Source organism: Canis lupus, chromosome 35 (genome assembly GCF_048164855.1).
Source record: "Canis lupus baileyi chromosome 35, mCanLup2.hap1, whole genome shotgun sequence".
Classification (NCBI taxonomy): domain Eukaryota; kingdom Metazoa; phylum Chordata; class Mammalia; order Carnivora; family Canidae; genus Canis; species Canis lupus.
Window position 1 is genome coordinate 206,581 of NC_132872.1, and position 141,075 is coordinate 347,655.

At 51.5% G+C, this 141,075-nt stretch overlaps 3 protein-coding genes and 3 long non-coding RNA genes across 7 annotated transcripts; 3 read left to right on the plus strand and 3 right to left on the minus strand.

Annotated features, from left to right (window-relative positions):
• Positions 1-43,039: 43,039 nt before the first annotated feature.
• Positions 43,040-57,422, minus strand: LOC140625211 (uncharacterized). Its single transcript, XR_012024581.1, has 2 exons — positions 57,268-57,422; positions 43,040-46,557 (listed from the first exon to the last, which is right to left on the minus strand). It is a non-coding gene; the product is annotated as an uncharacterized lncRNA (long non-coding RNA).
• On the plus strand, positions 46,414-49,417 carry LOC140625212 (uncharacterized). The gene is made up of 2 exons (XR_012024582.1): positions 46,414-48,541; positions 49,150-49,417. It is a non-coding gene; the product is annotated as an uncharacterized lncRNA (long non-coding RNA).
• On the minus strand, positions 49,491-57,129 carry LOC140625101 (uncharacterized). Its single transcript, XM_072812361.1, has 4 exons — positions 57,043-57,129; positions 51,558-56,666; positions 49,869-51,128; positions 49,491-49,765 (listed from the first exon to the last, which is right to left on the minus strand). The coding sequence occupies exons 1-2, from the start codon at positions 57,127-57,129 to the stop codon at positions 53,193-53,195; spliced, it is 3,561 nt and encodes a 1,186-aa protein (XP_072668462.1). The 3' UTR covers positions 49,491-49,765; positions 49,869-51,128; positions 51,558-53,192.
• Positions 57,423-60,561: 3,139 nt separating the features above from the next.
• Positions 60,562-91,695, minus strand: LSG1 (large 60S subunit nuclear export GTPase 1). Its single transcript, XM_072812247.1, has 14 exons — positions 91,552-91,695; positions 90,171-90,297; positions 84,939-85,059; positions 84,677-84,763; positions 84,089-84,175; positions 79,984-80,044; positions 78,233-78,409; positions 72,687-73,097; positions 69,890-69,991; positions 69,619-69,764; positions 67,840-67,961; positions 64,817-64,896; positions 63,916-64,089; positions 60,562-61,059 (listed from the first exon to the last, which is right to left on the minus strand). Exons 1-14 carry the CDS (start codon positions 91,648-91,650, stop codon positions 60,880-60,882), a joined length of 1,974 nt encoding a protein of 657 aa, XP_072668348.1. The 5' UTR covers positions 91,651-91,695; the 3' UTR covers positions 60,562-60,879.
• On the plus strand, positions 74,736-81,698 carry LOC140625050 (uncharacterized). 2 transcript variants are annotated; one of them, XR_012024436.1, is made up of 3 exons: positions 74,736-74,914; positions 78,103-78,919; positions 79,567-81,698. It is a non-coding gene; the product is annotated as an uncharacterized lncRNA (long non-coding RNA). The 2 variants fall into 2 exon arrangements; XR_012024437.1 differs by having other exon boundaries at positions 79,793-81,698.
• Positions 91,696-104,209: 12,514 nt separating the features above from the next.
• FAM43A (family with sequence similarity 43 member A) lies at positions 104,210-106,759 on the plus strand. The gene has a single exon (XM_072811579.1). The coding sequence runs from the start codon at positions 104,259-104,261 to the stop codon at positions 105,573-105,575; it is 1,317 nt and encodes a 438-aa protein (XP_072667680.1). The 5' UTR covers positions 104,210-104,258; the 3' UTR covers positions 105,576-106,759.
• Positions 106,760-141,075: the final 34,316 nt, after the last annotated feature.

Consider the following 141,075-nt stretch of genomic DNA (forward strand, 5'->3'; position numbering starts at 1 on the left):
CGCAGCGGTTTGGCGCCTGCCTTTGGCCCAGGGCGCGATCCTGGAGACCCAGGATCGAATCCCACATCAGGCTCCCGGTGCATGGAGCCTGCTTCTCCCTCTGCCTGTGTCTCTGCCTCTCTCTCTCTCTCTGTGACTATCATAAATAAATAAAAATTAAAAAAAAAAAATAAAATAAAAAAAAAAACAACACACCTTTTTTTAATGGTTGATGTTGCCATGATTCATTGAGGAATTATTTCATGAATGACTACCATGTGTTTTAGAATGTGCCAAGCACTGGAGAGACGGTGGTACAGAACACTGCTCCCGTGCCTGGGGGTTAAGAGTCTAAGATAGTAAATCAGAGAAAGAAGGAACCAGAAGATTGAAACACAGAAAGAGAGATGCAGCAAAGGAGCTAAGTACAGATGGTTGTGGAAATTTCCTGGGTACGTAAGGAAGACTTTGAATAGGAAATGGCATGGTACAAATCTCTGCAATAGGAAGAGAGCATGAAAAAATTTTTTTTTTCAATTAAAAATAAAAAATAAATAAAAAGATAAAAAAAAAAAGGGAGCGAGCATGAAGACAAACACCCATGATGGCACAACCCAGGTGAGGCACTGTCCAGGTTGTGCACGTTCCCTTTCAGTCACATAGACTCATTTTCATGTGGTTGTGCTTCTCCCTCTGCCTGTGTCTCTGCCTCTCTTTGTGTGTCTCTCTGAAAAAATAATAAAATCTTTCTTAAAAATTAAATTAAAAATTAAAAAAAAAAACAAACCACAAGGCCTGATCTGCAAACACAGTGATATTCCGAGGGATTGGGGTCAGCGCCTTAACACATAATTCAATTCACATAAATTCTGTTCAGCCTCAAAACACTTAGTGACAGAAAATGCTTCTTGAAGGAGGTGACACTTAGCTGATTCTAGAAGGTTGATGAAGAATGGAAAATGAAAGGGACAGAAGGATGCAGCGTATGTATAAAGGCCTAGAGACGAGAGAGGGGATGCAGCACATTTTGGGGAACCACAAGGCAAGGGATAGAGATAGAAATGGGGAGAAAAGAGGTGGTTATAAATCATTCTGGAGAGTATAAACCTTTGTTCATACTTCTTTTTTAGAATTTATTTATTTATTTGAGAGAGAGAGAGAGAGAGAGCATGGCAGGGGAGGGATAGAGGGAAAGGGAGAGGGAGCGAGAGTCTCAAGCAGACTCCCCACTGAGTGCAGAGCCCATCTCACGACCCTGAGATCACCGCCTGAGCCAAGACCAAGAGTTCCTCGTCCCCCGCCCCACCCCGGCTGACTGATTGCCCCGGCGCCCCCTCTTTTGTCTCTACTTCTGGTTATTTCACCAAGATTGACCTCAATGGAACACCTTGGCCAAAGAAGAGGCTACCCACACCCCTTCACTCTTCCCCTGTGTTTTCCATGTTGACACTCAGCGGGCCTGGAAGTCCCTGCTGGTTAAAAACAGATTCCCCGGCGGGTGCCCTCGATCCACATGTGTGACAGGTCGCGTCACCGGTCGTCAGCAGCAGACCAGCGCCAGACGCAGTCACTTCTATGCCCGCTTCTCTTTTCAGTTTCTCTACTGTGTCTCTCACCTTACCTGGGAGACTCGGGCTCCAGTGCTCCTTTCAGCAGCACACATGCCAAAATTGGAAGACTTGGGCTCCCACTTGGCCCGTTCATCCTCCAAGGAACAAGAGCACACCTTTGAATTAAGTACAAATGAGGAATCAAAAGCTGTGGGTTGACTTTCTCAGCGTCCTGTCTCGAGCTAGATGATCAATTATTTCCATGTTTCATCTCCGGGACTCATGAGAGTCTGGTGCGATCAGTTAAAACAGAGAAAGGGGGCAGCCCGGGTGGCTCAGCGGTTAGCACCTGCCTTCAGCCCAGGGCCTGATCCTGGGGTCCCGGGATCGAGTCCCACGTCGGGCTCCCTGCATGGAGCCTGCTTCTCCCTCTGCCTGTGTCTCTGCCTCTCTCTCTCTCTCTCTCTCTGGGTGTCTCTCATGAATAAATAAATAAAATCTTAAAAGATAATAATAATAATAAATTAAATAGAGAAAGGTGTTAAGTCGTCCCTTTTGCTTCATAGGGCCTCCATTTCCCTTCCTGTAAGACACGGGGCACAGTATTTTTGAATCTGAATCCACCTAACTTGCTAACATCTTTGCACAGTATTTTAAAGTGTATAAAACGGTTCTGACTGACAAGATTTTTTTTTTTTTAACAAAAAATGCCCAGTAAATATTTGCCAACACAAATGACAGTGACGAAGGCGCCTGGGTGGCTCAGTCAGTGAAGCATCTGCCTTTGGCTCGTGTCATGATCTCAAGGTCCTGGGATGGAGTCCTGCTCCCTGCTCAGTGGGGAGCCTGCTTCTCCCTCTCCCTCTGCCTCTGTGCTCTCCCTCAGATAAATAAAGTCTTAAAAAAATAAAAAGACCGTGATGATTCTGGGTGACCCGAAGGAAGCCTCCTTAATGTCAAAGTTCCCTCTAGTTATTAAGTTTGAGAGCCAATTTAAGGTTTCTTAAGGGACTGTAATCACCAGACGTTAGAATTCATTTTCATTCCTAAGTTTAATTCCTAAATATTGTCACATTGAGGAAAAAGATCTAGGCACAGTTGCCACCTTTAAAAAAGAAAAGAAAAGAAAAGAAAAGAAAAGAAAAGAAAAGAAAAGAAAAGAAAAGAAAAGAAAAGAAAGAAGAAAAGAAAAGAAAAAAAAGAAAAGAAAAGAAAAGAAAAGAAAAGAAAAGAAAAGAAAAGAAAAGAAAAGAAAAGAAAAAGCGGGAAGGGGATAGATGGGGGAAAGGGGCACCTATGTTGGGTTAAATGGTACTTTACCAGAAGAAAAAACTCTCCCAGATGTTTGTTTCTATCTAAGTTGATTGACATGCATCCAACACTTTCATTATCCTGCTTCGGTTGGGTCATTCGATTTTATTTTATGTGAAACCCTCATTTCAAAATGCAGCTTCAGTCAGAAGAGAGCGGTGCATTCCTGATTGGGGGCCGCCTGGGGCTCCCTGGGGGGAGGTGGTGCTCCAGCCCGCAGGTGCAGCCTCCAGCCGGCAGGTGCAGCCACGAGCACCCCTGGGCTGTGCCGCCACCCGGGTTCAGTCTCACTGGGGCCCGGAGTGTGACACCAGTGCTGAACTTTTAAAAACTTTTAAAAACAACGTCCCCTTTCTTCTCTAATCTGGTAGAAAAACAAAGCCCAAGTCAGGAACCAATCAAGTGCAAGAGAGCATGGCTAAATCAAACCCTGAAGTTCACTTGCTCTGTCACCAGTTCTTGGATTCCCTTGAGGGCTGTGAGGGCCCAGGGGACAGGCCGTTCTGGGATAAGGACCAGGAGGACAGGCCCTTCCCCTCCTCCCTCTCTCCCTCCTCCCTTCCCCCTTCCTTTCCCCTCTGCCTTTTTTGGTACATTTCTTTTGGATGTTGGAAAATGTGTTAGAAAATCATAAAACAGGGCAGCCCGGGTGGCTCCGTGGCTTAGTGCCGCTTTCAGTCCAGGGCCTGATCCTGGAGACCCGGGATCGAGTCCCGCGTCGGGCTCCCTGCTTGGAGCCAGCTTCTCCCTCTGCCTGTGTCTCTGCCTCTCTCTCTCTCTCTCTCTCTCATGAATAAATAAATAAAATCTTAAAAAAAAAAAAAAAAAAAAAGAAGGACTCAGCTTCAGTCCCGGTTTAGCCCCTTTTCAGCTGTGCACTTAGGTTCCTCAGTAAAACGAAGGTAACGAAGATAAGCTCACCAGCATGTGGTTATCAGAATTAGAGACGACGGTTGGAAAACCTTTGCTACAGACTAGCCTCTCCTGTTATCACGGAAGAGAAGGCTGCACACGCTTCGACCCTCCGTCTTCTTGGAGTGGCTGGTATGGAGCCCGGGTAACAAGACTGGGGGAGGTGGGTGGAGGGACCCCGGGGTTCCCTGCCTGTGGCTAAAGGGGGAAAGGAAAGCTGCCTGCACCTCCCGCCAGTCTTCAGGGCTCCTTTCTGAGTTCTGCCTCCAGGCAAATTAGTACCCCTTCCTCCTCTACGGCTTTCCCACCTTCTGTTCTAACACAGTGTTGATGTTGTTTATGAGTGTGATTTTTTAAAAAAGAATCTAAATAAATAAATAAATAAAAATTAAAAAAATTAAAAAAAAATCTGTTCCTGGGGCGCCTGGGGGGCTCAGTGGTTTAGCGTCTGCCTTGGTCCCAGGGCGTGACCCCGGGGTCCCAGGATTGAGTCCTTGTCGGGCTCCCTGCGAGGAGCCTGCTTCTCCCTCTGCCTGTGTCTCTGCCTCTCTCTCTCTGAGTAAATAAATAAATTAATAAATTAATTAGTTAATTAAATTGTTAAAAAGAATATTTAAATATATATATATTTATACACCTGTTCCTCCTCCTCCTCTCTCTTAAGCTACAAATTTCCCACAAGGCACTCCTCATGATTTCTCTGTCTCCCAGTTGCCCAGCTCTGTGTCAGGCTTATCGTTGCCCTCAGAAAACGTTCTTTGCCTTGAAAACATGTCCAGCAAGAGCAGGTGGGGAGGACCAAAGTTTCTTGCAAAAAGGTGAAAATGGCTGGCCTGCCTCCTTCCCACAGGGTCCCCGTCTTTCAGGGCCTCATTCCCCACTCCGACTCTCCCAGCCGCCACAGCCCGTTGTCTTCCTCTTCTGGAAGCACTACGCATGCATTCCTTGTTACGTGTGGCCTTTTATCGTTGATGAGCCCCCTTTATTCGCTCAGGTTGTACTTGCTCCGCTACTCTGTGAGCTCCTTAGAGGCCGCGGACATCATTGTGTCTCCCCAGGCCCCTACCTATAGGAGTGGATACTTGATTATCTCTTTTCCATTGATTGATTTGGTAATGCCCCGAGGTCTGACCTCCTTAGCGTGGCCTACATACCCTGAGTTAACCTTTTTCGGCCTCATTCATGTCTCCTCTCCCTTCATACTCTCTAGCCAGCAACCCCCAGTACCAGTCAGTTCCTTAATACGCACACTCGCCAAGACATCTCATGCCACTTCCTCTGCCCAAATATTCAGTTCCTTCTTCATGTTTGGATGACTCTTGCCCAACCTTTGATTCTGTACCCCAGGCATTGCTTCCTGGACTCCATCAGAAACCACAGGTCAGTAAGGTGGGGACAGCCAAGTGCAGCTAGTGTGTGCATGTTTGGCAAGAGGAAATGACAAATATCCACATCCACCCATTCATGAGCTCTCTCTAGCTTCCTCTTTTCTCCTAGTTCCCTTTCGGTGGCAGCTATCTTAAATCACTCACAGGAGCCCTGAATAGATCTCACTTTCTTCTGCCTTAGTGCCTTTGTACGCACTTTTCATTCTGCCCGGATTCCGCTGAATGCACTACTGCCTGTCTTCATGTAGTTAACTCCCATTCATGCGTCAATGCCCAGCCTAGGAGTCTATGAAATGGGAATGGTGGTAATAGTTTCTACCTCAGAGGGTTGCTGTAGGAAGACTACTTCTTGGTATATAGTAAGTGCTTGATAGTTTCTAGCCATTATTATGATTATTACACTAACATCATCTTCTCTTTCATCATCATTATCAGCATATATGACACTTATATACAAGTAGCATGCCCGTTATCATGCCACACAGTATTGTTTTCCATGTGGCTCTCCCTACTATCATATGAGCTCCTCGGTGATTGAATGGTCATCAAGTAACTGGTCATTCTAACAGCCCCGGGGAAGCATCGACAATCAAAACTCAGAGCTACAGAAATCCCCTGGGAGTTGTGAAAAGGTAAACATCAATGGGATGAACAGGCTGTGGGAAAAGGAACAAATAAATAAGCTTAAAAAGGTCAGTCACAGGATGCTTATTCACCATTGGTGAGAGTAAACATTGGCACAATCTAATTTTGTAGAGTGATTTGATTCTTACGACTAAAATTTTAAGTGTATACACCCAAGCAGTATCCCTTTTGGAAATCCATTCAATAAGACACTTACTCAAGTCTACAGAGGTGTATGATGAGGTTGACCATTCCAATATTATTTGGAAAATAAAAAATTGGAAATTGCCCAAATGCTCATCAAAAGGTAACTAATTAAATTAATTGTGGGATTGTGGGCTTCCATACAATGAAATATTATGCAACTATTATGAAAAGAAGGTAGAGCTACATGCCCTGAGGCTAGAAGTCCATAATATGTAATTAGTGGTCAACTTTGTTGAGGTGCAACACAATAAAATTCACCAACATCAAGCAAGTGCACAATTAGATGACTTTTAACAAATGTACACTGTCATATAACCACCACCAGCGCCATAATGATGTTGATGAAAGACATCCATCGCCCTGGAAAGTTACTTTGAAACCTTTCACGGTCACTGTACACCTCATCCTCTGGTCCTTGGCAACCATTGATCTGGTTTTTACCACTATGGTTTTTTACCTTTCTAGAATTTCATGTGAATGGAATCATATAGCATATCATACTAAGTCTGGTTCCTTTCACTTAGCAGAATGTTTTTGAAATTCATTCATGGGCAGCCCAGGTGGCTCAGTGGTTTGTTGCCACCTTCAGCCCGGGGCGTGATCCTGGAGACCCAGGATCGAGTCCCACGTCGGGCTCCCGGTGCATGGAGCCTGCTTCTCCCTCTGCCTGTGTCTCTGCCTGTCTCTCTTTCTCTCTCTCTCTCTCTCTGTGACTATCATAAATAAATAAATATAAAAATAAAATTAAAAAAAAAAAAACAAACCTTGGAGTAAAATTGCTGCTGGGTCATATGGTAAATGTAAATTTAATGTATATCATTTTGTATACTATAAAAAATGTATATTATATAAAATGTATATTAAAATGTACAAAACAGGGATCCCTGGGTGGCGCAGCAGTTTGGCGCCTGCCTTTGGCCCAGGGCGCGATCCTAGAGACCCGGGATCGAATCCCATGTCGGGCTCCTGGTGCATGGAGCCTGCTTCTCCCTCTGCCTATGTCTCTGCCTCTCTCTCTCTCTGTGTGACTATCATAAATAAATAAAAATTTAAAAATAAAATAAAATGTACAAAACAGACATATAAAAATGTATAAAAATGATGTATGTTATTTTTTTTAACTCCTGAATTGCCTTCCAAAGTGGCTGTGCCATTTCACATGTCTACTAGCAAAGCACAAGAGTTCCAGTTGCTCTGCATCCTTGCCGACACTTGTCATGGCTAGTATTTTAAAACTCAGCTATTCTAAAACAAACAAACAAACAAACAAACAAAACTCAGCTATTCTAGTGTATGCATAGAGGTATCTCGGTGTGTTTTTAATTTATATTTCCCCAATGAACATCTCCTCATGTGCTTATTTGCCACCCATATGTTTTCTTTGGTGAATTGTTTGAATTTGGTGAAGTCAAATCTTTAGCCCACTTTTTAAACTGGTTGTATTGTAACTGGTTATTGTAAGAATCCTTTTAAAAAAAAAAAAAAAGATTTTATTTTTGTTTTCATGAGAGACACACAGAGAGAGGAAGAAACACAGGCAGAGGGAAAAGCAGGCTCCCTGCGGGGAACCCGATGCAGGACTCCATCCCAGGACCCCGGGACCACGACCCAAGCCAAAGGCAGATGCTCAACCAAAGTCCCAAACCTCTAATCACATAGTTGGCCTTACTTGCATGGCCAACCTTTACTCCAAGTCATCTTATTAGCATAAAATAGTAGGTGTAGTTCCAGGGGCCCACCATGAATAACAAAGACACCCAATTGCTCAAAAAATTCCAAGGGTTTATGGCTTGCTTCCCATAACTGGGACAATACCCAAACCTCTTTTGTGAAGCCACATTTCTTACTACACAGCATCTTTGTCAAAAATAGATATACAACATGGTTCATATACAAAGGCTTAGGCTCCATATGCATGGGTCTATTTCTGGACTCTAGGCTGTTCCATGATCTACTAGGTGGAACTATAGAAACCTTTTTTTTATGGTAGATATTTTTATAATAGTTAATTTTTAAATAACGCACACACAATACTTTTGTAGTCAGTAAAAAACTGTAAGGATTTTGAATGGAACATTATCTGCCTAGGTAGAAATAAGAAGCTTACATAAAAGTTGGAATATAATATTGGGGAAAATTTCCAGCAAATAGGACAAATAAACCAAAGAGGTAGAAAACAGGAGAGAAAAGTTAAGAAATTAGAGTACTAGTTTGGAAGGTCTTGCATCCAAATCGCAGTGTTTCCAGAAAGAGAGAAGAGAAAAAGGAGGTGGGGAAGGGATGATCAATGATATAATTAAAAAACAGAATGAAGCGCTGCCAGATTGAAGGATTCATAAGGGGCCAGTACCATTTTAGAGACCAAGAGATTTCACTGCTTCCAGAGAGGATAACAAAGTGGGTTGTATACAAAGTTTAGGAACCAGAATGGCTTCTGATTTCCCATCAGCAACTCTAGAAGCCAAAATACAATGAAGCCATTGAAAGTCTGAAGGATGTCATTTCTTTTTTTTTTTTTTTTTTAATTTTTATTTATTTATGATAGTCACACACACACACACACAGAGGCAGAGACATAGGCAGAGGGAGAAGCAGGCTCCATGCAGGGAGCCCGATGTGGAATTCGATCCTGGGTCTCCAGGATCGCGCCCTGGGCCAAAGGCAGGCACCAAACCGCTGCGCCACCCAGGGATCCCAAGGATGTCATTTCCAATCTAGGATTCTATACCTAGCCAAACTATCAGCCCAGTATGAGAGTGAAAACAGTATTTTCAAGTATGTAAAGTCCAAATTTTTTCTATTGTGCACCCTTTCTCAAAACACTACTGGACAATGTACCCTACTAAAAAACAAAGTAAATCAAGGAGAAAAATTGGGATGCCTGGGTGCCTCAGCAGTTGAGCGTCTGCCTTTGGATGAGTGAGTGATCCCAGGGTGCCAGGACCAAGTCCCCCATCAGACTCCCTGCATGGAGCCTGCTTCTCCCTCTGCCTGTGTCTCTGCCTCTCTCTCTGTGTCTCTCATGAATAAATAAATAAATAAAATCTTTGTTTTTAAGAGAAAGATCTAAAACAGAGAAGAGAAAAAGAGATTTCCCAGGAGGATCCCATGATAATAAGGGAAATCCCAAAATAATAGCTGTGAACCAGAAGTAGAGAGCAACCAGTTCCGTTTGGAGAAGCATGACTCAAGAAACCAGTATTATAGGAACTCTCACTACCCGAATCCCCACTAATATTATGCCCTCATTTAAACTTGAGGACAGGTTCATCTGTGTTTGTCATGCCTTCACCATATATTAAAGAAATTCCTGTTCCTCTCTCTGTGCCTTGCTGCTAGAATTAGCTGATAACATTAATTTCCAAAAAAAAAAAAGTACCATTTCTGAAGTGTCCTGCTTTGACCTACTCTTGAGAGCTGGACATAGGCTATGGTAAGCTTAGAAGCAGAAAATACAAAGCAATACTCTCCCTCTGCCTCTATTTCTACAGGGTGTTCAGCACGTGGCCCATACTGCAGATCTCCTAGATGCCCAGACACAGGTGAGCCCTCATTGCCAGAGACTTACTTACTTTTTTTTTTTTTTTATTTTTTTATTTATGATAGTCACAGAGAGAGAAAGAGAGGCAGAGACACAGGCAGAGGGAGAAGCAGGCTCCATGCACCGGGAGCCTGACGTGGGAATCGATCCTGGGTCTCCAGGATCGCGCCCTAGGCCAAAGGCAGGCGCCAAACCGCTGCGCCACCCAGGGATCCCGAGACTTACTTACCTTATAAACTTAAATTCCTTACTCATTATTGCCCCACCCAAGGCTCTGTACCCAATCCAGTACTTGTAATTTTGAACTTATAATTGTAATCTCTCTCTTTTTTTTTTTTCTTTCTTTTTTTAAGTGGGATCCACACCCATTGTGGGGCTTGAACTCACAACCCTGAGATCAAGAGTCACATGTTCTACCGACTGGGCCAGCCAGGTGCCCCTGAATTGATAATCTTCTTTTTCTTTTTTTTGAATTCATAATCTTCTTAAAGAATCTCCCAAATTACATAATCATTAGGGCCCACAAATGCTGGATCTGCCTATACTCAGAACTTTGCCTTTTGACCTCCCCAGAAGAGCCTTTTGAAAGCTCAGGAAACCTGAAACTTAACCCAGTGGCTCTATTCAGCTTGTTTTTTCTGGGAAATTTCATCTAATACTAGCAAGAGTGCTCATTCCTTACACAGCGGGCTTTGTGTTATGCAAATCCAAGTGATAAATTGTTCGGGGCTGTGTAACATGGGGAGCAGAACTGTAAAGAAGACTAGAATGGTGAACATAAACGCCAGTACAGTGCTTACCCAGGAGGTTGGGGTAGTCAAAAGAGGCAGAGATTGGAGGGAGGCACACATCTGGGCTTCAGACATTAGTGGGTAACAGGTGTTTGTTTTATTATTGATCTTTAAACTGTGCATATACTTTTCTCTAAATGTGATGCACTTTGGGATGCCTGGGTGGCTCAGTGGTTGAGCATCTGCCTTCAGCTCTGGACACGATCCCATTGTTCTGGGAGGAGTCTGGCATCGGCTACTGCATGCAGCCTGCTTCTCCTCCCTCGGCCTGTGTCTCTGCCTCTCTCTCTGTGTCTCTCATGAATAAATAAATAAAATCTTTAACAAATAAATAAATGTGATGCATTTCATAATTCAATATGGGACATTGTTTCCTTCCTCTAGGGTGGGAGCTGGAGGCAGCAAGGGAATATGCGCAAAGTCACTGTCAATAGCAAGGTTTTGTTTTTTTTTAAGATTTATTTATTTAGGGATCCCTGGATGGCGCAGCGGTTTGGCGCCTGCCTTTGGCCCAGGGCGCGATCCTGGAGACCCGGGATCGAATCCCACGTCAGGCTCCCTGCATGGAGCCTGCTTCTCCCTCTGCCTGTGTCTCTGCCTCTCTCTCTCTGTGACTATCATAAATAAATAAATAAATAAATACCTAAAAAAAAAATTAAAAAAAAAAAAAAAAAAAAAGATTTATTTATTTATTCATGAGAGACACAAAGAGAGGCAGAGACACAGACAAAGAGAAAAGAAGGCTCCCTGCGGGGAGCCCCACGTGGGACTCGGTCTGGGATCATGCCCAAGGCAGATGCTCAACCACAGAGCCTCCCAGGCGTCCCCCACCTTTTTTTTTTTTTTAAGGTTTATTAATTTATTTATTTATGAGAGACGAATAGCAAGTTAAGTACAAAGGGAAACAATTGTTTTCTAACATTCTAATAAATCTATGCCTGGTTAGAGGAAAGTGGTTATTGCAGTAAAGTCCACTGACTGAGCAGAGAAGGGACAAAATCCAACTGCCTTTCCGGGCCCTCCTGGCGGAACAACACCTTGCTGGGATCCAAGTGCGTTGAGGCTCTTGAGATAGGGAAACTGAAGGGGCCCCATGCAGGGCTGCTTTTTTTTGCCTGCCCTATCTTTGCTAGGACCTGCAGCCCCACCTTTCACATGCCTTAAAGAATGTCTTCCTCATAAAGGTGAATTAGTTAATGATTTCTCGGAGTCTTCCAGCACAATAGGTAGCATCTAAGCCAAGACCCCAAGCTCCAGGCCATAAGGGACTTGCAGAGGACACCTAAACCCTCACTTTTGTTTTAACTAGTTCCTGGATGCCTGAGAAGACTCGTACACCAGATCACAATCTTCAATAGAAACCCTGATACCAAGCAAAGATGAGACTCTCTCTCCTGTCCTCCCTCCCCAACCTGGTCTTCCAGATGCTCTCTCTGTACCTGCTCTCTCTCCAGGTTCAACCAACTATTCTTTTTTTTTTTTTTAACTTAATTTTATTTATTCATAGAGACACAGAGAGAGAGAGAGAAGTGGCAGAGACACAGGCAGAGGGAGAAGCAGGCTCCTCGCAGGGAGCCCGACATAGGACTCGATCCCAGGTCTCCAGGATCACGCCCTGGGCTGCAGGCAGTGTTAAACCTCTGCACCCTCGGGGCTGCTCTTCAACCAACTATTCTCACTTCCTCTCTGGCTGCTCCTACAGGATCCCCTCTGGGACCCCAGACCCAGCCAGTCTGCATCAGTCTGATCCTTAGAGCTGCCCGTCCCAGGACGGGATTTTGGGTGCCCCTGTGAGGCACGGAGGGAGCGCTTACTAATGACTGGTCATGCATGAACTCCGAGAAGAGGGACCATGATTTATCCATCTCTAAATCCTCAGTGCCTAGCAAAGTCCTACCTATAACGACAGTTAACAGACTTTTCTGGCAATGTGGATACTCATGCTTTCCAAATAGAATATCCATTCCTGCTCTAGACGAATGACTCCTTTCCCAGGGAGGAGGAGCGGAAGGCAAGCTGAGGACAAAGCAGGAGGTGACACCTACAGCCCCGCAGCCCCGCCCCACTGCGGGATCTGTGTGACAAATCCCACCATCTTAACTTCGCTAGAGGGAAAAACAACCTTCGGCTGCTAATAGCAAGGCCTCCAGTACCCTGAGGGTCTTCTTTTAGCATATGAAAGTCCTTCGGGACACCTCCCTTCTTCCTCACCTCCCCCAACCCCATAGTATTTAATCACTTCTCACAACCCCAGGGCAGATCTTTGCCCACCGTCCTGTCCCGGGCTTGAGTAAAGTCACCTTTTTGAAGTCTGATGGCTCCAGACTTCACCAACATTCAAGAACTCCATCACCAGTGCCTGGTGGCCACTCCCCTGCTGAGGACAGACCTCACCCACCGTACTGCAAGCTGCTCAGGCCTCGCTCACCTGTCTGGGCCTGAACACTCGGCCCTGGACAGGCTCGCTGTCTCATAGTAAAGGCCCAGGAGCTCCAGAAATAGATGCAGAAACAGAGCAGCTCAGGCCATAGGCACACTTTTTTCCCAGTTGAATCACATGGTCTTTGACTGCCTTATCTGCACATATACAATCTTTTAGTCAAACCTATAGATAAGCTCAAACCAGAAGTTTCTGGACTAGACTCAGCCCTTGCAAGTGTAGCACGAGTGATTAGACCAGTAGGACTGATGAAGTTTTGGAATATAGGTGAGGTCCAGAGCTGACGGCCAAGAAAGAATTCTTTAGACGTCTTTGGTGCAAAATGGTGGTTTTTTAAAGCCCGGGGACAGGGGATGCCTGGGTGGCTCAGCAGGTGAGTGTCTACCTTAGGCCCAGGGCATGACCCCGGGGTCCCAGGATTGAGTCCCACATCGGGCTCCCTGCATGGAGCCTGCTTCTCCCTCTGCCTAGGCCTCTGCCTCTCTCTCTCTCTCTCTCTCTGTGTCATGAATAAATAAATAAATAAAATCTTAAAAAATAAAAAAAGATTTTATTTATTTACTCATTGGTGACACTGAAAGAGAGGCAGAGACCCCAGCAATGGGAGAAGCAGGCTTCATGCAGGGAACCCAACATGGGACTCGATCCCGGGTCTCCAGGATCACACCCTGGAGCAAAGGCAGCACTAAACTGCTAGGCCACCAGGGCTGCCCATAAATAAAATCTTGAAAGAAAGAAAGAAAGAAAGAAAGAAAGAAAGAAAGAAAGAAAGAAAGAAAGAAAGAGAGAGAGAAAGAGAAGCCGGGGGACAGGACCCACGGGCAGGAAGGAGGAGTGGCTGCCCTGGGCCTGTGAGGGGTGGCTGATTATTTACCTGCAGAGTGGGGGGAGAGGTAAGGGAAAGGGAGATTTCAAAAGGTCCTTCATATGCTAAGGAGAACCGAGGAGATACTGGAGGCCTTGGGATGTCAAGTTAAAGATTGCTTTTCCCTCTGGCAAGGTATTAAAGACAATTGGAAACTTCCCGAAGAATGTCACACCTGCCCACCCAGAGGGTCGTTTGCGGGATGCCAGCCAGCTCGGTCCCTCATCAGGAGGCTCGGTCCCTCATCAGGACCGTGCTCCTCACACTACCCAGAAGTGCGGAGCGCCCTGGGCCCTCGCAGCCAGCTGCTGTGCCTCAGGAACAACCAGAGCTGTGCAAGGTGCGGCCCAGAGCCAGAAATAGTTGAGATTCCGAAAGTTCTTGCTGGGTCAGAGCAGCTGGACGCGGTCCCTTATCTAGTCCATCAAGAAGCCGACTCAGAACAGACGTGGCTAGAAACAGAGTAATAAGACCAAGCCTAGAACAGGTCTAGTAGCCGCGGGTTCACGGCTCTCGCCATCACACCGTGCGTCTTTGATCCCACAATCTGTCCCCAGCCAGGGCCTGCCATTCACCCTGACAGCGTGGCGTCGTCTCTTGGCATTCGGAGAGGGTCACAGCTTTGTAATCACAGAGATCATACTTGCTCAGCGAGCCTGGTGAGTGGACCATAGCGATCAAGCTTCCCGACTATCTTTATGATGCGGCAGGTTTCCGGGACGGATTCTAATTTGCCCTCTATTTTGCATTCTTTGCAGGACCGGGTTCCCAAGCCCCTGAGGAAACTCCGCGGATTCATTAGTGGGACCTGCAATAGCCACATCCAGGCCTGTGGTGCTGTAGGGCGCCTGCAGGCAGCAGGAGGACTCCGTGATGGGAGGGGACGGATCCCCCGAGGCATGGATGCCTTCCCGACAAGGGGGGTGTGACTGCATGTGTCAGCGCCTCCCACCTTAGGGACGGAGGTCCTGCAGGAATTGACTCCAAATGCCAAAGAGACTGGCACCCCTCCCTGCTCTGCCTCCGTCTTACTCCGGACTAGGGTGTCGGCTTGTGGGGGGAATGGCCCCAGAGGTAGACTTCCCCCCAAGGCGGAGTGGGACGCGGAAGGACGGTGTCCCATTATCCATCCTCAGGGGAGATGGGCGAGCGAGGGTGACAGCCTTGAATGCGCGGCGGGGAGGCCGCAGCCGGCAGGCCACTCTCTGCTCGGGGTGCAGGTCCCCCCCAGGCCCAGCCGTCTGACGCCAGCCTGAGCTGTGCCGTTCGTTCTGGACAATGACGTACCCCCTCTGGGTCTCTGTGTGCTTGGCTGTGGAAGTGGAGGTGGGGAAGGAGGGCCGCCTGGGTGAGGGGCTCGCGGGCCGGGCTGTCCTGCCCTCCACAGAGGCCGCCCCTAACCTCCACAGAGGCCGTCCCTAACCTGGCTGCTGTCCCTAACCTGGTCGCCATCCCTAACCTCCATAGAAGCTGTCCCTAACCTGGTCGCCGTCCCTAACCTCCATAGAGGTCGTCCCTAACCTCCATAGAGGCCGTCCCTAACCTGGCCGCTGTCCCTAACCTGGTCGCCATCCCTAACCTCCATAGAAGCTGTCCCTAACCTGGTCGCCGTCCCTAACCTCCATAGAGGCCGTCCCTAACCTCCACAGAGGCCGTCCCTAACCTGGCCACCGGGCTCAGACCCCCGAAAGCCTGATTCTCCCCAGCGTGAGCAGACCATCTGGCCCCGGGGAAACCGAGGCACGGGGAGCCTCACCCCGCAGAGCCCAGCTCCCACAGCCCCAGTGGCGCGAAGGAAGCTCCTTCCTCATCTGCTTCACGGAAATGTGTCCCCGTCACTCCCACCATGAAGCAAAACACCTCGACGTGGAATCGCCTCAGCCACTGTTGTTACACGCGTGTGCAGAAGAAAGAACCGGAGGGACTCTCTGTAGGGTTCACACTGCAGGTCATTGCTAGACGATCGGACTCATCACGCTCCCACCCAGGGCTCCTCGCGGCTCCTGCCTCAGGCCTGCGTACGGACCAGTGAACAAACACGTGCTCATCGCAGAAATAAATAGGCTAAAAGAGCAAGTGAACACTGGCCGTGACTGTGGCCCAGAGGTGACCACTGCCAACATTTCCACACATGCCCTCTAGCCTGGATCCTCTGCGTTCACCTATATGGTAGGTTTTTACTATAAAAATTGAATGATAACATATTCTGTTGTATAATGTGAATTTTTTTTTAAAGATTTTATTTATTCATGAGAGACGCAGAGAGAGAGAGACACACACACACAGGCAGAGGGAGAAGCAGGCTCCATGTGGGGAGCCCGACGCGGGACTCGATCCCGGGTCTCCAGGATCACGCCCTGGGCCAAAAGCAGAGCCACCCAGGGATCCCCGTGAATTTTTTTTTTTTTTTTACTAACAATAAGTCATGGACATTTTTCATGTCAGTCAACATAGCTCTAAAACATAATTTTTTTTTAAAACATAATTTTTATTAATGTGCAATATGCCCTCACGCAGATTGATCCCAATTTTTCAGCCTATCTGGTGGCTATGTAATTTGGTCTTATTTTCCCCTTGTGTCTAAATTTTATTTTTATTTTTAAAAATTTTTTATTTATTTATGATAGTCACACAGAGAGAGAGAGAGAGAGGGAGAGAGGCAGAGACACAGGCAGAGGGAGAAGCAGGCTCCATGCACCGGGAGCCCGACATGGGACTCGATCCCGGGTCTCCAGGATCGTGCCCTGGGCCAAAGGCAGGTGCTAAACCGCTGTGCCACCCAGGGATCCCAATTTTATTCCTCGGGATAAATTCCTAGCAAAATAATTGTTGGGTGAAGGAGGTGGGGGGAGGGTGCTCACCTTTCTAAGCCTGTGCTCACGTAGCTGCCTTGAGCAAGCATCAGGCCACAACGTTCTTGGAACCACAATTGGAAGGTATTGGATGTGCCCGAGTCCCACGCTATGTGCCCGGTGTTCTTTGTTTTTGAAGATGCCCAGTTTCATCTTTCTTTTGGAATCCTCACACGGGAAATTAGCAGAAAGTACAATGGGAGCTGCTTGCCTGGTACCATATTGAAATAGCAAAGCCTTCTTTATTTTGATTCTGTAAAAGTGCCCAGGCCCCATCGTGTGACTGTCACCAGTGTTAATTTGCCCTCAAAGAGCTCAACCTCAAAAAAAAAAAAAGAGCTCAAGCTCCAGTGTGCATGGGGGTGACGTTGGGGGGCGGGGGTGGAAGACATTGGGACAGAAACCCACATATCTAATGAGTGCCAAGCAGACTGTGGGAAGTCATATTATAAATTCCTCTGACAGCCCAGAGAGGAGAACGAGGTAATTTAGGGTTTAGGAAGGTGGATTTGAGAGCCAAGAGACAAGGGAAAGAAGACTTGGACAGAGGCCCAGAGATGTGGGAAGACTTGGGGGTAATGACCCTGTGGCCATAGTGGACAGACTGTGAGAGTGTGTGCGTGTGTCCTGTATAGGAAATGAGGAAAGGGGCAGGATTTGCTATTGTGAACGGTCTAAATGGTATGAGGCTTTGAATGAGAAGCCACAAGGTTAGTCCCCGTACTCAAGGCACAAGGAAGGACTTTCAGGGACCCCCGGGGGGGCTCAGCGGTTAGCGCCGCCTTTGGCCCAGGGCGTGACCCTGGGGTCCCGGGATCGAGTCCCGCGTCGGGCTCCCTGCGTGGAGCCTGCTTCTCCCTCTGCCTGGGTCTCTGCCTCTCTCTCTCTCTCTCTCTGTTCTCTCTCATGAATAAATAAATAAAATCTTTTAAAAAAATAAATACAAATAAACTTTTTAAAAAAGCCTGTGAGGCTCTACATTGGCCACAGGGTCATTCCCCCCGGGGGGCTGGGAGAGGACGGCCTGGCAGGTGGCTCCCAGAAGGCCGCAAAACGTCCAGCACGTCTTCCTTTCCGACTTAGAGAATCTTTTAGTCCACGGAGTCCCTCGGGCGGGGAGGCTCCCAGTCCAGCCTGTCTTGCAGGCCAGCGGGGAGCATGCCAGGGCTTTGGGCTCTAGGGCCAGGGGCTGCCGAGGAGGGGGGCGGCGTAGGCCATTTTCCTGGGGCGCAAACCTTGCTGGCTCCTTGCGGCCGCTCCCACTAGAGCACCTGCCCTCCAATCTCCGAGGGGCCGCCGCGGTCCCCCGCCGCTGTGTCCCGGTGGCCTGTGCCCCCCAAGCTGTGCTGTGCTCTGCGGCCTGGAACCCCCTCTTCACCGACGCGTCTCAATAAGCTGTGACTCGCGCTCAGTGCTCAGCCTGAGCCTCTTGCTTCGGGCCGGACAGCCAGTCCTGAAGCCTGAGAACCCGCGGGGAGCGAGCGCCCCGAAGCCCTGGACAGAGGGGCCCGGACACTGCCGTCACAGGAGAGCAGATGACCCGGGGTCTCCGCAGGCCCCGGGCCCAGCTGCTGGGCAGCCCCCGTCAGTATCCACCCATCCGAATGGGCCGCTGGAAGCAAACAAGCTCTCACCCACTTTTTTCACGACACCAAGAAGCTAGAAGAAACTCTGAGTCAATCCCTGTGCATTTCCACTTAAGCCACCGGAAATCTGCTGAGCTTTATGCAAGGAGCTATAGTCGTCGTCATAATCAGGAATGATAATTTTAGCAAGGATTGGTAGGAAAACCATGCTAATTATGTCAAAACAAAACCCACATTTCTCAGATTTTCCCCTCTCATTCAGCAGCCTCTCCTAAAAAGAAGCAGAGAGTCAAACAGCATTAGCTGGTTCGTTCTCATTTTCAGGGGCCCTCTAGGTTGCAGGGGCCTGGGATCAGCCCTGGGGCCCCTTCTAATCACAGAGTGGCCGTCCCTGGGCCAGCCGATCCAGCCTCCTGTCACCCTGAGCTGACGACGCCCAGGCGCCTCTCCCCAGATCCAGACTTCCAAGCACCACCACATCCGTCACCGCGCAGCAGATGGGCAGGTCCTCCCTCACGGTTCGCTCGGTTCGCTCGCCCTCCCTTCCTCAAACCCTTTCCTGTAGCCTCTTCATTACCGTAAATCAGAACTTTCTATATCCAGCTGCTCAGGCCTCGAACCCCGAAAGAGAAACCCTCTTTCTCCCTCACTTCATATCTACCATCGGCAAATCTCAACCTGCTCTGTTTCCAGAATATTTATTTATCCATCCCTCTCGCCTCCCCCCTCTACCCTCCTGGAGCAAGACCTCATTCTCCCGCTTCTGGAGGATCCCAGGAGCCTGTGAGCTCACTCCCAAAGTCTACAGGGATCGTTTTGCAATAGGAGACTGAGCAGCCGAGCGCGTCCCTGGCCTCCCTTCCTCTGGCCTGACCTGCTCCCCCTGCCCTACGCTGGCTGGCTCCAGCCTCTCACTGCAGCCTCTTCCAAGAACGAGGCAGACACTTTCCAGCCCCAGCAGGTGCCTGCTGGGCTCCATCCCTTCACTCACTTTCTTCAGGTCTCCCCTGAGTATCACCTTATCAGCGAGGGAGGCCTCCTTGTGAGACTTGGCTTCTGGCCCCTTATCCTGCTTAGTTATGCTGCATCAGGATTTTATCTATCCCTTTGTTGTTGGTTGGCCAACTGACTCCCATCCCCACCCCCACCCCCACCTGCAGGATATAAACTCAAATGAGAGCAAAAGGACTTGGTTTACTGTGAAATCCCCAGAGCTGGGCACCTAGTAGGTGTTCAATAAATGTATATTAAAGGGGGACTGGGGGATCCCTGGGTGGCACAGTGGTTTGGCGCCTGCCTTTGGCCCAGGGCGCGATCCTGGAGACCCGGGATCGAATCCCGCATCGGGCTCCCGGTGCATGGAGCCTGCTTCTCCCTCTGCCTGTGTCTCTGCCTCTCTCTCTCTCTCTGTGTGTGTGTGACTATCATAAATAAATAAAAATTAAAAAATAAAAATAAGGGATCCCTGGGTGGCGCAGCGGTTTGGCGCCTGCCTTTGGCCCAGGGCACGATCCTGGAGACCCGGGATCGAATCCCACATCAGGCTCCCAGTGCATGGAGCCTGCTTCTCCCTCTGCCTATGTCTCTGCTTCTCTCTCTCTCTCTCTCTCTGTGTGACTATCATAAATAAATAAATAATTAAAAAAAAATAAAAATAAAAATAAAAATAAAAATAAAGGGGGACTGGAAGGCTCTCAGGGATCATTCACTCCAAATGTATCACTTTACGCATAAAGACACCAAGGCCAGAGAGGACAACTGTCTAGAGGAGGCCACTCAGAAGATGAATAGCTCTGTTGGAACAGGGGCCTGAGTGCCGGGACACCCAGCCAACTCTAGTAAACCGAGGCCCGCAGCCAAGAGCTACAGCAAGAGCCAACGCACGCTCGTCTGTGTGCATCATCCAAGAGTTAACTTGACTGTATAATATACTCTGAGGCTCATCTCCTATTCTGACCCCATTTTGTGAAAGATGCTGACCATACGCCATTAAATTAACTCCATGAGCTATTTCTGGATTGTGACCCAGAGTTTGAAAATTGTACTCTAGGGGCACCCGGGTGGCTCAGTGGTTGAGCATCTGCTTGTGGTCCAGGGCGTGACCCTGGGGTCCCGGAATCGAGTCTCGCGTCGGGCTCCCTGCATGGAGCCTGCTTCTCCCTCTGCCTGTGTCTCTGTCTCTCTCTCTCTGTGTCTCTTATGAATAAATAAATTTAAACATCTTTAAAAAAATAAAGAAAATAGTACTCTCTACTACAGGGTAAAACAATAACAACAACAAACATCTGTCTATACTTTCCCTGTTTTCATGGTACTGAAAGACACAGCCAAGCACACACACATTTGTTTTCAGACTTTTAAAAGGAGAACAAAAAAAAAAAAAAAAAGGAGAACAATAAAATAAAATGAAAAATAAAAAATGAAAAATGGGGATCCCTGGGTGGCGCAGCGGTTTGGCGCCTGCCTTTGGCCCAGGGTGCGATCCTGGATACCCGGGATCGAATCCCATATCAGGCTCCCGATGCATGGAGCCTGCTTCTCCCTCTGCCTGTGTCTCTGCCTCTCTCTCTCTCTGTGACTATCATAAGTAAATAAATAAAAATTAAAAAAAAAAAATGAAAAATGAAAAATAAAAGGTGGAAAATGAAAATGAAAAATGAAAAATAAAAATGAAAATAAAAAATGAAAAATAAAAATGAAAATAAAAAATGAAAAATAAAAAATAAAAATGAAAATAAAAAATAAACAATAAAAAATGAAAATGAAAAATAAAAAATAAAAATGAAAATAAAAAATGAAAAAAATGAAAATGAAAAAAGAAAAAAACAATAAACAATAAAAATGAAAAATAAACAATAAGCAATAAAAATGAAAAATAAACAATAAGCAATAAAAATGAAAAATAAACAATAAGCAATAAAAATGAAAAATAAACAATAAACAATAAAAATAAAAATAAAAATAAAAAATGAAAAATGAAAAACAATAAAAAATGAAAAATAAAAATAAAAATAAAAAATAAAATAAAAAATAAAAGAAGAACAATCGACTGACAGTAATTCCAGGGCGAAGCTGTGCAAAGACTTAAAAGAGACACCTAAGGTCTGATTTCTTGGCTCTCCCGGCTCATGTATATTCATCTCAAAATGTCACCCGATTCCTGATTCTCTCCCGGTCTCCCAGTTTGCAGTCCTGCACGGCGTGCTATGCCGTGTCATATTCATTTTCTTGGTTTTGCGTCTCGCTCTCTGTACCAGCTCATGCTTATAAATCGCTGCTTTGTGCTTGCAGTCGAGCAGCGCATTCCACAAGGAGGCAGCGGTGGCGGCGAGGGCTCTCACACAGCGGACTTTGTTTTGACAGTGATGGTATCTGACAAGAGTGGGAACCGATTACAGCCGGTGCCCAGGCGCATTGTGCGCACCAACTCTTCATAGCTGCTGGGGGTGGGAGGCACACGGGGTGGGGGGCAAGACACTGAGAAGCTGGTCAAGCTGAGGACAGGGAACATGCAGTTATGCAAGGCGTAGAGGTCCAGGTCATGTTAAAAAACCAAGTACTTAAAATAATTGGCTCCGGCATAATAACCCTCTGGTCTAAATTTATCCCCCTCCTCCAGCTTCCCCAGGACTGACAGTGGCTAGTGTCACCACTCAGGAAAAAGGGAGAACAAGGTCCAGGGGCGCCCGGGTGGTTCAGGGGTTGAGCATCGGCCTCTGGCCCAGGGCGTGACCCCGGGGTCCCTGATCGAGTCCCACATCGGGCTCCCCGCAGGGAGCGTGCTTCTCCCTCTGCCTGGGTCTCTGCCTCCCTCTGGGTCTCTCATGAATAAATAAATTAAATTTCTTACGAAAAAAAGGCAGAACAAGGTCCAAACCTATGTGGAAGGAAATCTCAAATGGGAGATGGGGAAGATGGGACCTGGTTCCTTCCCGTGCTGTGCAGGATGCTCCCCGGCTCGGGACATTATCTCAGAAGAACGTGGTCGCGTCAACTTAAGATAAAGCCACCACCGTCATATTTGTGGCTGCTGTCACCCACCCCCGTTGGTGGGATTTCCTTGGGGCTGTGCCTCCCGGGCCAGGCCATCCAGACTCTTCCCTTGTGGGGGAGAGGGGCCGGGTGGGACGCAAGACGGCTGTTGGGTTATCCACGGGCCTCCCCATCCGTTTCCTGCCCCCAGGCCCTCTGTGTCCTCTAAGTGTCAGCACCAGGCTCTTGCTTCCTGCTGGGTCCCAGCGATGGGAGGACAAGCCATTGGGGCGAGACGCTGCTCCCGCGTCCCACCACATCCACACACCCCCTCTCTGCTCCCCTCCCATGCCCACCCTCCCGCCCGCGGCCTGTCCTCTGTGGGGAGGCCCGCGTCTCAGGGGCGAAGGCTGCAAGGCCTCCTGACACCCCACTTGCTTCCCAGGCCCTTGGGCCACGGCCCCACTGTCAGGCCCCCCAGGCTGCGCGGCTTCCTGGGCGGCCAGGCCTCTGCAGGCCGCGTCCTCAGGTGCATCCGCAGCCCGCACCTGCTGCCCACCGGGCCCTGGCTCAGCTCGGCCTCGGACCCCGGGGCTTGCAGGTCCGTGGGCAGCACACACTCCGCGGCGTGGACTCCCCCAGCCCCACAGGCCCAGGCTCCCGGCTCTGCTCGCTCCTCGGGGTTGGCGGCCCCGGACACCCGCAGGGATCTCCGAAGTCTATTACTAAAACTTGGGGCAGGACGAGCAAGGCCAAAGCTCCTGGGGGCAACTGCCCGCTCTGGAGGCCCCAGTCTTTCCCAGGGGCTCCAGAGAGCTGGGGAGGTGCTGGCTGGAGTCCCCAGGAGAAGTGAATCCGCGGGTCTGGAAAGAATATTCGAGGTCATCAAGGCCAATGCCCTCCCTTTGCAGCTGCGAAAGCAAGATCCAGGAAGAGGGGGACTCCCGGGGGGGGTGGGGGGGGCGGCCAGGACACTGGTGTCCCTGCATCCCACCGTCTGGGATGAGCAAACCTGGCTGCGCCGCCATTGGGGTGCAGGGTGCAGGGCTGTGCAGCAGGGCCGGGCGCTGCAGACGTTGAGGGACTTTCTGGGGAACCCACAAACCCGTCAAGCCCTCAGCCTTGATTTCTTTCTTTTAAAGATTTATTTATTTATTCCTGAGACAGAGAAAGAGGCAGAGACTCCGGTGGAGGGGGAGGGGGAGGGAGACGCCGGTCCCCGCAGGGAGCCCCATACAGGCCTCCATCCCGGGACCCGGGGTCACGCCCTGGGCCGAGGCAGGTGCTCAGCCACTGAGCCCCGGGGCCCAGAAGGATGATCCTGGAGAGCCGCCCTCAGGCCCTCTGCTGCCCTCAGCAAGTCTCCTTCCCCTCCCCTCCCTCCCCTCCGGGCTCTCCTCCCCCTTCCCTGCTGCTACCACTGGGTGCCTCGAACCACCTGGGGGGGGAGGGGGGCTCCCCTTAGAAGCCCACTGGGCCTCGGCCACAACCGCGTCTCTAGGAGGCCCCAGGTCCGTCCTGGGTCCTCCAACAACACCCCTAGCTTTGCTCGGGGAACGCCTGGATCCCCTTGGGCGGCCCGGTGCGGTTTCCCCCAAGCCAGCTGCTGGCGAACAGCAGCAGTCCCTCAGCAAAAGCACACAGCAGCCTCCGTTATCTCCTTTATTGTTTTGAGGGACAATCATTTAAGAGCACTATTTACAAGTTTTTGATAACAACAACAATAATAGCAGTGACAGAGATGATAACCCCGCCTTTTTTTTTTTTTTCCATTGTGGAAACTTCCAGTCATTCACCCTATCAATCCCTTAAAATAGTCCTTCCTATCTCCATTCTTCCCTTTGGGGACATGACCGGGGTTTCTAAGTCTAATCTCCTAGATCCTAGGGAGGTACCCACCCCCCCACACACACACAGAGGTTTTTGTAATTGCTTCAGGCCATAGGGGAATTTTCTGCTAGGAAGACAATGAAATGTGAGCTTTTTCCCACCCTTCTGGAGGAAGAAACATTTCAGGGGGCACCACACCTAAACGTCCTGGGCATTTCCAGCAAATCGCAGCGGAGGATGCGATGGGGTCCGAGAAACACGGCGGCCCACGCCGGTCATCGCGGGGCTGTATTTCACTGTGGGCTGCCGGTTGCATTAGGTTCTCCTAGTCTTTCATCACTTTCTCTCAACTCGCTCTTGAGCTTTTAAAAGGGTAAAGATCTTTAGGGAGGAGCACCTGGGGGCTCAGGGGTTGATCCTGGCTCATCCTGGGGTCCCGGGATGGAGTCCCGCGTCGGGCTCCCTGCGTGGAGCCTGCTCCTCCCTCTGCCTGGGTCTCGGCCATTCTCTCTGTGTCTCTCATGAATAAATAAATTTTATAATAAATAAATAAATAAATAAATAAATAAGTTTTTTTTTAGAGATTTATTGATTTATGAGACACAGAGAGAGGCAGACACTCAGGCAGAGGGAGGAGCAGGCTCCACGCAGGGAGCCCGACGCGGGACTCCATCCGGGGACCCCGGGGTCACACCCTGGGCCGAAGGCCGATGCCAAACCGCTGAGCCCCGGGCGTCCTGGAGAGACACCTGCAAGGAGAACCGCTTGGGGGTCTCAGCCGCAGAGCAGCTTCTGTGCTAATGACTCACCTGACTTCCCTTTGAACCACCGTCGCCTGAGAGGTGTCCATGCCTCGGTTGGGGTGACCACAGCGGGTCACCAGTCAGATCACCGACTTAACCCTCCTTACTCCATTCTAGGCCCGTCCGACCTCCCTCAGTGGGAAAGGGCGGGCGGGCCAGGCTGACCCAGGTGCCCGGCTCACCTGGCATTTCTACGGCTCGTCGGCAGGTAACGGCCGGCCACTGTGCTGGATTCCCTCCCGTGCCCTCAGTCAGCTTTCGGAGTCCCGTTACCCTTGGGACCTGATGACACGGAGTCTCTGGACCCTCCAGGCCAGACCCCAGACAGCGGCTGCCTGTGCCCCTGGCTTCTGCCCCCTGAGGGCTCCCAGGGCTCGGTCCTCCCCCGGTACCGGCTGCCAAGCCTGTGAGACGTGCTCAGCCTCCCCCGCAGGCCCGGCACCACCGCCCCCCCCAGGCCTTGGGGCCACGCAGGCTGGAGGGGTGCGTAGACAGGGGGAAGGGTGGCGGGCCTGTGCCCCGTCTGCAGCTATAGGGCTGCTGCTGCTCGGGCCTGGTGTCCCACGCTGTGCCCAGCGCGGGCAGGAGCTGGAGCCTGGGTGCCAGCCCCCCACGGCCCCCGTGGGGACTAGCTGATGGGCGTTGCTTTTACTGTGATGGTGACGGGATCGTTGGTGACGGAGGGGCGGTTGTGTGAGTCGCCTGCACCCAGCGCCCCAGTGAGCAACGCTTTGGCCTTGGCCGCACTCAGGGGGTTCAGGAATTAGGCGGCCCCTGTCCTGCGGGGCCTGGAGCAGCATCGGGGCCTGAGGCCTGGCCCTGGCCTGGGGATGGTGGGGGGCTGAGGCCTGGGCTAAGGTGGGGGTGCTGAGGGCTGGCCCTGGGCCAGTTCTGGTTGCTGCTCTGGGCGTGGCGGGCGCGTTTGCAAGGTCACCTGGAGGAGTCGGGGGCTCAGGGGGCTCCTGCCACAGCCCCCTTCCCGAGGCCTGCGTCTGCAGCTCGGCAGCTTCTCCAGGAGCCCAGAGGCCCCCGAGGGAGATAGGAGCGCCCGCGGCCCCTACTCCAGGGAGCCTCAGCCCCGCAATCACTCGCCTCGCCGCCGCTTGAGGGGAACCAAACTCCTTTTGGTTTCCAGAGATGATTCGCCCTCCCAAGGCTGACTGAGATGACCTCCCTCAGGCACTCCGGGGCTCAGCGGGGCTCAGCCTGGGGCTCAGGCCGTGACCCCGGGGTCCTGGGATGAGTCCCCCATCCAGCTCCCTGCGCCGGCATGGAGCCTGCTTCTCCCTCTGCCTGGGTCTCTGCCTCTCTCTCTCTCTCTCTGTGTGTCTCTCATGAACAAATAAATAAAATCTTAAAGAAAAAAAAAAAAAAAAAAGATGAGCTCCCTCCCTGAAGCAAGTCAGCAAACACCTGGGAATAACTAATCTGTCAGCCAGGGGCTGACTCACGATATTAAGGTTCATTCACACAGCATATTAAGGTCTATCCTGAAACCATTAAAGCGAAAATATAGATCTATACAAATCAAGAAAAAAGGAATGTGACAAAACTGCACATTCTTTTTTATTATTTTTTAAGATTTATTTTTTTTTTTTAAAGATTTTATTTATTCATGAGAGACACACAGAGAGAGGCAGAGACACAGGCAGAGGGAGAAGCAGGCTCCATGCAGGGAGCCCGATGTGGGACTCGATCCGGGGATGCTGGGGTCACACCCTGGGCCGAAGGCCGACACTCAATGGCTGAGCGCCCCCCACCCAGGCGCCCCTAAACTGCACATTCTCATACTCTGGTCCCAGTTCTGTAAAACCATGGATATGCAAGTGTAAACATGCATGCACGGAGACATAATTGAATGATGCTCCTCGAAATGCTGACAACGGTTATCTTGGGTGGTGAGATTTCTGGCAAGTCTTTTTTATTCTTCTCTGTATTATTTGCGATTTCATAATGAGCATGCTTATTCTACAAGTAGGAAAAAAGAACTACTCTCCGTTCAATGTAGAATATACTGTAAGGCTCAAAACGCTGGAGCGGCAGCTGGTCCGAGGCACCCTGGAGACCCAGCGATGAGGGTGGCATTGGCCGGCCTTATAGTTGCAGGATCAGCGCGCCCTGGGCAGATGACCTCCGTGGTAGGTCTTCCTATTTCAGGAATCTATGATTTGAAGACGCCAACCAGTATCTCTAGATCGAAACTATTTATGAGTCATTTCCTTCATAATGAGTTGGAACTTCCACTAACTGCTTGTGTGTTTAGATGACATCATCTCTGAGATTTATGTGAAATGACTCTTTTTCCTTGATGTTATCGAGGAGGTTCAGCCGTTGAGTTCCTCATATTTCTTTGTGTTTAAATGATATCTGAAGAAGCTGTCATTTGTCATGATTTAATTGTTCCCATTACTTTTTTTTTTTTTTTTTCCTGGTAAGTCTCCAGAGATTGCCGGGCGGATCTGATGCTGAGACGAGTGAAGATGTTGAGAGAAGGAACCTTCTTCCAAGTTCTAATTTCCAGCCCGGATCTTCCACTTTTTAGCTATGGCCTGGGGTTAGTCACTTCTCTCTGGGCCTTACCTTTGGTCACTTATATAAAAGGGGAAGAGGAGGGAAGTTAGAGAAGATGATTTGAAAGATCCTGTCCAGCTCTGACTCGCTATGATGAGTTTTTTTTTTTTTTTTTTTTATGATGAGTTTTAACACTGGGATTATAATAGAACATCTTACACCAATAAAAAAAATAAATTAAAAAAAATAATAGAACATCTCATAGTCCTGGTCCCAAATATTTTAAAGTTATCTCAGTATCTAAGTCTCCCAGCAACTAGAAAATTAGATTGCTGGGGCACCTGGGTGGCTCAGCACTTGAGTGTCTGCCTTCGGCCCAGGGTATGATCCTGGAGACCCGTGATCGAGTCTGCATTGGGCTCCCTAATAAAATCCTTAAAAAAGGGACACCTGGGTGGCCCAGCAGTTAAAGTGCCTGCGTTCAGCCCAGGGCGTGATCCTAGAGTCCCGGGATGGAGTCCCACGTCAGGCTCCCTGCATGGAGCCTGCTTCTCCCTCTGCCTGTGTCTCTGACTCTCTCTATGTCTATCATGAATAAATATATAAATCTTAAAAAAAAAAGTTGCTAAGAAACTAGATCTTCACTGTTCTCACCACAAAGAAATAATAATAATTATGTTATGTGCCTGCCTGATAGAGATGTTAGCTAACAGTAAAGTGGTAACCACACTGTGGTGTATAAATCTATCAAGTCAACACCTTGGACCCCTTAAGCTTACATGGTGTTACTTGTCAATTATATCTCAGTTTTAAAAGACAAGGATAAAAAGGATTAGTTAATCTGCAGTGGGTCCGTGTGAATGCTTCCTATTTCTTTTGTCAACATAATTTTAATCTTTCATTTTGTAGAGGCACAGAGGTCCCTCTGCTTTCCCAATCCTAGAGTTTCAACACCAGGTGCTCTTCCTTTAACTTCTGAAAATAATGCCTGCATGCTTCCAACTCTTGGGTTTCTCTGCTGGATGGGAAGGTGGGAAGAAGCAGAGGCTTTGGAGACAGGGACTTCTAATGTCCCTATCAGTCAAGATTTGACTAGACAATCGGAGAAGGACAAACGTTATATGGTCTCATTCATTTGGGGAATATAAAAAATAGTGAAAGGGAATAAAGGGGAAAGGAGAAAAAATGAGTGGGAAATATCAGAAAGGGAGACAGAACATGAAGACTCCTAACTCTGGGAAATGAACTAGGGGTGGTGGAAGGGGAGGTGGGCGGGGTTGGGGGTGACTGGGTGACGGGCACTGAGGGGGGCACTTGATGGGATGAGCACTCGGTGTCATTCTATATGTTGGCAAATTGAACACCAATAAAAAATAAATTTCTATATAAAAAAAGATTTGACTAGAGGAGAACAAGTGAGAGATACATCTGAGTGTATTAAGACGTTCATTACAAGGAGTTGGTTCATCCATTGTGGGGGCTGCTTAGGTAAAGCCTGAAATTATAGGGCAAACCATCAGGAAAGGTCTGTTGGAACTCTCAGGGAAGCCTCCGCTCTGCTCTTATGACCTTTCAACTGATTGAATTGATTATCTAGGGTAATATCCCTTACATAACTCAATTAGTTAAGGACTTTAATCATATCTACAAAATACCTTCACATACAACATCTAGATAAGTGCTTTTCGTTTTTTTTGTTGTTGTTGTTGTTTGTTTTTGTTTTTGTTTTTGTTTTTTTTGAAGTAGGCTCCCTGGGCTTGAACTCACGACCCTGAGATTATAAGAATCCTATGATCTACCGACTCAGCCAGTCAGGTGCCTCTATCTAGATTAATGTTTGACTGAATAACTGGGGACTGAAGTCTAGCCAAGTGGACACATAAGAAAGACAATCACATTCCTCAATACCGATATTGAAACTTTGGAAGTGACTTGTTCCGTATACGTGCTTCTTTCCCTTTTCTATTTATTCTAAGAAGAACTGATAGAAAATGTGCCTGAGTGTATCAAGTTTCTTTAGAAATGTTCACATCCTTTGCCTAAGACAGCAACCCCCTTCTTTTCCTGTTAACAAAGAGACATGTGGAGCCCAGAGTGGCTGGGTGGCGGTCTCAACTTCCAGTTCAATGGAATAATGATTCCATTGTGTTTTCTGGTAGAAACATTCCTCTTTTTGGAACTACGATGTCTAGACCAGTGGAGCCTAAGGCCACAAAGAAAGAAAGCAGAAATTTTGCTAGTGGATCATTATGAGTGATAGTGAGTGGAACGACTCTCATTTCCACCCCTTGATTCCCGAACCCGTGAATCCTGGCTATGGGAGAACAGCACCATACAGTGGACACCGATTTAGAGACTATGAGCATTCTAGAGGATGTTATTGCCTCAGCCCCACGAGACATTCCCACCCAGCTGGGGCTATAACTGAGTCTTCAAAAGGCCATACCACCATTCTATCAAGTTGGCTGATTCAGGATGATGGAGAACATGGTAAGACCAGTGAATTCCATGAGTGTAGGCCCATTGCTGCATTTCACTCGCTATGAAGGAAATGCCTTAAGCAGAGGCAGTGCTGTATAGGTTAATATGACGGTGGATATCCTATAAGGACACCTATAGTAGTTTTGGCAGAATCGTTGTGTGCAGGGAAGGCAAATCTATATCCGGACCAAGTGGCTAGTCCAGTAAGAACAAAGTGCTGGTGCTCTCTTTTTTTTTTTTTTTTTGCTGGTGCTCTCATGATGGAACCGGCCCAATGTGATCAAGTTGCCACCAGATAGCTAGCTGGCAACCCCCAAGTCATACAGGGTTCTCAGTGTTGGTCTCCACCCCTGGCAGACTGGGTACTCAGCAGTGGCCCTAGCCAGGTCAGCACTGATGAGTGGAAGTCCATGTTGCTGAGCCCATGCATCGCCTTCATCCCTGCCACCATTCCCACTCTGGTCATGAGCCCAATAGGCATGATAGGACTAATTGAGGAAATGAGGTGACAAGTATCCACAAAATGGGTTGTCTCACCCATTAAGTTATCCTTCTGCTAAGGCTACTCACTTTAGTGAGTATTCATATGTCACACAAATGTCTTCATAGCTTTTGCTCATTCAGAGGTCTATGCACTTACCTCTCTCTTCCCCAGACCTCCTCATCACCAGCTTTCCAATATTGGTGCTTTCAAATCCCTGACCATCCAGCCACATCACTGACCACAGCCCATGGATCAACATAGAATGTTGCTTATGTATAAGCAGAAGAGTTTTAGGTTGAACGAATATTAGTGTATCTTGGATCACCAAAACAGAGAGCCATGATGATCCTTTAGTCAATTCCTGCAGTTGAGCTGGTTTGTAGACCTAGAAAGTTTTAAACCAAGTAGAGTCCAGGTCCCCTTGAGAAAGGACTCTACTGGGATCCCTGGGTGGCGCAGGGGTTTGGCGCCTGCCTTTGGCCCAGGGCGCGATCCTGGAGACCCGGGATCGAATCCCATGTCGGGCTCCCGGTGCATGGAGCCTGCTTTTCCCTCTGCCTGTGTTTCTGCCATTCTCTCTTTCTCTCTCTGTGACTATCATAAATAAATAAACATTAAAAAAAAAAAAAAAGAGAAAGGACTCTACTAACACTGTTAATCTTTCTTCCAAAGGCACCATGATCTACTAGCTAAATGCCAGAGGTCTCTGAGTCATACTATTGTGATTATTGCTTTGGCTTAGTTGTCCATTATGGTAACTATACCCACCTTGTCTTTGGTGACTAAGTGATCTCATCTGGTACCTGCCACTTTGAGATCCCGTTATCCCCCGTGCATCAGGGATCCCAGTTTGGTGGCTGCGATTCCTATTGCAATGTTTAGCCTATAGGGAAGTGACCACAGAACTCTTCAAGGAAGCTGAGGCTCCCCTTGCAAATTTATTTTCACAGAGTGAAAGGTGTGTCCTCTTGACCCTGCTGGAGTTGGTGAACATGTCTTACAGGATAAATACACTCTGACACACCACTCTCCCTAAGCTTTCGGATTCCTTCTTCTATAATATGCCAAAGCAGTTCTGACATTTGACTTCATCTTGTGTAGGCCACTCTTAGGTCTATGTTTTGACCAACCAGCCAAACTGTAGAGACCTTTCTTTTCTTTTCTTTTTTCTTTTCTTTTCTTTTCTTTTCTTTTCTTTTCTTTCTTTTCTTCTTTTCTTTTCTTTTCTTTCTTTTCCTTTCTTTTGTTTCTTTTCTTTTCTTTTCTTTCTTTTCCTTTTCCTTTTTTTTTTTTAAGATTTTATTTATTTATTCATAGAGACACAGAGAGAGAGAGGCAGAGACACAGGCAGAAGGAGAAGCAGGCTCCCTGTAGGGAGATCGAGGTAGGACTCGATCCCAAGACCCCGGGGATCATGTCCTGAGCTGAAGGCAGACGGTGAATGCTGAGCCCCCCAGGTGCTTTCTAACCTTCAATGTAAAGCACTGAATTCAGGGGATGCTTGGGTGGCTCAGCAGTTGAGCATCTGCCTGCAGCTCAAGGTGTGACCCCAGGGTCCTGGGATTGAGTCCCATGTCGGGCTCCCTGCATGGAGCCTGATTCTCCCTCTGCCTGTGTCTCTGCCTCTCTCTCTCTGTGTCTCTCGTGAATAAATACATTAAATCTTTAAGAAAAAAAAAAAAGAAAATTAATACAGGCCCAAATTAGGGCAGACCATATTGGGATGGGTAGGAGGGTGTGATGGTTAATTTGATGTGTCCACCTAGCCATGAGATGCACATTATTTGAGGTGTTTTTGTAAGGATGTTTTTATTTATTTTTATTTATTTATTTTTAAAAGATTTATTTATTCATGAGAGACACAGAGAGGCAGAGACACAGGCAGAGGCAGGCTCCCCGTGGGGAGCCCGATGTGGGACTTGATCCTGGGACTCTGGGATCACACCTTGGGCCAAAGGAAGATGCTCAGCCACTGAGGCAACCCGGGACCTCCCTGCAAGGATGTTTTTAGATGAGATTAATATTTAAATCAATTGACTAAGTAGAACAGATTGGCCTCTCTAACTTGGGAGGGCCTTATCCAATCAGATGAAGGCTCAAACAGAACAAAAGGGCTGACCCTTCCCCAAGTAAGAGAGAATTCTACTTCCTTATCTCCCCCTATACTGGCATGCTGGCTTTTTTTCTGCCTTTAGACTCAAACTGAAACTTTGGCTCTTGCTGGGTCTTGAACCTGCCAGCCTTTGAATGTGAACTACACCATTGGCTCTCAGGGTTCCGACTGACTAGAGCTCAACTATTGACTCTCCTGGGTCTCCAGCTTACAGATCTTAGAACCTGCAGCCTCAGAAATGGTGTGCACCAAATCCTTAAAACAAACCATATGCCCATATATGACTCCTGAACAACACAGGTTTGAACTGTGCAGGTCTACTTACATACAGGTTTTTTTTTTTCAATAAATACACTATAATACTGTAAATGTATTTTCTCTTTCTTATGATTTTTTTCATAACATTTTCTTTTTGGGGCACTTACTTTATTGTAAGAATACTATATATAGGGACACCTGGGGGGCTCAGCGGTTGAGCGTCTGCCTTCGACTCAGGGCTTGATGCCCGGGTCCCGGGATCGAGTCCCACATCGGGCTCCCTGAATGGAGCCCGCTTCTCCCTCTGCCTGTGTCTCTGCCTTTCTCTCTGTGTCTCTCATGAATAAATAAATAAAATCTTTAAAAAAAAGAATACTGTATATATATATATATATATATATATAGTATGTATAAAATACAAAATATGTGTTCATCAACATTTTATGTTATTGATAAGGCTTCCATTAACAATAGGCTATTAGCAGTTAAGTTTTTGGGGAGTAAAAAATTATATGTGATATATGGCCATGTGGGAGGCTGGTGCCCCTAAGTTCCACATTGTTCAAAGGTCAACTATATATATATTATATATAATATATATATATATATATAGAGAGAGAGAGAGAGAGAGTTGTTTGTTTTGTTTCTCTTGAGAACCCTAATGCAGAGGGAAAGAAAGAGAAGGACATGAAGAAGAAAGAACAGATAACTCTTGGCAATTGATAAAATATAGATTTGAAGGCAGGGAAAAGAGACGGGAATGATTCCAAGGTTTTACCTCGGAGACCCAACTGGACGGTGCTATACTTAATCGAAGTAAGGAAGTCAGGAGGATGAGTAGGTTTGGAGTAAACAAGAGTGCCTCTGATTTAGCCAGCCCAACTCTGAGAAGCAAAGGACATATCTAGGAGCAACCGTATAATTTCCTAGAGCAAACTTGGGACTAGTTCTTGGAAAATAGGTCTAGTCATGAGAAAACAAGGGGAGTCCTCTCTACAGGGAGAGTTGAAATTTTAGAGTGAATGAGGCCATGTAGATGGTTTCAAAGATCTTGTCCAGCTTGGACTCTTTAGGATGAGTTTGAAATCTGGGAATAATAATCCTGGTTCCAATTTTTTTTTTAAAGATTTTATTTATTTATTCATGAGAGACACACAGAGAGAGGCAGAGACACAGGCAGAGGGAGAAGCAGGCTCCATGCAGGGAGCCCGACGTGGGACTCGATCCTGGGTCCCCAGGATCACACCCTGGGCTGAAGGTGGCAACAAACCACTGAGCCACCCGGGCTGCCCCTATATGGTACCATTTAGAAGGTAAGTTTTTAAGAACCCAGCTTTAAATGATTGCTTTATTTAAGTTTTTATTTATATATTTGACAGAGAAAGAGCAAACACAAGCAGGGGAGCAGCAGGGGGAGAGGTAGGAACAGGCTCCCCACCAAGTCGGGAGCCCAACGTGGGTGGGGTTCGATCGAGTCCAGGACCTGGGATCACGACCCGAGCTGAAGGCAGACGCTCAACCGACTGAGCCGCCCAGAGGCCCCTGATGATTGCTTTGCAAAGTGAGATATGGATGGGTTTTGCAGACGTAGTTTTGTGACGGCTCATACCCACACACAGGCTTAAGTCAGCTACTGTCACGTTACAAACGTTCCTGCAACTTAATGGCAGAAAACAACGAACTTATCATCCTATTATTTTTGCGAGTCAGGAGTTCCGACAGGGCCAAGTGCGACCAGCGTACTTCTGTTCCGTGATGTCTGGGGACAGCTGAAGACTCCACCACTGAGCAGCTAGCACCAGCTGAGGACCTCGCTGAGACCGGAGGGTCCACTTCCATTTCTGGACACAGCTCATGCGTGCACCTGGCAAGCTCACGCCGGAAGCTGATTCCTCCTGACCTGGTCGCCCCACAGTGTCATTTGCATGTCCTCCCGACGAGGCTGCTGGCTTCCCCAAGTGAGAAATTCAACGGCCAAAGGTGGAAGCTGCAATTTTTATTAGTGAGCTCCCCGGGGGAGCCCTATACCGCCAGGTCTGCAAGGTCCTACTGGTGACCTGGATCAGCCCTCTTTGCTCTTCAAGGGGACCCCAAATGGTGTAAATACCGAGGGATGAGGATCGTAGGGGCCATCCTGGAAACTGGCCGTCATGGATGCTCCAACCGAGCTGGGGCAGAGCCAGACCAGAGTCGTGCCGACGGATGCTGGAGGGCAGATAGACCCCTAACCGACGGGCGTTTCAGGTCTTGGCCCTGCTGGCCGAAGGGCCCACAGGTGGTGTCCTGGGTCAGTCAGATTCCCCGTCGGCCCAAGTAGCTCTGCAGAGGGGAGATTATCGTTTCTGAAAAGGGAAGCATCGGCTGAGAGCTTTGAAGCGGGGCCGCACAAAGCCACCGCGCTGGGCTGGACAAACCCTTTGCCTGCTACGTGGGGACGGGCCGTGCAGCTTCTGGTGCACTTCGGGCCTTGACGTGCGCGTGGCGCTGAGTGGGAAGGGGTAGGGGGTACAGCAGGGCCCCACGTGGTCCCCGCCGGGCAGAGCTGGAGAGAAATCCATGCGACATCGTGGATGCGGGCCGACAGCGGCCTCCCCGTCTGTGTCGACAGCCGTGAATGTGCTTGTGTGGCGCGAGGCTCAGGGGCCAGCAGGACGCCGGGCCTTCCCTGCCCGAGGGGCCCGCCTCGCGGCTGCTCTGCTGCCTCCATCTGTCCCCTCCTGTCCCCCCGAGGGGGCTTCCCTGCCATCCTGCCTTTCCGCCTGGCATGATGCGGCCGTGGGCAGGGGGACAGCCTGCGTCTGGACCCGGGGCAGGAAAGCGGAGACCGTGGAAAGGGGTTTAGACGCGTGGGAGCGAGCTCGCCGACCACAGCACGGAGCTACCCTGTCCTCTTCCTGGGACGCCCAGGGCCTGAGCACTGCGCCTGGGCCTGCTGCTCCTCGGCAGCCAAGTGCAAGTGCAAGGAAGGGACTTTCCTCCGGGAAAACGAGGACTTCTGCTCCCCGGGCTCAGGGAACACCTGTGCTGACACCTGTGCTGACACCGCGCTGTGGCACCAAGCCCGTTTTCCGCCTGCAGCTTCTCCTCTTATGAGGATGAGACCCAGCTTCTCTGCGGCTGGAGGCATAGCCTTTGAGGGCAGGAATCTTTGGGCGACAGTGTTGTTCAGAGGGAGGCCCTGGGGCGGCCCGGGTTGCCCAGTGGTTAGCGCCGCCTGCGGCCCGGGGCGTGACCCCGGGTCCCGGGATCGAGTCCCACGTCGGGCTCCCTGCGAGGAGCCTGCTTCTCCCTCTGCCTGCATCTCTGCCTCTCTCTCTGTGTCTCTCATGAATAAGTAAAATCTTTAAAAAAATTTAAAAAAAGAGACTGTGCTCTGCTTCAGCGCCCTTGTGTCGGCTAGGGATGCCCCCTTGGCCGCTGGTTGCTCCGGGCGCAGGCGGGACAGTGCGAGCTCCTGAGGCCCGTGGACCATCCGTGGGGCTGAGAGGCAGAGACTGAGACCAGCAGGCGGCGGCGGGTCCGTCCTCCACATCCGGGCCTCTCCTCCAGCTCCCGGACGCACCGACGGCCACCGCGCCTCGGGCCCCACATCTCCCACAGCCCGAGGCGTCACCTGGGTCCCTCCTCCCTTCCAGGGCTCAGGAGCAGGGGAGCTGTTTTGACATCCGACTTCCCCTCTCCGAGCCGAGACCCCCGATCCTGTTGCAACGGAAGGAATTGCTGGCCCTACAGGCAGCGGGTCTCCTTTGGGGTTTTGAGAGTTTGCTGCACTTGCTACAAGACCTTGGGTTGACCCCTTCATTCGTCTGAGCTTTTGGCACCTCAACTTAAAAATGGGGATCTAGGGGCGCCCGGGGGGCTCCGTTGGTCAAGTGCCTGCCTCCAGCTGGGTCACAATCTCCGGGGCCTGAGATCAAACCCTACATCAGGCTCCCTGCTCAGCAGAGTCTGCTTCTCCCTCTCCCTCTGCCCCACCTCGTCCCCCTCTTCCCCTCCCCCCTGCTCCTGCCCTCCCCCAAATAAATAATCTTTAAAAAAATGGGAATCTAGGGATCCCTGGGTGGCTCAGCGGTTTAGCCCCTGCTTTCAGCCCAGGGCGTGATCCTGGGGTCCTGGGATCAAGTCCTGCATCAAGCTCCCTGCATGGAGCCTGCTCCTCCCTCTGCCTGTGTCTCTGCCTCTCTCCCTGTGTCTCTCATAAATAAATAAAATCTTAAAAAAAAAAAAAAAAAGAAACTGGAAATCAGATGGTCACAAAGCTCGTGAGTGGCAGGAACAGGATTCACACTGGTCCCATCCCCACCCCACCCCCGAGTCCTTGCTCTTATGGATCCAGCACGAGTGCCATTCATTGCTCCTGGAGAAAAGATGGGATAAAGAAAGTCATGAAACATCTTCTTCATGGACCCGGAGGTGCCACTATGTCACATAGAGGCCCAGGTGGCAGTGGGGGGACAGCCGGAGGAAGAATAGGATTAGAGCTGGCTCACTCGGGTGATCAGTTAGGAAGCTGCGGCCGGCCGCGACACGGCGTGGAGGGACAGGCTCGCTGCTAGCCCGAAGCCTTGCTCCTGGAGCACCCGAGTCCGAGTCACACGGAGAGAGTCCGAACCGCGTGCTCTGAGCCGAGCCCGACCTCTGGATCATACGCAGCCCGTCCTCCCGCACGTGGGAACCCGACCGCATTGCCACCGAGGGCAGGAGCTAGGCTGCCCTCCTCCTACGGACGCACAGCTTTTTAGGGCGATCGCTTTGAAGGGCAGAGGCAAGTCAAGGACCCCCACCCCGGAAGGAAGCGTCCACTTCAGAGCCTGGTGGTCCCCCCCCCCGCCCCGTCCCACCCCCTCGCATTGTTCCCCAAGCCCCGGTGATCCAGCAGATGCCCAGGCCCACGGCTTCCTTGAGCTGGATGGGGCCTGCCGGCCTCCTTTTCTTTAGTCCCAGAAAAGCCAAAATTAGCCTCACTCCTGTTTCTTTTCTCAGGAGCCTCTGCATTGTATCTCAGGAAGGGATTATTGTGCTCTGGGGACCCTATCTTATCGAGGGGTGTTGGGACGCGGTGAGGGAGAGGAAAGCCGTCTTTGACAAATGGGTCCGACCCGGACAATCATGTGACTTTCCAGCACTCGCCCAGGCCTCCCTCGGCCGGGCTATTGTTTCCGCTCCCACGCGGCCAGCCAGGGGCCTGACGCCGGGGGGAGCAGGCTCTCTGGTGAGCGTCGGGCCTGCCCAGGGACGGGGAGGCTCCGGCAGCCCAGCGGGTTCCCTGCCTCCGAGCTCTTCGGGGGCTCGGGAAGGCCTTTCGGGGTCACTGCCTGAGCACACGGAGCGAGGGACCGCCCTGAGGCCGGGCCCTGGAGGCGGCAGCATCTGAGCCTCATTCCAGGGGCCGTCACCTTCCGGGCCTTTGGACTCCTCGGGGCCTGCAAGCATTCCTGTGCCCTCTGACCGCAGGCCCAGCGCAGGCACGTCCCGCAGGCCCAGGAGCAGATGGCCTCGAGCTGTGGGAGCGGAGGCCTCACGCAGAGAGCTCGGGCATGACCAGGCATTTGCCCCTCTGGGCCTTCTCCAAAAAATTCCTGCGTGTCCAGGGAGGGAGAGCCACCCGCTGACCTCACTCAGCTCGCGCAGCCTGACATCACGGGACGTGGAGGAGGCATGAGGCCGCGGCACGTGGGAACGTGCCTTATTGACGGGGCCGCTTTCCCGTGCGCCCCAGTGTGCCTGTGGGTGGCGGTGGCCGAGGGGCAGGGAGAGCTGGGCACCCGCCAGCACAGAGCCGTGAGGTCATCGGAGCCCGGGGCTTTCCTGGCCAGCAGGTGCCCGCCCGGCTCGCGTTCCCAGGGGCACACATCCGCTCCCCCGGGGGTCCCGCTTTGGACCTACATTTGCTCCCATCTGAAAACATGCTCCAAAAGCCGGATAGGCGATATGTTAGGATATGTTATTTGGCAAGAGATTTAAAAAAATTTTTTAAAGATTTTATTTATTCATGAGAGACACAGAGAGAGAGAGAGAGAGAGAGGGAGGCAGAGACACAGGCAGAGGGAGAAGCAGGCTCCATGCAGGGAGCCTGACGCAGGACTTGATTCCAGGACCCCGGGTCACACCCTGGGCGGAAGGCGGTGCTAAACCACTGAGCCCCTGGGGCTGCCCAAGAGATTTAAATTTAACCTGGAGAATGGCCCCGTTTCCAGCTTCTTTTTTTTTTTTTTTTTTAAATTTTTATTTATTTATGATAGTCACAGAGAGAGAGAGAGAGAGAGGCAGAGACACAGGCAGAGGGAGAAGCAGGCTCCATGCACCGGGAGCCCGACGTGGGATTCGATCCCGGGTCTCCAGGATCGCGCCCTGGGCCAAAGGCAGGCGCCAAACCGCTGCGCCACCCAGGGATCCCCTCTTTTCCAGCTTCTGAAGCCAGCACCCTCCCTGTCTGATTGTACTTGGGATGCCTGTCCCCTCCCCCCACATTCCTCTGCTCCCAGGCCCACTGAGTCAGCAGGACGTGAGCCACCTTGACCCGATGGTGTGCTGTGCCCTGCGCTAGGCAACCATTGGGTCAGCTGACCCCAGAGGACGGATTTAGCTCTAATATTTTAGGGCCAAAGTGTTCCGGGGAACGGTGGCCTCCAGGGAATAAGCACCGAGCCCTTTGTACAGGTGACTTTTAATAACCATTAGGTGTCAGTCTCCCTATTTCGGGGATTGTCTACTTTGGCTGCAAATGAGAATCACACGTGCGGGCTTTAAAATTTCCTAGGAGGGGATCCCCAGGTGGCTCAACGGTTAGCGTCACCTGCAGCCCGGGGTGTGACCCCGGGGTCCTGGGATCGAATCCCACGTCGGGCTCCCTGCATGGAGCCTGCTTCTCCCTCTGCCTGGGTCTCTGCCTCCCTCTGGGTCTCTGTGTCTCTCATGAGTGAATAAATAAAATCTTAAAAAAAAAATTCTGCAGGACATGGTTTCTAAGCAGACATTAGATGTGGGGGGTTTTGGCCTCTTCCCTAAGAAGCAAGGAAGTGCCTCAGGATGCCTGGCGGTGGCTCCAGGAGGCCGCCCCCCCCCCCGCCCCCCCCCCGCGGCACCTGGTTCTCCTGGGGAGTCTTCCCCGTGAGGGTGAGTCCCTGGGCAGCACGGAGGACTGCCGGGCGTGGGGACCCGGGCGTGGGGACCCGGGCTCACCTGGGCAAGTCCCTCTGGAAGAGCGGCCTCACTGGGGAGCGGATATGCTTAGGCCCTTGGAGCTGGGGAGCTCAGGGAAAAGCTGCAGGCACCCAGCGGGGGTGCAGGGGGGAGGGCGCAGCGGAGGCTGAGCCCGCGGGAGGGGCTGGGCCCGCCTGACTCCGCATGAGAGGCCGAGGCCGCAGTCCCAGGAGGAGGCCGCGGGGTGAGCCGCTGCACTAGGGGCCGGTCGGTCGGGGCGCCCTGGGCTGGGTCAGGGGACTCCGGGGCCCACTGGGCACGGGGAGCTGCGAGGAGCTGCGAGGAGCTGCCAGGAGCAGGGGCGGCAGCGGCCGAGAGCCTGGCTGTCCAGCAGTGACACCGCGAGGCCGCCACAGGTCACAGCAGACGTCGTGGTCCCAGCGAACCCGCTGCTGTTCACCCCACATGACCTCAGAGCCTCGCGCTTGCTCACGGTCTGATCCCTGTTAGTGACAGGCCAGGAGCCCGGCCTGTCGGGGGTGGGGGGGGGTGGGGGGTGGGGAGTGGGGGTGGGGTGTCTGCGTCTGCCCGGCTCGGGTCATGACCTCACAGTCCTGGAGGGGGGGCAGCCAAGCCCAGCGCGGCTCCCGCAGCTTCTCCCTCTGCCCCTCTCCCTACACCCCTGCTCCCCGCCTTCAAATGAATAAACAAAATCTTCACAACAAACATTCCAGGAGAGAGTCCCGACCACCCCTATTGTACAGAGAAGGAAACTGAGGCACGGAGGTTACACGGGGAGTAGCTGCCAGGCTGCCAACCGGAGTCCGGCTCCGGGCCCAGTCGCCGAGCCAGGCCTCGCTGCCTCTCCCGCCCCCCGCCGTCACTGCCCGGGCTCCTGGCTGCTCCCTGAGCCCCGACGACGACGACGACGGAAGAACTGGCTTCATTCCCATTTCGCAGATGAGGAGCGGGAGGTGCGGGGAAGTTCCTGGCCCCTCCTGTCCTGAGTGGGTCACTTCGTGGCCCCTCTAAGCTTTCGGGGTCTGGCCAAGCGAGGCGCGTGGGCCCTCCGGGGATGCTGAGCTCCCGCGGGGAGGGGTGTGCAGGCTCCGGGGGATGCTGGCGGGGGGATGGGTGGGTATTGCCACCGCAGGTCCGTGCGACCAGGTCCCGCCATCTCAGGGCTCCTCCCGGATCTACTGAACCAGGCCCAGGACCCCGAATTAAAATAAAACCACAGGCAAGGCCAGGTGGCCCTGGATCACCGGGCGGTCAGAGCCCTGGTCTCGCCGCAGCCGGTTCCAGAACTGCTGCCCGCAGCCGCCAGCGGGAAGGAGCCGAGGAGTGGCGGGGACAGACGCCAAGGCCTCGGGGCTCGAACACGGGCTCACAGTGGCCCGGGCGGCCCCCGCTCCTCTGGGGGGACACTGCTCGGTCTGGCCTCCGCTCCTCCGGCCGTGCTCCTGCTGGAAGATTGTCACCCGGAGCCTGAGAGCGCGGCACCCGTCGCTGTCCCCTCCCTGGGCGCCCGGGCTCCGGGACAGACGTGGCGTCCGCGGCATGGGATCGCGCGCTGCCCAGCCGGGGGGGACGGGGACTTGGCCCCGGGGCATGCAGCTGGGTGAGCGGAAGGGAAGGGGCGCGGGCGAGCAGACGGAGAATATCCACGATCTCTCTGCGAACTCTCCTTACGTGTGTGGGTGCTGGGAGCCAGCGGGTGACGTAAGCAGGGCGAAGGGTAATAACCTCAGCGGCTGAGAAAGCGAAGGCTCAGCGAGCCCGGAGCGAAGGCCCGCGGCTCCGGGCAGGACACAGGCAACAACGGAGCCGTGGCTGGGAAGGTGGTCCAGAGCCGTGGCAGGCAGGGCGGGGGGGGGGGGGGGGACCCGTGCTGGGTCGGGGCATCTTCCGCAGGAGGCCTCGAGCGGGGTGCAGCGGAGGAGGGGCTGGCCTGGGGCAACCCTGGTGTCCCGAGCTCTGCGCAGCCCCCAAGGCTCGGCCAGGGTCGCAGGGCCGCCCCCCAGTGCCGAGTTCAAGTCCTCCCCGCGGCTTGTACCTGCTGGCCCCGCTGATCCTCTCCCCCTGCAGGCCAGGCAGAGGCCCCCCGGGTTCCGCCCACACCTGGACCAGAGGGGCCGTCCCCCCCACCCCGCAGTGCACCCACCTGCTGGGTCAGCCAGCTCCTCACCCGCCTGGGGTCGCAGGGGTCACCGCTTGCCTGCGGGGTTCCACTTTGTAGGTAAGGCCAGCCAAAGAGGGGACACCTCCGCCACTCCATCTGCTCGGGAGAAAGCCAGGGTCTCCTAGGATCTCAGTCCGGCCTCCTCGGAAGTTTTTTTTTTTTTTTTAAAGATTTTATTTATTTATTCGTGATAGTTACACAGAGAGAGACAGAGAGGCAGATACACAGGCAGAGGGAGAAGCAGGCTCCATGCAGGGAGCCCGACGTGGGACTCGATCCCAGGCCTCCAGGATCGTGCCCCGAGCCAAAGGCAGGCGCCAAACCGCTGCGCCACCCAGGGATCCCATCCTCGGAAGTTTAAAGGGGCTTCGCTTATAGGATCTCACAACAAAACGTAGTCAAGGCCTTAAAGAGGCGAGAGACTTGGGCCCGGAAAGAGGGGGAAGCTTCAGAACAGACCGCTCCGTGCCCGCAGGTAATGATGATAACGGATATTTCAGGGGCCTTTAGGGGCTGAGAAGGCCACACGCGCGTGTGTGTTTGAGTTTTCGCGGCCTACGGATGAGGCCGGGAGGAGGGGACTGGACCTCCTTGGAACCGGCACAGGAGGCAGCAGGCTCACAGGCTGCCCCGGGCCTGGGCCCCGAGGTCGAGGACTATGCCCCCTGCGGGCGGAGCTCGGCCCCTGGGACCCCGGAGCCCCCAGCCCCAGGCTCCCGGCTGCGCAGTCCCCAGCGAGGCCTTATTGTGCGCTTTCTTATCTCAGGAGGAAAAGGCAATTCAGGGGAAGAATTTCCTTGTGCCACTGCTCGGGGCTCTCCATTGTCCAGTTTTCTTAGACCCGGTTCATCCCCTGGGTCTGACCATTACTCAAATCCCTGGAGGCGCCTTATCAGGGCTGTCGAGGACACAGGACCTATTTTTTTCTGCGAGCCAGACAAACTGGACTCCATCCAGCCTCCGTGTCCTGACGTCATTCGACCACTGCCAGCTCTGACTCCGGCCCCATGGGAAGCTGCCCGAAACGCGGTCCCTGGGAAAGGGCTGGGGGCTTCGCCAAGCCCGGGGCCTTCAGGGACCCTGCTGGCAAGTGTGAGGACAGGCCTCTCGGGGGAGCGGACTGTGAGTCCCTGTCCCGTGCCCCGCCCCGCAGCGCTGACATTCGGCGCCGAAGACCTCAGACCCAGAGAAGAGTGGAAAGAGTCACACAGTCAACTTACACTGGTCACATCTGTTCCCTCGTTGTTCATTTTATCTCATTCACTTTATTTTTATTTATTTTTTAATATTATTTATTCATGAGAGACACAGAGAGAGAGAGAGAGAGGGAGGCAGAGACACAGGCAGAGGGAGAAGCAGGCTCCATGCAGGGAGCCCAACGTGGGATTCGATCCTGGGTCTCCAGGATCACGCCCTGGGCCAAAGGCAGGCGCCAAACCGCTGCGCCACCCAGGGATCCCCTGAGGCCTTTATTTTTTTTTTTTCCCCTGAGGCCTTTAAATAACAACCTGGCCTCGTATTTTCCCAGGGGTGCTCTCCTTATTTTCCCTCTTTGGGGGTAGATACTCTCTGGTCTCCCATTACCTTTGTCTGGTCTTGGAGGAAATGCTGGGTTACGTTATCTGGTTGAGACATGGGGCTTCTCGTGACACAGAGGTGTTTATGCCGCAAACGTTTCGGGAAAGGGGATTTCGGGGGAGATATTTTTTAGTTGGGGGATGTATTTACCAGTTTTTGCAGTCAAGAAGCTACTACCACAGGAATCCACATAATCCCTTTACGGCGCTTCTCATCGTAGTAAACAATGTCCTGAAAACAATTGCTAAAAAAAAAAAATAAATAAGACAATTGCTAATCCTGGCACACGCTCCTGTGTTCTACTTTTGTTACTTGAAATTGTCTTTTGAGGATTTTTTTTTCTTAATAGTGTTAGAACCGGGAACTCATGTGGTGAGAGTGAGCAAGGCCCTTGGGCGCTGCACAGCATGATTTCAAGGCAATCCGGGTCTAATCCTTCAGGCTATGGTTCTATCATCTTTTAGGTGTGTGTGTGCTTTAATGTTTTAGGTTTAATCGTAAAATACCATTGCTTTATTAAGGTATAATGTCCAGGCAGGCCGGGTTGCCCAGCGGTTAGCGCCGCCTGCACCCAGGGCGTGACCCTGGGGTCCTGGGATCGAGTCCTCCATTGGGCTCCCTGCATGGAGCCTGCTTCTCCCTCTGCCTGTGTCTGTGTCTCTCATGAATAAGTAAATAAAATCTTTAAAAAAATTTAACATCTAATCTTTCCTAACAAGGTGGTTTGGGGACTTGACCACAGTTGTTTTTTTTTTTTTTTTTTCCTTTTCTGTTCTAAATAGCTTCATGAGAACACCTCATGCAAATAGATCAAATAGATCAGCTTTAAAGTAATTTCCTTAGGGCAGTGTCCCTCAGAGCGGTCCCAGATTCTGTAATAGAATCAGTTAGTTGAGAGCTTGTTAAAGAATCCTAGGCCTTGCCCAGATCCAGGGAATCACCAAGGGGTCGAGCCCAAGCGCCTGTATTTGAGCAGATATCACACGTAATCAGAGCTTTAGGACGGACATACTCACAAAGCGCAATTCCTAGTCTCAAGGAAAGGCCCATGGAATAGCTCTTTCACGGCCAGGCCACCTGTGGGAAAGGCCGAGAGGGCCCCAGGGGCTCAGGGCCCTCGTGCGGGGGGTGGGCTTAGCAAACCCTTCTGACTTGCACCGGAGATGCTCCAAGGGCTAAGACAGCTCCAAGGAAACAGCATGAAGGGAAAGGTCACGTCCAGAGTAGAGCAGCGACCGTGCCAGGCCGCCTCGAAGCAACACGTGAATCGCAGCAGGCTGGGTTCAGAGGCTGGAGTCTGGTCTGGGAATAAGCATGCAACCCGGGGAGCTCTGGCACTGGGGATCCCATAGCAGCCTGCAGGATGTGAAGACGGTTCTTTTTTTTTTTTTTTTTAATTTTATTTATTTACTCATGAGACACACACAGAGAGACAAAGAGAGGCAGAGGCACAGGCAGAGGGAGAAGCAGGCTCCATACAGGGAGCCCGATGTGGGACTCGATCCTGGGACTCCAGGCTCATGCCCTGGGCTGAAGCCAGATGCTTAAGCGCTGAGCCACCCGGTTGCCCCTAAATTTATTTATTTATTTTTTATTATTTATTTATTTATTTATTTATTTATTTATTTATTTATTTTTTATTTATTTATATTTATTTTCCCATTAAATTTATTTATTTATATTTATTTATTCCCTAAATTTACTTATTTATTTATATTTATTTTCCCCTAAATTTATTTATTTATATTTATTTATTTATTTGTTTATTCTCTAAATTTATTTTTTTTTAAATGTGTATTTCAAAGCAAACACGAGAGCCTTTTGCTCACAGGTCTCTTAATCACACTGAAGTGCCGGCGGGTGATAAGGAGATGGTGGTTTTCAGGATCTAGACAAGCATTTTAAGAAAGTCTTAGTGATCAGGGATCCCTGGGTGGCGCAGCGGTTTGGCGCCTGCCTTTGGCCCAGGGCGCGATCCTGGAGACCTGGGATCGAGTCCCACGTCGGGCTCCCGGGGCATGGAGCCTGCTTCTCCCTCTGCCTGTGTCTCTGCCTCTCTCTCTCTCTCTCTGTGACTATCATAAATAAATAAAAATTAAAAAAAAAAAAGTGTGAGTGATCAGAAGTCTCCCCAAACGATACAGACTCTGGAATATAAAATAGTGCAAAAAGAATTTTTTTTGGAAGAGCTCAGTGGGGGCTAATCATTTATGAGGATTGTCGAGGGGATTGGAGCTCTGACGTGTGTTCTGCCTGTGGGTCTGATATTGTGGGGTACTGATAGTGTTTCAGCACTTAAGGGGCCGGGAAGTATAGGGAGAAAGGACACTAGCCCTTTCCAGGGTCTACTTCAGGAGCCGGTATCGTGTGTCACGCAGCTCGTGTATGTTCATTTACGTCTTGTGTGCACTGCCAGCGTGTCGGGGGTGTCCTCCGTCCCCGCGGCTCCAGGGCACGGGGATGACCGAGGCAGAGCCGAGGTGGGAGCACGGCCTCCAGCCTTCCCCTCGGAGGGAGCCGTCCACTGCTCAGCGAGGCTTCGGGGCAAGTGACGCCCGTTCCGTCGGGCCTGAGGCCCGGGGATGAGGCGGCAGCGGGGGCCCAGGACGCGGATCCTCCAACTAAGAGGCCTTTGGTTGGCGCCTCCTCACAAAGGCTCCGGGGCGCCAGAGCTTTGCCCGCCAGGAAGGCTTGCTGTTGAACGAGGCCACGTTGCCTCCGGGATTCCCAGTTTGACAGTTCACCCCGGTGCAGGGACTCGGGATGCAGCCATGCGACAAGATTGGACCCTTGCACCGCGGGCTGCGGGGAACCGGTTTGTGGAGGGAGGCCGGGCCGGCGGAGCTGGGGAGACGCCGCTCCGAGCAGCAGGACGGTCGACGTCCTCGGGTGAGTGGCCATCGCCGCAGGGACCCAGCCGACCTCTGGTGCCGCCTCCTCGCCCAGGTGGCACCACCCATTCCAGCCACATCAGCCTCCCCCTCCCTTGGCTGGATTCCTCCTTCCCCAGGTGCAGGCCCCCGTAGCACTTCCTGTGGAATGCTCTCCCCGCCGCACCCCCGCTCCAATCTTCATCTTCTCTCAAAGAACAGCTTCCATCTTCAGATCACGGCTGACTTTGGCACGGTCCGTTACGACACTGCGGGATCGGAGCAGCTGGAAGAAGGGGATAAAGAAGGTAGCTTTAGTTCTCCAGAGGTCGGTGCAACCAGCCTGCTGCCCCGAGGCACGCCCTGCACGCTGCTGGGAATGTGCACTACCTTCTTGGAGAAACCGGGCAATTGCACCGACTCATACAGGCTCCCGGGGCCAGCCAGGAGCAGAGCTGTGTTCCTCGGCACGTCTCCCAGTTCTCCCCCCAGCTCCCCCCGTGGCTGGTTTTTGTGGCTGTGCTGGGATTCAGACTTCTTTGTGCTCCACGGTGAGAGGTTTGCACTCAGCCGTGAGATTCGTTCACCCCAGTGCTCCTCCCACCTCGCCCGGTCCCTCAACGCTCCCCCTTTCCCATGATCACAGCATCAATCCTAAGATGAGATTGCTGTGCTTGGGTTCGGTACCTCCCACCCTGCCTCTTACCCCCTGCGTGCTCTCCTGTTGGCTCCTGAAGCAGACCGTGCCCCCCTGAGCCGCGAACCCTGCCCGGCACACACCTTGGCAGGTTGCAGAAGGCCTGGCACCCAGAGCGATTCGCTTCGCTTGCTCTGTCAACACCGGTGAGCTCACCCACTCCTGGTTGACCAGCCCTACTTCCAGCAGAAAACTCAGGCGGCTGAGTGGGAAGGCAGGAGCCAGGTCGCGTCAGTACCGGTGACGGTGTCCTTCGCCTCCAGCACACGGGCCGCCCCCCCATCCCCTGGGCTTAGCCAGGTCCACGCACATTAGCTGTTGGCTAGATGAACGCATTCCTGGCACCCAGCAGGTTTCCGAGTGTGGCTGCATCTCGTGAGGAAGGGAAGAGCGGGCCCAGCGTCCCCCGGATGAAGGTTTCTACTTCAAAGCAACACGGGTGTGTGGACTTGATCAATACGGACTCTGCTCACGCCCAGGACTGTCCACGGGACCCAAGCCTGCGCTCCGCTCTGCGCAGATGCCGTGATGCTGAGCAGCAGAGCTCAGTGGCCACGCCTGGCTCCTCACCCTCACGGGCAGACGCCGCGGAAGCTTAGACTCCCACGGTGGCCGTCACGGCCGGTGATCCCTGCTCAGCTCCTGACGAGCTCCTTGCTGAGGGCTCTGAGCTGACGGGCTTTCTCCGGGTGTTACGCATCAGGCATCCAGACCGCTGGCCCCGTAGAGCACCTGCGCACCTGGGATCCGGCATCTCCGCGTTGTCTTTGTTCCCTCCCGGGGTTAGGTCTTCAGGGTCCCACCGTGGAGAGAAGACGCCTCGGTGGCGCGCCTCGGTGGAACAGACCACCTCCCACGATGCCCCGGCACAACAGCTCCAGTCCTGGTCCTCGTGACCCGGGCCTAGGCCAGGAGAGGCGGCAAGGGCAGGCGTATCAAGCCTGCATTTCTAGGACCTCACGGGACACATGAAACTAAAGGGGTCAACGGACAAGCACCCCGGGCAGACCAGCCCATTTCCCACCCTCCTCTCCCTTCTTTACTCTTGTGAGAACAAGTCATGTTCCCGAGAAGCCCTACCTCCATGCCTGAGTCCCTCCTGGAATAGACCGCGCAGCCCATTCCTTAGGGCCCAGGTAAAGTGCTCCCTCTTCCGGGAAGCCTACCTGACTGCTTTCGCCCATTGCGCTCACGTGCAGCTTTCTTTGTACCGCCCCACCCGTTCTCTGGCCACTGCCTTATCCTTTCAGCCCCTTAAGAACAGGGCACCGCCTGCCCTCGCCTCGTGCCAGGCCTCCTCCCACCTGCCATCGCCTGGAAGCTTGGGGCTCAGCGGACCGGTCCAAAACCAACACTTAAAACTTAATCCAGAATGATGGTCACTGCCAGGGAGTATTTCATTACCATGACTCAGACAAGTATGAGAAAGGTCAGCACTGAAAAGGTCAAAAAAAAAAAAAAAAGAGAGAAGTGGCCACGTAAGCATTGACGACACGGTTTGCAAAGTCCTCCTGTTCCCATGTGACGAGCAAAAGAGAGAACTTTGCAGATGGCCCAGAGCGGGGATTTCTTGGTGAGTCCAGCCCCGGAGGCAAGTGGGGGTTGGACTCAAGTCCTCCTCCTGCTACTAACTTGCTTTCTCTCCTTTGGGCCTCAGTTTCCCCAAGGGTAAGGTAGGGTGTTGGCCCAGCAACTAAATATGATCTCTTCAGTTTCTGAGTTCCCGTGACGACAAGGTCACATTTGACGTATCAGGAGGCCCAGGACAGAACACGGGGATGGGTGTGTCGGGCCGGGGCCAGACGACCCGTCCAGGCAGGGAAACCGCGGGTCGTGGTGCTCGTGCTCCAAGAAAAACCCCCCACCAGCTGCTTGAAATTAAGCTCAACCAAATAGTCCAGCCTGAGGGGTCCCAGATAAGGTCCCAGAGCCACAAGCGGGGGAGCGCGTCCCAACCCTCAGGGCCACCGCCGCTGGGGACCTGCAGCTGCGCCCCTTGTCCACGGACGTATGTTCCAAACCATGCATCTCCTCGGGTAACACCTCTTCCAAGTCCCCACCAGACGGTTTGGCGCAGAAAAAACTCTGAGCGGAGGGAGCCCCGGGAAGTCCCCTGCTCCTCAGACTTGCGTCTCATTTGCATTCTTTCTTCACGTTTGTTTGTTGTTTTTTTACCTAAAGGCACGTGGCATGGGCCCCTCCTTGAACAGGGAATTCAAGCCACAGGATGTCCAGGCCCGCTCGGAGCTTGGGGCTCCCAATACTAAAGCTGCAGAATAAAAGCAGGGACGGGAGCAAGCGTCGGCTGCATTTGGCCAGCGTCACGGAGCTGTGCTCAGGGCCCTTCAGAGGCCTGGGGCAGAGAACAGCTGACTTCAGCAACACTCGCGGCTACAGTGGAGCCAACTGATCGACAGGGTAATTGGGATAATTACGAAGCACTGCAGGTCCTTGGAAAAATTATAATCTATACAAATTTTAAAATCACTGTTATTAGAAATTATTATTATTATTATCAGGCATAGTAATAAATCTTCCATTTATTAGCCACACGGCTGAGATGAGTCAGTTCAAACCCATAAAACTAAGAGAGGTGCAAATAAAATCTCGTTGAAAATACAGGGTCTGGGGATCCCTGGGTGGCGCAGCGGTTTAGCGCCTGCCTTTGGCCCAGGGCGTGATCCTGGAGTCCTGGGATCGAGTCCTGCCTCAGGCTCCCGGCATGGAGCCTGCCTCTCCCTCTGCCTGGGTCTCTGCCTCTCTTTCTCTCTCTGTGTCTCTCGTGAATAAATAAAATCTTTAAAAAGACAAAACAAGAAAACAAATACATTTTCAATGATACATAATCACACGGTACATGTAGATCTGTGTAAATGTAAATTACATATAATCCATCTTACTCATTAAATGACCATATTTAGAGATACGCAGGCCTTGCCTAGAGAACGAAAAACATTCAGAGGAAAAAGCAAGGTTTTGATTTTCCCCATTTTTGTTTGAACTCTCAAAGATTCCTTGGGGGCGTTTCATTTCGCTCTGCATCTCCCCAGGTTGCCCCCCTGGGCTCCGCGGCTTTGGCCACAGCCTGAAGGTTGGTTAACAGAGGCGGCCAGCACCCAGGCTGGGGAGGCGCCCCCCCCCCGCCCCCGCTGCAGCCTGCAGGGGCCCTTCCCACCCCAATGGGCCCAGGAGGCGGCCTCAGCGACCACCGACCACCCCGGAGGTGGGAGGGGACCTGCAGGGCCAGGCCTGGGCCCGCCCTCAGCCTCCTAAGTGTGCACCTCCGGGCGGGGAGCTCCCTGCGCCCCTGGGCCAAGCCCGGGACTCCCCGACTCAGACTCAGCCTGTCCTCTGGGGCGCCATCGGGGCTGCTGCGCCCCGTTCCCTGGCCCGCGGCCACAGGGTCCCGGGAGCCCGGCCTGGGGCTGCAGGCAGCTCTGCAACAGGCCCTGGAGCAGGGGCGTAGGCTCAGCACATCACTCCGGGGAGGATGGGGACTTTTTCCACCAAAGCCACGCAATCAGCGCCTCCACCAGGGGTGACTTAGAAGCAGCTTCTGGGGGGCCTCGGGTTCAAGGCCGTGCTGTTAGGCTCCCCAGACGCCTCGAGCTCTGCTGACCTTCTCCCCAATGAGGGGACCCTAGCCCTGGGCTCTTCTCTGGGCCCAGATGGCCTCAAGGCTGGCGGCGCCTCAGAGGCTGCCCAACCTCATCCCTCCCTACCATCTCACTCTAGCTTCCTGTCCAGGGGCCGTCAGGCTTGAATGCCTTCAGCGACGGGAAGCCCAGTCCCTGCTAAGACAGCAGTGGCAGTACTGATGGCTTCCAACATTCCTGAAACTAGAAATGGGGCGCGCCCCCTGCCCCAGAGACTCCGTCCAGTCTTGGTTTTGGTTCTCTCCCCCAGGACCACAGAGAACAGGCTGCTCTTTCTGCCCCGAGAAAGACTCCTCTGCTTCCTGCTCCCGGGAGCTTCCTGTTTTGCAGGGCAGTGAGGTCAGCCTTGGAGGCGAGTCTGCGGCACCTGCCACGCGCGCCTGCAAGCACCTGGGCTACAGCCGGAGTCCAAGACAGGCCCACGGCGCTCGCGGCGCTGAGGTCCTACTGCCACCAACAGCTGCCCACGTGACGGGAGGAGTCAATTCCAGGCTGTGACAAGCGCTGTGGATAAACGAAGCAGAGCGAAGGACACGGCCGTGGGGCTGCATCAGGTGCCTGGCATTGGGGGCTGCGCTGTGTCCCCCTCTCACGAAAGATGCTGAGGTCCCAACCTCCGGAGCTTGTGACTGTGGCCTCATTTGGAAACAGGGTGCTTGCAGATGACTGTGCGGGTGGTTTCTTCTTCCTTCCTTCCTTCCTTCCTTCCTTCCTTCCTTCCTTCCTTCCTTCCTTCCTTCCTTCCTCCCTCCCTCCCTCCCTCCCTCCCTCCCTCCTTCCTTCCTTCCTTCCTTTCTTAATTCCTGAGAGACACAGAGAGAGGCAGGGACACAGGCAGAGGGGGAAGCAGGCTCCCTGTGGGGAGCCTGACGTGGGACTCGATCCGGATCCTGGGACCCCGGGGTCACGCCCTGGTCTGCAGGCGGTGCTCACCCGCTGAGTCCCCAGGCGTCCGGGCTGCTAGTACTCTGTGACCATACTTTTCCATTGTCCCAGGTTTGTGACCCTTTCTGAGCCGCAGCAGCTCCTGGGGCACCAGGCCCCTCTGCCCTCAGGAGGCGTCCGGCCGGTGGCACAGGCTCCAGCTCCCCACAGATGTCGCACAGAGCGGCCGCCGCCGGTGCTGCTGGCCGGCGATGAAAGCCTGCAGGGGGTGAGCCGATGAAGGGCCGGGCAGGCTTCGTCAGGAGGCCCCGCAGGCAGGTGGGCACCCACAGGCAGGTGGACATCCAAGGGCCGGTAGGCACTCAGAGGCAGGTGGGCACCCACGAGCAGGTGGGCACCCAGAGGCAGGTGGGCACCCGGGGGCAGGTGGGCACCCAAGGACAGGTGGCCACCCGCGGACAGGTGGGTGTATGGAGGCAGGTGGGCACCCGTGGGCAGGTGGGCACCCAGAGGCAGGTGGGCACCCAGAGGCAGGTGGGTACCCACGGGCAGGTGGCCACCCGTGGGCAGGTGGGTACCCAGAGGCAGGTGGGCACCCAAGGACAGGTGGCCACCCGTGGACAGGTGGCCACCCGTGGACAGGTGGGCGTCTGGAGGCAGGTGGGCACCCAGGGACAGGTGGGCACCCGCGGACAGGTGGGCGTCCGGAGGCAGGTGGGCACCCGCGCGCAGGTGGGCACCCAGAGGCAGGTGGGCACCCAGGGACAGGTGGGCACCCGCGGACAGGTGGGCGTCCGGAGGCAGGTGGGCACCCGTGCGCAGGTGGGCACCCAGAGGCAGGTGGGCACCCATGGGCAGGTGGGTACCCACAGGCAGGTGGGCACCCGTGGGCAGGTGGGCACCCAGGAACAGGTGGGCACTGCGGACAGGTGGGCGTCCGGAGGCAGGTGGGCACCCGCGGACAGGTGGGCGTCCGGAGGCAGGTGGGCACCCTCGGGCCAGCTCCATGGACTTCCATCACCCCCCTGCCCGCCCAGTGTCCCCGGCACCCAGCCCCGCAGTGGGACGCCCTCGGCCTTGTCCCCGAATCTCCCGCCACTGGGGTAGTGCCATGTCCTGCTCTGCGTTCCGTGTCCTGCGGGGCAGTGGCTCCTGGGCGGGCCGGGCACCTCCTGGGCCGCACAACCACCAGGCTGCGCCCACCGAGCTGCCCAGAAAGCACAGCTGGGGCGCTCCTGAAGCTGCCACCTGCGGCTCTGCGCTGAGGCCCCCTCCTCTCCTCTTGGGGTGTCTGCTGAACCCCAGGACTTTTTCATCTGTTATGGGGCTAACATGTGGGGCCTCCCCACCTGCCCTGGGCTGGCTGCCCAGCCCCTGCACCTGTGCACATGTGCGCACGACACGCGGGCCATGACCCTCCACGCAGGACCTGGAGCTCGCATGTGCCCCGGGTGCCCCAGGATGGGCCATGGTGACTCCAAGTCCCAGCCCCACCCAGTCTCGCGATTCTGGGGAGAGGGCCTGACCTTACCCCCAGGGCCCCGGGCGCACTGATGTCCTTCTTGGAGGGGCTCAGCACCATGTCGCTGGGATGACCTGTTCCAGCTTGGTGCCTTGGTGGTCCACGGCCACTCCTGGCACCTGCTTCCAGAAGGTGCGGGGCTTTATAGGGCCATCCTGGGCTCACATGTTGAGTCTCTGGGCCTCCCTCAGCACCCACCATGCATGCTGTTCCTTCCACCGAGCACACCCTACCCTGTGGTCCAGGTCCACAGTCAAATCTTCCCCTGATACTGCAGGCCCTGCCTTCCCTCCACAGTGCCCGTCAGCCTCAGTCTCCCCTCCCACACAGTGGCCCACAGGCCTCAGGAGAGGCTGGCTGCTAGCTGCACACGGGTGACAAGGGCATGGGGCGCCTTGGTGACACTGGGATAGAGGAGCAGCAGAAGAGCAGAGGGAGCAGCAGGAGGAGCAGCAGCGGGAGCAGAGGAGGAGCAGCGGAGGAGCAACAGGAGGAGCAGAGGAGGAGCAGCGGAGGCGCAGCAGAGGAGCAACAGGAGGAGCAGGAGGAGGAGCAGCAGGAGGAGCAGCAGGAGAAGCAGAAGAGGAGCAACAGGAGGAGCAGAGGAGGAGCAGCAGGAGGAGCAGCAGGAGGAACAGCAGAGGAGCAACAGGAGCAGCAGGAGGAGTGGAGGAGCAGCAGGAGGAGCAGCGGAGGAGCAGCAGCGGGAGCAGAGGAGCAGCGGAGGAGCAACAGGAGGAGCAGAGGAGGAGCAGAGGAGGAGCAGCGGAGGAGCAGCAGGAGGAGCAGAGGAGGAGCAACAGGAGGAGCAGAGGAGGAGCAGCGGAGGAGCAGTGGAGGAGCAGCAGGAGGAGCAGGAGGAGGAGTGGAGGAGCAGGAGGAGAGCAGAGGAGCAACAGGAGGAGCAGAGGAGGAGCAGCGGAGGAGCAGCAGGAAGAGCAGCAGAGGAACAACAGGAGGAGCAGCGGAGGAGCAGCAGGAGGAGCAGCAGGAGGAGCAGTGGAGGAGCAGCAGGAGGAGCAGGAGGAGGAGTGGAGGAGCAGGAGGAGAGCAGAGGAGCAACAGGAGGAGCAGAGGAGGAGCAGCGGAGGAGCAGCAGGAAGAGCAGCAGAGGAACAACAGGAGGAGCAGCGGAGGAGCAGCAGGAGGAGCAGCAGGAGAAGCAGCAGGAGGAGTAGCAGAGGAGCAACAGGAGGAGCAGAAGAGGAGCAGCGGAGGAGCAGCAGAGGAGCAACAGAAGGAGCAGAGGAGAAGCAGCGGAGGAGCAGCAGAGGAGCAGCAAGAGGAGCAGCAGAAGAGCAGCAGGAGGAGCAGCGGAGGAGCAGCAGTGGGAGCAGTGGAGGAGCAGCAGGAGGAGCACCAGGAGGAGCAGTGGAGGAGCAGCAGGAGGAGCAGGAGGAGGAGTGGAGGAGCAGGAGGAGAGCAGAGGAGCAACAGGAGGAGCAGAGGAGGAGCAGCGGAGGAGCAGCAGGAAGAGCAGGAGGAGGAGTGGAGGAGCAGGAGGAGCAGCGGAGGAGCAACAGGAGCAGAGGAGGAGCAGCGGAGGAGCAGCAGGAGGAGCAGCAGAGGAACAACAGGAGGAGCAGAGGAGGAGCAGCGGAGGAGCAGCAGGAGGAGCAGCAGGAGGAGCAGCAGAAGAGCAGCAGGAGGAGCAGCAGGAGGAGTAGCAGAGGAGCAACAGGAGGAGCAGAAGAGCAGCGGAGGAGCAGCAGAGGAGCAACAGAAGGAGCAGAGGAGGAGCAGCGGAGGAGCAGCAGAGGAGCAGCAAGAGGAGCAGCAGAAGAGCAGCAGGAGGAGCAGCGGAGGAGCAGCAGTGGGAGCAGCGGAGGAACAGCAGGAGGAGCACCAGGAGGAGCAGTGGAGGAACAGCAGGGGGAGCAGGAGGAGGAGTGGAGGAGCAGGAGGAGAGCAGAGGAGCAACAGGAGGAGCAGAGGAGGAGCAGAGGAGGAGCAGAGGAGGAGCAATGGAGGAGCAGCAGGAAGAGCAGGAGGAGGAGTGGAGGAGCCGGAGGAGCAACAGGAGCAGAGGAGGAGCAGCGGAGGAGCAGCAGGAGGAGCAGCAGAGGAACAACAGGAGGAGCAGAGGAGGAGCAGCGGAGGAGCAGCAGGAGGAGCAGCAGGAGGAGTAGCAGAGGAGCAACAGGAGGAGCAGAGGAGGAGCAGCGGAGGAGCAGCAGGAGGAGCAGAGGAGGAGCAGCAGAGGAGCAGCAGGAGGAGCAGCAGAGGAGCAGAGGAGGAGCAACAGGAGAAGCAGCGGAGGAGCAGCAGAGGAGCAACAGGAGAAGCAGAGGAGGAGCAGCGGAGGAGCAGCAGGAGGAGCAGCAGGAGGAGCAGCAGGAGGAGCAGTGGAGGAGCAGCAGGAGGAGCAGGAGGAGGAGTGGAGGAGCAGAAGGAGAGCAGAGGAGCAACAGGAGGAGCAGAGGAGGAGCAGAGGAGGAGCAGCGGAGGAGCAGCAGGAAGAGCAGGAGGAGGAGTGGAGGAGCAGGAGGAGCAGCGGAGGAGCAACAGGAGCAGAGGAGGAGCAGCGGAGGAGCAGCAGGAGGAGCAGAGGAGGAGCAACAGGAGGAGCGGCGGAGGAGCAGCAGGAGGAGCAGCAGAGGAGCAACAGGAGGAGCAGAGGAGGAGCAGCGGAGGAGCAGCAGGAGGAGCAGCAGAGGAACAACAGGAGGAGCAGACGAGGAGCAGCGGAGGAGCAGCAGGAGGAGCAGCAGAGGAGCAACAGGAGGAGCGGCAGAGGAGCAACAGGAGGAGCGGCGGAGGAGCAGCAGGAGGAGCAGCAGAGGAGCAGAGGAGGAGCAGCAGAGGAGCAACAGGAGGAGCAGAGGAGGAGCAGTGGAGGAGCAGCAGGAGGAGCAGAGGAGGAGCAGCAGAGGAGCAGCAGGAGGAGCAGCAGAGGAGCAGAGGAGGAGCAACAGGAGAAGCAGCGGAGGAGCAGCAGAGGAGCAACAGGAGAAGCAGAGGAGGAGCAGCGGAGGAGCAGCAGGAGGAACAGCGGAGGAGCAGCAGGAGGAATGGAGGAGCAGGAGGAGCAGCGGAGGAGCAGCAGCAGGAGTAGCGGAGGAGCAACAGGAGGAGCAGAGGAGGAGCAGCGGAGGAACAGCAGGAGGAGCAATGGAGGAGCAGCAGCAGGAGCAGCAGCAGGAGCAGAGAGGAGCAGCAGAGGAGCAGCAGTGGGAGCAGAGGAGGAGCAACACAAGGAGCAGAGGAGGAGCAGTGGAGGACAACAGGAGGAGCAGCAGAGGAGCAGCAGGAGGAGTGGAGGAGCAGGAGGAGCAGCGGAGGAGCAACAGGAGGAGCACAGGAGCAACAGGAGGAGCAGAAGAGGAGCAGTGGAGGAGCAGCAGAGAACAACAGGAGGAGCAAAGGAGGAGCAAAGGAGGAGCAGCGGAGGAGCAGCAGGAGGAGGAGCGGAGGAGCAACAGGAGGAGCAGAGGAGGAGCCGCGGAGGAGCAGCCCACCGCCTCCCCCGCAAGCCCCGGCCCCGCCGTCAGCTGCAGGCCCCGCCGCGACTCCTGGGGCCTCCGTTTCCTCCTCTGCGGCCCAGGGCGAGTGGACGGGAGCGCACGGGTGGCGAGGGCCGAGGGCACCCGCCGGCCCCGGGCCACTCGAGGGCCCCCCCGGCTCCGTGTGGGCTCCTGGTTTGGGCTCAGGGAGCGAGGTCGAGCCCCGCCGGGCTCCACGCTCCCCGGAACGTGCTGGGGACCATGTCCTTCTCCCCCACCCGCCGCTCGCTCTCAGAATAAATACGATCTTTAAAGCAAAAAAGAGCAGACTGTGGACGCAGCATCTGGCGGTGCTGCCGGACCTTGTGGAAGCTCCGGGACCTGCGGGCCTAGTGTCCGTGTGCGGAGGGAGCGAAGGACCCAACAGGAGACCCCTCGGGGCCGAGCACACAGCCCGGGGCTTTTCGTAATGGATGCTTGACGCGCTCGCGAGACAGAGCCCCGGGGAGGCAGAGACCCGGCCGAGGGCGCAGCAGGCTCCGCGCGGGGAGCCGACGCGGGCCTCTACCCGGGCCCCGGTCACGGCCTGGGCCGCAGGCGGCGCTGAGCGCGGAGCCCCGGGCGCCCCTCGCCCTCCCCCTCCCTCCGTGTCCATCTGCGGCCGCGAAGCCCGCGGCGGGGACGCGCCCCCACGCGGCGGTCCGGGTCCTGGAGCTCGGCCCCCGCCGCCCCCGCCCGCTCCGCGCCGCCGCGCCCGCCCACCTGCTCTCTAGCCCGGAGCCGCTGCTCTTACCGACGCGCCGCCGCCCGCTTTCATTTCGCGGAAGGAAACCCGGAGCCGCGGCAGGAACCAGTCGCTGCGGGGAACCGCGGGGCGAGGGCGGTGACCGCGGCCGCCGCCCTGGGGTCGGGCAACCCCGCCGAGCCGCTCGCGGGCGCCCCGGCCTCCTCGGCCCCGCCCCGCCCCGCCCCGCCGGCCAATCACAGCGCGGGGGCGGAGACCCAGCGGGAGGCGGCGCCGGCCCTGAGGCCGCAGGAGGGGCGCCCCCGGCGGCCGGGAGGCTGCGGTGCAGGCCGCCGGGCCCAGGGCGCAGGCGCGGGGAGGGCGGGCCACGGGGTCCTGGCACCCGCACCCCGCGCGGCGGCCACGCCAGCTCCCGCCCCGGTGGTCCCGGCCCTGGGGCGCCCGGGGCTGGCGGGTGGGCGCCGCCTGTGGCCCAGGGAGTGACCCCGGGCCCCGGGACCGACTCCCGCGTCGGGCCTGCGTCTCCCTCCGCCTGTGTCTCTGCGTCTCATGAATAAAATCTTAAAAAAAAAAAAAAAAAAAAGTGACCACGACCTATCATGCCGTTTTCAAAACCAGCAGCTTTATGGAGGGGACATTCACCCCATGAAATTCACCGTTAAAGGGCACAAGGCAGGGGGTGCCAGCATATCCAGAGGGCGCAACCACCGTCCCTAGCTTTAGGGCATCTTCATCTCCGGCCAAAAGGCCAGCGCTCATTAGCAACTACTCAGCCCCAGACAACCACAAACCTACCTGTCTCGGCGGATTTGTCTGTTCTGGAAATTCTATCTAAAGGAGATCCTACCTGGTAGGTGAGCTCTTAGTGACCGACTTCTTTCACTTGGCATAATTTTTTTTAAGGTTCATCCATGCTAGAGCGTGTGTCAGAACCACCCCCTGCTTTTAAAGATTTTATCTATTCATTGAGACACCCAGAGAGGCAGAGACACAGGCAGAGGGAGAAGCAGGCTCCATGCAGGGAGCCCGACGTGGGACTCGATCACACGAGTGATCCAGGACTCCAGGATCACACTCTGGGCCAAAAGCAAATGCTCAACCGCTGAGCCACCCAGGCTACCCAACTCTCTTATTTTTAAAGTTATGACCACTCACAGGAAAAATGAAACACTATTTGTCAGACATTGTCAGGCTAGAAGCTGAGGACACATTTTGTATTTTTGTTTTTGAAGATTTTATTCTATTTATTTGAGAGCGAGAGGGCAAGAGCAGGGGGGAGGCGCAGAGGGAGAGGGAGCAACAGGCTCCTTGCTGAGCTCAGAACCTGCTGTGGAGCTGGATCCCAGGACCTGGGGATCATGACCTGAGCAAAGTCACTTAACTGAGCCACTGAGGGGCCGCTGGAAACCCCCATGTTTTTTAACTAATAAATGGATAAACAAAATGTGGTACGGACATTCAATGGAATATACTGTTTGCCAATAAAAAGCAATGAAGTCCTGACAGGTGTTACATTTACAAATGAACCTCGCCGACGTCAAGCTAAGTGAAGGCCAGTCACAGAAGGCCTCAGCCTATGATTCCATGTATATGAATGTACAGAACAGGCAGATCCATACATGCAGTAGATTAGTGGTTGCTGGGGGCTGGGGGACTAGAGGACCGGGAGCCGATGGCTCAAGGGTCTTGGGTGATGTGGTGACAGTCACAGAACTCTGAATATACTAAGAACATTACGCTGTATACTTTAAGTTGGTGAATTTGCAGGGAATGTGAATCTCTAAAAACTGTTAGGATCAAGAGCATGGAAGCCCATGTCCCCACTTTTTAAGAATTTTATTTTTCCATGTCCCTACCTTTTCCTTAAAGTCTCATGTTTTAGTTATTATACTGTCGTTAAAGCAAAACTTGTTCTACATCAGTGTAGGTTTTGCTCGTTCAGCATGCAAGTTTCTCCCACACAACTAGGCTGGCTTCTCAGTAAAGGGAACCAAGTGTATTTTCAAATGCCAGCGCTGTTCCTCTTCTATCCTGAGCTTTTCACCGAGGTCTCATTTCTCCCACGCTACCTGAGAACATCCTCGGCTCTGCCCCTGCCAGCCTGCCTCAGCCTTGGTCTGCAGTAACCTTCCACTCGGTGCTGAAAGGCTTACAACACTAACCCCTACCTGTTTAGGAGCTTCTCCTGGGCGTACCCGCACTTTGAGAACACGTCCACAACCCCCACGACCGGAAGGCCGGCTCCTGCTAACTGCCCTACTGCTTCAGGCCCAACGCCTGCTACAGGCATCTTCCAGTGCCCTTCCCGCCACCCAGGAAGCGGGTTTTGTTACACGAACAGCGTACTTTGTTTTTTATTCTCCTGGTGGAAGACATTTTCAAATATATCCTAAATTCATTATGGCCACATAGGGCAAGGCTTAACTGCAAATCACAGATGAACTTTGAGGGTCTGTGTTCTTCGGATACAGGTCGTGATACTCTGTTTTTTACAGGAACGTGTATTTTTCTGGAGAAAGCCAGAACTTGCTTTAGATTTCCAAAAATATCTATCACATAAAACAGGGTAAGATCGGAGTTAAGGGAATAGGAATACTGAGGCTCACAGAAAAAGAGAAACGGACGTAAAGCGAGAGGCTAAAACAGCAAACAATGGCACTGTAAGAGTAACCTGCCTCTTTAGATGGTTTTAAGTACCAAGGAGATGAGGGATCCCTATGCCTAAAACAAAAACTAGCTGATCATCTCCCCATCTTCCCACCCCCCCTGTAGTTACCTACTGGAAAACGCAGGCTTCCTTCTGCAGGGGTGCCTCACGTGATGGGGATTTTTCAATAAAAGGTCGAGGCCTTCAGAAGCTTTTAAAAACTACTGACGCGGGACGCCTGGGTGGCTCAGCGGTTGAGCGTCTGCCTTCGGCCCAGGGCATAATCCTGGAGACCCAGGATCAAGTCCCACATCAGGCTCCTTGCATGGAGCCTGCTCACGAGGGGTGTACTGGGTAGGTGTGGGGTTGAGAATCACTAACCTAAATAATGTTCTTGAAAGAAACCATCTAAAATTCCTGTCATGTAGGGCAGCCCGGGTGGCTCAGCGGTTTAGCGCCACCTTCAGCCCAGGATCTGATCCTGGAGCCCTGGGATCGAGTCCCGTGTCGGGCTCCCTGCATGAAGCCTGCTTCTCCCTCTGCCTGTGTCTCTGACTCTCTCTCTCTGTGTCTCTCATGCATAAATAAATAAAATCTAAAAAAAAAAAAAAATTCCTGTCATGTTTTGGCAAACTGAAACTGTTTAAAGAACATGGAATGTCCAAATGGCAGGGTGTCTACAAAAACCAATAAAACATGTTAGTGGCAATTTAATTTTAAGATCTTTTCAAAAAAACCTCAACTTACAAATGAGTATGCATCTGTGTATCTGCTCACACACATATCCAATCATTTGCGCCCTCATCTTGAGCCCAGCCTTCTATAGGACGAGGTTTCTGGGGCTCCGAGATGACGGACAGCGTTGGTGCTCCAAGGGGCCCCTCTACCTTGATACTGTTTGGTGTGGCTGCGTGCCACAAGAGCAGGGTCCATTCCACGGCATCACAGGCCAGAGCAGCTCCTGTTCTATTCCAGATGCACCACGCAGATGCCATTTCTGCTGCAGCCCAAGCTCACGTGTCCAGGTGCTTGTAGAGTCTACGACTTTTCTCTTTTTTATTTCTGTTGCCATGTTTTTTCCAGGCCTTCCCAGCCCTGCTCTCAGAGCTCATAGTAGCCGCAGTCACCAGGCCACTCCCAGGCTTGTAGCCCATCACAGCCTGGACGCTTTTTGTCAGAGCTCTCACATTTTCCTAGGAAGTAAGACAGCATTATCGGAGATGTAAGCACAGTATTATTTGCGGAGAACGCCAAGATTAGCCGACTTCCACTTCCTTCGCTGCTGCTTTCTCTTCCCATTCTTAACTAAGTTTCTCACATTCTTTGTCCTCAACTTTGCTTATTAGTCTCATAGCTTCAAATACCACCTATTCCCAGCCACCAAGATAGCACTCCCTTTGCCTTCCTCTTCTGTCACACACAGCCAGCCACTAAGTTCCACGGATCCCAGGCTCTAGGATTTTGTGCATCTATCCCCTACTCTCCACCCACCCTGCTCTCGCCCTGGCATTAACTTTCACTGGTCTACTGCAAGGCTCCTCTCATCCAGGGTCCACACTTGCACTAGAGTTCTCCATTCACGTCTCTCTCTTCCTGTCCTCACAAACCTCTGGTGGCTCCCTGAAGCCTGGGGAATCAAGTTCCTATTCCCTCACATGGTGTGCGAGTCCCCTTTATGCCTTTGTTCACACTACTCCCCCTGCCTGGAGAACTGCCCTCACCACTCCTTCCAACTGGCACATTTTTATTTGTCCCTTGGACTCCAGCTTAGATATCACCTCCTCTCTGTGCTTTCACTCACCTACTCTCTCCTCTTAGCTCCAAGGGGAACTGCTCCCCAATCTGGATTTACAAAATACTTGTCTTGTACCTCTGCCATAGACCTAACATGTCATGTTGTTAACTTGCCCATCTCCTCTTGGCTACAATGTGACTGCCCTGAAAACAGTAATTGCATCTCACTCCTTTTGGTTATTCTAGGTCCTAGTGCAGTAGGCACACATAGTAAATGCTCAAAAACATTTCTGTAAACTTGTGATTTTATTTAAGTAGAACACAATGAAATAGCAAAAACAAAAAAACTAAACAAATTTTAAGTTTACTTCAAAAAAAATTAATCCCATATGATTCTGTAAGTGTAAGGCAGTATTTTATCTTTTTTTGTTTGTTTTATAAAGATTTTATTTATTTATTCATGAGAAACACAGAGAGGAGAAAGAGAGAAGCAGAGAGGGAGAAGCAGGCTCCGTGCTGGGAGCCCGACGCGGGACTCGATCCTGGGTCTCCAGGCACACCCTGGGCTGAAGGCAGCGGTAAACCGCTGAGCCACCCGGGCTGCCCAGTATTTTACCTTCTTCTAATAGTAAAATGTTACTCTAGAGGCTAAAGCTTTGGTAACTATAAGTTTTCAGCTTTCTTGCACATGACCTTTAGAAACATTTTGTAAACACTTAAAAATTTCATTTACTCCTGCGTGCCTATAGTAGGTTCAAGAAAGAACCTATGATCCTTTTGCATACTGGTAAATTTCCTTCTAAAGGCTGCCCAGACAATTCACACCAGGAGCCACAACAATCTAAGTTCTATCTAAGCTTTGCCATTAAGACAAATGTCTTTGAATATGTCACTTACCCTCCATGAGGCTCAATGTCCTCAGTGGTAGGTAACAAAATGAGGATAATACTATGTGCTGGGCCCGCCATAACAAACTCACTGTGTTTGAGGCACACAAAGCATCGTATAAATACAGAAAAAATCACTCTCTGGATAGACACGATCCTTACCCTGCTCCAACTTTTCTGGCTGTAGCAGTCACAAAAGCAGAATTTAATAAATATATTAAGTGTAGTTATAGGATTTAACTGTTCTGCATATAAATTTGGTCTTAAAATGCAGCATACAGGGGGTGCCTGAGTGGCTCAGTTAGGCGTCTGCCTTTGGCTCAGGTCATGATCCCAGGGTCCTGGGACTGAGCCCTGCATCGGGCTCCCTGTTCCGTGGGGAGCCTGCTTCTCCCTCTGTCTGCCATTTGCCCTGCGTGTGTGCTATCAAATAAATAAATAAAATCTTTAAAAATAAATAAATAAAATGCAGCATATTAACTGTACCTGTGATATAAACAACTGAAGTTATTAAAATGTACTGGCTCGGAAAACCCAATAAATGGTAGGAAATATTTGCAAATTATGATAAAGGGTTTTATCAGAATATATAAAGAGCTCTTAACACTCAACAGAAGTCTTCTCCTAAGAAGACACACATGTGCACATAAGCACATGAGAAGATAATCAACATCATTTATCCTTAGGGAAATACAAATCAAAATGAGATACCACTTCACATGTACTAGGATGGCTAAAATAAAAAAAGAAAAAATACTGGTAAGGGTGCAAAGAAATTAGAGCTCTTATATGTATTACTAGTGGGAATGTAAAATGGCACAGCCACTTTGGAAAGCTGGGCACTAACTCAAATGTTAAGCATGGAGTTACCATATGACCCAGCAATCCCACTAATTATCTACCCAAGAGAACTGAAAATCTATGTTCACACAAAAGCTTGTACATGAATGTTCACAGCAGCATTATTTATAACAGAAGAAAGGGGAAACAACCCAAATTCCACCTACTGATAAGTAAACAAAATGTGGTATATCCACTCAATGGAATATTTGGCAATAAAAAGGAATAAAGTATTGATACATGGATGAACCTTGAAGTCATTATGCCAAGTTAAAGAGCCAGCCACAAAAGGCCCCAGCGGGTGATTCCGTTTGTGTGGAATGTCCAGGACAGGCAAATCTATCTATGAGAAAGTAGACTAGTGATTGGCAGGGGCTGGGGGGAAAGGGGAATGGTGAGTGACTGCTAATAGGTACCGTGTTTCTTCCTGGAGCGATAAAAATTCTCTAAAATTATGGTGAAAGTTGCACAACTCTGAATATACTACAGACTATTGAACTGTATTTTAAAAGAGTGAATTTATGGGTATTTCAATAAAATTGCTCTTTAAGAGGTGAACAGAAGGTAAAGAAAAGCTTTAAAACTTACTTGATGGAAAAAAGTTTTATCAACAATATTTTCAATCTGTTTTGCTTTTTTATTTTCGCCTGGATGTATTTTTAGTTCACCACCATTTGTTTTGTTCTGTAGGAGTCGATGGTGTTGATGCTGGAAGGTCACAGGGTCTCTTCCAGGAGGAGGATGACAGTATAGAAGTTTACCCTACAAAGACGACAAGACGTGTAACAGCTGTGTTATCCCAGAAGAAAGAGGTCCCCAGAGAAGACCTCTCACCACGCATCCTCTGACAGGCTTCCTGCTTTCTGATGAGCTGAGCTGAGCTGAGCTCGGTCACCTGCCTGGAGAGCCCTAACAAAAAACACTGACTGTAATCCTTAACGTGTTCCACAGGCCTTGCCGGCCCTTGGCCCTCGGCCCCCCAGCCTAGGAGGAAACCTTTCTCCTCTGTGCTCCTCTTCACCTTGTTTGCATTTCTGCTAAAGTATCCATCAGTACAGTGACGTGACCACTTAGAATATTTCCCGGGACAAAACTGGACAGCAGGACTATCCTAACAGGGATGCTGGGCTGGCTGCACTTGGTCCCTGGGCACTAGTTTTCTGCTTCCCACTGTAGTAAATGCTTTCTATCAACTGTGGTTGGTTTTAACTCTTCTTCTCATCTTCCACAATTTTACAAATGGTAACTAAATCCATAATTTATCCACACAAATATTCTACTAATTCCTTTCTTCCTGAACTGAAGGAAAGAGAGTAGGCTGCCCAATTTTACTCCCGTGCTTCCCAGAGCTCTGCCGCCTCTTGCCAATGACACCATCTCAGTGAGGAAATAGGTCTTTTCTAACTCAACAGGTTGCCGGCATCTAAGAGCACGCGGTGAGAAAGGAGGCCTGTTTACTTCAGAGCAACAAGGAGCCGGGCTCACTTACACTGACGAAGTCCTTCAGGATATAGCGAGCGGACCGAGACTGGTCTGGCTGCCCATGGGCGGTCATGAATCCTCGCATGTCTGGGAGGAGAAATGAATGGTGCAACACTGAAGTTAGAAGCCAGAACGTCACAACAAAGATAACCAAAGTGATGGAGGTTTGGTCTGTTACCCCACAACGATGCATCCCAACTCTCTAGCTTTAAAAAAGCAACTATCATCCTAGAAGATATCCTGGTTAGCACTGTAAAGACAGCTGACAATCCAGGAGAACAGACCATATCGTTCTATCTGATAGCCTAGCACCAAATGGTGACAGACATTCAAGCTCTCTCTACTCCAGTTATTTCTTTCATCTCTTAATTTTAAAAACATTGAATCATGGAGGCTACCCATAGAATGCTATGTTATCACTATTATTAGCAAAACCAAAAGCAATACAGTAAGTCTTCCTGTTTAGTAATGTATCTAGGTTTTCCCAGTTTCTCAAACACACTATGGAGATCCCTCTAATACTGACTCAACTAGAGGGAGTAGCAGAGCATTGTGGTTAAGAATATGGGCTCTGGCAGACGTGGGATTCAAAACTCAGCTTCCTCACCTACTGGCTGTGTAGCAGGCTCTTCCAGTTTAGAAGAAAACAGAACTCTAGTTCACACAATACACAAAAATACATTTAGGCAGATTAAAAATCTAAAGGAATATAAAAAAAAGATATTACAGGGAAACAGTTTTGTCCTTTTGAGATACAGAAGACCCTCCCAAGCAAAACACCAAATCCCATAAGCCAAAAAGGAAAAAAAAAACAACAAAAAAAAGCGCCCATTAAAATTGTTCACTTCTACAGGGCTAAAGAAACCACAACGAAGTCCTACAAATCATTAAAAGAAAAGATGCGTAACAAAGGTGATTCCCAGAAGAAACAGAAATGGCTACATATGGACAGATGTCCTGTTTCACTAATATTTAAAGAAAGGCAAATTAAAAATCATTTAGCAACATCTTTTAAAATGAACTGAGCCTGGGTGGCTCAGTTGGCCGGGCATCTGCCTTTGGCACAAGTCGTGATCCCGGGGTCCTGGGACTGAGCCCCGCAATGGGCCCCCTGCTCCACAACGGCCGGTTTCTCCCTCTCCTGCTCCCCTGCATGTGCTCTCTCGCTATGTCTCTGTCAAATATCTTTAAAATGATAAAATGAACTGCCAGAAATTATTCTTTACAGACCTGCAGATGATCTTGGAAACTACATATATGTGGTCACTTTTTATTTTATTTTTTAATTTTTTAAAAAGGTTTTATTTATTTATTCATAGAGATACAACTTGAGAGAGAGAGGCAGAAACACAGGCAGAGGGAGAAGCAGGCTCCATGCAGGGAGCCCGACATGGGACTCGATCCTGGGTCTCTAGGATCACGCCCTGGGCTGCAGGCAGCGCTAAACTGCTGCGCCACTGGGGCTGCCCTGTGGTCACTTTTTAAAAGATTTTATTTATTTATTCATGAGAGACAGAGAGAGAGAGAGAGAGAGAGAGAGAGAGAAAGAGAAAGAAAAAGAGAAAGAGAAAGAGAGCGAGCGAGCGACAGTGAGTGACAGGCAGAGACACAGGCAGAGGGAGAAGCAGGCTCCCTGCAGGGAACCCGACGTGGGACTCGATCCCAAGACCCCAGGGTCACGCCCTGGGCTGAAGGCGGCGCTCAACCGCTGAGCCACCCTGGCTGCCCATTTTTAGTTTCTTTTTTAAAGATTCCACTTATTTGACAGACAGACAGCACACGTGGGGGGAGCGGGAGAGGGAGAAGCAGGCTCCCCCCTGAGTAAGGAGCCCAACGTGGGGCTCAATCCCAAGACCCTGAGATCATGATCTGAGCTGAAGGCAGACACCCAAATGTCCCCAAGGTCTTTTTTAGTTTTAGGATTTTGTGACTACACTAGTCTCATCACAAATGCTTACTTTTTATCCTCTTTAAGTCTTTAAGTCTCCCAACTAAATCAAGTTCAAGTCCTGGTTTAAGTGTGCTTCATATCACTTATATATCATATCTCTGTGAGAAAAATACACACTTTTTTCTTTTCTTTGTACCAAATCACTCAAATAAGCTGAACTCCTTCTCAGCTGGTGGCCACTGCTTTAAAGGCATGCCATAAATGCACGGACATGTTTCTAACATTGCTATTTCTTTAGGTAGACAGACACAGGTTCCTCTAGACCACCTTTAAAGTTTATACTTAAGGTAAGTAAATCACAATCAGTTGGAAATGATAGGCCGATAGCTCCCATGTAGAACTGGGTTAAGACATGGAGATGGGAGAGCTGTAGACTCATTCTAATGTCAAACAGGGTTTCCCAGGGAGTGTTGGAAGGGGAGGGAGGCTGTTCTGTGTCCCTGTCCTGACCACAGTGCTCTGTCCCAGTCAGGGCTTTCCTTTCCCATGCTGCCCTCACAGTCTCCTATCCTGCTATGACAGCATATTCATTTTCTTCCCAATATCCCTTTTCTTCTCTGTTTGGGACAAGACTCCGGAGAAAGCCAACAAAGCCTCAGCCAGAACCCTGGTCCCCACCTGGGTTCAATCAGCACAGTGAATGCCCTAAGGGCCTTATCTCAGAAGCCTGAGACAGCTGCTGGCACGCCCCCTGCTCCCCCCTGCTCCCCGCAGTGGCTTTCAACTCTGTGCACAGGGAGGGGCACGAGCGCTGCAGTGAGGGTCTGCAAAGGGCAGACCTGAGGAAGAGGCCAGGGATTCGAATCATGTCCTTCTCTAAGTCGAGAAAGCACTTAATCCTGAAGTGTTATACCACTCAGGCAGCAGTCAGCCCTCTCCCCCTTCCTGCGGCATTCTGAACCCCCCCACCAACGCAGCCTGGGGGCAACCCCCCCACCAACAGAGACAACAAAAGCAACAACAGTGGAGGATGACATGACAAATGCTAAGGAAAAATGTGAATTTGTATCTTCACAGGAGTAGTTCTCTCATTTACTAAGTTACAGTTTGGTCATGTTTTAAAATAAATCACAACTCACATCCATAAGCTGTCAGTAGTTCTTCTGATGTTGGAGGTCGATGGGGATCTTCATCCTCTCTAGGCTTTATAATATTAATGCCATAGGTAGCTTCTAAGACATGTCTCGGAATATTCTGGCAAATGTAAGCTCGTCAAGGAATCCATTCCCTTCAACTGACCCCTCCCAACCTTGGCTTCTGACACATGCTTCTAATTCAACATTTCTAGGACAGAAGCCCTTTTACCTCTCCAGAAAAGAAGTGTAGTTACTCATTAATTTTTGAACACTTTTCTCTTTAAACACCATTCTACCTTGTACCAGGTTATTTATGCGCATGCCCCATATGCCCCCCAGACCGTCGGCAAGGGCAGGGCCATGGCTGATTCATGCTTGTGGTCTCCGCAGGAGCCAACCTAATCTGGCTTATAATAAATGCTCAGTACACGCCTGATTCACAGAGAAGCTGAAAATACACAGAGGAGCATTAAATACTCTAACACCTGTGTTCTCAACTCTCAAGAGGTAGTAAAAATGTCATCTACTATACAAACTGTTGAAAACGCAAACTTTAAATGCTGTACCAGCCCCTCCTGCCACCGTAGCCCCCCCCGCCTCCCAGATGTAAGTGGAGTTTGTGATGCAGCCGCCAGCCCACTTCTCAGGCTTTGACATTCCCAAGTGTCTGTCAATATAAAGTACTATTCTGTGAAATGACAGGTTTTACAAAAGTGGTGTTATACCTGTATGTAACATTTTGAGATTTACCCAGGTCACTACAGGTAGGTTTAGTGCAGTACTTTTATACAGCATCTTGGCGATATATCGTATTTTATGTATCCTGGTAAATGAATTCTCTCTCATTATTTCTTACAGAAAGAGAAATCGAATTGGGGTGCATACAGAGCTGTGGCCTTCAGGGCAGGCATTAAGGACTTGTCAAGAACTGTGCAAGGCCAGAAATTTTACCCTACTTAGAAAGTACCAAATCACGTGCCGGTTTCACGCAGTCTCCTACCTTCCACCAGCACCCCTGGAACAGTTAACAGACTAACCTGCTGGCTTGTAAGGAGGGTCAAACCTTGACACCACGGTTCTCAGCAGATCTACCTATGAATACTTCTTCATGTCAGACACTGTCCTAGATCTTCACATAAGTTAACAAGTTAACTGATTATGCCGGGAGGCAGCAGAGTTCCTAACTAGTACACGTTAGCTGTCCTATCTTGCAAACTGTCTAACTTCTCTGTGCCTCACTTTCCTGAAGCTTGAACAAACGGGAACAGCAGCAATACCCACGTCAAGGGGCGCTTTAAGAATTAAATGAAAAAAAAAAAAAAAAAAAAGAATTAAATGAAATTACTTGGTAAGTGTTGTGTGAAGCACACAGTAAGCATACAATAAACATCATTAAATTGGCTATCATATAAATTCTTACAACCAACTGCAAAGTAGCTATTACTGGCATTTTTCTGAAAAGAATGTTTCTAGAAGGTTAAGCAAGCTTACCAAGGTCACACAAATAGTCAAACACCAGAGTCAGGACTCAACTCGGGGCTGAAATCCACAGCCTGGGCTCTTCCATTCATACTAGGGACATTGCTGCCATCAGGACACAAGGTTCTACACTTCTGCAGTCCTGACGCTACCTCACTGTATAAACTTGGGCAGATCACTACTGAGTAGTTCAGGTTTTTCCGTCAACAGCAATCCTAAATACATCCAATGCAAAGCGGGGTCCCAAACCACCCGAAGCCCTAATATACACATAATAACCAGTCTTTGCAAAGCAGAAAGGATATTAGTGACACAGGGGGGACGTGGTCTCTCATTTGGTCGATTGGGAGGATTCCATTGCAGATCATCTCTGCCTTGGTGGAGACAAAGGATGGCATCACCAGGCCTGGGCAGTCACATAAGCAGAGGCCAGGCTCCACATAGAGAGTCTGAAAGACAAGGGAGAAGTTTCTGTCAGGCACACAGCGGAGGAAGGGAAAAGAGCAGCACACAAGTAGTGAGGACCTTCAGAGAAACACCCAGAGAGGGGCACCGGCTGGTGCTGCAGAAATACCTGGAAATGCTTGGTGTGGCCGGGTGTGGCAGACACAGACACTTTCTTGTCACCCATAATGGTGTTGATTGTGGAACTCTTACCAACATTTGGGTAGCCCACCTGCGGGAGACACCTAAGTTACTCAAGAGTCAAACAGTACACCCATCGAGCCAAAGATAATACAAACACAGGACAGCAGCAGCTTAAGTGTTTGGCTGCTTCAAAAGATTATTTGAAATAGAGGCTGTTTGTTGACAGTTTCCTGCCCTGTGGCGTGGGTATACGTACTCAGACACGTTTCCAGTGGGGAACAGTCAAGCTAAGTACATTTGATTGGTATTGGTCTTGCTGTAACAGCAGGTGTTACAGTAATCCTCAGCCCCATTTCCGGCTCCCCCCACAATGTCCCATCATGCAGGCATCTCATGGTTTCTGTATTTTCCACACAGGGGGTGAAGTCGAGGATCAGAATAGGTATTTTAATCATCACAACATACAATTCATTTTTAAATTTTAGTAACCTATTAGCAAGCCTCTGTCTTACGGGTTAAAATTTTAAGTGGTTGGGATCCCTGGGTGGCGCAGCGGTTTGGCGCCTGCCTTTGGCCCAGGGCGCAATCCTGGAGACCGGGGATCAAATCCCACGTCGGGCTCCCAGTACATGGAGTCTGCTTCTCCCTCTGCCTGTGTTTCTGCCTCTCTCTCTCTCTCTATCATAAATAAATAAAAATTTTAAAAAAAAATTTGAAAAAATTTTAAGTGGCACACTGACTTGATAGGTGCAAACAAGCTACTGGAGTTCTTCGGTTACACTTAGCAGAATCATATAAGGGTTTGCAAATAAATGCTCAAATCGTGCCAGCCTTGCTCCAGGCTTTTTCTCAGACTTTTCCGTGTGCCTCTAAATCCAATTCCCTCTTACGTGGTTCCAAGAATCCTCCATCAGTATGACTAAAAGATTATAAATACCGACTCCATTGGAAAGCGCCCAAACCTTCCACCTCTATTACAGGCCTCTTAACAGACAAGTTTCACTATTCTGGTTTCCACTCTCACTGCTCTCCACACTTAGCCATGCTGTCACCTACTGTTCCATGAATATATTTCCATTCCTGGGGCTTTGCTTAAACATTTACCTTCTGTTTGTCTGGAAGGCCCTTCCACTGCTGCTTTGTTGAAGCCTAATGTTATACTTTAAGGTGCAAGCTCTTACATAAAAATTTCAGATAACTGTTCATTAATCTCAGTATTTTCCTCATGCTTTGTGCTTATTTGTATTTTGATTAGATGACATATTACTATTTGTATAGATGCCTTTTGCTGGTGGGGTGCTTTTGTGGCTGTCATCTGCTCCACTTTCTGCAGTTCAGGCTCCCTCACTATACACTCCAAAGGCCGCTGGCTGTCCTCCTCTCTCACTCACCATACTTGGAACTACATGCTCTGGGAGGGTGGGGACTCTGTCTGTCTGGTCTCCTGATACATGGCTAGGGACCAGCAGGATGCCTGGCCTGTGGCAGGTGATCAATAAATGTTCACAGCAGGAGTAAATTAACCTAGTCTCAGGTTTTCTAGTGTAAAACATTCAGAAAATGAAGAGTCTGTTTAGCATCTCCATACATGTGAGAAAGAAAGAAACTACCTTTTAGGGAAGCTGGGCTTTCTGATGGCATGTAGAAAATGAATTTTTAGCAATAATATAAAGAAATGAAGCTGAAAGAAATGATGTAAGTTCCCCAAGGTTTATAGCAAGTGAATCCATTCACAGTAGCACTAGGTCTGCCTGGCTCCAGGGGCAATTCCTTTAACTAGTGCTCTATGTCTGTCTCTCTCAAATAAATAAATTTTAAAAATAAACAAACAAATAAATAAATATATATTTATTTATTTATAAATCTTAAAACAAAGATGTTGACCTGCTACAATCAGTGACTAGGCTTGGGCGGGAGGGGGGTATGCATGTAACTTAAGAGCTAGAAGATTTTAAATCTGCCACAATCTATTTCTCTCACAAGTTTGATCTCTTGGATGAGGCCTTTAACATACCTTCTCTAACATCTTATGTTTCCTTAGCTAAAGATGGGACCTCTGGAGCTGTGCTGTCTTTAAAGTCCAAGCACTTCTCGCAGCCACCTCTAGAATTAGCATATACACAGCTAGGGATGTGATCTCCTTTCCCTTGTTCTTAGGCAACTAAAGCGGCAGCCATGCTTTGCCTGGCCCGAAAGATGCTGGGATTCTCCTTAAAATGCAGGTGGAACATTTACAGTACAAGCTAGCAAGGACCACTTCACACCAAAAGCCGATAGAGGGTAAGATTACTGAACTGCAAGTCTGAAGACAACCTTAGAAGTTTTCTCATTCTACTATCTCTTGGTAAGCCACACGTGTGGTAGGGCTGAACTGGAAGACGGGAGAAGATAATTAATAGGAATAGGGGCATAACCAGTGTAAGCCTTGAGAGAGCTCGTTCTTTAGAGTTGGGCTTTACCTATTCCCACAGTGCCAGTGGGCAACAAGAGGGCAATAACGTCTCCTAGGACACCAAAAGCTTGGTTCGGCCCTTGGGTTCCAGTGTAGCTACCAACAGATTGGAAATAAATGGTGGGGCGCCTGGGTGATGCAATCAGTTGGGTAGTCAACTCTTGGTTTCAGCTCAAGATTTCAGGGTCGTATGATTGAGCCCTGTGCACTGGGCTCTGCACTCAGTGCAGAGTCTCCTTGGGATCCTCTCTCACTAAAATAAAATATATCTTAAAGAGCAAACAAAAAAGGTACCCATGCAATAACAATCTCAGGACCTATCTCATCTTACCAGTCCAACCGTAAGTTGTCCATCTTTCATCTTCTTCCCAGTGTGTAGCTGCTTAAAGATTTCCAACAATTCCTGCCTTGATACCAGATGGCTAAAATTGTGTGTGTGCCTCTTCCGCAGGGTGTTCCTCCCCTGAGCCTCAGAATCCGCAGTGCAGCTTCCCTGCCAGTCCCGGCCATAGGCCTCTTCATTGGGGTTGCCGTCCTCTTCCGAACATGTCTGCCAAACCTCCTCCTCCTCCTCCTGACAGTCCTCATACTCACTGGCATCTTCATCACTAGTGGTAACATCACTAAGTGAGAGGGAAGCCCTGTCTGGGAGATGTCTAGGCTCACTGCATGGAACTGCAGCCTCTTCACAACCGGACTTCTCAGACTCGGCTGTGTTGGCTTCTCCAGCACTCCTGTTCACCTGTTTTCAATGAAATGAAAGAAACCAAAAAGCTCAGAAGGGACAACAATGGCACCTTTCACTCTAGTGAAAGTACTCAGGGTTGGTTATCTCAGATGAACAGAGGGGAAGCCAAGTAAGTTATAAAGGAAACCAGAAAAGGTGAAAATAGGGAGACAAGGCAGGCCTTTTGGTGAAAGGACACAATAAACTATTAACAGTAGTGCCCCCTGGAGATGGGAGGGGCAGTGGACCTTCGCTTTATATATTTCTATATCATTTGAACTTTGTACAATGTCTGTTACTTTTGTATCAGATGTATATAAAACATCTTTATGTTTTTTAAGATTTTATTTATTCATGAGAGACAGAGGGGGGGGGGGGCAGAGACACAGGCAGAGGGAGAAGCAGGCTCCATGCAAGGAGCCTGACACGGGACTCGATCCCGGGTCTCCAGGATCAGGCCCTGGGCTGAAGGCAGGCGCTAAACTGCTGGGCCACCCGGGCTGCCCTAGATACATCTTTAAAAAAAGGTAAGCGTTTAGAAAAGCCTGTGTCAAGCTGAGTTCTTTGGCAGTACATTATTTTGCACCAGGCTGTAGAACAAAGCATTTCTCATTAACAATTAAACATTTAATATTCTCTTCTTTGCACAAAGCAAGAAGGGCAATGTTTATACTTTGAGTTTTTTACGTTTGCATTTTTAAAGACCATGGTTTGCATATTTAAGGAAACTGCTATTTCTTTATAATTGCCTTTAATAACTCAAAGCACTGTGGAGCATAGCACCTTCTGGATGAAATACATGAGCAACGAAACATGTGAAAATCATACACATATATACAAAGAACAAAAATAATTTACTCTTCAGGGATATGTTAATTCTTAAGAATTCTGACAATACAAGCAAAAATAAGACAATATATAGTATTACTAATTTGAATCAACAAGAGTGAGCTGGTTTGCATCTAGAAGTGATACAAACCTTGTATAATTTCTAAATTACCTAGTGTTAGAATGAATAACCATAATAGAAGAGGACACAATGAACTCAGTTAAATAAGTATCCTAAATTTTAGTAAACTAAATCTAAACTAGAGATATAAACAAAATGTCAGGGAAGATAGGCATGATTTCATGATCAAGGCTAGGCTGGCAAATCAAAAGGCAACATGGCAGCATGGCTTATAACAGAGCCACAGAACTGGAAACAATTTCTATGAGAAATGAGCAATGAATGTAAAGAAGATGGCGTGTCTTCACTGTGAGCTTTTCTGAATCATTTCAAAAATATGAAACAAACAGAAAACAGTAATGTGAACTGAACGTGCATTAAAAAAACTAAAACTGAAGCAGTTTAGCTTCAGGAAAAATGATAAAGACAACAGAAGGACTTTGTGGTAGTATAGTAAACCTGAAAAGGGAAAAGTCAATCCCTTGGGGAAACACAGTGCAATTTAACAGATAGCCAAGAGAAAACCAGGTACTCAGCTTGAAAACTGTCATTTTTCCCCAAAAAAGAAGGGGTTAACAACTGTAAAGGAAGAACCAAACTTCAGATGGTTGAGAAAACAGTGACTATTAAATTATTCCTAGTAAGTTCATGTTTGATACTCAAATGACAAGTGTGATTACAGCAGTGATGTCACAATGGTAGCTAGTTATTGGTCTTGGGAAATCATGAAAAATGGTAGATACTTCAGAAGATGTGGAAGGAGTAAATGATGGCTAACTTCAAAAGGGAGAAAGTGTACTTTCCATAACTACACACTGCGAACCCAGTCATACACGGGAGCAGGTCTACAAGGTAGCTGGTGAACCCTAGAAGACAACTGAAGGTAGTAGCAAGGGTTCCCTGAGAACAGATTATGCAAAAATGGAATGTTCTACTTGGTTAACAGTTCAGGGAATATCACATTAGTAGTTGCAGAAAGTAATCTTTTTTCCTTTCTTTCTTTTCTTTTTGTTTTTAAAGACTACCTATTTATTCATGAGATAGACAGAGGGAGAAGCAGCCTCCCCGTGGGAAGCCCGATGTGGGACTTGATCCCACGGCCCCGGGATCACGCCTTGAGCTGAAGGGAGATGCTCAACTACAGAGCCACCCACCCAGGTGCTCCTCTTTACCATTTTTTTTTTTTAAGATTTTAATTTATTCATGAGAGACACAGAAAGTTAGAGAGGGGCAGAGACACAGGCAGAGGGAGAAGCAGGCTCCTCACAGGGAGTCTGATGCAGGACTCGATCCTGGGACTCCAGGATCATGCCCTGGGTCAAAGGCAGGCACTAAACGGCTGGGCCACTCAGGGATCCCCTCTTTTTCCATTTCTTTTTCTTTTTTTTTTTTTTTTAATTTTTATTTATTTATGATAGTCACAGAGAGAGAAAGAGAGGCAGAGACACAGGCAGAGAGAAGCAGGCTCCATGTACCGGGAGGCCGATGTGGGAATCGATCCTGGGTCTCCAGGATCGTGCCCTAGGCCAAAGGCAGGCGCCAAACCGCTGCGCCACCCAGGGATCCCTCTTTTTCCATTTCTGACAGTTATTGGGTTGGTACATCAGGGCTAAGCCATACAGTGATAAATATTTAAAAACTTCAGTAAAACATCAGCTTCCAGTAAAGACTTGAAACAATAGAGATAATGGCTAAGAAGACAAACTGAAGCCAATAATGTTTAAGAGGACAAACTATGGGGATCCCTGGGTGGCGCTGCGGTTTAGCGCCTGCCTTTGGCCCAGGGCGCGATCCTGGAGACCCTGGATCGAATCCCATGTCGGGCTCTCAGTGCATGGAGCCTGCTTCTCCCTCTGCCTGTGTCTCTGCCTCTCTCTCTCTCTCTCTCTCTCTGTGACTATCATAAATAAATAAAAATTAAAAAAAAAAAAAAGGACAAACTATGAAGCCAGACTACCTGAAGATAATAAGCATTTATGTTTCTTATTGGGATGATTAAATGAAGACAATGTATAAATTGCTTAGGACAGTGGTGCCTGGCACAGGATAAGCTTTCTATGGATTTTTATTAACAGGAGTAACAACTGAATAATTACTATTGTTATATCCTTGTGAACACATCAGTACTCATTACATCAGAACCTTTGGTTCAGAGGGCTCAGTTAAGTTCACAGAAGGTTACAGAGCTCTCTCCTTGGTCCGGTTTTAACAATGTTGCCGATGACTGGAAAGAGTATCAGAAGGACAAACACAAAATTTGCATATTCAAAGCTAGGAGAGAAAAGCAAATTACACAACCAAAATGAATTCTCTACCTTAGCCCCAAATCATGAACAGTATTTCAGAGGAACCGTACTGTCCTAAGTTGAGGTAAAAATAAGATGAAAAACCTTTTCCACATGAGAGACTTAAGTGATGAGACTTAAGTCTTTTTGGTTGTTTACAGATTAAATGAGCTAAGAGTGTAACATAGCTCCTCTGAGATACAGTGAATTAACAAAAACAGAATTACTGGGAGGATCCGGATGACATGGAATAATCAATTGTCCCTCTGAATACCTAACATATGTAATTAGGTGCCACCAATTTTAAGTGTTTTCCTGATTAGGCAGATAGGCATCTGAGATGAAGAGTGCCCCAGATAACGTGTCCAAGATGAATAAGAACCCAGAAAACATACACAGAGAAAATGAAGGGGACAAAGAAAGAGTCCTTATATCAAAGGCTAGGGAGGCTGACTTAGCTTCACTAAACTGAAAAACTTTCTAAATGTAGACAAAGAGGGGGCTAGCTGGTCTCTGTCATTTAATGTAGTTAAAAAACAGATTATATGACTTTGCCATGGAGGTGAGGGAAGGAATTCACAGAGCTAATCTGTGAGCTCATCAAGAGGAGGACATTGTATTCACTGACATTCAGCTCAACGTACAAAATAATCTCTAGACGGCTGACAGATATGAGAAAAGGAAAGGAAAAGGCTAGGAAAAAAGATACTTTAAGTCTCTTCTGGCTCTAAGATTTTTTTTTTAAAGATTTTATTTATTTACTCATGAGAGACACAGAGAGAGGCAGAGACACAAGCAGAGGGAGAAGCAGGCTCCCTGTTGGGGGAGCCCGATGTGGGACTCAATCCCAGGACCCCAGGATCATGCCCTGAGCGGAAGGCAGATGCTCAACCACTGAGTCACCCAGGTTTCCCTAGCTCTAAGACTCTACTACTGATTTCATTTGATAGTCATTATTAGCTAATAGTTGTATTTTTTTTTATTAGAAAATAAACCTGAGGGCTGGCTCAGTGGTGGAGCACGTGACTCTTGATCTTGGGGTTGTAAGTTCAAGCCCATACTGGGTGTGGGACTTAAAAAAACAAAATAAAACAACAAAAAGACCAAACCCAAACCATTTCTGTAAAATTTGAGTTAATAGATAACATAGTAGGGCCACCTGGGTGGCTCACTGGCTGAGTGTCTGCCTACGGCCCAGCGTGTGATCCTTGAGTCCCACATCGGGCTCCCCACATGGAGCCTGCTCCTCCCTCTGCCTCTGCCTGTGTCTCTCGTCTGTGTCTCTCATGAATAAATAAACAAAATCTTTAAAAAACAAAAAACAGGGCAGCCCGGATGGCTCAGAGGTTTGATGCCTCCTTCAGCCCAGGGTGTGATCCTGGAGTCCCGGGATCCCACGTCGGGCTCCCTGCATGGAGCCTGCTTCTCCCTCTGCGTCTCTGCCTCTCTCTCTGTCTCTATGAATAAATAAATAAAATCTTAAAAAAAAAAAAAATAACACAGTATATCTTTAGAATTACTTCAGTTGTTTGTTTTGAAAACAATGTCGAAAGAACTTCTAATCACGTCCTGAGGAGTACAGGTACATACTTTGGTTGTACTTGCCTCCTGCTAAAAACAATTATAAGGTCATTATGAAGCTTCCTATACAATTTCCTTTCAAAAATCTAAAAAAGGAAAAAAGAAAAAAAAAAAAGAAAAAAACCATCAGTCTATAACACAGAGCCCGAGATGTCAGACTATTTGATGGCCAGAAAAAGTAACCCTGTGACTCATTTTTCTATAGGTCATCCTACTATCAGAACATTTAAGGAACAAACAAAAACCCTGGATTCCCATAAACCTTCAGTGAGAAAAACAAAGCTTACTGAAATCCTCCTCCCAGAAACACAATCTGAAAAAGCCCCCCAGGTTACCTCAGAGTCCCCAGTTGGTTGAATAGCTGCAGCCAAAGCCGACCAGAAGATAATCTTCACATCTTCTTTTTCAAAATATGTGGCCCAGGCACTCCGCTGCTCAACAGTCAACAAGTCTGCCTTATTTATCAAAATGACGTTTTCCTTACTATCATCTACTTCTTTCACGTAACATTCCTAGGCAAGACAAATATATTTAGAAAGGCCTCTTCAAGCAAGTGAAAATTGGGCTAATTATATTTAAAGTCCCCAACTAGAACTAAAGTTTTTACTGCCCTCAGTTTTAAGTCAGTCCTAATTTAAATTTTTTATCTTGGTACATTCTACTGACCCTTTCAGTAAGCTCTGAAAAAGTTAGGTCATATACACCTAGAAATATCCTCAGCAGAAGAAACTGGAAAGGGTAAAAGGAAATGCTGTCCTACCCTGTCAAAGTATAACAGATTCTCTTCCTTTAAACAATGTAGTTCCTCTCTTTAATAATGCTGAATTACTTCACACAAAATTAAAGAATGGCAAAACTAGGAGATCTGTCAGCCAGCAGGGACTATTTTTCAGCCAAGTGATGGCAGCCAATAATAAGCTCATTTTTTCATATAAAAAATATTTTGAGGTCTAAAAGAAAAACAAGACTCAGTAATTGGAATTAATTCCCAACCGCAGCTCTTCATTAGGAGACACACCCAGGTATAAAAGCTGACTTCAACAGGAGTTCCATCATTAAGATTTTTGTTCCTCACCAGTGGATTTAAAATATTCTGTACTATTACTACTATGGACTCAAATACTAATAGGAACGCTTCAGATGTGTACAGTGTTTAATTAATTTAAAACCTGTATCACATTATTTCATGTGGTCTTCACTCCTTAACTGTTACTCCCTCTGGTGTTTTACAAACTTAGTTTGCTTGTAACATATCACAGAAGGGGGATCCCTGGGTGGCGCAGCGGTTTGGCGCCTGCCTTTGGCCCAGGGCGCGATCCTGGAGACCCGGGATCGAATCCCACATCGGGCTCCCTGCATGGAGCCTGCTTCTCCCTCTGCCTGTGTCTCTGCCTCTCTCTCTCTCTGTGTGACTATCATGAATGAATAAATAAAATCTTTAAAAACAAAACAAAACAAAACAAAACAAAACATATCACAGAAGGTAACAACTAAGGCGTGAGGAGAGACTCTGATGAGACAAGACAGTAAGATGTGGGTAATAAGCACAATGCTACTTCAACTGATGTCTCTTTTTTTTTTTTTTTTTTTTTCAACTGATGTCTCTTAAATGAGAAACACTGGCATATGTCTCTTAAGAAACTGGCTTCTATTTTTTTTTTTTTTTAAGATTTATGTATGTATTCATGAGAGACCCAGAGAGAGAGAGGCAGAGACACAGGCAGAGGGAGAAGCAGGCTCCCTGCAGGGAGCCCGACGTGGGACTCGATCCTGGGTCTCCAGGACCACAACCTGAACCCAAGGGAGGTGCCCAACCACTGAGCTACCCAGGCATACCAAGAAACTGGCTTCTAAACTAAAAGGTAGAAAGGTCATGTGATTGTCTCTTCCTGCAGATGGAAACGCTTGTTTTCAAAGGAAAACACCTGTCTAAACAGCGACAGTACGGAAGCGCCTGACCCTGGGAGGAGAGGGCCCTCCTTAAACACAGCTACGGGAGAGAACAGAATGTTTGCTGGCAGTTATGCTGTCCCTCCTGCTGTGGCTCCAAGGACTGCACATCTGAATCCTGTCACACTTTACTTACCAGATCCTCACATCTAAATAGGAGTGGGTTTCGAGCATCTACTATCTGGACCACAATATCACTGTAAAAGAAAGGGGAGATTCCAATCATTGTGAAGTGAAACACGGACCATATAATAATCATAGCAAACATTTTCCACTATTGTGCCCTTTACACATTTAATGTTTTAAGGTACAATTATCTCTAGTTTATATGTGAGGAAACTACAGCTTAAAATAGGGAAGTCACCAGCTGCCGAGTGATGGAGTTGGGCCAGAGGATGTGCCTGCAATCCTCACATTCTCTTGCTGTTACATGTCCTAGAGAGCCTCTCATGATGTTTCACTGCTAAAGCTTCAAGTGTATCTTCTAGTAAACTCTCCTGGTGAGGCAAAGAGTATTCCAAATACTTTAATCCAACATGAGGCCTATTGTATACTCAGTTTCCAGAATACACTGGTGTTCAGGCCTCTACAGAAAACTGATAAATCACTTGCTGATAGCTGCCACCATCAAAGCCTGTATCTTATTTAAACCCAGGGCTGATGAGACAAAGCATACATCTAGCAAATCATCATCTACCTACTGCAAAAATGTGTTTGAATCACTCAAACACAAAACAGGAAAAATCAACTCAAGATGCCACACCAAAGCAGAAATGAGGGTCCTGTTTCTTCGGTCACACAGGAGCTGCAGCAATAAGAAGACTTTCTGTAGCTGACAGCAAGCTCCTCAGAGCGTTCACAGATGCAGTAGGGACTACAGCAGCCTAGCACTGCACGAAGAAATCTTTCACTTTCCTGGGAGGATCCTCCTTCCATTCTGCCTCCATGGCTAGGAGAGATGCTCTAAGGGCCAGCGGCCACTGCCACTGCAAGGAAATGAGCTGCACACACGCTCACAACAGTCGCCTAAAATCCCACGCCTAGTTAGCCAGTTCTGAAGTAATGATCATGCAATTAGGCTAGACAGGGAGGAGATGTATTAAATCAAGCTTACCATTTAAGGCAGGGCTTTGACAAAGTGCATTTTCTTTCAGGATGGTTAAATATCCAGCGTAATACTCTGATTCAAAGGAACTCACAGACTTGCTAGTTTATTGCAAACTATTGTTAAATTCTCTAATTAAGTGGGTCATGATATTTTTTCTTTAATGTAGTATCTACCACATTCAAGCTGTGAGGATTTAACAGTAAATTCAACAATGATTACAAAATACAGACCAAGCCTAATAAACAAGGATTGCAGAGTCCACAAACATTAGGTCTACCTACCAACATGCAGAAAGAATACTGAGCTAAGAAACAGCAAAATGAAGACCACTGGCTCTGTGAGCTGAATGAGACTGCAGGGCGTGGACCATGTACCAGGAAAAGCTTCCTGGAATACACTGTTCGGCCCTCAGGGCCCTAGCAGCTCCCTGAATCTCAGTGACAGGGCACACATCAAATCTTTTCCAAAATTAAAGAGGCAGATGGCTTAGCTAGCGTGTTACCAAACAGGAGACATCTGCTGTACAGATCATACCAATAAATATTTCCTGTTAAAAAATGCGGCGGTAGTTGCTTTATTAATAATATTTCTACATAATTCAGGTCCACGTCCATGTGATATAAGCTATATACCTTAAGGTACAGACATGCTCTGTCTTATAAACAGAAAAATACCACATAATGAAAGTAATGGCAAGTAATAGTGTAAACTAATTGAAGTGAGGCATTTCGACAAGTACAGGCTCCCTCTGGGAAAAACCAGTTGCTTATTTAGGGACATAAAGTGCATATAGTGCCTTTCTGTCAAATGTGAAAGAATGAACATATATGGTTCTCTCTTTAAAACCTATAAAAATGAACGTAAACTCTGAAGCTCCTTAAGACAAAGAGGAAGAACAGCAGCAATGAGACCCGGAAGCCCAGTCAAGAAGCAAGCCTGTTCACACCCCAGAACCCAGGGAACTTGGGATTAGAAGCATCAGATGAAGGTCTCTCAGCAAAGTGAAGGGTTGGACTGAAATCAATCTGAATGAGGAGCTCTTAGGTCTGCTCTCCTGTTCTATCCAGCTAGGCAACCACAATCTCCTATCCCCCCAATCTCCTATCCCAATGGCAGAAGGCTAGGTGATTATGGAGAAAATGAACCTGAGAGGCTGCAGGATTGGAGGACCTCAAGCACAGAAAAAGGTAGCAAAAAGTACTGAAAAAAGGGGGGATTATCTAAGTCTACATAACAGATGGTGAAAATGTGCAATCCCCTTGTATTATACCACCACCTTTAGCCATGTTCTTGGCAGATCATTCTTTTAGGAAACTGGTTCCAAGGAAAACACCTATAGATCCTAACATCTTGGGGTATTCCAACAAAATAAAATTGATCCCTACTCAGTCTTGTTTTTTTAAAGATTTTATTTATTCATGAGAGACACAAAGAGGCAGAGACACAGGCAGAGGGAGAAGCAGGCTCTCTGCGGGGAGCCGGATGCGGGACTTGATCCCAGGACCCGGCGATCATGACCTGAGCGGAAGGCAGACACTCAATCACTGAGCCACCCAGGCGTCCCCCTACCCAGTCTTGTACAGTGAAGTCCACCAGTTGGCAAATTCCACCCAACAGGTGATCCTGTCAATCTTATAATGCTTTGTTCTTAAATATGACCACGATGGGGCACCTGGTGGCTCAGTCAGGTAAGCATCTACCTTTGGCTCAGGTCTCTATCCCGAGGTCCTGGGATGGAGCCCTGAGTTGCTGAGCAGGGATCCCGCTTCTCCCTCTGCCCTTCTCCCGCTCATACTCTCTTTTCTATTGCAAATAAATATCTTAAAAAAACATAAGAATGGGCAGCCCAGGTGGCTCAGCCACCTTCAGCCCAGGGCATGATCCTGGAGTCCTGGGATTGAGTCCCTGCATGGAGCCTGCTTCTCTCTCTGCCTGTGTCTCTGCCTCTCATGAATAAATAAAATCTTTAAAAACAAAACAAAAAATATAAGAATGCCCAACAAACATTACTTAGCATCTGAGGAAGGCCTCTTATGTAAAAGCCAGAAACCAAAATAAATAGAAAAAAAGGAACAGAGAGAAAAGACAGATAACCACAGGAAGTAGGAGAAAACCTTAAAAAAAAAAAAAAAAAAAAACAAGCAAAAAGCCAAAACAATACTGTTAAATATGCAGATGGGGACGTTCCAAGATGAGGTTTCAGTATGTTAAAGCTTATTAGCATCTCTTTGGAAGCGGCATTACACATGTTCAACTGCTCATGAGGCCTGAAGATCCACTGTGCTCCAGAGGTTCCCCAGGAGAACCAGTGGGTCTTTCCAAGCCTCATCCTGCACAGAGCCTGGGGATCAGCGGCAAGCATCTACTTTTTTCAGGCTTAGAGATTTGCCTTGTTACCCTGACCTCTCCTTACCCCAGCCCAAGAGCCCTCTCTCTGCCCCTGTGGGAGCAGGAGAGAAAGGTATGTAAGCGACTTAAAAAAAAATTGAGACATAATCCACATATCATAAAGTTAACCCTTTAGAAGTATACAAAATTCAGTGGTTTTTAGTATATTCAAAGTTGTGCAAGCATCACCAATAATTCCAACTAAAACAAATCACTCCTCAATTCTCTCAATCCTTATCAGCTTCTTCCTCTGTTGTAACTCGGCCCACTGCCTTTCTATCTGTAACACAGCAGGAACTGCACTCGCTTTGGATTTATTACGTATTGATCATCTGAGTGCAAAGATTGTGCTTCATTCCTGTATGCCCCGATGCCTACCCCACAACATATTTTATCTTTGCAAGCAGGTATCTACCCCCTTTCACATCCTTATTCTCCATATTTCCAGTAGGAATTCTACAGTCATTTCCTGAAAAAACTATAGGTACTTCAGAACTCATCTTACAGAAAACGTTCACCATTCTTACATGCTTATCAATGGGTTCACTTAATGATAATAAAAAGATCTATACTTTGAAAGATAAACAGCATCACACTTTCAGTTTTTATAATAATTCTCAATAGCCATTTGCATAGCTTAATCCCTGAGCACCCCGGCCACCAGGGTCTATGAGCATCCATCAATGTCCGAATCTAATGTAACACCACTATTGTCTCTGTTACCCAAAAGGAAAATGGTACTTACCTTCTCTCTATCACCCTCCAGAGCTGGCGCCAGAAGTCCAGATTCCTTTCAAATGGAGTTAGTAGCAACTTTTGTTCCTCTTCTAACCTGGCTTTAGAATGAAAAGTTTGTATCTTTGCCAGTTTATAATTAACAGTTTCAAGCAGTAAAACACTCAAATTCATTGCATTAAAAAATAAGTACACAAATATTGACTATTAAACTGTTTATTACTTTCTCTTCAGTCAATATGAAAATCAAATTCCAAATTTTATACTTAATCTATTAAGCCTTAGATGTTTATCCTACAAAATGATGTTTCTCCCACACACCGCTCAAGAGAGTGGTGATCAACTCCACAGTGACTAGCGGCTAGCGAAGGGTAAGAAGAAGAGAAGGCCAGGAAGGGAGTGTAGTAATCAATTTGCCATCTCTGTGCAAAGATGCACAAGTACCCAGCAATACTGGCTGCACACAGAATTTGCACTTAAAAGAAATCTGCCATTTCCTTTTTAAAAGAATTAGGCTTTCAAAATGCAAATAACGTGAACACACCAAAGTGCCAGACTCAGAATTTCAAAACAAATCTTCATATAATCTAACACTCACCGGACAAGTTGACGTCTCCATTCTAGAAAGTTATCTTTCTCTGCCTGTTGGAGTTCTTCTGGACTAGTGTTTTTGTCCCACTTTGGTCTGAAACAATCACGGAGGAATAAAAAAAAATTCCATGTGAGTTACGAAAATAAAACAGGGGATCTGGGTTTAATAACGGCGGCTGAGAAGAGGAAACAGGAAAAAGAGAACAGCAAATGAAGAATCTTATACTCAGGTTATGCCCTGTAATGTCCTACATTCTTGTTCAACTCACCTCCGTGGTATACTCAAGAACTGTTTGTTTTCTTCGTGGAGTTTTTTAATTCTCTGGCTCTCCTCAAAAGACAGCAGTCCAGTTCTAGCCTCAGGATGCACAAACTTGATATTTAGCTTCTCTGTTTAGAGAAAAGAAAGTATTGCAATGAAGTGGCAATATAATGGATATTGGGCATTACTCTGAAAACGAAAAATGTAGCACCTAAAACAGAATTTCTTTTTTAAAGATTTTATTTATTCATGAGACACACAGAGAAGCAGAGACACAGGCAAAGGGAGAAGTAGGCTCCCCGTAGGGAGCCCCATGCGGGACTCGATCCCAGGACCCCAGGATCACGCCCTGAGCCAAAGGCAGATGCTCAACTGCTGAGCCAGCCAGGTGTCCCAGCAATGTTCCTCTTGACCTTTAAGCAAAGACTGCAGTCTAGTACCCCTGTCAGAAAACTAACACCGTCTACGACCTTGGCCTGCACAGTCTAGTAAGCCCACCCAACCACTATTCTCACTCATGCCAACCACTATTCTCACTCATGCCAACCCCAACCAACAGTCAAAGGACCTACCCTATAGCCCCATATTTGGTAATTCTTTCAATTCTTTCAAAGGGCAATTTGGTAATTGCCCTTTCCAAGGGTGATCTCCCACCTGATGTTACCACTTTGCTTCGTCTAACCTCTGTACATGCCTCCAGTCCCTTGATTCGTTCCTTTTCTCTCAGGCCCTCATCCAGCTCATGGCCTCATTTCTCTCCCTATTTGGCCAAAACAATATGGTACAACCACTCTCCAACTAAACATCAAAATTCCTTACCCCTGCACCCGCTGCCGAATCTCCCAACCTCAGATAAAGCCAAGTATCCTTTCTTGTTCTCATTTCAGTAGCAATGCACTGAGGGCTGCTTCAAGTAACGCACAATAATGTAGCTGCTTGTCTCTGAACTACTTTTTTTTAAAGATTTTATTTATTCATAAGAAACCCAGAGAGAGGCAGAGACACAGGCAGAGGGAGAAGCGGGCTCCCTGTAGGGGAGCCCGATGTGGGACTCAATACCAAGACCCTGGGGTCACGCCCCGAGCCAAAGGCAGATCCTCAACCACTGAGCCACCCAGGTGTCCCTCTCTGAACTGTTTTTATTCACAATACTGCTGACACCAAATTGTGCATTTTCCCACACCAGCAACCAGCTCTCCAACTCTCTGGAAAACAGCTCGATGTCCTACAATTCTATTATATTCTGACACTATCAAGACTTAGTATCAGACTCTATAGGTTTAAAGGCTCAGTCCCATAAGGCGGTTGCATTCCAGATGCCACATCTCTGGAGGCTTCAGTGCACAGGCAGACTGATTAAATCACAGGTTTACTGGTGATCAGCTCGATCTCTAGCACCTCTCCTGAGGTCCTGAGAATCCCAACCCCCTCATGACATGGTTGGTTCCTACTGCAACCAGCCCCTGCAGAAGCTACCCAGGGCCCACAAATCACCCCATTAGTATCAACTCAGGGAGGGTCTAAAGGGGCCTATAACGAGTAACAAAAACCACTCCTCTCACCTCTGACTCAGGTCACAAACAAGGGTTGTAGAAGCTCTGGTTATCAGGAACCAGGGGTGAAGACAAAACAGCACAACATTACACTTAATCCTTATTTGCTGAAAATAAAGAGTGAATACCACCTGTGTCATTTTCTAAACATAAAGAGTTCCCACAGAATATCTAGCATTTCTTATTATTCTGTGCTCTTTTGTTATGTCAGGGACCCCTATGAAAACTTATTTAAAAACCAATGACCATCAACTGATCTAAAAACTTGCATTCTCTCTCTCTCACACGTAAATCTGGCATGCAATCTGCAGGGTTCAGACAAGTGAAATGTGGTTTCCAGGTTTAAAATCTCCGTCTCGGGATCCCTGGGTGGCGCAGCGGTTTGGCGCCTGCCTTTGGCCCAGGGCATGATCCTGGAGACCTGGGATCGAATCCCACGTCGGGCTCCCGGTGCATGGAGCCTGCTTCTCCCTCTGCCTGTGTGTCTCTGCCTCTCTCTCTCTCTCTCTCTCTCTATCATAAATAAATAAAAATTTAAAAAAAAAAAATCTCTGTCTCTGTGCGTCCTGTGGTGTCTGCAGTCTAGGGAAAACTGAAACAAAATTCTATCACCTCTAGATTATTAAGGGAAAGGAAGACAAGGAACAAAATAAGTTTTAATGAGAAATTTTAATGGATTTTTGAAAGGTTTATTTAGGCTTCACTATATAGGCATGATCGATTAAATCATCAGCCCTTGGTGATTAACTTCAATCTCCAGAGGTGGTGCTGAAAAATTCCAACCCTCTAATTACGGCTTAGGTCTACCTAGAGACCAACCCTCATCCAGAAGTTATCCAGGGATCCCAAACACCAATTATCTCACTAGCACACAGAAGGACACTCTTATCATTCCAGAGATCCCAAATACATGTATACACACACATACACATTTATAAATTATATCACAATTCACGTTGTCGCTACAAATGTATGGGCTCAAAACCAGCTAGAAGGAAGAAAATCCTTCTATAGTTTTGGTTCCCTCATTCCCTGAACTATAACTAGATTCCTTTTACATGATCTTAATAGAAAAATTGCAGCTATCATTTCACCTTCTCATCTACACATTTTTTAATGTGCGCCCCCACCTTCAGCTTCCCTTTGACCCCATTCTCTTCTCATCTCCTTCCAGGCTCAAACTTTATTTCATTTCCTCATTAACCCCTATTTTCCCTGTTTCTAAATATTAAACAATTTTTAATTACACAGTACGTAAACTCTCCATGTAAAAAATTCAACAACAAAGGCAAACGTTCTCTTTGACCAACTCCTAACCTTCGGCCCACCCCGGCAATCTCAATTCGCTCCCTTGAGAGGATTAATTAAATGTGTAGGCCTCCAAGTTTCTTCCTAATATACACACACATACGGAATTGGTCAATTATCTTCTTTTTCTTTTTTTGGGAGGGGAGAGGCGGGGAGAGCAGAGGCAGAGGGATAATCTCACTCAGACTCCCCACTGAGTGCAGGTCCTCAATCTTAGGACCCTGAGATCATGACCAGAGCCAAAACCAACAGATGCTTAACCAACTGAGCCACCCAGGCGCCCCAGTCGGATTATGCTCTTAATGCACATGGTACCGTACTATATGCACCCTTCCCCAACTTGGTCTTTTCACGTGGTAATAGGTCATGGAGATCCTTTATACTTTAGTATCTTCAGACCTACCTCATTCTTTTTAACTGCCATATAGTATTCCACAGTATGCCATTTCCCCATCCATTAAACATTTAGGTTGGTTCCAAGTGTTTACTGTTAAAACATTATCTGGAAACTTGTCAGAAATGCAAATTCTCAGGTTCAACCCACACCTATTGAACCTCCAGAGGGGAGGACCAGGAACCTGTTTTCCAGGTAATTCTGATGCTCACTAAAATTTGAGAACCACCGCTATACAGCAGGTATTAAAAAGTAGAAACACCAGGTCACAAAAAATGCACTTTAAATTTCTGATACTGTGAAACTAAATGTTGTATTTTCAACCGCTCCCTCTGTGCTGGCTCACCCCACAGCCTACAAACATGCTGACGTTAACCTTGATTACATACATATGCACACACGCAAGCTGCGCAAGCCTCTCCCTGCCACAAACATCTCAAAAGAATACAGCATGGTCATAAACTCTACCTCCTTACCTTTTTCTATGACCTTTTCTCTCTCCTTCAGTGATGGCTCTCCCACTCCCCACTCCCTCCGCCCCCTTCTAGGACGTCTCGTTTATTCTATCTCCCTATTAACCTTGTTCTGATTCTTTGGCCATTCTTCTACTGGTGTTATTCCAATCTGGTTTGCTTCTCCTGCTGGGCTGAAGTAACTGGTCATTCCTCCTCAAAATCCATCATTGATCTTTCAAAACAAGGAAATCTAAAATCATGTTTAATACCTGCTTAAACCCCTCCAAAGATTTCTTTAAAGCCCTTATTCTTGGGCAGCCCTGGTGGCTCAGCGGTTTAGCACCTGTCTTCGGCCCAGGGCCTGATCCTGGAGACCCGGGATCGAGTCCCGCGTTGGGCTCCCTGCATGGAGCCTGCTTCTCCCTCTGCCCGTGTCTCTGCCTCTCTCTCTCTCTCTCTCTCTCATGAATGAATAAATAAAATCTTAAAAAAATAAAAATAAATAAAGCCCTTATTCTCTCCACATTCAGGTCATTGCCCAGCTCCCTAGTGTTTGCTCATCACGTCCTGTCCCTGTACTTCAAGCACCTGCGAGCCCAACTTCTAATCATTTTCTGAACAAAGCAAGCTGTGGCTCACACATTAGCTCGAGTCCTGTGCCTGCTGCGTATGTCCTGTGTCACCTGACCTGTCCTAACATCTACTCATCCTTTGAGACTTAGCCCCAGCATAAAGCTGTCCTTGCCTGCCCTAGGCGCCCTTCAGACAGAACGAATACTGATTGCGTCTTCTATGATCTCACTGTTTGTTACAGACTTCTTTCATAGCACCTAAAACAAAATTCTGCAGAAATAAAATCATCTTACTCAACACTATATTCTCAGTAGCCAATACAATCCCAGACAGCAGCTGGGGCCCAATAAAAGCATGAAAGCATGTAAATAAGTGAATGAATTTGCTAAACAGCACAGTAACATCCATAATAAAAGAGTAATAGAACTAGTAGTTTAGAATGTTATCCGTGCCAGGTACTGCTTAGAAGACACACAAAAAACATAGGAGAGCAGCAACTAAATCAAATTACTTGCATGGAAAACTCACTATTCTGTGTCAGCAAGCTCTTTAAAACACAATTCAAACTGCCTACATAACAGCAGCAGGGCCAGATAGTTTGCTTCCAACAATGGTGTCAGAAAACATTTTCTGGAAAATCCTGGTATTGCCTGCCACATCGCTGACTGGTCTCTTTCCGACAAGGGACTGAGTTTCTTGAACTTGATATAATGATGTATAACATAAAGGGGTTTTTGAACTTAATTTCAAAACTGTGGCACATTTTGAACCTCACAGCTTGATTCTACTTGATGAGACCTTCCCACCCTCCTCTGGGATATGTGCCTCTGGGTCACGACAGCCCACTTGTGAGCTTAGTAGGGCCCACAAACACTTCCGAGTAGACACATTTGTATGTAGTCAGCAAAGATGGAAGGGTGACCAGTGTCCTATGTACTCAGGAATAAACAACTTACCAGCTACAAATTCTGTTCCAGCAAGTTCTGCAGTGGCGAGGAAGTCATCGAGGGAGCTCTGTTCAGTCACTGACTGAAGATTAAGACGACCCCAATCGTAACCGTCGTTGAGCTCACTCGTGTGCAACTACGAAAGGAACACAAGGTAATAACACAGCCGTCCTCTTCTGCTTCCGACACGCAAACATGCTCTACACGCCCAGGATCTGATCTGCACTTTTTTTTTTTTTTAAAGGTTTTACTTATTTATTCATGAAAGACAGAGAGAGACACAGGCAGAGAGACACAGGCAGAGGGAGAAGCAGGCTCCATGCAGGGAGCCCGACGTGGGACTCGATCCCGGGACTCCAGGATCAGGCCCTGGGCTGAATGCAGGTGCTCAACTGCTGAGCCCCCCAGGTGCCCTGTTCTGCAGTCCTGAGGGCGATGTCAGCTCCCTTTACGGTCAATATTAATACCACTTAACATTTAACTAGTCAACATTTAAGTACGACGGATGCTTTCCATTCATTATCTCTTTTAATTTTCTAAACCTTTTGAAATAAATTTTATGGTATCTCTCGTCTGCTGATGAGGAAACAGTCTTGGACAGATAAAACATAACTAGCCTCTCGTTGCTGCTTAAACAATGGAGATAGAGTCGGAGTCCACTCTCACCCCGGCACACAGAGCCGAAATCCGGAGACCCCAGGAAAAAAAAACACGCGTTACACAGCGACCCAAATGCTGCGATACGGTCACACAACTCTGTGCCACGGAGTAAAATACAGGGAAACGAAAGGACCCTGAGGCTAAGTCGTCGTATCCCGCGCAATACCCTCCGATGTTTTGAATTTTATCCTGTTGGGTTAAAAAGTCACTCGCTGGGACCTCACTTAATGGATTTCCAGACCCAATCCAGAGTTTGATAAACACTATTCCAGCGACATGCCCACTACAGGTGTGTATGCATGCATGCATGAATAAATAAATAAAAGTGAAGGTTCAAAGAACCAGTGTTTGGTCCAAGAATGAATGAATGAATGAAAATAAATAAAATAGAAGGTTCAAAGGGCCGGTGTTTGGTGGAAGGCCACACAGGTCAGCAGGAAGTCCGAGAAGGGACGGGATCCGGCCGCTGCGGGGCGCGACCCCGGGTCTCCGGGACCGCGGCCTGGGCCCCTTCCCAGCACTTCCCACAGGTGGTAGCGGCTCCTTGAAGCCCGGTACAGGGTCAGTACCCCCCACCCCGCGGCCCAGGCTCGGCCCTGCTCCCTCCCGCCCCCCGCCCCCGCCCCCGCCCCGCGGCCCAGGCTCCGCCCTGCCCCTCCCCCCCCGCGGCCCGACGGCGACCAGCAGCCTCCGCCTCCTCCTCCCGGACCCGCGTGTCCTGCGGGCTCACCCAGGAGTCGCCGCGACGGCAGTCCCGGCTCCGCGCGGCCTTCTGGCGGAGGAGGGCCCGACCCAGGGCCCCGGGCCCCGCCGCTCTCCGCCGGCCCATCGCCGCCCGCCCGCCCACACGCCCCCACGCTGCGCCGCACGCGCGCCTTCCGGTTCCTGCACGCGGCGCCGGAAGTGACGTGTAAGCGGAGCGCCCGGGGGCGGAGGCCGGCCGCCTTGCCGTTAGGGGACGGAAGGACGCGCGTGTGTCGGAGCCTCCTTCCTCCGGCCACTCCGCGAATACCTCGGATTTGACGGCAGCGACGGGATCAGCGCCACGGTAGCTCCGGCGAGGAGCTAGGAGGCCGGGAACACAGGGCCGGCGGCCCCGGGGTCCTAGCGCCGCCCCCCCCCCCCCCCCCCCGCTCAGAGGCGGAGACCCGGGGAGGCGCCTCGAGGGCGTGCGGAGGCCGCCAAGCCCCGGACCTAGTAGCTTCTGTCCGCTCGTGTTTCCCGGGCGCCCGCGGGGAGGGGAGCCCCTGCCGGACCCGACTTCGGAACGGAAGCGCGAGCAGAGCCTCGCAAGGCCGCAGGAGAGCCCGCCGCGCTGCCGGCGCTTCGTGGAACAGAAGTGTACTTAGGGCGGTTTGGAATTGCCCGCGATTAAAGTGAAAATGCTGAGCCGGCTCCACTCCGGGGCGCGGTGGCTGCGCGTCTCGGAAGCGCGCTGGGGGCGCCGGGGGCTCCGCGGCGGGGGGCGGGGCGGGGCCCGGAGGCGGGGCCAAGGCCGGTGGGCGGGGCGGGACCCGGGAGGGGCGTGGTCGGGGCGGGGCCAAGGCGGTGGGCGGGGCGGGACCCGGGGAGGGGCGTGGTCGGGGCGGGGCCAAGGCGGTGGGCGGGGCGGGGCCAAGGCGGTAGGGGCGGGACCCGGCGGGGGGCGTGGTCGGGGCCAACCAGGAGGGGAGGGGCTGTGGGTGGGACCCGCCGGGGAGGGGCGGGGCCAGGGCGGGAAGAATGGGGGTGGTTGGTGCGCGTCCCAGGGATCAGCGCTGGGGATGCCCCGGGGGCTCCGCGACGGAGCCTTTGCCTCCCGCCCAGGGCATGACCCCGGGGTCCTGCATCGAGCCCCGCCTCCGCATCCCCCAGGGAGCCTGGTTCTCCCTCTCCCTGTGTCTCTGCCTCGGTGTGTCTCATGAATGAATGAATGAAATCTTAACAAAAGCAAAAAAAAAAAACAAACCCCAGCGCTTGTGACCTTAATCAGGCCTGTGAATCTGCGGGAATCGCGTTAAACGTGCAGATTCTGAAGAAGGTCTGGGACGGCCCCAGTGACGCTGATGCAAATGCTGTCGGCGGGAGGATCAGTAGGAGGCACAGCAGGGGCAGCCGAGCTGGGGCCCGCCCGCCCTTCTCCGGATGCCCGGCCCCCCCCCCACCCCCCCGTGCTCCCCTCACTGCTGACCTATTGAATTGGGGTGGCCTTTGGGGAACCACCAAGGGATTGCTGCAAGGCCCTGTGTAGTAGCGGCCTGGCTTGGGGAGTCCGTGTCCGCAGCTCGGTGAAGCGGTGAATCAGAATGTGGTTTCTCCCATTTCCCAACATGGAAACACACGGTGTGTCTTTTAAAAACTTGAACACGGGGCAGCCCGGGTGGCTCAGCGGCTCAGCGCCGCCTTCGGCCCAGGGCCTGATCCTGGAGGCCCGTGTCGGGCTCCCTGCAGGGAGCCTGCTCCTCCCTCTGCCTGGGTCTCTGCCTCTCTCTCTCTCTCTCTCTCTCTCTGTCTCTATGAATAAATAAATAAAATCTTTAAAAAAAAGTAAATAAAAAAATAAAAACTTGAACATAAGATATGGGAAAGATCTATGGAAGAGGGTAAGTAGACAGTTCCTGGAATTCTCTTGACGCTGAGTGGTTAATAAAATTGACTCATGAAGTCAGATTACATTGCTTTTACATTCTTTTATTTATTGATTCACAAGAGACACACAGAGACCCAGGCAGAGGGAGAATCAGGCTCCACACAGGGAGCATGACGCAGGACTCGATCCCAGGACCCCAGGGTCACGCCCTGGGCTGCAGGCAGATGCTCAACCACTGAGCCACCCGGTGTCTCTGGATTTCACATTCCATTAACAACAGCGGTAGATGGTATAAGAAAGCCTGGATCTCATTCGTGGAGCTGAATCAGGACCTCAGGATTGTACCCTCGTGTCCTCTCCCAGATTTTGTCCTCGCCAGAGGTTCAGAGAAAGCAAGCACTTTGAGGTGTTTTTTTTTTTTTTTCAAGATTTTATTTATTCACGAAAGACAAAGGCAGAGACACAGGCAGAGGGAGAAGCAGGCTCCCTGCAGGGAGCCCAAGTGGGACCTGATTCCAAGTCTCCAGAAACATGCCCTGAGCCAAAGGCAGAGACTGATCTACCGAGCCACCCAGGTGTTCCCGCACTTTGAGTTTCTATCATCATTCTTACGGGCTCCAAAAAATCTTGACTAAAGTGATAATTTAATCGAGACCAGTAGAGAGTCAGACACTGACAACGTAAGAGCACGATAGCAGCAACTATTCTTAGCTGATGAGTAAGGAAGGTGTGAATGATTCTAGTGTTTCCCTCAGGACATTTCTCCAGTCTCGCTGAGGAAGAACTGTCTGCACCTCAGTTTTCTTATCTGTTTAATGGGATAATAATCCCTGTCCTGCAGAGAGATCGTTGCCTGGCAGTTCATGGGGTAGCAGTTTTCACAGATGCGTAGTTTCCCCAATAACTGGATGCTGCAGGCTGAAACCCACATGCATCGTTGCCCTGTGCTGTGGGGTCCTGGGACTCGCTTATTGAGGAGGAAAGGCGACTGAGGGTGCTGACGGCCTAAGATTATGGGATCCAGACTGAGTGGAACCACATGGAGTGGGAAGGGTGCCCCGGCGCTGGCTGCCACGACTCCTGCCTTGCGACGGCTCCTGCCATGCGATGGGGGAAGCTGATCCGCCCGCACCGTCTGGGGACCCACACGCCCGGCCAAACCCCTCTGGTCGAAGTGTACGCCCCTCGCTGGGATCCCCTAACTGCCCCCCTGGGCGCTTCTCCGGAAGCCAGGCCTCCCTGAGCGCCCACCTCAAGGCTGCTCCCAGGGCTCGCACGCAGCCTGCAGGTGGATGGAGAGCCATCCCCGTGGTGGGTGGCAGGCCCTGCCCTGGCTCCACTTCTGCCTGGGGGCCGAGGACGCTGGGTGGGTCTCTGGATTTTCTTTTCATGCCTTGGCCAGAACGCACATTGGTGGCAGAAACTGTCCCAAGCCGAGCTTGCAGCCCCGCCCCTGCCTCCCCATCCCCGCGGCACCTCATTCTGGACAGAGGGGAAGGCAGCTGGCAGGAGGCTCTGGCCCGGCAGCCTCCGCGCTCCTCCCACCGTGAGCAGGCCGGCCCTCCAGGACGCCCTCAGGGGGTCCCTGTTGCAAAGGGGTCACTTCTCACGAGCCATACCTTAGTGGCCCTTTGTGACTTTGATCACTCAAGTACTGATTGCCTGCTGTGCGAGTCACTCTGTGCAGTGGGAAGCGTAAAAGACCTTTTGTTTTGGTGATAAAGGCGGCAAGACACAGGCAGAGGGAGAAGCAGGCTCCATGCAGTGAGCCCGATCCCGGGACCCTGGGGTCATGCCCTGAGCCCAAGGCAGATGCTCAACCGCTGAGCCATCCCGGTGCCCCACAGTTTTTTTTTTTTTTTTTTTTTTTTTTTTTTTTTTTTTTATGTTTGAGGGCACAAAGACGGGAAGGAGCAGAGGGAGATGGACAAGCCGACTCTGCTAAGGGTGGAGCCCAACCTGGGGCTCAATGCACGACCCTGAGATCATGACCTGAGCCGAAATCAAGGACCTAACAGTTGGCCGACAGAGCCACCCACGTGCCCATTTTTCTGAACTTCCAGTTGTAGAAATTGATGCCCAATAAAGTGAAGCAAAGTAGAGCAGTGTAGAATAATGACCACGTCTGGAATCTGCAGGTAGGGAGTGCCGGGTTATTCCCATTCATACATTCATTCATTCACTCATTCATCGCTTGGATCCAGGGGTTCGGCGTTGGACAAACCCCCTGCCTCATGAGTTTACATTTTGGTGGTTGTTGGCCTGCAGAGGGACTCAGCCAAGGTTAAATAGCTCAGGTCAAGTGGTGGAGCCGTGAACCACGCTCCCAGTTAGACCCCACTCTGCCGGGATGGCCTTCTGACCACTTCCCTTAAATCACTCCAATAAATACACTAACAAGTGTCAGCACGTCCACCTGGGTGGTGAGAGAACGAGAAAAAGGTGAAGGAAGGATGACTAGCTTCAGGGGAGGGGATTCCAAGGGTACGTGGGGGCCATTTCTATTCACGCAAAGGACTGTTCCAGGGAAGGGAGAGGAGATGGCTCCGAACACACACAGGCAAGCGGAACGAGAGCTTGGTAGAAACCAGAGAGTTGCAATTTTGGTTTCAGTTTGTTTGAGCCTCCTTAAAATGAGAGCAGTTCAAAGGCAGAGGGGACCGCTTTTTAAGGTAGTGAGCTCCCCGCCACCAGGGGGCATTCAAGCGAAGGCTACACAACCAAGTGTCAGGACGTCCTAAGGCAGGTTCATGCCCCAGAGCGAGGGGTGGGTGGATGACCACTAAGGGGCTTAACAGTAGGCTTACCCCGAGAGGCTCCCTCCTCTTCACCCTGCTCTGTGTCGTCCCCGTGTTTGAACAAACAGGGCGACAGCGATGGCGGCAGAAAGGGTGCCCAGGCTGGCGGCAGCAGGGCAGTGGCTTCGCCACACAGCCTGGGGAGAAGGCTACGCCCCGCCCTGCAAGTCGTGGGAAGGTCGGGCGCGCGGCGACCCACCGTCCAGCAAGGTCCGTCGTCGCTAGTTAGGGGTCCTGCGATCGCACGTGAACGTGCCAAGGTGCTCGGCTTTTGTTCTAAAGCCAACTCCGGGGGGCCTGGCCAATCTGGTCACCACCTCTGGTGGCCGGGCGGCGAGCTTCACCTGTAGGGCTCTAGCCCTCGCTTCTTTGGGCTTGTTTCCGTGGCTCTGCCTTTCTGCCTGGATGTTGTCGGGGAGGCAGGCATCGAGGCAAGGGGTCGGTGAAAGGAGCGGCGTCACGGCCAACACGGGCCGCAGGACCTGTTTGTCGTTCCTCCCTCAGTCTTGCAATTTCCTCTCATGGCCTCTCTTCTGACTTGCATGGTGTTTCTCGGAAAAAAAAAAAAAAAAAAGATCATACTCCTATAACCCCAGATACCTGCGGATGTGGCCTTACTTGGAAGCAGGTTCTTTACAGGTGTTATCAAGTGAAAGTGGGGTCGCGCTGAATCAGGGTGGGTCCTGACGCAAGGACACGTGTTTTTTATAAGAAGACACACGTGTGGACACTCAGAGACCAGCAGTGGGGCGGGAGTGGGGGCGGACACCGCAGGGGGACAGAGGCGGAGAGTGTGACCCAAGGAACGCGCAGAGCCTCGGGCCTTTCCCCTGCAAGTGAGGGGAACGTGGCGGACCTCGGCACACTCACGGGGAGGAAGCCTCTGGAAGGATCCAAGGCCCGGGACACCGTGTTGGAGAGCGAGCGGCTCCGTGGGCTGGCGTGCCCCGGCCTGACCAGGTCGCTGACCGGACGTTACTTTTCCCCCTGGGACGCCCGGGCTTCGTGTCCAGCTCGGCGGTCGTTAGCTCGGGCCACGCTTCCTTGCACCGCCGCGCGCTCGCCTGCAGCTCGCCGGGAGCACCTCCCCGGGTCTGTGTGCCCGCTGGGCGCTGGCTCGCAGCTCCGTAAGGGCGAGACCGTGCGCATCTCCCCAGCGCCCCGATGCTGTGCTGCACAGCTGCCGCTTTGCCCGCGGACTCGCGTGGGCTCGCCGAGGATGGGCCAGGCCCACATGCCCACAGAAAAGTTTCAGAACGAGAGACAAATGAAAACACAGGCTGCATAACATCCCTCCTCAATGGGAAAAGCTCCAAGCCTTTACCATATGCATTTAATTTCATTGATTCTTCTTTATGCTAATTTTTCTTTTTTTTTTCTCTTTATGCTGTTTTCTATAAAACATGAACTGCTCAAACTCTCATTGTTCTTGAAGCGAAAACCCCGGGGGGGAGCAAGGGGGACCCAACAGAGCAGAGGAGCCCAGCGGGCCACCAGACTCCCAGGCCCGGGCGAGACCTTGACCGCTGGAACACCACAGTCTCACTGTGTAAATCCTGGGACAGTCATGCTTGCCTCTAACTAACCTCTTCGGTGGCAGTGACAGCTGGGACCAAGGGGACTTTCCATTAAGGGTCCCAGGGAGTGGTGGCTTAGTGAGGCCCTGGGGAGAAATGCTTGGTTGGTGAGGGCTGGGCACACCCAGTCAAAGCTGTGAGCCCCCAGAACGCAGCCTTTCACACCGGGGGACGGGAGCAGAACACGTGCTCCGCGGTTTTGTGTATTCAAGGTCCCTGGCTTTACATTTAGCTGACGAAAGAGCCCCTAACTGAGATTCAGGCCACGCGGGTCCCAATCTCAGCTTGACCGCTAAATAGCTATATAGCTGTGTATGTGATTCTCGGGGCCTCAGTCTCCTCATCTGTAAGCCAGGAGAGGAGGGTGACCAGATTGCCCTGGAAGGGGGCGCCTGGGTGGCTCAGGCAGTCAAGTGTCTGACCCTTGATTTCGGCTCAGGTCCCCATCTCAGGGTCGGGGGATCGAGCCTGGCGTCAGGCTCCATTCTCAATGCGGAGTCTGCTTGTCCCTCGCCCTCCCCTTCTCTCTCTCTCTCTCAAATAAACAGATAAATAAAATCTTAAAAAAAAAATAAATAAAAGATCGTCCTGCAGGGCCCGTCTGGTTCTGACAGCCTGTGCTTATGATGGTCCAGTTGCAGTGAAAATAAACACAGGGTGGTGTTTGTCCACACTTCAGTGTTTATTATGTACTGACCTGATGGCAGGCACCGTGCTGGGGGCCGAGGGTACGCGGGGGGGGGGGGGGCGCTTCCAGGAGCTCACAGGCCCCCGAGGGAGGCAGAGTTAAAGACAATGACTTTACAATGAAGCAAGTGCCGAGGTAGAGATGCAAGGAGCGTGGAGAGGTCAGGGAGGCCTGGGCCTCTGGGTGACGTGGTCCTGAGCCGGCTTTATAAAGATGAGTGGGGAGGCGGCAGGAGGAGGTCATTCCGGTTAGAAGCGTGTGTGTGTGTGTGGGGGGGTGGGGGGGTGGCTTTGAGAGGGACAGTTTCAAAGGAAGAGAGACTTAAAAAATTTATCTATCATCTATGTATCTATCATCTATCATCTATCAATCTATCTATCACGTATCTACCTACCTACCTACCTACCTACCTACCTACCACCTACCTGAGAGGGGAGTGAGGATCAGAAGGAGAGAGGGAGGAAGGGGAAAGAATCGTCCGCAAACCCGGTGCCGTTCACGGAGCCCCGCACAAGCTCCCGTCTCACAGCCCTGAGATCACAACCCGAGCTGGAACCCAGAGCCGGCTGCTCCACCGGCCGAGCCGCCCAGGCGTCCAGGGTGCCCGGAGGAAAACGGGGGGAGAAGGTGTGGACGCGGCTGAGGCAGCGGGGTAGCTGGGGTTGGCACATGTCCACGCCGCTCGGACCGCCGTGGTTTTCTCGAAGGGGCCCTAGGCCCTGCGCTGGCTCTGCGGGGGAGCGGCCAGTCTGGAGCTGGAGCCAGGCGGGAGGAGAGTGGCGGCTGGGAGGCCTAGTGCTGCTGCGCCAACCACCATCGACGCGGCATAAGTCAACGGGAGCTTAGGATTCCGCGGGCTCGACATCCTCCTAGGATTCCCCGGGCTGGAATCGAGGCACCCCAGGGTCTCCTTTGGGGAACCTCGGGGGAGAATTTGTCCTTCTGCAGGTTCCAGAGGCTGCCTGCTTTCTTGGCTTCTGGCCCCTCCTTCCATCGTCGAAGTAGGCAAGGGGGAGGAGGGTTGGGTCCTTCTCGGTACCACATTACTCTGACCCTCTCTGCCTCCTTCTTCCACTTTTCAAACAAAAGTCAAGGTGGGATGCATAGACCACACAGACGACCATGTGAAGGTCAACAACTAAGCGATCCAGAATGTCGTGCCACCAGCACCTCTCTGGAGCTCCAGAACGTTTGCATCACTCCCGAAGGAAGGAAGCCCGTCTACTAAGCGGCGGCTCCCCAGTCCTTCCCATCTCCAGCCCCTGGCGACGGTCTGCGCCGTCATTGTGGATTCTCCGATTCCCTACAGTTCATATAAAGGGACTCCTACGCTGTGTGACCTTCTACATCTGGCTTCTTCCACTTTAGCATCGTGTTTCTGAGGTCCATACTTCCACTTTGAAGGAGCCTTGGAAGAGGGGGGGGAGGATAAGAGGCTAGGAAGGAGCTGACTGTGGGAGGAATGAAGTGGGGCAGGGCGGGGCTCCCCAAACTTCCGGATGTGTTCCATCACGGGGTAGTTGAGGCAGAGATTCTGACTTAAGGGACCCAGAAAATGGCCCAGGGGATTCTGGTGCAGCCAGTGTGCGTGTGTGTGTGTGTGTGTGTGTGTGTGTGTGTTCCACTCTGAGGAGTGCTGGTGTAGATCCTAGAGGTCTTTTTTGTTTTTAAGGATTTTTAACTTTATTCATTTGAGAGAGACAGAGTGATCACACAGCAGGCGGAAGGGCAGAGGCAGAGAGAAAGGTAGCCTCCCGATATCAATTCTTTAACCTACTCAAGACCTCCAGGACCGGGGCACCCGGGTGCCTTGATTGGTTGGGCATCTGCCTTTGCCTCAGGGCGTGACCCCAGGGTCCCGGGATCGAGTCCCACATCGGGCTCCCTGCATGGAGCCTGCCTCTCCCTCTGCCTGTGTCTCTGCCTCTCTCTTTGTGTGTCTCTCATGAATAAATAAATAAAATATTTTTAAAAAAGAATTGCTACAATAGGAGTCAGAAATGAGGAGGGCTGAGGAGTCCGAGGCTATAATCACACGGTAGGATTTCTGAAGCTGGAGAGTCTTTGAACCTGCTGAGCTCCCTCATTCCCACCTCCAGACCTGCCCAGCAGCCTCACACCGTGCTCTCCAGATATATAGTTGTGAGTATGCTAGTACCCACATTAAAGAGGTAAAAGGAAACGGGTTAAGTTAATTTTGATACTATTTTCTATTTAACTCAACACAACCAAAATCTTATCATTCATTCACTATATAATTATTATGAAACGATTGAGATATTGTCTTTTTTTAAAAGATTTTATTTGTTTACTCATGAGAGACACACAGAGAGAGGCAGAGACCCAGGCAGAGGGAGAAGCAGGCTCCATGCAGGGAGCCCCATGTGGGACTCGATCCTGGGTCTCCAGGATCACACCCTGGGCCGAAGGCAGGCGCTCAACTGCTGAGCCACCCGGGTGTCCCCATCCTTTTTTTTTTCTAAGCCTTCGGAATCCAGTATGTATTTCACAGCTGCATCACATCTCGGTTTGGACCAACCACATTCCGAGCGCTCAATAGCCACACGTGGCTTGTGACCTCCTTGCTGGTCAGCACAGGCTAGAATGCTCCTGCGCGACCAGCTCCGAGTCATTGAGGTCTCTGCCCAGAGATACCTTCCCCAGCCATGCAGTCGGTCTAAAGCAACCGCCTTCTGCTCCTGGCACTGCTTTTTTTTTTTTTTTTGCATGTGTTGAGACATCAGTATTTGATATTTTATTACTTGTTTGCTTTATTATCTGCGTCCCTGTAGGACATAAGTCCCATGAGGGCAAAGACCTGTCTGCCTAGCAACTGCATCGCATCCACCTAGACTCTCAACAAATGTTTATTGAATGACTTTGAGGATCCCAGATTAGTCATTTGTTGTCTCTAAGGCCCAGGGCATTCGGCGGGGTGACGGGGAGGCAGCGAGAGGGAGGATCATTATGCAAGAAATGGGGTGGGAGGGAGCCGGCCTGAAAGCTCAGAGGCGGATTCTCAGATGTCAAGTCAGAGGCCAGGTTTCTTGCCAGCCGCGACCGGGCTGTGTGGGACTCAAGCAGCCGGTTCTGGGCGAGTCGGGCCGCCCGCTGGCACTTCTGCTGGGCACCGGTAGATGGGGCCGCGCCACAAGGAAAGCGCTCTGCGGCCGCCCGCCCCCTGCCCGCCCCACGTCGCTCTGTTCTGTTCTGGACCCACCACGTGTCAGGTCCGTGGTGCGGGCTCAGAAATGGTGCAGCCAGGTCTCCCAGCTGCAGACACCCAGCCTCCGCCGTGTGACAAGGTGGGGCGGGTCCCAGGGCCGGCCCAGGTGCTCCCGGTGTGGGAGAGCCCAGGCTGCGGGAGCAGCTCCGCAGGCCTCCTCCCTGCTCCCAGCACCCGCCTCCTGGTCTTCCCCACACTCTTCTGACCCTGGGACCCTGGGAGCTCCATGGAGGGAATGGTGACCTGCTCGAGCGTGATATCCACTATCGTAGAGGCAAGACTTAGCGATTATGGACCCGCTAAGGTTAATTTGGTTTTTACCAGACTTTTCTATTTGGAGCACATACAGTCTACCCGATTGCCACTGCAAGATGTTCCAGAAATGTGAGCAGAAGAGGAACTAACCTTGGCTTAAACGGCTTATTATAGTCCTAGCTGGCTCATTGCGGCGCCAGGCCCGAGATCCCTGGTCTCCCCCCATTAGCCTTGGAGTCCCTCCATTAGCCCATTTGTGCAGCTGGGGAGTAAGGCATCGTAGCTCCGGTCTAATGACACCCTGAGGCGAGAGTCAGCATGAAAAGGCCGTTCCTTCTCTCGGAGACTAGAAGGGCCTGAAAAGCACCTTTGGGAAACTTTGCACTTTTATCGTTATAATCCATAAACTCCGTCCTAATCTGCACACATGCATGTTTCCGTTCTATAATTTTGCTGTCCTCTGTATCCAGAAAGCCCTTTGGTTCTTCCCGGCTTGGAGAAATCCTGCTCATTTTCTTTAAACATCACCTTGTGTGGAGCCTTTTCTGGTTTTCCTACTCACAAGCAACCTTCCCTTCTTCCAGCTTTTCATAGTTCTCTGGGGTCTTTCTCCAGGCACGTAGCCTGCTCTGTCTTCTCATTCACACGCGCGTCCCAGTCATTAGTTCAACAATCAAGTGGTGCCCGTTTGTGGCAGGCACCGGAGGATACAGGGCTCCTCAGAGTTTCAGTGGAATCAGTGCAAGGCCAGAGCTGGGAGCAGTTTACACCCTTCATTGGACTGAGAGCCCCTTGGAGATAGGAACTGGGTCTGCTCCTCGCTCAGGGCCTGGCACTGAAAAGTATTCAGAAAAGTCACATTGAAACTCAGCACCACTGGGAAAATTGCGTTAGGATTCAAAGAAAGGTTAACCGTTAGCAAAGGTGGGGCTTGAGAGACTTTCCAGGAGGGGCTACAGCGGTTGTGAAATCAGTGGTTTGGGCATGGAAGCCAGAGATATCCAAGATCCCCAGTGGATTGGGCCTGTGGGGGTAGGGGGCTCCATAGATGTAGGATCATCTGGACATTTATCACACATCCCAGCTTGAAGTTTTTGTTTTTGTTTTTGTTTTGTTTTGTTTTGCTTTGAGCAGAGCATGGAGGCAAGCAGGTTGCTTTGGGGGCCCGGACGTGAGTTACCACCAGCCAAGGGTCAAGCTGGTCAGAGGGTTAAAGCTGTGCTGCTCAGTCAGCCCGGGAGAAAAGTATAATGGTGCGATTGTCATTCGTAGTGGAGGGTGGCAGAGCACGGAATGAGACACCGAAATAAAAAGTCATTTGGATTTTTTTAAAGATTGATTGATTGATTGATTGATTTTAGACACAGAGAGAGAGGCAGAGACACAGGAGGAAAGAGAAGCAGGCTCCATGCAGGGAGCCCGACGTGGGACTCGATTCTGGGTCTCCAGATTACACCCTGAGCCAAAGGCAGGTGCCAAACCACTGAGCCACCCAGGGATCCCCTGGATTTTTTTTTTTTTTTTAAGATTTTATTTATTTATTCACGAGACACACACACAGAGAGAGAGAGAGAGAGGGAGGGAGAAGCAGGCTCCCTGCAGGCATCCCGCGACCGGGGGTCACGCCCTGGGCTGCAGGCAGGTGCTCCACGGGCAGGTGCTCCACCGCTGCGCCCCCCGGGGTCCCCCATCTGGGTTTTTCACGAGGCATCTCAGCCCAAGCCGCGTCCGCGATGTCATGACGGTGAGTGTCGGGTCACCGCGGCGGGGATGGCTCCTGGCCGCTGGTCCTGGGCGGGGGGCTCGGTGCGGCCAGGCACCTGCTGCTGGGCGGGGCGCGGGCGCCGCGCTGTCCCCCCGCCCCCCCGTCCCGTCCCGTCCGCTGGGTCCCCTGTGAGGATGGCGTGGGGGCGCCGGCTCAGCCCCTCCGCGACCTTGCAGCGTGGGGGCGGGGGGCGGGCGCGCGGGCCCTTTAAGGGAGCGGGGCCCGCGCCCGGGCACCCCCCGCGGCCCGCGGCGAATGGTTCGCGCCGGCCCTATAAGTAGGGAGCCCGGGCGCGGGCGGCGGCGAGGCTGCGGCGCCGCGGGGACCCGGAGCGACCCGGAGCGACCCGGAGCGACCCGGAGCTGGCGGCCGCCCCCGCAGCCCGGCATGCGCCCCCCGCGCCCCCCGCCGCCCGCGTCTGAGCCCCGGGAGCCGCTCGGGCCGCGCGCGTGGCCGCCGAGGCGCGGGGGGTCGGGCGGGGCGGGGGCGCGGGCGCGGGTGCGGGCGCGGGCCCCGGCGGCCTCCCCGCGCTAGGCGCCCCCGCGGCCCTGCCCCGGAGATGCTGCCCTGGAGGAGGCACAAGTTCGAGCTGCTGGCCGAGGCGCCGCGGCAGGCGGCCAAGCCCAAGGGCTACGCGCTGCGCCTGCACTACTCGGCGCTCGGCTCGCTGGCGCGGGCGTGTCCCGAGGGCGCGCTCAGCCGGGTGGGCGGCATGTTCCGCTCCAAGCGCAAGAAGCTGCGCATCACCAGCGAGGACCCCACCTACAGCGTGCTCTACCTGGGCAACGCCACCACCATCCAGGCGCGCGGCGACGGCTGCACCGACCTGGCGGTGGGCAAGATCTGGAGCAAGAGCGAGGCGGGCCGCCAGGGCACCAAGATGAAGCTGACGGTGAGCGCGCAGGGCATCCGCATGGTGCACGCCGAGGAGCGCGCGCCGCGCCGCCCGGGCCACCTGTACCTGCTGCACCGCGTCACCTACTGCGTGGCGGACGCGCGGCTGCCCAAGGTGTTCGCCTGGGTGTACCGGCACGAGCTCAAGCACAAGGCGGTGATGCTGCGCTGCCACGCGGTGCTCGTGTCCAAGCCCGAGAAGGCGCAGGCCATGGCGCTGCTGCTCTACCAGACGTCGGCCAACGCGCTGGCGGAGTTCAAGCGGCTCAAGCGGCGGGACGACGCGCGGCACCAGCAGCAGGAGCTCGTGGGCGCGCACACGGTGCCGCTCGTGCCGCTGCGCAAGCTGCTGCTGCACGGGCCCTGCTGCTACAAGCCGCCCGCCGAGCGCAGCCGCAGCGCGCCCAAGCTGGGCCCCATCACCGAGGACCCGCTGGGCGAGCAGCAGGAGCAGAGGCTGCAGGAGGAGGAGGCGGACGAGGACCAGGACGAGGACGAGGACGAGGAGGAGGAGGAGGGCGAGGACGGGCGGCCCGAGGGCTGCCTGGAGGAGGAGGACGCCGAGGACGGCGCCGGGGAGCAGGCCGAGGCCGAGGCCCGCCGGGCGCTGGCGGCCGCCTTGCACCTGGGCTGCGGGGACCTGCTGGGCGCGCGGGAGGGCGGCGGGGGCTCGGCGGGGCCTGTGCCGCCGGGCGCCTCCTCCGCCGGGCGCGCCGCGCTGTCCCAGCTCATCCGCGGCCTGGGAGCGCTCAGCTTCGGCAACGACGTGCGCAGCCTGCGGGCCGACCTGCGGGTCACGCGCCTGCTGTCGGGGGACAGCGCCGGCTCCCTCGAGGGCTGCCCCGACGGCCCCATCGACGGCTGCACCGAGGGCTCCACCGAGGGCTCCATCGAGGGCTGCGCCGACGGCTCCACCGAGGGCGGGGACCCGGACGCCCCCCCGGCCCCCGCCGCCGGCCCCGAGGAGCCCTGCTCGGGCTGAGACCTGGCCCCCGCGGGGACCAGCCCACCCCGGCCCCCGCCCGCACCCCGCGGCAGGGAGACGGTTTGTCCGAGGGTCGAGGCCCAGAGGCGCCGCCCTCCTGCTCTGCACGGGGTGGGGGGCGCGGGACCCGGGCTCAGGGTGACTCGGAGATGTGCGGGGCCCACCCGCAGGGACGCAGGGAGGCGGGGCTGGGGGATGCCCGGGCCTGCTTGGCGAGCCTCACCGGCTGCAGGCCCACTAGCTGCAGCCCCCACTAGCTGCAGCCCCAACCCTGCAGGTCCACTAGCTGCAGCCCCAACCAGCTGCAGGCCCACCATCAGCTGCAGCCCCAACCGGCTGCAGTCCCCCACCGGCTGCAGGCCCACTAGCTGCAGCCCCAATCAGCTGCAGGCCCACTAGCTGCAGCCCCCACCAGCTGCAGCCCCCACCAGCTGCAGGCCCACTAGTTGCAGCCCCCCCACCAGTTGCAGGCCTACCAGCTGCAACCCCCTCCCCCAACTGCAGACCCCCGTTACCGGCTGCAGCCCCCCCCCCCCCACCAGCTGCAGGCCCTCGGGTTTCCTGTTTGCCTGAGCAGGAGGCATTAGTCCCTCCCCTGACCCCACCGACTGACAATGTGGGGGGGGAAGGCCTAGCGCTGTCCTTAAAACACATTATCCTTTTGGCTCTCACGAGGACTTTGAGGCTGCAATGCCACCTCTCTGCCCCCAGTCTTTTCAGTCTCTTCGGCAAGAGCCTGGGTTGTTTACCTTAGACTCAGACCCTTGACGTTCTGCCAAATTCCTCAAATAACTGTTTGGGGGTGGGGGCGGCGGCGGTGGAGCGATGGAAGAAAGTTGCAATTTGTTTACAGCGAAAGACATCTAATATCTAAAAAAAAAAAAAAAAAGTTTTTCCTTTGAAGACACACTTTGCTCCTGCTCAAAGGACGTCCCTTCCTGATCCTGTGTAAAATATTTTGCACTGTTGTGAAGTATTTTTGACTTTTTTTGTACATAACTGTTCTGAGAGCTAAATGTTTATATCTTTTGCTGTGCAAAAGGGACATGTAAGATGTTGTTCAGTTGTATATACAGAAATGTGTATAAAACATCTCGTTATTTTTTAAGAGTGGCACCGCTCTGGTTCTGTTTGCACAGGGGGCCGTGGGGAGAGAATAAAGAGGACGATGTCACAGCACAGGTGAGCGTCTGGAAGTGCTGCTGAAATCGCTGGTGGTGGGGCTGGAAGGGGGCCTGCCCCCCCACTCCGGGCCTGCCCAGGGTCTGGCCTTTGCAGTGCTTGGACGTGATTCCAGAAGGGGGGCCCGTTTGCATCGTCCTGCGCTGCCGTGGTGTGTCCGTGGTGCCCGCTGTGGCCGGGCCAGGCCTCTCCTCCCCTTGACTGCACCCTCTGTGTGTGTGTGTGTGTGTGTGTGTGTGTGTGTGTGGTGTTGGGGGGCGGTGGGCTTTTTCTGGTCTCTCCGAGTTAATTCTTGGAGACGCAGGGCGAGTGCTGGTCCTCAGTCCCGGACTCGTGAGGTTATTTAGGGAGGAGTGACTTTTGAGGTATTCTGAGGTTTGGCACCTTCTGGGGTTCGCCTTTTCCTTTACAACTGCTCAAGGGGCTTTACAGATCAACGGGGGACCTGAAGAAAGTGCCCGGGGGGCTCTGTTGGCTGCGGGGCCGTCTGTGGGCCCTGGGAGGAAAGTCCGGGAGAGAGAGGAAGGTTGCTGGGTCCTGCTCGCGGCGAGGGCGAGTGAGTCATGGGCAGGTGGGGCCGGGTGGGGAGGCGGCGGAAGGACCTATTTCCTTCCCTTCGACAACACAGCGTGACCCAGTGGGGGACCGGCGCGGAGGTCAAGGCCCACAAGACCTGCTCGAGCTTGGTCTGTGTGTGTGAGTGTGTGTTTGTCTCGGGTTTTCGGGCTCTCTGTGAGCTTGTTTCTGTTGTAAACTCCAAACAGATGTCCCCGGTTCAGCTACGCCCGATCAGCTGCAAGCTGTCCTAAGGCGCTGCCAAAACTGCCTGCCTCCAACTATTTGTTCCCTTTGCCCCTTTGGGCTCCGTTTCCTGTTGCAGAAATGAGTCCCACTCCTGGTCTTCCCTGCCGTCAGGAGGCCGCTCTGCTTTGTTTTCACCGTGATTATGTTTTGGGCAGCGAGGCCCAGTCCCCAGGAGCCTGGAATCCGTTGCAACCGAGGAGGAAGGGAGGGCGAAAGATTTTCTTCCTAATTAACAGGAGCGGTTTAAGCATAAGATTAACTTAAAAAAAAGCAAAGGGTTGGCGGGTGGGTGGGAAATAACTCTAAGATACTCAGAATCACTTCGTAAGGGCATTAGGACAAGGTCCAGGCCTTGGAATCTGTTCTGTCTGGTTTGGTCGCAAGTCCCGATCCTTCTCCCCAAATACCCCAGATACACATCACTGCATGCAACTGAAAACCCCAGGTAGAGAGAGGTCAGGGGAGTAAGATCCCGCGGGCCTTCCCCGCAGCTCTCACCTGACCGGCAGGCAGCTGTGTGGCCCGTCACTATCTTGCATGACTGGATTTCACATTTCAAGTTATTTTCACCCGTTGCCAAGTTCCTCTGCTCTTTGAAACTGGTGAGAACATCAAAGAGGGTGAAGATCATAGGGTGAATTGTTGGTGGGGGGGCAGGGTCGACATGTCTTTGTTCTTTTTTTATTTTTTTATTTTATTTTATTTTTTTTAAAAGATTTTATTTATTTATTCATGAAAGATACAGAGAGAGAGAGAAGCAGAGACACAGGCAGAGGGAGAAGCAGGCTCCACGCAGGAAGCCCGACGTGGGACTCGATCCCGGGACTCCAGGGTCATGCCCTGGGCCGAAGGCAGGCGCTAAATCGCTGAGCCACCTAAGGATATCCCTGTTCTTTATTTTTAAGGATTTTTTTTTTTTTAAATGAGAGTTTGGGATTGGGGGAGGGGCAGAGGGAGCCGGAGAGCCAAGTAGACTCCCCACCGAGTGTAGAGCCTGCCTCCCCCGGGCTTGATCACACGACCCTGAGATCCTGACCTGATCTGATATCGGGCGCCCCTATGCGTCCTTGTTCTTAGCCAATTAATGGTCTAGTGACGATGCCGAGGTTGGCTTCTACCTGTGACTGACGGAGGCATGGCGATTGGTCGGAAAGTTCGGACAAATGACATTTAAACCAATGCCATCAATAAATATAGGGCAACTGTCTCTCCAGAGTCTGATTTTCCCAGTTATCTGATTTAGAAACAGGGAAGGTCGAGGAAGGAGGAAGAAGAAAATAAGCAGAATGCAAAAGAACCGGTTCCCTCCCGGGCTCCTGGCTCCGGCCCCTTCCCTCGACTTTTTGGCGTTTAGCCCCACTGCACCCCAGAGCCCTCGGGCTGATGTAACTCTAGAAGAGATGCGAAGGTGATACGTGATTCACCTCTTCTTACATCTCAGTCTTCCAGGGATGATATCACTAGTGTAAGAGGAGAAGTTTGAATGAAAAAAAAAAAAAAACAAAACTGAACACTAATTTGCTCCTGACACTCGTAGGGGAAAGAGTGGTGTGTCGGAGAAGTTAGATGATGCTCACCTTGCAGGGAGCACCTGGGGTCTCGTTTCCTCACCACATCTGGCTTTTCCTTCTTGAAGGAGAGGCTCATGTTTCTGCTTCGCGTAACCCGATGGTACTTTAGATGCAGTGAACGCTTTCCACCTTCCTCCTCAGCCCCAGTCCTGTGTGGCCGACAGCGTGCTTGACAGCGTGAAATGTGGAGTGACGTCGCGGCCAGAGAGACCTTGCAGGGCGGAGGCTCTCCTGACGGCGAGATCATCCTCCCTGTCCTTTGTATCCTTGGCTGTGTGCTGTGTGCCGTCGGGGGCGGGGGGCGGGGGACGGGGAGGTGGGACAATGCGAGCACATGGTCGTCCGCAGCCGCCTGGGCACCTAGGACCACATGTCGTCAGGGGGGATGGAGAGGTGGGACGACGCCAGCCCACGGTGGTCTGCAGCCGCCTGGGCACCTAGGACCGTCGGTGGGTGATGGAGGAGGCACCGGTGCCAGGGCTCAGGGCACCGTGCACTCCGGGCGCCAGGTGTTTGCGCCCATGGCCACATCTGGCCCTGCCTTTATGCAGCCAGGCCTTTCCTGCTCTGGCCTGCTGCTCTGTGTCCGCAGGCCACAGCGTTCCTGGGGCCAGCCCCCGCCCCCGTGACCTGCTCCGAGGGGACCCCATGTGACAGCCTTGACTGAGCACCGTCATGCCAGCTTGAAAGGTGGGGGGGGGGGGCTGGAGCTTGACACCCATTCCTCCTCTCTGGGTCGGTTCCGTGGTGCCAGCCAGCGGCATGGTGTGTCTCTCACCTCCCCCCCAACCCCCCCGGAGGGTGGCCCCTCTCTCCGGCTCAGTCCCATCCCATTTCCTCCTGGAACGCATCACTTTCCTCTGGCTTCTCCGATTGCCCGGCTTCCCACACCTTCCTGTCTTCATTTCTCCTCCTTCTCACAAGCCTCACTCAGATCCTACACATCAAAGGAAGCCCAAAGTTTAAGGGACAAGCACCCCAGACACACAGTCAACAGCTGGCAGCAGCCCTGCAACTCCTGGGCACGCGCTGGCCCCGCCGCCCATCTCAGACCAACAAACTGGGCCTTCGAGGGGGGGGTGTCCTGCGCGAGGTCACCCAGGCTGCAGACTCTGGAGCCCACGTTCTTCTCACATTTCTCCAGCTCTTAATGCTTAGAACCAGATTTTTATTTTTATTTTATTTTATTTTTAAAGATTTTATTTATTCATGAGAGACACAGAGAGGCAGAGACACAGGCAGAGGGAGAAGCAGGCTCCATGCAAGGAGCCCGATGTGGGACTTGATCCCAGGACCCGGGGATCACGACCTGAGCCAAAGGCAGATGCTCAACCATGGAGCCACCCAGGTGTCCCAGAACCAGACTTTTAGCTTTGGGATTCCAGAAAGTGGCAGTTGAATTTCTCTGCGATTTCCCCCTTTCTCTATGTTTCATGCATGGCAGATGCTTGATAGTGTCTGTCACGCCATTCGTAGACGTGGCACTCCTGCCACCAGGTGTGAATGAGTGTGTCCTGGCCGCCTGATGCTGGAGGTGGAAAGGGCGGGTGGTGTCTTTGGGGCCGGAATGCTCCGGGTGGGTGGGGAGGCGGCCCCCAGAGGCACCTGGCTCCTCTCACTTCTGCCCTGAGATCTGGTCCGACGAGACCTCACCCTAGAAGAGCAGGTCTAGTTTGAGGGTGGGGGAGCTCTTCCCATTGCATCATGATTATTAATCATCCGTGTCTGTCCTGGTCGCCTGGATAGCCAAGGACAGGCGTGTGTCTTCAGGCATCTCTGATTCACCAAGCTTAGCACAGAGCCTTGTGGTAGCTGGCGCCGGGAAAGGCTGCGGAGGGGCGGGAGGAGTGCTCCGGCCAGGGGAACTGTGGGACAACAGGGCATTGCCTGGATGGGGGAGTCGAGGCTCCTTTGTTTTTTGTTGTTCCTTTTTTTTTCTTTTTTTTTTTAAAGATTTTACTTATTTATTCATGAGAGACACAGAGAGAGGCAGAGACCCAGGCAGAGGGAGAAGCAGGCTCCACGCAGGGAGCCCGATGCGGGACCTGATCCCGGGCTTTCAGGGTCACCCCTTGGGCTGCAGGCAGGTGCCAAACCCTGCATGGGAGCCCGACGCGGGACTCGATCCCAAGACCGCGGGGGTCACGCCCTGGGCCAAAGGCAGATGCTCACTGCTGAGCCACCCAGGGGTCCCTGTTGTTGTTCTTTTTGTTGCTAGAGAGATGGACAGAGTGTGAGATGGAAGGAGGGGAGAGGGAGAGGGAGACAGAATCCTTAGCAGGCTCTGGGCCCAGCATGGAGCCCAGTGTGGGGCTCGATCTCACGACCCTGAGATCATGACCTGAGCTGAAATCAGGAGTTGGCTGCCTAACCGGCTGAGCCTCTCAAGGGTTTGAGGACATATATTTATAAAAGAGGGAGGATTGGGGTTCAACTGACTCCTCTACATGAGGTAGACTCGATTCCTAAGAGTTTCCTTGGAGCTTCCCTGGCCTTCCTGGGGAGGGTTGGTTCTACTTTGAAGAAAGATGGTTTATTTGGAATTGGCTCTGGATGGAGTTGGGGTCCCCTTCCTGCTCATGTCAGCCCCAAGGTTATAGCCTCAGTCCCTCGGGTTGGAGTCACACGAAGGCTCAAATGCTGCAGCAGGACAGGAAGCCCCCAGGAAGAGCCTTGGGGGCAGGCCTCAGGCCTCGGAGTGACCTGGAGCCCCTCCCTCTGCAGTAACCTGATCCAATCACTTCCCTCCGTGGCCTCAGGCCCCTCAGGAGCGGAGTGGACTGGTCGGTTGCGCAATAGCAAGGCTTCCAGCATTAGTGCCATGAATTGAAGGAGAACAGAGGTTAAGTTCGGGTGTGTTCCTGCATCCCTACATCCCATCCCTAGTGGGACACAATAGAAGACACCTCTGACCCGGGACTCTGGGGATCAGGGCTCGTCTCGGGGACCCACTGTGGCCTGGACCCCCCGCCCCCATCCAGGGTTTAATGTGGAAGTGCTCTTGGCTAGGCCAGGCAGCCCTTCCACCACCTCAAAGCTCGGAGGCCTCAGTGGGTCCCAAAATGGGGACCGACACTGAATCTGAGGGCCAGGTCAGGGCCAGGAAAGGGAGCATAAGAGGACTCGCCCAAGGTGGATCCCTCAGCAGGATGCAGCCAACCTCTTCCCAAGGCACCACCCTGCCCTCCCCTCGAGACTCAGCAGGACAAGCGGGGCCCCCCCTCGGGGCCGTGGCCAACTGTGTGTATGAGAAGCTCCCTTCCCTTCTGCAAGGGGTAAGCTCCGTGATTTTGTCTCCTCAAGCTATTGTTTCGCAGCCTACAGTGGAAGTCTCTTCCCTAAATGCCCTTTTTAGGGAATTAACATTTTATTTTTATTTTTTAAAGATTTTACTTATTTATTCACGAGAGACACACAGAGAGAGGCAGAGACCCAGGCAGAGGGAGAAGCAGGCTCCCCACTGGGAGCCTGATGCAGGACTCGATTCCGTGACCCCGGGGTCATGCCCTGGGCTGAAGGCAGCTGCTCAACCACCGAGCCACCCAGGCGTCCCTAGGGTGTTAACATTTTAATAGAGGACTCTTGAATCTTCAAAGCCCCTGAGATATAAAATGCCAAATAAGAAGGGGTTTGGGGGCACCGTGATGGAAGGAGGCAGGAAGAAATATTTTGGTGCAGGGAGTACCTCTCCTCACTTTACAGATGTCCTGACACCATAACCCTCTTCCCGAAGGTTCCACTCTTGCAGCTGAACTCATACAGAAAAAGAGAAAGTAAAAAAAAAAAAAAAAAAGTGCTGTTTCCAAGGTCATGTGAGCTCACGGAGGGTGGGTGGGTGGGTGGGGCCACAGGGTCCGCATCAGCACGCTTTCAGTTCTGTGTTCCAGTTCAGGGCTTGCAGATGATTCCCAGGCACCATCTCAGTCTGCAAAACCAGCAGCAGCAGTTCCTTATTTACCGCTGCTGTCTGTCGTCCGCCAAGGCCTCCTCTGCAGAGAAGCTTGTCTTTGCCTTTGCCTGCCACGTTGCACCCCAGGGCCCCCGATTCCTAGATTCTCAGGGAAAACTCTTCACCATCTGGTGTCCAGTGGGAGAGCTCATCTCTTTAAAAGAGCACCATGGGGGAGCCCTGGGTGGCTCCGTGGTTTGGCACCTGCCTTCGGCCCAGGGTGTGATCCTGGGGTCCTGGGATCGAGTCCCGCGTCGGGCTCCCTGCGTGGAGCCTGCTTCTCCCTCTGCCTGTGTCTCTGCCTCTCTCTGCGTCTTCCACGAATAAATAAATAAAATCTTAAAAAAAAAAAAAGAGCACCATGTCCTTAGGTGCTCCTGGTTGTCTTAGACCAAACCACGCAGTGCTTGTCCAAAAGGGATGTGCAGGCGCCCTGAGCCGTGGGAGGCCCTTCCTCTCGTACCTGCCGCAGTTGTTGCCGCAGAGGAGAGCTCCCAGAGTCCACGGCTGACCAGACCTGTTTGGACGTGTTCACACTGCTGAGGTCAAAGGAAGTCTTAGCCTTACACTGGGTCTCCACCGTTCCATTCCTTGACCTCGGTCTTAGCAAATGTCCCGTACTAGCTGACAGATATGGGGTTGGGTGGTTGGGGAGGGTGGCAGGCCTATTCCCGTGCACAAGGCTCTACGGAATGGCTGGGCGAAAACCAGACTTGAGATCCGGTGCCAGCCCTGGTTTTCCTAGACAGTCGTTCTTTACCTCAAACAAGTCTCCTTCGGGGGGCCAGTTCTTTCTGCGAAACGGAGATAGTAATATTCAAACTTCCTCTCAGATTGTTTTGAGGTCCAAAATCTAAAAAATTGGACGAACAGGTGCTTTGTCAAGGGTAGCGCAGGAAAGGAGTGGCTGCTCCTGGAATATTTAGATCGAGATAACAGTGGGGACGAGTGAGCCTTAGTGGGGCTCCCCCATAGCGCGAATGTGTCATGGGCAGGAACATTTTCCATGAAACACATTCCAGGACCGACGGAGGGAAAACAGGCAAAATGAGAAGTAATCTATTAAGAATAGGAAACAGTAGGTGGGTATCTAAATGGCATGCTCTATGTGGAAAGATTATGGGCTAACTTTCCGTCTGACGCTCCAGATAGCCCTGTGTACTCCGTGGCTCTGTCTCCAGCCCAGTCTCTTCCATCAGGTGTGGCAGGAGAGCGTGGCCGCCGCCTGTGCTCTCTGGTGGGATTTTTATTTGTTCTTTGTAATGGGATTCATTTTGTCGGCGTGTGATCATCAGCCCGGATCATCTACCGTGACTAGGGTCCTATACTCAGGCACACACACGTGTGCGCGTGCACACACACCCCTTTCCCAAAAACTTTCCACAAATATTTGCAATCATAATTTATTTATTTATTTTTTAAGATTTTATTTATTTATTCATGATAGACATAGAAAGAGAGAGAGAGAGGCAGAGACACAGGCAGAGGGAGAAGCAGGCTCCATGCAGGGAGCCCGACGTGGGACTCGATCCCGGGACTCCAGGATCACGCCCTGGGCCAAAGGCAGGCACCAAACCCCTGAGCCCCCCAGGGATCCCCTGCAATCAGAATTTAATTCATCTCTCAGACGTTTCTGAAACGGACACAGTCCTAAACAATTCTTTAGATTGCTTTGTAGAAATGTGGAGGTTCCGGGTTTTTATTGGAAACACTCTAGATAGAGCACACACAGGAATACTTAGGATCCTCTCGTCCTCATGAAACTGTGGTGTGCGTGTGTGTGTTTGTGTTCCTGTGGGTATGCCTGGGACTGTGCTCAAGGGTGAATATGAGCTGTACCGTAAACTCAAGCTGTTGTGGTTGGCGTTAGTGTGAAACGATCAGTGAAAACTCATAGCGCAATGAGAGAGCTATGTTGATCCTCCCACATTCCTGCCAAGAAAAGCTTCAAATCGCATCACCCTTTCCTTTCCATTGTGCTCTGAGTTTTCCTTTTTTGTTTATTTTTTTATCTTAAAAGGTCCTTAACCTAACAGAAATCACCAATTTCCTTTAAGAATGCCCTTTATCCCTGGAGACCATGATCCAAAGACGCCTGCCGCTGGGATGGCTGTCGATGCTGGTTTGCTCAGGATGGTCCCAGTTATGCCCGAGGTCATTGCATAATAGGAGCAGAGCCACCATTCACTCTCAAAGTGTCCTAGTTGGGTGAGAGTGATATGGTTCCCCAATCTATCACGTAGGTAATTTTGACCTTAACCATCACAGGTCTTCATTCATTTATTCTCGTGCTCCCCATCACAGGAGAAACATGTATAATGTATCTACTGTATGCACTTATAATGCACCTATTGTGTGCCAAGCACTGTGCTGGTTGTGGAGGTGGGGTGGGGCAGTCTGAGATGGGGGGGATGAGGGTGGGAAACAAGGACAGAAACGTCCAGCAGCTCTTGCCCTCATGGAGCTCATAATCCAGTGGAAAAGACCAAAACATGTAATATCTATCCAACATCAAAGGAGGTGTGGTCAATTTTGCGTGTAAAGAGTTGAGGACACACAGAGGATGGGCAGCCAACCCACCCCAATCCATTCAGGGGAGGGGGGTAGTCATAGAGGGCTTCCCATGAGAGACGATCATCCTCTTCAACCATCAAAATGGTCTCAAAGGAGTCATGAAATATTGCCTGATTTAGGTTCTAGAGGAAGCATAGCTTTCTAGAGCTTTTTTTTTGGTGGGGGGTGGGTGGGAAGGTGGTTGGAGGATGTGTTTGAAAATCTACCTGCAACCTCTCTCCAACCCTGTACTTCTAAAGGCCAGAATAAGATTTGGGTTTCCTTTCTCCTTGGTCCATTTCCTGACGCGTGAACTTGGCAACCAGAAGGAATAGAATACGGTGGGTAGAATTAGTTAGGGTGAGGCATTCCAGCTGCTTTAACAAATCTCCTACTCACTGGCTTAATGTAGTAAGAGCTTATCGCTTACCTATGCACTGTTCTGAATGAATAGTCTTGGTCCTCGAACTGTCATTCTGGGGCCCAGGCTCTGTCTGTATTGTGACTCCACCATTTTCTGGAGCAGGAGTCCGCCAAATTGGGCCTGCCGGCTGCTTGTGCGTATGAAGTTTTACTGGAACACAATCTCACTCATTCGTTCACCTACTGTCTATGACGGCTTTGCATTATAAGAGCACAGTTGAGTAGCTGCAGCAAAGACTGCATAGCCCACAAGCCTAAAATATTTATTAATCCAGCCCATCACAGAAAACATTTGCTGACTGCTACCCCAGTGCCTTGGAATTCTCTCCAGGTCTTCTGCGTCTACCAGACAGTGTCCTCCAGTAGATTAAAAAAAGAGCGTGCACGATCTTTTGGAGATTTTAATGGGCAGGTCTGTAAGGGACACACACAACTTCTGACCACGTCCTGTTGGCCAGAGCTCAGCTCACAGCGACAGGTACCTGCAAGAGCAGCTGGGAAATGCAGCCTCGTTCAGGTATATTTGAGCAAAGACCTCAGGAGGGTCAAGGAGGAATTGCTATTGACAAGAGGCTGTGAAAGCATATGTGTCATTCGGTTGGCGCCTGGTCCCGAGGGCTGTTTGGGTTTGCTCAGGACCCAGAGTTCGAGGAACTTTTCTTTTCTTTTTTCTTTTTTTAAAGATTTTATTTATTTATTCACGAGAGACACACAGAGAGGCAGAGACACAGGCAGAGGGAGAAGCAGGCTCCATGCAGAGAGCCTGACATGGGACTCGATCCCGGGATCCCAGGATCATGCTCTGGGCCAAAGGCAGGCACCAAACCGCTGAGCCACCCAGGCGCCCCTCGAGGAACTTTTCTGAAACAGATGGTGCAAACATTCGCTCAGGACTAAACGAAATGATTGAGGTGGCTGTCTCCTCTACAGGGGGTCTGGGAATTCCTGGCATCTTGGGAGCAGATCTTTCTCCTGAAGACAGCCCAGCGCTGGAGGGGCAGCTCTGGTGCTTGAAAAGTCCTATGATTTGCCTCCCTGCGGTGTGTCACAGGTGTCAGTGGGGCTGCAGAGGTGCGGTCAGCTCATTGTTCCCCAGTGTGCGGGGCAGAGCAGAGGCCCTCGAACTCCCTTCTGCTCACTTGAGGGGAGATGCCTGGTCTTCTTCCCCACAGAGGCCCAGCTCCTCCCCCCGGGGGGCCGGACGCTCACGAGAGGCACAGCTCTGCTCTCTAGGCGAGAGTGGGAACTGAACAGATGTGGGAGTGGTGGCTGCAGGCTCGGGAAGGGCCACCATGGACTCCAGGCCCCAGCCGGGGGTCTAACAGAGGTGTCCTGTCGGAGACGTCTCTACCAGCCGGCAGAGTCTGCGCACGGACCCAGAGGGTGGGCAGGACGGGGAACTTGCACTCTATGCTTTGTACTGTGTATTTTGTTTATTAGCATGGTATATGTATAATACCCTAATCTAATTTTATTTTATTTTTAAACAAGATTTTATTTATATATTATATATATGATTATACAGAGATTATAGCTATATAAAATAAATAAATAAATAAATATATATATATATTTATTTGGAGAGAGCGAGTGAGAGCGCGCATGAGCAGGAAGGGCAGAGGGAGAGGGAGGGAGAAGCTGAAGCAGACCCCACGTTGAGTGTGGACCGGACCCAGGGTTCGACCTCACAACCCTGAGGTCACAACTTGAGCTGAAACCAAGACTGGAGGCTTAGCCGACTCTGCCACCCAGGCACCCCCCCATCTAATTTTATTTTACTTTTAAAAGATTTGTTTATTTTAGAGAAAGAGAGGAAGCACGAGCAGGGAGAGGGGCAGAAGGAGAGGGAGAGAGAACGCTCGAGGAGACTCCCCGCCGAGCACGGAGCTGGATGCGGGGCTCAATCCCGGGACCCTGAGGTCACGACCTGAGATAAAATCAAGAGCCAGACGCTTAACCAACTGAGCCACCCAAGCACACCCCCTAATCTAATTTTATTTTATTTATTTTATTTTTTATTTTATTATTTTTTTCCCTAATCTAATTTTAAAAGAAAGAACTGCATAATGCATTTTAGAAATGTTTTAATTCAAAATGGTATTTTAGAAAAGGCTTAGGGTGGGGGATCCCTGGGTGGCGCAGCGGTTTGGCGCCTGCCTTTGGCCCAGGGCGTGATCCTGGAGATCCGGGATCGAGTCCCTCGTCGGGCTCCCGATGCATGGAGCCTGCTTCTCCCTCTCCCTCTGCCTGTGTCTCTGCCTCTCTCTCTCTCTGTGACTATCATAAATAAATAAAAATTAAAAAAAAATTAAAAAAAAAAAAAAAGAAAAGGCTTAGGGGACCTGACAGGGTTTTTTGGAAATTTACTGCCACAGGTGCTAATGGAATATGGCCTCGCTTTCTTAGCCTTTATTCTTTGATATGTTTAGAGATAAACCTGCAAATAGTTGAAATGCATGTGCTATTATCAAGGGGGAATGAAAAGAAGAAAGGAAGGAAGGAAGAAAAGAAAGAGGAAGACAAAGGCATTAAGCCGCGTCTTTTCCAGAGGTCACCACCCCCGGGAGACACACAGGGTCCAACTCAGAGGCTGGCTCGCAGCCCCTCCCTCCTGCCAGGCTCCTCGTGTGACGTTGCACAGAGAAGTTCAGTCCCCGAGGTCTAGTGCCCTCGTTTGTGAGTCGGGATCCTCGTGCTACCTTATGGTATCGTGTGGTTCAAAGAACATCAAGACTATGAGCCACTTTTTATGGAAAAGTGTGATACAAAAGCCAGGAATTTTCATTGCTGTCCTCTGGGAGGGACCCGAAGGGCAGGCGTCGGGGGTCCCCGGGGGATTGGACACTGTGCGCGGTGGCCGAGTCTGCTCTGTCCTGTTTTTTTTTTTTTTTTTTAAAGATTTTATTTATTTATTCATGAGAGACACAGGCAGAGGGAGAAGCAGGCTCCAGGCAGGGAGCCCGATGGGGGACTCGATCCCAGGACCCTGGGATCATGCTCTGAGCCAAAGGCAGATGCTCAACCGCTGAGCCACCCAGTCGTCCCCGCTCTGTCCTTCTATGTTACTTCCTGGGGGTGCCGCTTCCCCCAAACTTCTTGGGGGTGGAGACCCGGTGTTTCCTCAGGATCTGCATTACAGGAGGCCAGATCCTCCCTGGCGTGGCCCCACCAGGGACTGTCCCCATGGGAGGCACGTCTGGCCAGCACGCTATCCTCTGTCCTGAGGAGGAGGCTGCCCTTCCGGGTTGGTGGCACTTCTCTAACGTTGTAAGGGATACAACTTTCTCTCCTGATGCTCATAACCACTCACGGGGGCAGGCAGGGGAGGCATCAATGACTCAGTTTTCAGGTGAGAGACCTGGGGATTAAAGAGTAGAATGGAGGAGAAAGGAAGACTGCTGACGAGTGTTCAGCGCCTACCGTATGCACGGCCAAAGCGCGTGCACCGCACGGAGGTGGAGTATGTAATGGGCAGATGGGAAGTCTCACTCTCCGGGTTGAGGCCCTATAAGCACAGAAGGACACAGGACAGAGGGATTAAGGGCCAGGGATCCTGGGAGCCTGGGTGCAGGTGGGCAGCAGAGTAATAGAGAGGGGTTGGTGGGGAGGCTGGGCGGGGAGGTGGGCACTGGCCAGTAAGAGTCTGTGGGTGGGGCTGGGGCCACAGCTCCCATTATGAGGCTGTCATCAAAGTGCCCAAATAAATAAGGGTTTGCAATTACAGGGAGACGTGGGTTTGGGAATCTCCCAGCAGCGGGCCCAGATGTTAATTAAGCCCAAGATAGGTTATTATCTCTCTCCATTGGATTGAACAGAGGGAAATTGATGCAGATGGCAGGTTGGGGACTTGCCCATGTGGCTGTTATGTGTCATTATTTCTGGTTTTTAAGAGGAACCCAGCCCGGACCTTTGGGGCACAGCCGAGGGGCAAGGCCAATTTTCAGTGCTAGTCACTGAGGACATTTCCCACCCCTCCCTCATAGTTACAGAAGGGCCTGGCCAGGCACTCAGCATTCGCTCCATGGCTTTCTGGAACCACCTGGCTGCCGCAGAGCCCAGAGCAGAGTGTGGGAGCGCAGAGCGCAGGAACCCTAGAGGCTGGTCTGTCTTAAACATCTCAGTGCAGATGGGCAGGGGAGGTAATAAAATGGTTAACAGCCAGCATGGCATGTTCCCCCCATCTGAATGGACGTGGGCCAGAGAACTGGCCTAGCACACGTCCTGGGGGACACTTTAGGGCCAGCTGCTAACTCTTTGCTGGGTCTTGGACAGGTGTGTGTTTCGGGGGGAGCCCAGAGGAAGAGGCTGGGTGGCCAGGGTGGCCCAAGGAGGAGGACTGCAGGGAAGCTTGCTTTAGGGACTATTTACCAACAGATGTGGAAACAACTCAGCCTTTCACCAGCCGGTATGGTGCTCAATTAGCAGGACGTCAAGCATGAGAACAGCGTGGTTTTTATCTGTAAATCGATTTACAAATACCAAAGCTAAAAAAAAAAGACAAATATCGGAGTTTTTACAATAATAATATTTTTATAATAATACTATAATAATTATTATTATTTTATGATACTATTTTATTATGAATAATGATATTTTGTCCCTTCACAGAAGCACCAAGGGGCTCTGCTGTCGTGCCTCCTTCCTAACGAGCAGCCTTTTTAAAATTTATTTTTTATTTTTTATTTATTTATTTTTTATGAGCAGCCTTTCTAATAGCAAGAGGATGTTCCTGATTTGCTAGTCAGGGGTCAGCAGGCCTTGGCTAACTCTTTGCTTTGGGGTTGGGGGGTGAAGTAAGTCATTTTTCTGCGATCAGCATCTTCCCCCAGCAGGGATTTTTGTGTTGTTGCAAGATAAAATGTTCCCGGTAGGTAGTCACCTGGTCGTCCGTCCCTGTCTACCTTTGTAGACCAAGTCGCTGTACATTGATGCAAAAGTTAGGTTGCTTAGAATTCAGCTTTTTATTCCGAGCATCCATTGAAACGCCTGAAACAGAACGTGCAGTCCAGGGGGGATTCCAGGGGCAGGGGCTGGGTGGCCACAGAGCTCCGGGGGCTGGAGCCGATGGCTGTTTACGCGAAGGAGAGCTTCTCTAGGGGATCCCTGGGTGGCGCAGCGGTTTGGCGCCTGCCTTTGGCCCAGGGTGCGATCCTGGAGACCCGGGATCAAATCCCACATCGGGCTCCCGGTGCATGGAGCCTGCTTCTCCCTCTGCCTGTGTCTCTGCCTCTCTCTCTCTGTGTGACTATCATAAATAAATAAAAATTTAAAAAAAAATTAAAAAAAAAAAAAAAAGGAGAGCTTCTCTGCCAGTCCACGAGGCGGAATTACAGGGCGCGTCGCCCTTTGGTTGGCAGCCTGGGACGGGGGTCTGCGATAATTTTGAGGCAAGAGCAGGGCAGTGACATGCTGTCGTTCATGCTGTCGCTGGCTTCAGCCACTGCGGGAGGACTGATTCTCAAGGACGTTATAAAGATTTCCTACGTTGACTTTTACTGTGCGTGGAGACCCGGGACGGAGGGCGGCGCGTGGGCACGATCACGACGACCAAAGGGAGGCCTGGCTTACTTCTGAGCCTTGACCTTGCTTCCGAAGAGCTGAGTAATCACACCACCGGCTATAAAATGATGCTGGTGGGAAGACGACGTTCTGGAAGAGTAGAGTGACCTCGTTATGCTCTACCTGGCAAAGACAAGTGACTTTAATTGTCTTCAGCGGCTCTGTTAAAAGGCTGGCTGAGCATTCGGGACAAGCCTGAGAGTAAACAGGCAGGCCTGGATCCCAAACGCCAGTCCTCTGCGCGGATCTTGGGGATTAGAGACGCAGGAAAGAAGCCACCGACGCGGCTTGGCCGGTAGCGTCTGCTGCAGCTCACCCGGCGGAGGCCTCATCCGAAGATGTAAGGAGTCCTCACTTAGGGGACCCTAATGTGTTCTTGCATTTCTTTTCTTTTAATTTTTTTAAAAGATTTTATTTATTCATGAGAGACAGAGAGAGAGAGGCAGAGACCCAGACAGAGGGAGAGGCAGGCTTCATGCAGGGAGCCTGATGCGGGACTCGATCCCGGGACCCCGGGGTCATGCCCTGGGCTGCAGGCGGCGCTAACCGCTGAGCCACCCGGGCTGCCGCTTGCATTTCATTTATTTATTTATTTATTTATTTATTTATTTATTTATTTATTTTGCATTTCTTTTAAATGAACATTTCTGAGATGACTACAATCCTGTTAAATGCAGTTAAATCACACAGGAATGTTCATAAAGGATTTTTAGCACAATGATTAACTTTCACAAATAATAGCTAATAGATACAGCTCCAATGGTACTTTATTATAGATTTTAATTAATTAATTGGTTGATTTTAGAAAGGGAGAGAGAGAGTGGGGGCGGGGCAGAGGAAGAGCGAGAGAGAATCTTTTTTTGTTTTTTATTTTTTTATTTTTTATTTTATTTTTATTTTTTATTTTTTTTTTTATTTTTTTTTTTTGAGAGAGAGACTCTTAAGCAGCCTCCATTCCCAGCACGAAAGCCCACATGGACACAGTCTCAAACTCCTGAGATCACATCTTGAGCCAAAATCAAGAATTGGGTGCTTTGCCTCCTGAGCCACGCAGGCATCCCTACGATGGTACTTTTATTTTTTATTTATTTATTTTGTTTTTAAAGATTTTATTTATTTATGATAATCACAGAGAGATAGAGAGAGAGGCAGCGACACAGGCAGAGGGAGAAGCAGGCTCCATGCAGGGAGCCGGATGCGGGACTCGATCCCGGGACTCCAGGATCACACCCTGGGCCAAAGGCAGGCGCCAAACCACTGCGCCACCCAGGGATCCCCGATGGTACTTTTATATCCATGATCTCATTTGGTCTTCAGCAGACTTCTGAGGTGGGTAGACACTATTACTCCCATCTTACAGATGAGAAAATTAGGACACAGAGAGAGGAACTGACTTAGAACCACGCTGTCAGTGGTATTAGTGATCACATGGTCACTAACTTCCTTTTTTTAGATGGAAAACCACCTGGAGAGAAGAGACTGGTCTCTTAGTAATTGGAGCAGGACTGACGTGCCAAAGGCGCTTTTTGGGCAATCGTTTTAAGGAAACTACCTAAAATCCAGAACATTATCTATGCAATCCAGGACCTAAGTTTGAATGTTTTGGGGGAAAGAAGAACAGCTTCCCCCCACCCTTGGGGTCAGGCTTGGACCAGAGCCCTTCACATGTGGTCAAAAGGCCATTTTGAACCCATAATTATTCCATTTAAAGCAACAGAAAAGACACAGAGCCTAAGAGATGGGGTTGTAAGTAGGAAGCTGGGGCATTCCGTCCAGCCAGGGAGTGGGGCAGAGAGAACAGATACAGGTGGAGTCTTGGGATCCTCGGCCAAGACGGGGAATTCTCAGTCCCTTCCCTGCACCTATACCTCTGTTTGCTGGGAGCCGTCCTAGGCTTTGGTGGGAGAGGTCCTTGGCTCTGCCCATGCCCACTGCCTTGCCCCATTGACTCCCTGGTGCCTGCCACCCCCCTGCAGACCAGAGAGGCTTTCCCATCAGCCAGGACATGGTGCCAGGCACTGAAGAATAGGAGGCTTGCTCCAGGGCCTGGCCCTCCAGGAGCTTGTGACCTTGAGAGGGAGGGAAAGGCAGAGGCACATAGACCCGGCCACGATTTCCCATACTAGGTTCCTCCACCGAGTTCTCCAACACCATGGAAATGTGGAGACACAGGGGCTGGAGGAAGAGGATGATTCTGATGAGCCCAGAGTGGGGAGTGGGATTTGTGACGGGAAAGAAGGCACGTTAGGCTGTATGAAGGTCCGGGGCACGGAGAGCAAGTGTTTTGGGGTGTGTGTGTGTGAGGATGGAGAGGTGGATAGAGAGCAGGTCACGGAGAGCTTGTATATCCAACAATGTTTAACTTTCCACTGAAAACCATGGGTTTGCAGGACTTTGAGGATGGGCAGCACAGGGCCGCACAGGAGTGAGGAGGGTCTGCAGGCAGAGAGAGCAAGGAGGAGACTGTCCCTGTGGTCCAGGCAGGAGGTGAAGGCCTGGGTTGAAGAGGGGGGAAGCTGGTGATGGGGGAAGGACACATTCCAGAATGATCTAGGAGACGGTCAGGGAAGAGGAGGTGTCCAAAGTGCAGGAGTGCCCTGGGGCCTGCCCATACTGGCTGAGCAGACTGACAGTCCCCTCCCCACCTACACTCAGGGGTGCCAGGGTGGGAGCTTTGGACCGGCTATGGGAGAAGTGGTGACACCACAGAAATCAAGAAAGACCGCAAATCAAGACCTTTTCTCCCCAGACAGCTGGTTGTCACGCATTTCCCAACCCACCGTTGCCGAGCGGCTCCTGCGGCTGTGGCTGGCTCAGAGTGGTGTCAGGGGCCTTGCAGATGGGCCTTGGCCAAGGGATAGATTTGGGTAGGAGGAGGGTAAGGGAGGGCGCTTTCGGGGAACCCTACACTGTGAGCAAAGGCCCCCCTGTCTGGATACCTCAGGCGGAGGAGGGAGCTGAAGGGGTGCTCGGCGACCAGTTGTGGGCGACCGCCAGCGGAGTCCTGGGTTAGATCTTATGAGCTGATGGGCCGCATGCATCAATGAGATATTCCTGAAATACAGTATATGATGCAGGTTTGTCATGAACTGGCTTATTAGTGCCTGACGTTCATCTTCACGGCATTCCCTGACTCCAGATGTAATGGCTCAGGAGTTACCCTAAGGGTGACTCAGAAGGGCGCCCGGGTGGCTCGTTGGGTGTCTGCCCTCAGCTCAGGTCATGATTCCGGGGTCCTGGGATCGAGCCCTGCATCGGGCTCCCTGCTCAGCGGGGACCCTGCTTCTCCCCTGTCTCTGCTGCTCTCCGCCCCCATGACCTTTCTCTCTCCCTCCCAAATAAATAAATAAATAAATAAATAAATAAATAAATACAATCTTTAAGAACAACGACAAAGAAAAAGAATAACTTAGACATTTTCTAGATTATTATTTAGCAGGGAAGGAAACTGAGTCCAAGAGAGTATTTCAAAGACTTAGGTTAAGCCCACGAGGACTCCAAGCACTTGATTCTGCCCTTTGGCGGGTAGGGATTCGGGTGGAGGCTCGGCCTCCTCGTCTGTAGGTGGAACTGTACCTCCAGCCTGGTTTGCCGTAATGGCTCGTCACGAGGACCAAGCCATGGAGATCCGGGGTACGGATGCCGGGGGTGGTGACTGTACCTATGCCCCTTGTGGTTAAAGGAAAAAGCAAGAAAGATAGAGATGAGTAAAGCCCTGCTGAGTGAAGGCTGCTCAGCAGGGCACAGGGACCGGGCCTCCCGGGGACGGGTGGGGCTGGGGGCAGCTGCGGGTGCTGGGGTGGGTTTCCGCTGCAGCGAGGCCGGCTCCAAGCCCAGCTCCGCTGCCCACCAGCGGGCCGGGTACTGCATCCCTGCGTGCCGCGCGGCCTCCCCTGTCACCCGGGGAATGACCAAAAGTACCCATTTCGCAGGGTTGACCACGTGACCATTACATGAGCTAACTCGGGTGAGGCCTGTAGGACAGTGGCTTCTGACATTAGTCACTGCTTGACATAGATACTGGCTCTGGCTACTTGGCCACAAAGTCTAGAAACGTAGATAATATCTCATCGTGCGCTGTCTCTGACATCCATCAATATCGTTACGATATCACGTCAGCCCATCGATGATCTATTTGTCTCTGTTTCCCGACTTGCTGGTCAACCTGTGTCCCGCCCTTTGTTCCTGACTGCCCAGGCGGCCGCCCTGACCCGCGGGGGGACCCAGGACAAGATCCTAATCCCTCCGTGAAGAGGACAAGGCCTTCATTATACTTATTAATATGGGCCCCGCCTCCAGGCTTGCCCAGATGGGTTGTTAGTGCTGCTCTCAGGTGTGTTGCTCACCCACGGCCTGTTATTACACAAGCACACGGCGTACGAGGGATGGCCCACGCTATTAAGCTGGTTTCGCAAACCACGGTGACCAGGCACGTACTGGCATAAAGATACGCCTTCCCTCGGAGGAGGCTTGGTCCCAGACAGCACGCGGAAAGGGTTCTGAGCCACCTGGGAGGGGGCCGTGGGAAAGGAATGTTCCAGAGACGGAAGGTCCGGAGTCACAGACATGTACCCCGTGTTAACAAGGTTGAACATACAAAACCCCGAGCCTGCAAACCGGAAGCTATGGTGGTGCTTGACGGATGCTATAAAATAGCTCTTGGCAAATAATTCATCTGTTTCTGTAAATACCCAGCTCTCTGGTTTGTTTAATTTTAATTTTAATTTTTTTTTTAATTTTAAGAATTTGATTTGCATCGTTCTGGAGAACGATGGGAGGGCTTTCCTAGGACGGCTTAGCTCTTGAAACACTAAGCTGTGGGGTGTTACTGGATTTTACGTTAAAAAAGGTCTCCAAGAGCTCAGGAAGCACTAGATTAAACACAATTAAGCAGGTTTCCTTCTTGCAGGACTTCTCAGAACCTTTAATATGGTAACAGGGCTTCTGAATTTCTGTAAGTTTCCCCCCACATTTATTTGTCACCTTTTTAAAAAAATTGTTATTTATGCATGAAAGACACACAGAGAGAGGCAGAGACACAGGCAGAGGGAGAAGCAGGCTCCGTGCAGGGAGCCCCACGTGGGACTCGATCCCGGGTCTCCAGGATCACACGCTGGGCCGAAGACGGCGCTAACCTCTGAGCCACCCCGGCGTCCCGTGCCCTGGGATGATCTACGTCAGGGCCGCTCACAGCGTGATCCAAGTGGGGTTTGTGGGCCGGTGCTATTTCCCAACCTGTGTTATGACCAGTCTCGTGTGAGGGAAGTTCAGAAACTGAGCATTTAGGAACTTCTGCGGGAATCGACACTACTGGGACATCGGGGGGTATTTCATTCTTGGTAATTTACATTTCTTTAATTTACCCAGGTATATTTTTTTAAATTTTTTATTTATTTATGATAGTCACCGAGAGAGAGGGAGAGGCAGAGACACAGGCAGAGGGAGAAGCAGGCTCCATGCACCTGGAGCCCGACGTGGGATTTGATCCCGGGTCTCCAGGATCGCGCCCTGGGCCAAAGGCAGGCGCCAAACTGCTGCACCACCCAGGGATCCCCCTAATATGTATTTTTAAATCATCTTCCATATATTATTTAGCTATTTAGTTTTTATTTTATATGAACTTTGTTATTATAATCTATTAACATTACATCAGTTTTATTAAGTTTACAGTATGATTCCAGTAAGATTACGTGAAAAATACGTGAAAATACCACAGATTGCTTATGGATGTGTACGTGCGGTAAAGGGCCAAGTCACGCATGTGAAGAACAAACACCAAGTCTGACCAGGGGTTTCCCTTGGGATCAGACGGAGGGGAGAGGGAAGGGGGTGTGCGACGCGGAGGCTTCAAAGCTATTTGTGGGGTTTGCTTTAAAAAAGTACATCTGCGTGTGGATGAGAACTAATCGTTGATTGTCAAATAAAGGTGTAAAACTGAAAAAAAAAAAAAAGTACATCTGCGGGGCGCCCGGGGCTCAGGCTGACGCAGGGCCCGCCCGGGCCGGCCGCTGGGGGGGCCACTTGCCGTCCCTCTGCTGCCGCGCCCCTGCCTGTGCTCCCTCTCGGTCAAATAAATAAATAAGATCTTTAAAAAAAATTTAAAGAATACATCTGAAGCATATATGGAAGACGATGTTAGGATCTGACAGAGCTTGGCCGCGGGTGCAAGTCACCGTGTTCTCTGCACTCCCCTGCATTTTGGGTGTATTTCATTAAAAAGAAGTGGCGCTCATAAGGCAGGGCACCAACGGGGCTGCCTGACGGAGGGCGAGGTCACCGGGGAAGGCTGGCCGGGAGCCACGATCTCCCGAATTCCTAGAAGGCTGCGCGTCGCCGGCCCCGGGGCCTCCCGGACCCTCTGAGCCGATGCCACCACGGTAAATTGGAGCATATCGGAGGAGCCTGCGGTTCAGGCCGTGTGTGTGTGAGTCTGTCCAGCTTCATTAGGAGAAAAAAATGAATTGATTACACGTTAAGTGCTACCTGTTCCCTGCTCCTAATAGACACGGAACTAGCAAACTGGCTAAAAATGTGGCTTAAAATCTGAACGACACACAAGCATAAAACCGGGCGTTGTCCTCTCTCTGTCTTAGAAACGTTGAAAAGGCCGATCTAATCAGCCAGGTTGCTGTCTTGTGCCCTGGGCAGGTGCCCCCCTCCTAGTCCCGGAGAGGGGTTAATTAGCTAACCAGATGTGCAGGGCGACTGGGATGAAGCGTCTCCACTGCCTGGCCCCGGGCGACGAGAAAACAGCCACAAGGAGTCCGCGGGGTGCACCGGCTTCAGCAGCGGCGCCCCGACTCCCGTCCCCCTGGGGCCTGGGGACAGGACCCGCCGGCGTCGGTGCAGGTGTGGTCAGTCGGGACGCGGTCGCACTCGGGCGGGCGGCTCCAGGGCCGGGTGGCATCCTCACAGCAGGGCCCCGGGAGGGCACAGAGAGGGCAGGCACGCGACGTGGGGCGGGGGTGCAGGGGTCCCCCCAGAGCCCCGGGCAGCGGGGCCCGCTCGCACCTGCTCCAGACTCCAGCCTGTGAGACAACGCGTTTGTTGGTTTAAGCGCCCTGTCTCGGGTACTTTGTCACAGCAGCCCTACAAAGGCAGGAAGGGCACTTGGGGTGGACTTTGGACTAACACTCATCCTACCTCCTTTTGAGACCTTTGGGTTGAGGAATTGATGTGGGTGGGGTGGGCGTCTCCTCTAGCATCGAGGCAGGGGAACCCGAACAGAATAGGCGATGTCCACGAAGGCTTTTCCGCTGTTACCTGGTTGCCATATTAACTGATAACTCTAGACCAAAAAAATACCACTTTTCTGCGGGAAAAACAAGGCCCTTCCTAGAGAACAGAGCTGATGGGATCCAACGGTATTGGGAGGCCTGCTTCGGACACGGACAGGTATTTACCGAGTGGCAAGGAAGGAGGGAGGAAGGGTCAGACACGGTGTTTCACCTGCGCCCATGAAGCACCTGGGAGCTCTCAGCACCCGGAGGCCGGCATCTCACCCCACAGATTCCGATGTATGGAGTCTGGGGTGCTGCCGGGCATCAGGATTTTTGAAAGGCTCCCTGGGTGATTCTCATGCGCCGTTAGGGTTGAGACGCACTAGTAGAAGCGCCTGCAGATTCTAGGTGTTTGGTTTACTGTATGATGACCGTACATTGAGGAAAATTAGTAAAAGTATTAAAATATGTATGAAAGGGGGAAAACAAATTAAACAAAAAGGTGACATCCAGGATGTGATCAAACTCTGTAGTAACGTCCTCAAATATTCAAATAATGCAACAGCTGTCTTGGAAAGAATAGCCCCCAAAGAGCAGCTCTGAGGTCAGTGGAATGAGTTTGAACCATTTTGTCTGTTGGAGCCTCAGCATAACGGCTGGCATGAAGAAGCTTCAAGAAACAAAACAAAACAAAACAAAAAAGATAAAAAAAGAAGCTTCAAGAAACACTGGCCTGTAAATATTTATCTATTTTATTTTATTATTATTTTTATTTTTTTTTTTTCCATGAGGTCTCTTTAAGAAAAAGAGAGAGCCGTGGTTCAGATTTCCCTTTGGTGCCTTCTTTTCTTCTCCAAAGAAATCTGGATCATCCTACTTATCCACCAAAGCCTTCTTAATTCCTAAGAAGGCAAACCCAATTCTTTTTTTTTTGTTGTTTAAACCCAATTCTTTAAATTGAAAAGTTAATCGCCGTGTATTCAAGATCCTGTATCCATTTTAAATGGGTTAACTGGTGATTCAGGAGAGGTGGATGCTCTTACGTGGTACGTGAGCCCTTTGTGAACATGGAGTAATCCATACCCGTAGCACATGGGGTCCACTTTAAGGGACTGTAAAGTTTCACACTTTAACTAATTATAGGGGGCTATTGTTGGATAGCTTTGTTTTTATTTTATTTTTTATTTTTTTTAAAGATTTTATTTATTTATTCATGGGAGACACACACAGAGAGAGAGAGAGAGAGAGAGAGAAGCAGAGACACAGGCTAAGGGAGAAGCAGGCTCCACGCAGGGAGCCCCACGTGGGATCGATCCCGGGACTCCAGGATCACGGCCTGGGCTGAAGGCGGCACTAAACCACTGGGCCACTGGGGCTGTCCAAACTTTTACTTTCAAAAATTTTTTTTACTTGAGTATAGTTCGCACACATTAGTTCCAGGTATAACATGGTGATTCAACTTTTCTATACATTATATTATTATGTTCGCCACAAAGGTAGCTACCATCCGTCACCCTACAATGCTGACCCTATACCATTGGCCCTATTCCCTGTGCTGTGCCTTTCGTCCCTGTGATCTATTCGGTCCGTCCCTGGAAGCCTGGACCCCCCCTTCACCCATCTTCCCCTCCCTTCTGACAACCATCAGTTTGTCCTCTGTATTTATGGGTCTATTTCTGCTTTTTGTTTGCTTCCTTGTTTGTTTCTCGGGTTCCACATATGAGCACACGAGTGAAATCATATGGTTTTTGTTATTGCTTTAAAACTTTATTTATTTATTTGGCAGATAGAGAGAGAGAGAGAGTGAGCAAAAGCAGAGGGAGTGGGAGAAGCAGGTTCCCCACTGAACAGGGAGCCTGATGTGGGGCTGGATCCCAAGACCCTGAGACCATGACCTGAGCCGAAGGCAGATGCTTAACCGACTGAGCCACCCAAGTGCCCATTAGACCCTTTTTTTTGACAAACAAGTATTTCTGGGGTAGCCATTAGGCCCTATACTCATATAGAAAGGGCTGTTCCTTTTCTAAACAGCTACCTGCCCATGCTGGAAATTACGTGTGTGGTACAGAGCCTGGCGACCTTCGGCTCGGAGTCCCACCCGAGAGGTTCTCTAATAAATTTAAGCATTCAGTTTGACTAAGGTCTCCGTAACCCTTTCCACCTAAGGCTGAGTGATTGCCCTCCGCTACCAGTTAAGCTATCTTTTTTCATCCTTAGTAAAGAAGTTTGTTGTTGGTGGGGTGTTTAAGTACATAGCGCGAGAGGCCGCACTTGGGAACACTGGCCAGGGTCCAGCGTCCACGTTCAGGCTCGTGCCCGGCGCTCCCTTGGAAAGCCGCACACGACCTTACCGGTCTACACTTACTTCCCGCCATTCAGCCGTGTGACACGGACAGATTGGCCGTATCGTACGAAAGAAGAGTCAGGACGACCATTCTTTTTTTTTTTTTTTATGATTTTATTTATTTGAGCACTGGGTGTTATTCTATATGTTAGCAAATTTAACACCAATAAAAAATAAACTTACAAAAAATAAGTAATAAAAAAATTTATTTATATTTATTTATCCCTGAGAGACCCAGGCAGAGGGAGAAGCAGGCTCCCTGCAGGGAGCCCGACGCGGGACTCGATCCTGGGACCCCAGGGTCACGCCCTGGGCCGAAGGCAGGTGCCCAACCGCTGAGCCACCCCGGCGTCCCGTGCTACATATATTTTGATCTTGTTATTGTCACTCAACCAGCCCGGGAGCATCATTCTGGACCCTGACGCCATGCGCTCCAAGTCTCTGAGCTCTAAGACTTCTGGGATGATCCATCCGACCCCTTCACTTTCATAGTTGCGGCCTGACGCCAGGGCTGGGGAAGCAACTTGTGCGAAGCCGCGCGCGGCCTGTGAGTGGGTACGGGCTCCAGGGCTCATTCTGGCTCACGTCGGCCAAATACCTCTTCGTATTCACACGAGGGGACCGTCCTCTCCGGCCCGGGAGTGATCACAGGCCGCTCCAGTTGGCCGCTCCAGAGCACTCTTGTTCACTGAGCCCGCACAGCTGCTGTGCACACTGCGGCACGCGCTCCGGGTGTCACGTGCCCACCTGATGTGTCACCTCTGGGCTTGCAGCCGTGCTTCCCAGCGGCCGGTGCCGGCTGTGTGTTCCGCATGGGAGGAGCGTACCCTGCTCAGGGCTCCGGGGTGACGGAGCTGGGTTCGACCTCGGCCTGTAACTGCTCGGCAGACACAGGAGGGGCCCCTCATGCAGTTACCGCGGCTCTGGCTCAGGTCTGGCTCCGCTCGGGCCCTGAGCTCCTCCCAGGTATAGAGAGTCCATGTGACGCCATCGCAGGCCTCGCGACCGAAGGACGGCCACTTGACCCTGTGCCCTCAACGCACCTGAGCTCTGAGTGCAGCTGCTCACAGGCAGCCCCTGATGGAAGTTTCTTTTATTTTTTTATTTTTTTATTTTATTTTTTTTTTTATGATGGAAGTTTCTATTGAAAAGTTGCAGGAGCAGAGAACACTCGCTCCCCAAGCTCCCCCCCCATCCCTGGGACCGGGACAGCTGATGTTCAGAAACGAATTGAGTCTGTTTCAGGGGAGCAAGGACAGGAGCTTCACCCTGCTGAGAGTCGTTAGAGACGCGCACCTCCCGTTCTGGTCCCGTATCCTGGATGACACCTCAAAAAAAGGTAAATGATCATCATTAACCCTCATTAGGTGCTTACACTGTGCTGTGACGAGTGACCTCCCAACCACATCTCATACACACCTTACTCTCCCCGCCTCTCCCTCCCTCCCTCCCTTTCTTTTCTTTCTTCTTTCTTCTTTCTTCCTTTCTTTCTTTCTTTCTTTCTTTCTTTCTTTCTTTCTTTCTTTTTCTTACTCTTTCTCTCTTTTTCTTTCTCTTTCTTTCTCTCTTTCTCTTTCTCTCTTTTTCTTTCTTTCTCTTTCTTTCTCTTCCTTTTTCTTTCTCTCTCTTTCGTTTTCTTTCTTTCTCTCTTTCTCTTTCTCTTCCTTTTTTCTCTTTCTTTCTTTCTTTCTTTCTCTTTCTTTCTTTCTCCTTCTTTCTTTTTCTTACTCTTTCTCTTTTTCTTTCTTGCTCTCTCTTTCTCTTTCTTTCTCTCTCATTTTCTTTCTTTCTCTTTCTTTCTTTTTCTTTCTTTCTCTTTCTCTCTCTCTTTCTTTCTCTTCCTTTTTCTTTCTCTTTCTTTCATTTTTTTCTTTCTCTTTCTTTCTCTTCCTTTTTCTCTTTCTTTCTTTCCCTTCCTTCCCTTCCTTCCATCTTCCTTTCTTTTTTTTTTTTTTAATTTATTTATGATAGTCACACAGAGAGAGAGAGAGAGAGGCAGAGACACAGGAGGAGGGAGAAGCAGGCTCCATGCACCGGGAACCCGACGTGGGATTCGATCCTGGGTCTCCAGGATCGCGCCCTGGGCCAAAGGCAGGCGCTAAACCGCTGTGCCACCCAGGGATCCCGCATCTTCCTTTCTTATGCCCATTTTACAGATGAGCAATTGGATGCCTCAACAGATGTGACAACTTGCCCAGGGGCGCACAGTAGGTCAATGAGCTGGAGCTTCACCTGGGCCCCGCGCAGCAGCTATACCTGTTCTTGTTCGCTGCCGTGATGCACAGGTGTACAAGACATGCTTGTTGACTGACTGATGCCTCCCCCTGATTAAGGGTTTGTTTTTTTTTAAATCATTTATTTGGGAGTGTTCACAGTGTATCACAACCGCCACAAGCTAACAAAGTGAATCCTGCGTTCTCGAGGACAATTGTCCCCTACCCTCCACCTTGGAAAGAGGAGGGAGTTTTTTCTTATTGAAATCTGTTTAAGGGGCAGTCCGGGTGGCTCAGGGGTTTAGCGCCACCTGCAGCCCGGGGCGTGATCCTGGGTCCCGGGATCGAGTCCCACGTCGGGCTCCCTGCACGGAGCCTGCTTCTCCCCCTGCTGTGTCTCTGCCTCTCTCTCTCTCTCTCTCCCTCTCTCGCTGTGTCTCTCATGAATAAGTAAAATCTTAAAAAAAAAAAAGAAATCTGTTTAAATGGTCTGCTTGAAAAAAAGAGATGGGTGGGAGGGGGAGAGAATCAGGAGAGTCTGGGTGTTGGAGGCCACTGGACACGGTACGACACGGCTGCAAGGCCTGCCTTAGCGTTGGCCTCCCTGCATCTTCTTTGACAGCCTCTCCTTTAGCTTCGTCTCTGCTATTGGGGTCGGTGTGTCTGTGGACTATTCCTTTTAGGATTTTTGAAAAAAACATTGGAAGGATTTGCGCTATTTTGAAATTACTCATGCCGTTAGCTCTTTGCTCTTCATTTTTCTGTTTTATTATAATTATTTTATAAAAAGGACACTTAAAATTTTAAATGTTTGTCTCCCTCACTTTATAGATGGAAACTCTATCACCAAGTGATCCATCTCAGCGGGAATACAAATTACCTGCTCGTTCCAGCCCCTTTGCACTTTGCATTAGCTAAAGAGCCCCTGGGAAATACACAGTGTTAGCAGGTGACTCTCTGGGCCACATGCTGAAAAAGACAGCTGTTTTACTTAAGTTGGTTGAAAGGGAAATATGAAGGACACCTAAAGGTCTGCTGGCTTATCTGTCTTCTTCTTGAACTCCCTCTGGCTGAATGGTCTTGTGTACGCATGGAGAGGGGAGAGAGAGAGAAAAGAGAGAAGCGGGTGGGGGGGAGGGGATGGAGAAACTTGGGTTGTACTGGAGCTTTCTAGTGTTTTTTTTTTAATTTTTTTTATTTTATTTATGATAGTCACAGAGAGAGAGAGAGAGAGAGGCAGAGACATAGGCAGAGGGAGAAGCAGGCTCCATGCACCGGGAGCCTGATGTGGGATTCGATCCTGGGTCTCCAGGATCACACCCTGGGCCAAAGGCAGGTGCCAAACTGCTGCGCCACCCAGGGATCCCTTTTTTTTTTTTTTTTTTTTTAAGATTTTGGTTATTGATTACAGAGAGAGAGTGAGAGAGCGAGCACAGTGGGAGGAGCAGAGAGAGAATCTCAAGCGGACTCCATGCCAAAGGCAGAGCCCAATCCTGAGACCTTGAGATCACGACCCGAGCTGAAATCAAGAGTCGGACGCTTAGCCGACTGAGCCACCGAGACGCCCCTCTCCTGGGGTTTTCTGTCTCAAGGTGAGCTGTCACAGCAGCCAAGAACGTCCAGTCTTTTAAAACTCCCTTTGATTCTTGCCAATACCAGAAATGTTAGAGGTAGGAAAATAAAAATCCATTGGTAGGAAAAATGCTGATTAAACCATTTTGCAAAGCCACATCCAAAGAGAATAAGCCTGGGAAAAAAAACACTAGATTTTTTTTTTTTTTTGGTTTGTTGTGATCGTTCTGTGCTTCTTTTTTTCCTCTAAAAATCTCACTTTACCACAAGGGACATGAATATCAAGCAACTTGGTAATGGCGTAACCTCAGATGCCAACCGAGAGCCAGGACACTACTTGGCTGTGTGACCGGGTGTGTGTTACTTAACCTGGCTGTATCTCGGTGTCCACGTGTGTCAAAGCTACTCGAACACTGCCAAGAACAATTCAGATTTGAGAGATGAATGTTGTCAGTGTTTGGTTTGTGTTCGGAGGGGACCAGCTGTCACAACATCTTGGATTATTGTCATCCCCATGGCAATTCTGTACAAATTTTGCAACAGAGATTTTCTTTTCTTTTCTTTTTTTTAAGATTTTATTTATTTATGAGACACACAGAGAGAGGCAGAGACCCAGGCAGAGGGAGAAGCAGGCTCCATGCAGGGAGCCCGATGCGGGACTCGATCCCGGGACCCCGGGATGACGCCCTGAGCCGAAGGCAGACGCTCAACTGCTGAGGCAGCCAGGCATCCCTGCAACAGAGATTTTCAACTGCGAAGCTATTCTCTGTTTCCCCTAGTGTACCGTGGAGGTATTAGGAATTTCAGTAACTGCTCTGATTAAAATCTCAAAGGCTATCACTTTCATAGGAATGTCTAAATATCTTCACTCTGTTCAACAAGGGATGGAGAACAACACCACTTTGGGATGTATTTTAATTTTCTTTTGTGTTCACACTTTCTATACAAGCTACCTGGAGCAAATTAATTAAGCCAGGAGAGCTTTTATGAGCCTAATTAGATGGAACTCATCTTCAAATGCCTGAGGATCATCCAAGGAGGGGGCTGATCCTTTGAAGTATGAATTACGACAAAGCAGGAGCTGCGTTCGGTGGTTCGGTGGTTGCCCTCGAGTGTGCTCACAACCTGCGGCCGGGCCACGGGGCTGTGATCTTGTTCTCAAGCTTGTTCGATGTGCACCCGTGCAAGAAAGGTGCCCTTGCAGTGACGACGAGGTGGCTTCACGGGATGTGAAAAGCTCATTGTCCCTATGGTACGTTGCTCTGCACCGTGCAGATGTCTCGGGTAGGGGTCCCTGCAAGGAGACACGTTAAGCAGGAACACCGTGAGCATGTCAGGCTCCCGGATTCTGGCTCACTGAGAAGTCCCGACCCCGTGCATCAGCCCCAGCCCCATAGGCAAGGTCCCTTGCACTCTGCTGGGCTTCTTGGACGGTAGTTGCGACAAGCAGTCAATGCACATGCAGCTAATTCTTGACCAAGAGACTGATCCACAGGCACATGCAACATATATGGGAAAGTGCCTATGTCAAGGGCCTCCGAACTGTTTTTTTTTTTTTTTTGGTGGGGGTTCTCCGAATTGTTCAGAGAAAACGACTTGTCCAGAGAGTGGCTGCAATGAGGTTCCTATCCCATCCTCTTGAACTACTCTATTTTCTCACTGTTGCACTTAAATGATGTTTAGGAAGAAAGTGCCCAGATAGGAGGCACGGGCTGGTACTGCGGAAGCGCAGCAGGAATAATTATTACTCTGTGTTCTGAGCATGAGAGGATTAGACATTCTAATTCTGGAGATCTAAGAATGGAAGTCAGAAGGAATGAAGTTTAAGTGGGGAAGGAATACATCCTATAGGGCAGAAAGCAGAGCCCAAGGCTCATGGGCCGAGACGTCCTCCTTTCTCCTCGAAACGGCATCAAGCGTCGTGAGCGGTCAATTTGAAAACCTTGCCTATGTTGGGCTGTCCGCCCGGAGACTCTGCATTAGGCCCTGGGCACAGGCTACGGGGAGCTCTTGCCACTTTCTGGCTGTTTCAAGAGGAAATAGGAAGTCACCAGTTTAAGTGATGGAACCGAAAATTCAACTACAGGCGATGAAGTGTGCTCTTGGCTCTGGTTGTGGAAGTCACTGTCAAGCACAAGTGTTCGGACAGCACATGGGGCGGGGGGGGGGGGGGGCGCGTTTCATCAGGGGTTTTCATGGTCACCTCCTCTTTGACCACCTGGCTGCTGCACCCAGTGTCTGTCTTGAGCTGGGACGCGGCCTCCCCAAGACCCACGCGCTCGGAGGCTCAGCCCCAGGGGGCCCTGGAGAGACCAGATGGTCCGGAGCCCTTGATATCGCTCCAGGGACTCGGGATCCCAAACAGGAGGACACTTGCCTCAGGTCACAGCGCTGACGGGAAGGTGGTGGGGCCGAAGCGCAGATCTCCGATCTCCGGACAGCACTCCCACGCTCTTGCCGTTTTGCAGTGGGGCCTTCTAACCCCCCGGTTGCCTAGAAAATGAAATCCATTCACTTAATTTGTTAAATCATTCACATTCGTTTATTGCCAGGCTCTTGTTACATATTGGGAGATGGGATATGAGGGCAAACGGAGGCTATCATGATGGGCCTGGAGACCTGATCTAGTCTGGGGTCAGGGGAGACGTGCCCAGAGAAGAGCAGGGCAGGGGAGGGAGATGGAGGGGAATGGTGCCGGGCGGGGTTGGGGGCGGAAGGGTCCCAACAGAGGGAGTAGCTGGGCGAAGGCCCTAAGACGGCGAGGAGTTTGGCGTACTTGAGAGCTGGAGGAGAGCTGGTGTGGCTGGAGCGCAGGGTGCTGGGCCGGAGGGCAGGGTGCTGGGCCGGAGCTTAGGGTGCTGGGCCGGAGCTTAGGGTGCCAGGCTGGAGCTTAGGGTGCTGGGTTGGAGCTTAGGGTGCTGGACTGGAGGGCAGGGTGCTGGACTGGAGGGCAGGGTGCTGGGCTGGAGCTTAGGGTGCTGGGCCGGAGCTTAGGGTGCTGCACTGGAGAGCAGGGTGCTGGGCTGGAGCTTAGGGTGCTGGGCCGGAGCTTAGGGTGCTGGACTGGAGGGCAGGGTGCTGGGCTGGAGCTTAGGGTGCTGGGCTGGAGCACAGGGTGCTGGGCCAGAGCGCAGGGTGCTGGGCCGGAGCTTAGGGTGCTGGGGAGGCCGTGTCCCAGCTCAAGGATCCACCTGTGGGAGTGCAGAAAGACTGCGGCCTCGATGAAGGGTGATGAAGGGCAGGGAGTGGGGATCTCCAGCAGGCATCGGCTAGGAGCAAATCTAACGAAAGATCAAATAGGATAAACTCAGAGAGACAACCCGTGAGAGACTCTTAACTCTAGGGAACGTCCTGAGGGTCGCTGGAGGGCGGGGGGTGGTGGGTTGGGGTGTAACTGGGCGATGGGGACTGGTGAGATGTGATGAGATGGCACGTGATGAGATGGCTCGGGGTGCTATGCACTACTGATGGTTGCTATTTTCCGCCCTGGAATTAATAATATACTATATGTTGACTAACTTGAATTTAGATAAAACCAAATAATAATAATGTTAGTGATGATGATGATAATAGTAATGATAATAGATCTGTCTGTCCACTGTGGATGTGAGGCTTCCCAGGTTATTGGGCTCTAGAAGAGCCAACCAGCAGCTCAGGGCAGGGCAGGGGTGGGGTGCAGAGGAGCCTTCAGAGAATCTCCGGACGCCCCCCTCCGTCCCTGCTGGCCTGATAGTCCCGCCCCCGCAGAAGCAGCTGGCGCAGCCCGCCCCGGGGCGATGAGTCCGGGACCTCGGGAGCCATGACCGCATGGTGTGCAGAAGCTGCGCCTCCTGCCTCTGCTGCTCAAGGACGACCCGGGGCCTCGACCCTCCTGCACCGTCACCACGTATGTCACCTGTGGCTCCCGAGGTCTTTTCCAAAGACGCTCCAGCCGGGAGGGGAGGGACAGACGGCTTGGCCTGCCATTAAGCCACTTGAGACGTGTCTGGTCTGACCGTGATTGCAAACCTTGAGGCAACCCGGTGGATGCAAGGTTACTCGTGGCGGGTGTTCCGCCTCCGTGGACAGGACTCAAGGACACGACTGGCGTAGGGAAATGGTCACGGTTCCTCCTGCTGCCGTCGTGGTGAAGGAGGAGAGCGCCGCCCCCTTGGAGCAGCTCGGAATAGAAGTTGTTACTGCCCATTCCAGTCTTTAAGATAATTCTGCTTTTTCTATTTTTATTTCTATTTATTTTTAAAGATTTTATTGATTTATTCCTGAGAGACACAGAGACACAGAAAGAGAGAGGCAGAGACACGGGCAGAGGGAGACACAGGCTCCACGCAGGGAGCCTGACGTGGGACTCGATCCCGGGACCCCGAGGTCACGCCCTGGGCCGAAGACAGACGCCCAACTGCTGAGCCCCCCGGGTGCCCCTAATATAATTTTCCTAATCAATTAGCAGGTTTTTATACATGTTTCCTATAATAATATCAGAACTAGGAGTTATTGAGCCTCCAGTGCCTGCCGGGACCGCTCTAAGCTCTTCACGTGCAACTATGGGCAACTTCACAGGTGATGAGACCAACGTTCAGAGAGGTACCCCAGCCGCTGAGCCAGTGCTCCAACCCACCACAGCCTGCTGCCTTTCTAGCACCTTCTCTGCGTGCCCAGCAATTTGTGGGATGCTGTGGAGACAAATGCATCATCAGGCATTTTCCAAATAGTATTTATCCGACTTGGGAAGCTTGTAGCATTAGCAAGGCTGAGGTTTTCCCTTGCGTCCTCTCCTGCTGCCTCTGATTTCCCCCATTGGCTCCAGCTGTCGCCGTCTCTTGCGACAGCCCCCATTGCTCCTTGGAACTCCCTACCTTTCCCCAACCATCTCTCCCTGGGTTCCACCCTTACATGTGGGAGAGGGAGAGAGAGCGAGCGAGCGCCTCCCATCTCAGCCGGTGGGGGTGTCGTGGCCTGAAGGGAAAGGGTGGGGAAGGCCCAGGCCTCATTGCAGGATGGGATGGCCCCAATGGCCCCGTTGGGTTGGCCTCAGGAGGGAGCACCCTTCCAGGTTTGGGCTGTGCTGTGCTCGGGAAACGAGGTAAATGGGGGAGGCAGGGGGACGTCCGCCCTGTCTGGTGCCCTCACGGGGCGCAGATTCCCTGCCCGGAGCACGGCCCTTGGTTGGACGCAAGGACACAGGTGGGGAAGGCACAGGCCGTGCCTACAGCAATCCAGAGGGAGTGCGTGCAAAGCGGGTGTGCGTGTGCGTGTGCGGGGTGCTGCCCACGTCCTGCTCTAACCCGGAGCGCCCGCACTGAGCTGTCGCTCCAAGCCAGTGGCGTTGGCTCCGGGACGGGCTTCCCGTGTTTTCCATTTGGGGCAGCGATCACCTCGGTGCAGGGGGCCCACCCCTCAGCAGCGTGCCCGTCCACCTGCCGCCGTGGGAATACGGAGCCGGGCGGCTCTGGCTCTAGGGGCCTCTGTGCTCCAAGTGGCGAGAGGGGCAGGGGACCCGTGCGACGGAGTTGGGGGCTTCCAGGCGTTTCCTCCTCCAACTCCAGGATCCGCGGGTGAAGGGTGGAAGGGACGGGCAGATGGCAGACGGAATCCGACGGAGAGTCTGGGAACTCCAAGTGTCCCCTCCCGGCTGTCCACGGGTGCCGCGTCCCTCAGGTCCTGCCGGCAGGGGGACGAGGCTGGTTCCCCGGTTGCCTCGATGCGGGCAGGGCCCTGCGGACGCCAGGTGGGACAGGCTCCTGGAGACGGGGCCCGGCCGTTCCCGGAAGGCGCCGCGTCCCCATCTCGTTCACCTCTGGGCTCCGCAGCTGCTACAGAGCCTGCCTGCACCGTGTTATGGCCTCCGAGGCCCACGCCTCCCGGTCCCGTCCACTCCCCGGTGCTCCGGACGCTGCGCTCTCAGCGGCCTCCCTGTCCCCGTGATGTGACTGGCTCGTTCCTACCTTGCACCCTCTGTAGTCTCGGCTTGGGACTCTTCCCCCAGATCTGTACACGGCCGGCCTCCTGTCATCGTCGGGGTCCCAGCTGCAGCGTCGTTACCTTCCTGGCTGTCCCAGCCGGGGACCCCCTTCCTCCTCGCCCCAAAGGCCTGGCCGCTCCCTATCCCG

Coding starts and splice junctions, on each gene's coding strand:
- LOC140625101 (XM_072812361.1), bottom strand. CDS start 57,129: ATGGACACGGAGGGAGGGGGAGGGCGAGGGGCGCCCGGGGCTCCGCGC. Junction 56,667..57,042: donor AGGCCGTGACCGGGGCCCGG/GTAGAGGCCCGC, acceptor AGCCCAAACCAG/GAGCCCACACGGAGCCGGGG.
- LSG1 (XM_072812247.1), bottom strand. CDS start 91,650: ATGGGCCGGCGGAGAGCGGCGGGGCCCGGGGCCCTGGGTCGGGCCCTC. Junction 69,992..72,686: donor GACAACTTACGGTTGGACTG/GTAAGATGAGAT, acceptor TGTCTCCCGCAG/GTGGGCTACCCAAATGTTGG. Junction 69,765..69,889: donor GCCACACCAAGCATTTCCAG/GTATTTCTGCAG, acceptor CTTGTCTTTCAG/ACTCTCTATGTGGAGCCTGG.
- FAM43A (XM_072811579.1), top strand. CDS start 104,259: ATGCTGCCCTGGAGGAGGCACAAGTTCGAGCTGCTGGCCGAGGCGCCG.